Here is a 144,179-nt window from a genome sequence, read left to right as displayed (position 1 = left end):
AAGGTGAAAGTTGAATTAGTGTCATATTCCAAGGTGAAATCATAGTTGAATGATACACTAAAATGATTTGTGTAGGTAGCGTGTATATTTTTTCCGAATAATATCATACCAACTCGGCATAGTGTCATATTCAGTGTCACATAATAATTAATAACAATAAGTTGTGATACCAACTACAGGTGGATTATTATTCCATGTTATTTAAGATTTTACAAAAAATGTTATATAATCATAACTCTACTTACGAGTATTATTTTAAACAGTATTTTGGGTGTTTTTCGAGAAAAAAATCCAAAAAAAAATTGGCTGGTGTGGTATTTTTTTCTATGCAACAATAGCTTAAAAACATAAAACACACTATTTTGAATTGGTGTGTTATTCCATGAGGAAGTCGATATTTCCATCTCAAGTTTTGGTTTGTTAACCGACCTGTTGCTATTATACAGGTACCTAATGATTATCCTCGATTTGCCGCAGTATTGAATCAAAAATCATTTTTGACCATTAGCATATAGAATCGTAAAATTTCAAACGATTTCAGATTTACTTACTTGGCATTCAAGGCCAGTCAGAATATTTTCGTAGGTAGGTACTGTAAATAGGTAATTTAGAAAGTTATAAACAATATTTGTGCAACCTGAGAGAAAACTATCTCGAAAAGAGATAAAAAAGCCCTTGACTATGATTTAAAATGGATTTTATAAAATTCGCCAGTGAGCTTTTTTGGTCGGAAGTGATCCATAAAGGCCCTCGGAATTTTTCAAAAGCTCAGTTTTTTTTTGCGAGAAACAAAAAAAACTAATTTGTGCATTTTCAAGAAAGATGGCACGGCGCACTATATTAATAATTGCCGAAATAATATAATTTCTAGGACCGCGAAATAAATTTCGGTGAGAAAAAGATGGCAACACTGCGCGAAAGTATCTATGGTTTGGAAAACGTTGATACGAAGGTGTATGTTTCCTCGCAAACATGGATGTAAAGCGAGAATATTATGATGGAGACCAGTATAATGCAGAGACTAAATCTTGGATTAATGCACCGATGATTAAACACCCAAATAATCCTGACGCCAGCACTTATGTAAAGCAAGAGAATAGTGATGATCCCATTTGCAATTTCGAGGTTAGTTTTTTTTACTATTAATAACAATAAGTGCTCGTCCGTGGTGGTTTGGCGAGCGCGGGGCGGCGGCGGGGCGGGCAACTCAAACGTATGAACACGTCTCGACGTGTCCGTAGACAATACGCGGGGACGGGTGTTCGCGCGTGTTGTTTTGGCGCGTGTAGCTTGGTGCGGGCAAGATCGTGCATGCGGCGGGCTCTTCCCATACTGCGTGCATAGAGATGTCCGTACTGCATGCACGAGCGCCAACGCGGGAAACGAGCGAGTAGCGGGTGTCTCAAACCATCATGAGCTTACCGCGCGCGTCAGGTGCATTTATGGTATTATCTTCGCAAAGCATAGATAGTGCGAAGTGATGTAAAATAGGTATACGTTTTATAATTTTGCATTTTTTACTATATAAATAATATTATATGTAAAAATAATATGTTTAAATTTCAATAATTCTTAACACACATATACAATTGTATACTTATTTTACTTATATTTAATGTTACTTATATTTTTGTCTATAATTATTCAATATTCTTTCTCATTTATCTCTTTATCTAATTTCTTTGTATTTTATGTTCTTCTTGCTTTATATAATATTGTTAGGCTTAACTATATTATAATTTATATGGAAACTTTGCTGGTTGCAATATCTTTTTTCTAGTCTATTTTGTACATATTATTTTGTAATCTATGTTAATGTTTGTTTTCCTTAATAAAAAAAATAAACATAATAAAAATAAAATATATTAAGTAGGTACGTCATTTCCATCCTAGATCCGGGGTGCAAAGTTATGAAGCGTATATTCTACACCTACATTCACACCATATGAACTGAAAAGTCATTTTTAAACTTAGTTTCCTTATATATTATCCAATATATAATCAAATTATATTATCGACCAAGGGTACTTGATGGAATTTAAATTAATAAATATAAATTTACCAAATAAGGAGGAATTAACTGTATTAGATGACAGTATGTATTCACCATTGGTGGTGTTTGAAGATGCCGAAAGGCGATACTCGGATCGCAAAAAATGACTCAAAAAGAATAGTAAAAATCTTAAATCAATTAGAATACACTTAATCAAATATTTGCTCATGTAACTCTTATTCGAAAAATTTGTCTGGTTGTTCCCGCAGTTTCTTGTATAAGTTATAAAATGCTTCTGTTAAAGTGCTTTCCATATTGATTTCATTGTCCCCATATTTTGCTGCAAAGTTTTGCCATTTCAAATAGGAGTTTTCCAGCAAAAACTTTTCTGTGTTTATGGTTTCCTATCCCTGATTTGACGCTGAACACGACCGGACGCGCGCAGGCTACTACGGACACTCTACCCGTGCCCGTCCTCGCGCCTATTCCGCGTATTACACGCCCCATGACTACGGCCAAGCGCTAAGCTTTATACTCGGTCACACGTACATTGATTTACTGCTGGCAGTACTATTATAGCGGCCATAAAAAGGAAATGCACATGTGAACATGTTTTATCGTGCAAGATGCAAGATTCCTTGCATGAATAAAGTTCGCTTCTGAATTTTCACGCGACAGTTGGGATTTGTTTGATATCTTCACCTGCGCAGTAGAGCGATACTGGCAAACCTGCAGGAAATAAAACAAACTACACCGCGCAGTCTCATTTTGAAGTTAACCGATTTTGGAGACATGTCAAAAAGTAGCATAAAATGACAAAATGGCGTCTCGCTTACTATTTAAGAATGAGATTGGCGACAGTCAGCACTTTTACATGTAAACGGCTAATATCGCTAAATAAAAGCACAATTCATCTGTATATTTTCACTGTTTCGCATGAGTTCTTGGTCGTTCCCTCATGGCAGAGGATGGTGACCACCTTGGAATGTTATCATCGTTTGAGTGATTAAGAATTTCAGCTCCTCTCAATCCTCTGTTTCTATCAGGACAGGAGCTACCCTCAGTCGGCTTTTTTACTTGGTCGCTCTTCCTCCGCTTCACCTGCCTTGGAGGCTACCAAAAACTACCAGTCTCTCCAGAGTATCAGCTCCGCGCCGAACAATATGTCAAAAAACTGTAGAATTCGTGTCAGACATATTGTCGAGAGACGTTCCTTGACAGTCTTTGTCGGCCCTTTGATCGGCACCAACGATGATATGCCCCTCTGACGTCACACCTACCTACTTGGGGGTGACAGCGTCTGATGTGTGTGGGGAGTCAAAGATGGCGAACTCCGATGTCCGACTAGCTCAGGTGTCGTGAGAGGAAATCACCTTAGTGAGGAATCGGAGTAGGCGGTAGATGCACTCGTTGATGGTGCTCCAATATAGGCACTGATGTATGAAACTCGCTTTATTTTAATTAAAATTGTTGTCTATGACACAGTCCTCTTGTCTAGGGTCAAGGTCACAGTAAAATATAAAAAAAATGTATAGTTTATATTTAGAATTCTACGAACTAACTTATTTAATCTTATAGACTTGTAAAAAGGTTCACAAACAACCTATAGTCGGAGTTGGTCGGAGTTCGAACTTATAGAAAATTATAATAAAACTCGTAATTATTTATAAAATGTTTATATAAATATAGTTAATAGTCTTTTACTTGAGGAACTCAGTTTATAAGTTAAAGCTGTAAAATGTTTATTTATTTATTTAATTATTTATAATCTTAGATTTGGCATATAGTTATAATTGTAAAATCGTTTTATATGATTATTGTTAAAGTTTAAACTTAATAATACTATTTTAATTTTAGAGGCAAGCGTCTTGATTAAATTTAGAAGATCGTACGCGTATTTATTTTGTGTTCGTAGTAGAACAGCTGGTCGTAACGTTGAGCGCTAGTTTCGCGGTTACTGTGTGTGTGACGTCATAGAAGAGTGACGACTGTTTAGCGAGGAGTAAAACTCGTAGAGGTTTTTATTCGCGGGTACGTATTTTACTGAAACTGTTAACGAAGAGTGCTTAGCAGACCAGAGAAGTCTTGCACGTGCTCGGAGAATATCACCGGGACGAAACTGATTTGTACAGAGATATTATAGTGGCCCAGAGGGACATCGGGAGGGAGTTTTGCCAGAGAGGGAAAACCCTCCCGTCCCTTTTTACCGAGAAGAAAATTCGTGGTTAAATGCACCGGTTGTAATTTTCCGATATAAGGGGGGTGATTAGATAGAGGCTGATGGCCTGTAGGCATACTGCGAATTTCATATGCCTACTTCCACCATTTCTCACAGTGGACAATATAATAATAGGTGAAGAGCTAAGAGCATACTCTTAGATGGGGGTCAGCAATTACGCAAAGATTTGCCCAAAAAAAGTGTACGCAAGATAGAATTAGTTAATAGATAGCGAATTCCCTACTTTCGAGAAAGCCAGAATATTTGGAAATAAATGATTTTGTTATCTTTAATATTCCATACAAATTCCCTCGAGATACGCGAGCCAATCAGATTTGATTAGGAAGAGTGAAGAGATACGTTGCGTCGATTAATATCTTACCTCTCAAACTCAGTGGCGCACCCAGGGGGGGGGGGGACAAGGGGCCCTGTCACCCCCCAAACATAAAAATTATCATAATGATTAAATCTATCTTAACACAAAGGGTTGTATAGCATCTGTTGGAAAGAAAAGTCGCGCGACAATATTCGCGTGAATTTGCATGACAATAATAGTATATGAAACCAGCTTTCACATGATTCTATACAATCGCAATTGCAGATTAAATTTGATCTGCGATTTCAAATTGATAATACAATAAAACATCTCAGATATTATGATGATTCGCGATGTACGCGAGAAGTACCAACAAAATTTACGAAACTATTCCTATGTAATTTTTTCTATAATACTTACTTATGATATATTCTTGACCGTTTAGGTCGACTTTTATCATCCACAGCTCACTCTGAGTAGTTGCTAAACTGAAGCTGAACTTCATTCAGCGAAAGGATTGACTACAAGGCTGAAATATGCAGTTACCTATGTCGTTAAGATTCTACTTCTACAAACACCAACCAACGATCAACGTTTTTGTGTTGATGTCGTCCTTCATAAAATATTAACATTTTAATGGTAATTTATATATTGAACATACATAATTTTGAAAACACTTCTGAGAAAATATAATATAACAAACAAAATAACTTTTTTTAGAAAAAAAGTAAAAAAGTACTTAATTAAAGTAATTAAGTCATTGGACGCTATAGACGCACGTGGTGCGTAATGACCAGGCGGCCTATTGATAGTAATTAACGTGCATTTTAAATTACCTTTAAAATTTACATTTTATAAAACCTAATTTAATACTAAAATACAAAAGCCGATAGGCAATAGTCAATCATTTTTTGAAAGCGCTTATTATTTACCCCGATATTTTGGTTTAGTTTAGGCAGGGTTTAATGGAATTTTAAATACTAATTTAATGAAAACAGATAAGAATGCCTGATAATGTTTAGTGTGCACTATTTATGTCGGATCTTAACAGCCTACTTCCACCTAGATAATTTAATTTGTTATATGTTAATATTGACAACATGTTATATGAAACGTTACTTATTTCAGTTCGCTGCGACGGGAGTCACTGGTATCAAAGCTGAGACTGACATAAAGCGCGAATTCACTGAAGATAAAATGTCACCATTTTCTGATGAAGATCCTCAACCCGGATGTTCGCATTCAGATTACACACCAGGACATGGGGTACATTCAATTTTATAATTATTGTAACATTTGCTTCTCTATTCGCCGTTTTTTATCAAAGGTTGACGTTTAAAATTTCATTAAATACCTATCCCAGTGTTGCCATATTTTGAAAGAGGAATTATAGTACAGAGCCTCCAAAATTATAGTATTTGGAGATAAAATATAGTACGCGTTGTCATCTGTTGAAAATGAAAATTTTCCCGATTTTTCATAGTCGGCTTGTTTTTTTTAGGAAAAATATTTCGCCGCGGGCCGCAGGTTCCCAAATTTTCATGGTCGGCTCGTTTTTTTTAGGAAAAATATTTCGCCGCGGGCCGCAGATTTCCAAATTTTCGAAGACCACTCGATTGCGAAATGGCAAATGCAGAATTATAGTACTTTTATATAAAATTATAGTACGATTTTCAAAATTATAGTATTTTGGGCGTACTATACCTATTTTATATCGTACATAGTACGCGGACCAAAATTATAGTACAAATACTATAATTATAGTACGGTTGGCAACACTGACCTATCCGTACTATTCCTAGCCAGTCGTATTGAAAAAAGTAATTAAAGTAATCAATACCTACCTACTTTAATTTAAAATACAAAGGCCAATAATTGCCTATGGTAACTTAATTTGGAAAGCGCTTCAGAGAGTATTGTAAGAGCCATTAGTTAAAGACTTAACTTCTTAATTATTATGATCGGTTAATAATTAATACTGGGTAATTATTGAGTTTTGAAGAAAACACTCATTAAGGCCACGTTAACTGTTTGTATTGCTGCAGGCATGTATTAATTAAATAATTAGGAGAACACAAACTAAGACTTAATTAGTAGAAGTTATCAGTATACATATTAAATATATCGATGACGCAATCACATTTTTTTATAATTTTAAAATAATGGCTTTATTGGTATTTTATTAAAGTTGTTATAAAACGCAAACTGTGAAAAACATTTTCCATATAAATAAATATGTACTTATCATAAAATTGTACTGCTTCTCATCACTTTTAAATAATCGGTCAAATTAAAAACAATAATTTTTCGTGCTTGCCTTTGTAAAGGATCTTTGTCATACCCCGATAGAGATGAGGTTTTCATAGTAGACTTTGAATATACTATTGTATCGTGTAAAACAGACTTTTCACACAAAAACGCAGCGTTTACATACCTACTATATGCGCAAGAAAAAAAGTGTGCTTCTGCGCAGATCCGTTTTAAAGGTTTTTAGCTATAATACGACTTGCTCAGATCATTATTGAAATATCAGATGTGCTCAACCGGTAAACTGAATTTATTATTAATTCACAAAATATTTATGCTATAACATTTTAAATGTGTAAATAATATAAACCGAGTCATTTCTTCTCGAGACTGTCGCTCTTTGGATAACTGCCGTCCCTATGCCACGCTTAGTATGCGTGGCCTCACGAATTCAGAAATATGATATATTAAAATATTGTTTAAACTGTTGATTGAAGTCGCCTGATGAAATTTGAATATAAATTCTCTCGCGCACTTTCAGGTATAAATCTACGTCGCTGATATAGTCTGTAACACTGCATACAACACTTTATAATCGTAGCCAAGATAAGATGGTTCTTTTTCTCTTTTCTTTCGACCATGTCCGATCCTAATAGGATCATATGAGCCTCCACAGAGTGGAGGATTGTCTTAACAGATTTTGTTTTTACGAGAAATGATTGTCAGCCACTTGCTCAACCAATTAGGTTCATACTCTGACTCAAACCTGGTACCCACGACGCAATACGCCAACGCTTAAGCCGCGCGGCCATCGTGAATGTTCTAGTTTTTCAAGATGGTTCTAGTATAATATATTAAATCATTTTTTATACTGTTGATCAAGGTTACTTGATGGAATTTGAATATTGTTTGTGACATTGGTTTCGCCTTTCAGCATCTTCCGACACTATGCACACTCTCCAATAACACACTGACACATAAATTACTAGTTACTACTCGAAGCTTACAATGTTTTTTTTTCGAACAAGGTGCAAAACTGCCTCATAGTACCTATGTACGTTATTCTGGTGTCTAAAAATTATTATTTTAACATTTTGCATTCGAAATTAATATAGATTCATACATATTACCAAGAGCAGTACCATAATAATTGTCTTATCGTCTATTTTGTGCATTTGCTTTTCGATGTTACATGTAGGTGAATTTTTAAAAAAAAATATTTATGGATCATTCCGTAACAATATTTGTATTTATATCTATGTTGGTACTATTACCATTTCTTAACGTCATTTTCATTTAAACTACACTTAAAATGCCTGAAGATGCTGAAAGGCATAAGTTTCGAAAAAATTATTTAAATGGAACAGTTTAAAATCTAATTTAGAATAATATTGACTATAATAATATATAATTTTTGTTTTTTCTAGGTTTCTACTAAAGGCTTTTTCACAAAGCATCACGATATAGACAGGTGTCAACAATCCTCGCCTGATGGTATCAAAGATAAAATGATAGTGTATTCTGAAATGACAATAGATGAACTAAACATTAAAGGAGAAATCTCAGAACGAGAGACTCCGAAGGAACTTAGACTTATTCTGAAAAGAGTAGTTCATTTCAAACGTAATTTGATTTGCAATATTTGTAACGCTGTTTTTGGATGTGGAAGTGCTCTAAAAAGTCACAAATCGGTTCACACGAGCGTTATTGCTGATCAAAATCAAGAAAATATATTCCTGCAACTAAATCATCTCAAAGCACATAAAATGTCACATACTGTTGGAAAACCTCATAAATGCAAGATATGTACATATAGATGCTCGCGACTTAGTAATCTTAAAAACCATGAAATGACACACACAGGTGTAAAACCTCATAAATGCAAGTTATGCTCATATAAATGCTCGCAACTTAGTAATCTTAAAACCCATGAGATGACACACACAGGTGTCAAACCTCATAAATGCAAGGTATGCACATATAGATGCTCGCGAATAAATATTCTTAAAAACCATGAATTGACACAAACAGGTGAAAAACCTCATGAATGCAATGTATGCCCATATAGATGCTTGCTACTTAGCAGTCTTCAAAAACATGAAATGACACACACAGGTGAAAAACCTCATAAATGCAAAGTATGCTCATATAGATGCTCGCAAATTAGTAATCTTCGTAAACATGAAATGACACACAGGTGAAAAACGTCATAAATGCGAGGTTTGCTCATATAGTTGCTCGCAGCTAAGTTATCTTAAAAGACATGAAGTGACATGTACTGGTAAATGATCTTATTAATTCACCGTATGCTCATATAGATGTTTGCAAAGTAGTTCTCTTAAAACACATACAATGAAGACGTATACTGGTGAAGACCTTTTAACTTCAATATATGCTTATGTAGTTATTTGGAAAGATGAGTACATTTCTCACGTATTCTGATTTTTAATGCAGTTTTTTTTTAAATGTAGTTGGCAGCCCTGTTATATTATGTGGTTTAGATAATAAAATAGGTTTCACTTTATAATATTATTCTTTTATTATAATCCATTTTTAAAAATCATCATAATCACATAACACTATTATTAAAATTTGATTATCATATTATTATAATTTATTGGCTCCACAATCCTTTGTTGAGCTTGCCCGCCCCACAAACAGGTATCATAACATTACTTTTTACGAGAAATGGATGTTAACCCAACTCAAGCTCAACCTATTTCGTCCATGCTCTGGATTTAAACAGACATGAAAAACAATATGTGAATTTTACCAGACCCCGGATTTGAAACCGAGACCCTCGACTTATCAAGCGGATACATTACCACTCGGCCAGCGCGGCGCTTATGTTAACGCAGCTCTTGTTATTATTGTACAGAGTCCAATAAGAGTGTCAATTTCAGTGACACCCCTAGACAAAATACCGCTCCATTTTTTATCATCATTTCCTGACTTCAATACCTACTGATACCGCCTAAAGCGTGGCATCCTCAGAAGATCCAAGGCCATGACGAGGCCTGAATCATCATTGGGCGGATTCATGGAGACATGAGCCGATCAACTGCGAGACAGACATTTCTAGCTTGTAAGCTTACATGTATGACAAATTATAGTCACCCTTTTGTAACTTGAACAAAATTTAATAGAATCCTTCTAGCCCTTAATGTATATAAAATCCGGCATTTTTTATACCTACATTAATTCTAGATGCAAGCCAAGTAAAACCTAGCGTTATAATCATTGTCCTAATCTCTAAAGCTTTATTAAATTCATACATAATAATAATTATCATAGCAGCATTTATATTAAATTCATTTGCTGAATAATTACCATAGCAGCATTGTTAAAGTAAATTCAATGCATATTAATTAAATATAAATAATTCATTCATCTCAATCCATACAATATACCTAATAGTATTTAGTCTTGTTTCACTCCAAACTGTTTCATATTATTTAATAAAATCTTTTCTGATCGAATTTGCCCAGCAATAATTATTCGCCAGCCGCCGAAAATTCAAAAAAATACACACGCATCTTCCAAAATGCCGGCAATGTACTTAGCAAAGTAATATTTTTAAATTATACCTACTAGCCTACTAGGTACTTAGTAAGTAATAATTTTTAATAATGCTAACAGACGCGCAGCGAAGGGTTTCCTTTGGCTTTGAAATCCAAGTACAAACAACCTACAAGCTCCGGGTATGTTGCGAAGCGTGCCTTTTGTCATTTTTCAGTGAAGGAATTTGTACTAGGTATTATTTTTATCTTGCCTTAATGTGCTGATCTGGGTCCAAAATGTTGAGTCATTTGGTTGTCGTACACTCAAGCGAGAAGTGGCCGCTTTCGGCGCTGAGGTCTCCGTTAATTTAAATGTATTATTTTTTATAAATATTTTTGTTAAATGTACATAATATACGCTGTAACTTGCTGTAATCAATGCATTCTCGTCTAATAAAATACGCCATTATTCTTAAAATCCTCGTTGTCAGTCAAAAAGGATATTCCCGAAAGAAGAAGAAGACGAAATCTACCTCATGTGCCACACTATCAAAGGTCCGGGAAGGGTACCAGATCCTACGCCAGACCCTCCCTCATTCTTTCGGAGATGACACTACCTATCTGATAAAAGGTGTTGTATACTTAACTAACAAAATAATATATACCACTAAATCTAATAATTGAAATGCCATCTCTACTTCAATGGTCAATATTGCTAGACCACAGTTTCAGATACATCAAGTAGGTACATTAAAAAATACTACACCTGACAACTTTCAAAAATCGCGAGTGAATGGCAAAAATATTTTGATAAATTAAATAGGTACCTAACCATGTACCAAGCTATTATTAAAAAATGTACACATGTCATTGCTCAGCTTGCTTGCACAACGGAAGTTAACTAGACAACGCGAACCCGTCAAAAAATTAAAGTCTTGTTAAACCTTTTATGTTTGTTGCAAGGGATGGTGTGATGAGGGGTAGGTGATGAATAGAATCAGAAGGTTTTGATGCGTATAAAAGTAATTCCCCAAATTTATTATCCCTTAACACAAATTACAAATTCAATTTACAGCTTGTACAATATAAAGTTTATAAACTAGATTTACGACGATAGTGTTTGTAATACAAATTATTTTACGTTGAAGCGAGAAGCGTGTGATTAAGACAAACGAATTTAAGGTACTGATCTCTTGTTGGATTGCCACGTCTGTTTTTATATTGAAAGTAGACAAAGAAAATGCTATCCGCGGCGTGGGTAAATTATTGTTTTTGTTCCCACACTGCGGATTGATTCCTGGGATTTTGTCTGCGAAATTTGATTAAGGTACAAACGTTATCAATCCAACAATGGATTTCACACGACACAATGACAGGAATGCACTGTTTACTCGTTCATTCCTGTGATGCGACAACTGACACCGGGCACGTAAGCATTTCTTCAGCCGGCGGAAGGCGATCATATGTCCGTTCGCACGGCAGTGTTTTGCTGATTATTAAAATATTGAATTAAATATATTAAAATATTGTGATTATTAACATGTTGTAATTTTTAGGTTTTAACTGCTATCTACACATTGCACTGTCTGCGGACTACTTCCACCCTCATGTCAAGTAATACACTTTGTTTCCAAACTCTGAAATGAATTTTTTAATGAGTTATTATTTTCATCTAAAGTTTTGGTAGGTACCTACCTATCGACCTGTTTCTATATATATGTACCTAATGATTATCCTCGATTTGCCGCAGTATTGAATCAAATATGATTTTTGACACCTAGTTACTTGCATTAGCGCATATAGAATCGTAAAATTTCAAACGATTTCAGATTTTCTTACATGGCATACAAGACCTGTCAGAATATTTTCGTTAGTAGGTAATTTAGAAAGTTTTGTAGAAAATGTGTGCAAGCCGAGAGAATACTATCCCGAAAGAAATAAAAAAGCCCTTGACTATATCTAAAATGGATTTTATTGAATTCGCAATTGAGCATTTTTGGTCGGAAGTGATCCTTAAATGCCCTCACAAAGCAACAAATAAGAATAAACTCATTTGTACATTTTTAACAAAGATGGAAACGCGCACTATAATAATTATTGCCGAATTACTATAATTTCTTGGATGGGCTAAATAAATTTCGGTGAGAAAAAGATGGCAACACTGCGCGAAAGTATCTATGGTTTGGAAAAAGTTGGTACGAAAGTGTATGTCGTATGTTCTCTCGCAAACATGGATGTAAAGCGAGAATATTGTGATGGAGACCAGTATAATGCAGAGGATAAACCTTGGATTGATGCACCGATGATTAAGCATCCAAATAATCCTGACGCCAGCACTTATGTAAAGCAAAAGAATAGAGACGATCGCATTTGCAATTTCGAGGTTAGTTTTTTTACTATTAATAACAATTAGCTGTATACCTCGTTTACACGTACGTTGATATACTCCTGACAGTATGTATTATCGCGGCCTTAAAAAGAAAATGCTCATGTAAACATGTATTATCGTGCAAGATGCAAGATTCCTTGCATGAATAAAGTTCGCTTCTGAATTTTCACGCGACAGTTGGGATTTTTTTTAAATCTTCGCCTGCGCAGTAGAGCGATAGTGGCAAACCTGCAGGAAATAAAACAAACTACACCTCGAAGTCTCATGTTGAGGTCGACATGTCAAAAAGTAGCATAAAATGACAACATCGCATCTCGCTTAAGGCCGGTACGGACTGGGCGAGTGATATAGTAGAGTGGCGAGTGAATTAGTGAATTAGTAACTGAAAAGTGTCCGAACACAGTTCATTAGTGAGTGACGCGTCAAAATGAACAGAGCGTCGAGAGCGACGGATATTTCAAACGGACACCATTCGCGCGACACGAGAGTGCTGCCGTCTGTCTTAACTTCAAAAATAATTCAAATTACACTATGCAAAAACGGCGTCGTTGAATTAAATCGATTTATGCTCCAAATTCCTATTGATGAATACTAATTTACATAGGATACCTACCTATTATATTTTTGTGGTTGCATAAATTTTTGTATACTTACCTATGTTTTTTTGTAGTTTGTTTGGGTAATAAATAGGTACTTTATGCACAATATTAAAACCACACCAGACATCTATCGAACCGCCAAAGAAATGTCTTACACATTCCCAAATGTAGAAATATTTTTTTAACAATCCCCTTATCTAACGCATCAGGTGAAAGATCGTTTCTGTTTTAAAGCGTGCAAAAAATTATTTGAGGAGTACTATGGGAGAAAAAGATTTAATTTTGTATATAGAGCAAGAAATTTTAAACCGAATTGACACTGTCAAAATAATTGACAAATTTGCAAGACGAAAATGTATTTAAAACATGTTTTTTTTATTTTATTTCTATTACCTTTGTTATATTTTATGTTAATAAATTAATGAGTGTTTCTACGCATAAAACTTTTTTTCTAACTTGAATTTGGGGGCCCCGAAATTTTTACCGCTCAGGGCGTCCGCTTGACTTGATCCGCCCCTGATTTTATGCTTCATTGTCCTTACTGACTATAAAAAATATAAACAGATGATAAATGAATATAACTTATAATTATTATTCTTATGAACACTACGATAATGTGTACCTACCTAACTACGTCTTTACCTACTTTCAATAACAACAAGTTTTCTGTGAAATATTTCCATTATTTATCAAAGTTTTAATCAACAAATTATCCACACTACCTACTGACATGACATAATATCCTTCATACTGAGTGTACAATGTACCTAAACGGAATAATAAATGAATATAATAATTATATATAATAATATAATATATATAATAATCATAAGATAATGTGTACCTCTTTACCTATCCTCAATAACAACAAGCTTTCTGTGAAATATCGCCATTTATCTACGGATCTATCAACACACGTTCGCGACTTTTTGTCGCATTGAAGTATAATAATATAAGTTATGTTTTTTCGAGTAGTAATCTTTGTTTCAACGCTGTGCCCATAGATGTTATAAATATAGCTGTGCCATTCCTACGGCAGCCGACAACTAATGCACTCGCCTGTTCAGACTTGGTTTGTGGCTTGTTTAGTATATAGTGAGAGGTGGTGGGGATCGCTACTCGCCAGAAATAATAGAATAAAATGGATCGGATTGACTGACCATTTTACTAAACTACTGGACTAAATTTGTCTGTTCAGACACGGTTTTTTACCAAATCACTCGCTACTTCACTAAATCACTGGCTCAGTCCGAACAAGGCATTAGGGCCGTTTGTGTCGGTGTTCGGTGTCGCGGTCGTATATAGTAAGGAGGCTTTTGTATTCGAATAAAGGGGCTTTTGTATTATGTTTATGAACGCCCCGAGAGATAGACAGTACTTATTGACAACGTGTTATATAAAACGTTGTTTATTTCAGTTCGCTGCGACGGATGTCACTGGTATCAAAGCTGAGACTGACATAAAGCGCGAATACACTGACGATAAAATGCCACCATTTTCTGATGAAGATCCTCAACCCGGATGTTCGCATTCAGATTACTCACCGAGACATGAGGTACATTCAATTTTATAATTATTGTAACATTTGCTTCTCTATTTGCCGATTTTTATCGAAGGTTGACGTTTAAAATTTCAATAAATCTCTGCACTATTACTAGCCAGTCGTATTCCTTGTATATACACGAAGAACTAGTGTGACTATGTATATATATATATTGAACATGAAGTGACGTCCCTTGAGACAGTGCCGCTTTTGATATACAGAGCAAAAACAACCCCATATTATTCTAGATATTGTCGCCGGTAAGTGATATTTTTTTCACTGGTTTAAAATCACAAATATTATGCAACGAAAAATGTACTTTTCATTGATTTAGTAAACATTCAGCAATAATATTAATCAGTAGGTCTATTCTATACACAAGGCTGCTATCAACGGTAGTTTATCATATTTATGTGTTGAGTAATACAATTGTTGGAATAGATTAGCCGTCTTTTATCTCCCTCTAAAAGTAACACAGCCATTAAGGGGGCTGTTAAAACACGGCACTTTTTGACAGTTTATACGGTTTACTTATTGTAACAAAATTACTCGTATCAATACATAAATATGATGAACTACCTTCGATAGCAGCCGATAGCCGTTTTGTGTATCTAAGATCTTGAAGCTTTCCTAAACAAAGCCCGTAAAAGATTATTTATTGGACCAACGTAATAAATCACTTTTGCTAAACTGACCCTAATACTTCGTTTACACGTGCATGGATTTACTGCTGACAGTACCCACGTATTATTACGGGGGTAACAAGATAAAGCACGCGTAAACACGTATTATCTATTGTGCAAATTGTAAGATTGTATGTATGTATCAAAAAAAATCGGAAGCTTCTGATTTTTCACGCAATAATTGGTAGGTACTTGCATGCCGATGCGCATGTGAAATGGAACGATAGTGGCGACCCTGCCGGAAGAAATACGAACTACACAGCATAGAATACTTTGACGTCTACCGATAATCTACGAACTTGTCCGAACCTGTCTGAATCTGTCAAAGATCACCAATACGATGTCAACATTGCTTCTTTTTTCGTTTTATAAAAATAGGTGTGTTTGATTTTTTGTTATATGGCCGTTCTAGCTCAAACGGTAAAATTATTTTTTCCGCGAGACGGAACGACAATGCTGCCTGATAATTTTTAGTGTGCACTATTTATGTCGGATCTCAACAGCCTACTTCCACCTAAATAATAACATTTTAATTTGTTATATTAATAATATGTAAATATTGATAACATATTATAATATGAAACGTTGTTTATTTCAGTTCGCTGCGACGGGTGTCACTGGTATCAAAGCTGAGACTGACATAAAGCGCGAATTTACTGAAGATAAAATCCTACCATTTTCTGATGAAAAGCCTCAACCCGGATGTTCGCATTCAGATTACACACCAGGACACAGGGTAGGTACATTCAATTTTATATATTGTAACATTTTTAAGTTGTTTAGCTATATTACGACTTGCTGTTTTGCTCAGATCATTATTTAAATATCAGATGTGCTCAACGGGTAAACTTTATTAATTCGAAAAATATGTATGCTGTAACATTTTATATTATGTAAAAATTATATAAACCGAGACATTCCTTCTCGAGAGTGTCGCTCTTTGAATAACTGCTATCCCGAAGCGACGCTTAGTATGCGTGCCCTCAAGAATTCAGAAGTATGATATATTAAAATATTGTTTAAACTGTTGATCGAAGTCGCTTGATGAAATTTGAATATATTTTCGTTCCCACATTTTCAGGTATAAATCTACGTCCCCAATATAGTCTGTAACACTGCATACAACACTTAATAATCGTAGCAAAGATAACATGGCTCTTTCTTTTTTTTCTTTCCACCATGTCCGATCCTGATTGATTTCTGATTTTTTTTTTAACGAAAAATGGATGTCAGTCACTTGTTAAACATATTAGGTCCATTCTCTGACTCATTCCTGGTACCCACGACGCAATACGCCAACGCTTAAACCGCGCGGCCATCGTGGGTGTTCTAGTTCTTCAAGATGGTTCTAGTATAATATATTAAATAATTTTTTAAACTGTTAATCGAGGTTACTTGAAATTCTTTGATTATAAATTCTCTCAATTTGAATATTGTTTGTGACATTGGTTTCGCCTTTCGGCATCTTCCTAAACCATGAACACTCTCCAATTACACACTGACACATAAATTACTAGTTACTGCACGAAGCTTACAATGTTTTTAATTGTTTTTATAGGTTTCTACTAAAGGCTTTTTCACAAAGCATCACGATATAGACAGCTGTCAACAATCCTCGCCTGATGGAATCAAAGATAGAATGATACAGTATTCAAAAGTGACGATAGATGAACAAAATATTAAAAAAGAAATCTCAGAACGATCGACTCCGAAGGAACTTCGACTTATTTTGAGAAGAATAGTACATTTCTCACGTAATTTGATTTGCAGCTTTTGTAACGCAGTTTTTGGATGTGGAAGTGCTCTAAAAAGTCACAAAGTAATTCACACGAACGTGATTGTTAATCAATATCAAGAAAATATATTCTCGCAACTAAATCATCTCAAAACACATAGAATGACACATCCTGGTGAAAAACCTCATAAATGCAAGGAATGCCCTTATAGATGCTCGCGACTTGGTAATCTTAAAATCCATGAAATGACACACATAGGTAAAAAACCTCTTAAATGCAAGGTATGCCCTTATAGATGTTCGACACTTTTTTATCTTAAAAGACATGAAATGACACACACAGGTGAAAAACCTCATAAATGCAAGGTATGCCCATATAGATGCTCGCGAGCTGGTAATCTTAAAAACCATGAAATGACACATACAGGTGAAAAACCTCATAAATGCAAGGTATGCCCATATAGATGCTCGCAACTTGTTAATCTTAAAGAGCATGAAATGACACACACATGTGAAAAACCTCATAAATGCAAGTTATGCTCATATAGATGCTCGCGACTTAGTAATCTTAAAAGACATAAAATGACACACACATGTGAAAAACCTCATAAATGCAAGTTATGCTCATATAGATGCTCGCGACTTAGTAATCTTAAAAGACATAAAATGACACACACAGGTGAAAAACCTCATAAATGCAAGGCATGCTCTTATAGATGTTCGCAACTAAGTCATCTTAAAATCCATGAAATGACACATACGGGTGAAAAAACCTCATAAATGCAAGTAATGACCATATAGATGCTCGCAACTTAGTAGTCTTCAAAATCAAGTAATGATACACAGGTTAAAACCTCATAAATGCAAGGTATGCTCATATAGATGCTTGCAACTTAATAGTCTTAAAAATAAATGAAATGACACATGCAGGTGAATAGCCTTTATATGCAAGGGATGCTCATATAGATGCTCGCAACTGAGTTATTTGAAAAGACAGGAACTGACACATACTGGTAAATAATCTTATTAATTCACCGTATGCTCAGATAGATGTTCGCAAAGTAGTACTCTTAAAATACATACAATGAAGACGTATACTGGTGAAGACCTTTCAAGTTCAATATATTCTTATGTAGCTATTTTGGAAGATGCGTAGGTACTTTTCTGACGTATTTTTATTTGCATCATATGTAGTGCAGTATTTCGGTGCTGAAATGCTCGAAAAAGCTTCAAAATGATTTACACCTGCCATTTTGCTTATCAATGTCAGGGCAATCTTTTCTCGCGTGAATCCAATAAAAGGACATATCGGTTAAACACCTTATAAATGTCATGTATGCTTTTATGGTTGTTCGCTTCTTTCTTATTTTAGAGTACGTGAAATGACACATTCTGGTTAAAAAATCTCGATAATAATATATGTATAATGTATTAATAATATAAAAAATGCACTTTATGTCCATATCTATATCATGACGTAAGTTTCCTAAAAAACATGTACTGAGACCTTTCAGTGAATATTTTCTTTAATGCAATATTTTTCTCGACAATGTCCGATCCTATTAAGATCATGTGGGCCTCTAGAGACCTCCACTCTGTGTAGTATTCTGTATTAACAGATTTAGTTTATACGAGATATGATGTCAGCGAGGATTCGAACCTGGGACCCACTACCCTATAATTCGACACTTTTGCCGCGACCATCGTATATGATTTATATCCATAATTTGCACGTTCGGGACGTCTTTTGCTTAAATAGACGATAAGATTCATACTGTGTGTACCCTTATAAATCTAAGATAGGTATGTTCATATTATACTCTCTTGACCAGCGACATTAGGGGTAGTGCATATTAAGCGTAGGTATTTGCATGAAATCGTTGTTTTGTCAGTCGCCACCTTGAACGACTACCTTTATATTGCCATCTGATTTAAACCAACTGTTCTTGCCGCCTTTGTATGAAGTTGCCTTTGAATATTTATTGATAAAACTATCGAACATCTGGAGAATAGAAACATGTATGTTTATATACACCTGAATTGTTCTTTTTAAATTATTAGTACCCAGTTGGAAATTAACCAACTCCAATTTATCGGTTCATGCAAGCATATTTTCTTAATTACCCACTAAAAAAATATGCTGACACGTAATTTATGATTATTTTAGTTTTATGTGATACCTAGATATATTATTATTTTTGAAGCGATCATAATATGATATAATATAATTTGCTACCTATGCTTACTGATTATTGTTGTTTTCTTCGTACTTCACCCTGTCATTTATAACCCAGTGTTGGGGCATAGTGCAAGAACAAGTTCGTACGACATACCTTGGTCCATCGCTACGTCTCGCGACATGTGAAACAACCTGTGTAAATTAATTCTAAAAGCAAGCCAAGTAAAACCTAGTGTTACAATCATTGTCTTAAACTCTAAAGCTTTATTAAATTCATACTTAATAATTATCATAGCAGCATTTATATTAAATTCATTTGCATAATAAATAAGTATAAATAATTCATTCATCTCAAGCCATACAATATACATAATCGTATTTAGTATTGTTTCACTCAAAACTGTTACATATTATTTTGTAAAAATATGTCTGATCGAATTTGCCCAGCAATAATTATTCGCCAGTCGCCGGCGATGTACTTAGCAAATAAATATTTATAATTATACCTACTAGCCTACTAGGTAGTTACCTAGTGATTAATATTTTTTAATAATGCTAACAGACGCGCAGCGAAGGGTCTACTTCGGCTTCGAAACCCAGGAACCTAACTACCTAAAAGCTTCAGGGGCCCTATGTTTGAACTTGCGAGTCCAAGCCGCCCGGTCGACATGACGTCATATGACATCATTGTGACGTACAACCGGAGTGATAATAGCATTCGAGAAAATAACGCTTGTCAAATAGTGGCGTTATTCATTGTCACCATACACAAATATGTGTTTCATCATTATAATATCTATGGTGAGCAGTGTGTGTTGGGCGGCATGCCTCGAGCGTGTATTGGCTGACGTCACAATTACGTCATGTCGTCGGGTGACACAAGAATCGATAGTTAGGAAATCGCAGGCCAGGTATGTTGCGAAGCGTGCCTTTTTGTCATTTTTCATTAAAGGAATTTGTAGTAGGTATTATTTTTTTCTTGCCTGGAGCTGACTGGGTCCCAAAATGTTGAGTCATCCGGTTTTCGTACTCTCGAGCGAGACGTCGGCCGCATCCGGCACCGACGTCTCCGCCAATTTAAATGTATATTTTTTTATAAATATTCTTGTTAAATGTACATATTATACGCTGTAACTTGCTGTAATCAATGTATTGTCGTCTAATAAAATACGCTGTTGTTCTTGAAATCCGCGTTGTCACTCAACAAGACGAAGAAGACGAAATCTACCGACATCTATATCCTGCAACACTATCAAAGCCCGGGAGGGGTATTAACAAAATAATATATACCACTAAATCTAATAATTGAAATGCCATCTCTACTGCAATGGTCAATTTCAGATACATCAGGTAGGTACATTAAAAAATACTACACCTGACAACTTTCAAAACTCGCGAGTGAATGGCAAAAATATTTTGACAAATTAAATAGGTAACCATGTATCAATCTATAGTTCAAATATAATTAAAAAATGTACACGTCTCATTGCTCAGCTTGCTTGCACAACGGAAGTTAACTAGACAACGCGAACCCGTCAAAAAAAATTAAGTCTAGATAAACCTTTTATGTGAATTAATAGGTACATTTTGTTTCCAACCACCGAAATGAATTTTTTAATGGAATAATATTTCCATCTAAAGTTTTGCTAGGTAGGTACCTACCTACCGACATGTTTCTATACCATCATCATCATCATCAGCCTGAATCTATCCACTGCTGGATGAAGGCCTCTTCAAGTTGCTTCCACTTCTCTCGGTCCTGTGCATTGCGTTGCCACGTACTTCCGCAGAACTTTATCATTTCATCGATCCAGCGGCCTCTAGGTCTACCTTGTGGACGTTTTGTACTTCTTGGATACCACTGGATGACTGGATTTGTCCAACGATTGTCTCTTCTTCGAGCTATGTGTCCAGTCCATCTCCATTTAAGGCTTTTAATAAACTCTTTTACATCGCAAACCCTTGTCTTCTTCCTTATCCACTCATTTCTCTTTTTGTCCTTTCGCGTTATGCCCAGCATGCACCTCTCCATACCACGTTGGGCTACTCTAAGTTTCTGGATCTCTTTTTTACTTAGGGTCCATGTTTCACACGCATATGTCATCACGGGAAGCACACACTGGTTGAAAAGTGTTCAACCAGTGCTTCTATATATAGGTACTGATAAATCCAGGGTTCCGGTCTAGCTCAGACAAAGTTCAATTCGAACCCTGGTATCACAATTTTTAGTTAGTAACTGGTAAACTGTCGCTTTTTATTCTTAGTATGGTTTTTTTAGGATTTGGGCTGGGTAAAATAACGCACCGGAATTGGTTTTATAACGGCAGGGTATATTTACGTCGATGTCATATAATTATTACATAGTTTTATAATTTGTTTTACGGACACAATATGTTTTTTTTAAAGAATTATTATAGGTTATGCATAACACACAATTTATAAGTGCAATTGATTCCAAAATATTTATATCCCCGAGCTGGTTACTTATAATAGGTATACAATAGCCGCGAAATGCTATCGACACGCGATTTTTTTTTAATAATTTATGTTACCGAGGACGAAAATGCGTGTCGCGTGTATTACTGTTTTCGTCATACTCCCGCCATCTTGAAAAATCATTCCCAACGGTTTTTTTTCTTGGGCGACGTTGCATATTTCCAACGGTCAAAGACAATGTTGCCGGCCGACTTTTAACATTATTTTCTAACAACTCTTTTTCTTCTCCTTGCACTATCTAACATTCCTCTATCTCAATTACAATACAAGTTATTTTTCCCATTCATTCTTTATACATGGTATTGCAATTTATTGGCGTTTTGTCTACACATTCTACTGACATGTTTCATACATTATTGTTAGCGACAGTTGGTCACTTTTTATACTGTTTAAGGGGTGAAGCCCAATTTCATTCGTCGTCTCGCATACTTTCTTATTTATTCACACCTGGTCTTCCACGAACCGTGTCCTCAGCCTCAAAGACACGGGCCGTGGGACTTATTTCTGGAAAGAAACGTCCCTCTGGGTGGTCAAGGGTGCGGCTCGGTGCAGTTTATTTGACTACGAGGCCAAGGGCGTGTTCAGGCCACTCTACACCCCTAAAAGGTACTCTAGGTATAAGACCCGAAGTCCGAGGTCGTGACAGTACCTAATGACTATCGTCGATTTGCCGCACTATTGTATCAAAAATCATTTTTGACCACTAGTAACTTACATCAGCGCATAATCGAAAAATTTCAAACGATTTCAGATTTACTTACTTGGCATGCAAGACCAGTCAGAATATTTTCGTAGGTCGGTAATTTAGAAAGTGTTAACGAAAATGTGTGGAAGCTGAGAGAACACTATCCCGAAAGACATAAAAAAAGCCGTTGACTTTAATTTAAAATTGATTTTATTTATTTCGCCAGTGAGCATTTTTGGTCGGAGGTTTTCCATAAATGCCCTCGGAATTTCGCTTCTCTTTTTTTTGTGCGAGAAACAAAAATAAACTCATTTGTACATTTTCGACAAAGATGGATACGGGCACTATAAAAATAATTACCGAAATAATATAATTTCTTGGACCGCTTAATAAATTTCGGTGAGAAAAAGATGGCAGCACTGCGCGAAAGTATCTATGGTTTGGAAAACGTTAATACGAAAGTGTATGTCGTATGCTTATCTATGGTCGTATGTTCTCTCGCAAACATGGATATAAAGCGAGAATATTGTGATGAAGACCAGTATAATGCAGAGGATAAACCTTGGATTGATGCACCGTTGATTAAACATACAAATAATCCTGACGCCAGCACTTATGTAAAGCAAGAGAATAGAGACGTTCCCATTTGCAATTTCGAGGTTAGTTTTTTTTACTATTAATAACAATTAGCTGTATACCTCGTTTACACGTACATTGATTTTTTCCTGACAGTATGTATTATCGCGGCCTTAAAAAGAAAATGCTCATGTAAACATGTATTATCGTGCAAGATGCAAGATTCCTTGCATGAATAAAGTTCGCTTCTGAATTTTCACGCGACAGTTGGATTTGTTTTAAATCTTCGCCTGCGCAGTAGAGCGACAGTGGCAAACCTGCAGGAAATAAAACAAACTACACCGCGAAGTCTTATTTTGAGGGCGACATTTCAAAAAGTAGCATAAAATGACAACATCGCATCTCGCTTAGGGCCGTTTGTGTCGGTGTTCGGTGTCGCGGTCGTATATAGTAAGGAGGCTTTTGTATTCGAATCAAGGGGCTTTTGTATTATGTTTATGAACCCCCCGAGAGATAAACAGTACTTATAGACAACATGTTATATAAAACGTTGTTTATTTCAGTTCGCTGCGACGGATGTCACTGGTATCAAAGATGAGACTGACATAAAGCGCGAATACACTGACGATAAAATGCCACCATTTTCTGATGAAGATCCTCAACCCGGATGTTCGCATTCAGATTACACACCGAGACATGGGGTACATTCAATTTTATAATTATTGTAACATTTGCTTCTCCTTTTTTTGCCGATTTGCCGATTTTTATCGAAAGTTGACGTTTAAAATTTCAATAAATCTCCGCATTATTCCTAGAAAGTCGTATTGGCTATGATTATATCTGTGGCGAAAGGTGGAGGCAGGCAGTTAAGATCCGCCATAAATAGTGGACATTACTTTGTTAGTCATATGTACGTATTATTTGTTTTAATTAAACTAAAACTACGATTTACAGGTGTTGTTGATTAGTTTTTGAAAATCAATCAAACTCTGCCTAAACCAAACCATAATAGTTTTGGTGTGCAATACAATAAAATTGTACACACTTTTTCAATCATACTTATTTGTTTTCGTTGGATTAAGAATACATATTAGAATAGAAATAAAAATATTATTGTCCCTATAAAATATTCAAAGTTATGTATGATTTAATTGGATGTTTATAAATATTTATATATGTTTAAGTATGTACTGTTAACTATCATGGCTTGGTTTCGCATGGTTTAATTGAATTTTAAAAACTAAGCAACACCCTATATAAATTGTAGTCTTATTTCAATGAAAAACTATACGTTTGTCTTTCAAAGTTTAGTGTGCTCATTTATGGCGGATCGTAACAGCCTACCTCCACCCTTAGACACTGTAATTGTCATCGTATACCTATGATATTATTAGTAATTTACACTATCATCTTCATTCCTTGTATATACACGAAGAACTAGTGTGGCTTTGTATATATATTGAACATTAAGTGACTTTCTTTGAAACAGTGCCGCTTTTGATATACAGAGCAAAAATAACCCCATATTATTCTAGATATTGCCGTCGATAAGTGTTTATTTTTTTCACTGGCTTTAAAATCACAAATATTATGCAACGAAAAATGTACTTTTCATTGATTTAGTAAACATTCAGCAATAATATTAATCATTAGGTATATTCTATACACAAGGCTGCTATCGACGGTAGTTTATCATATTTATGTGTTGAGTAATACAATTGTTGGAATAGATTAGCCGTCTTTTATCTCCCTCTAAAAGTTAACACAGCCATGAGGGAGGCTGTTAAAACACAGCACTTTTTGACAGTTTATACGGTTAACTTTTTGTAACAAAATTACCCGCATCAATACATAAATATGATGAACTACCTTCGATAGCAGCCGATAGCCGTTTTGTGTATAGAATAGACCCACTGAAAACACATTTCTTTATGTTTTGTGATAACACTAAAATACTTCTTTCCAATATTGTTTTGAATTAATCTAAGATCTTGAAGCTTTCCTAATCTAAGCCCGTGAAAGATTATTTATTGGACCAACGTAATAAATCACTTTTGATAAACTGCCCCTAATACTCCGTTTACACGTGCATGGATTTACTGCTGACAGTACCCACGTATTATTACGGGGGTAACAAGAAAATGCACGCGTAAACACGTATTATCTATCGTGCAAATTTTAAGATTGTATGTATGTATCAAAAAAAATCGGAAGCTTCTGATTTTTCACGCAATAATTGGTAGGTACTTGCATACCGATGCGCATGTGAAATGGAACGATAGTGGCGAACCTGCCGGAAGAAATACGAACTACACAGCATAGTATTTTGACGTCTACCGATCATATACGAACTTGTCCGAACCTGTCTGAATCTATCAAAGATCACCAATACGATGTCAACATCGCGTCTTTTTTCGTTTTATAAAAATAGGTGTGTTTGATTTTTTTGTTATATGGCCATTCTAGCTCAAACGGTAAAATTATTTTTTCCGCGAGACGGAACGACAATGCTGCCTGATAATTTTTAGTGTGCACTATTTATGTCGGATCTCAACAGCCTACTTCCACCTAAATAATAACACTTTAATTTGTTATATTAATAATATGTAAATATTGACAACATATTATAATATGAAACGTTGTTAATTTCAGTACGCTGCGGCGGGTGTCACTGGTATCAAAGCTGAGACTGACATAAAGCGCGAATTCACTGAAGATAAAATCCTACCATTTTCTGATGAAAAGCCTCAACCCGGATGTTCGCATTCAGATTATACACCAGGACACAGGGTAGGTACATTCAATTTTATATATTGTAACATTTTTAAGTTGTTTAGCTATATTACGACTTGCTGTTTTGCTCAGATCATTATTTAAATATCAGATGTGCTCAACGGGTAAACTTTATTAATTCCAAAAATATGTATGCTGTAACATTTTATATTATGTAAAAATTATATAAACCCAGTCATTCCTTCTCGAGAGTGTCGCTCTTTGGATAACTGCTATCCCGAAGCGACGCTTAGTATGCGTGCCCTCACGAATTCAGAAGTATGATATATTAAAATATTGTTTAAACTGTTGATCGAAGTCGCTTGATGAAATTTGAATATATTTTCGTTCCCACATTTTCAGGTATAAATCTACGTCTCCAATATAGTCTGTAACACTGCATACAACACTTAATAATCGTAGCAAAGATAACATGGCTCTTTCTTTTTTCTTTCCACCATGTCCGATCCTGATTGATTTCTGATTTTTTTTTAACGAAAAATGGATGTCAGTCACTTGTTAAACATATTAGGTCCATTCTCCGACTCATTCCTGGTACCCACGACGCAATACGCCAACGCTTAAACCGCGCGGCCATCGTGGGTGTTCTAGTTCTTCAAGATGGTTCTAGTATAATATATTAAATAATTTTTTAAACTGTTAATCGAGGTTACTTGAAATTCTTTGATTATAAATTCTCTCAATTCGAATATTGTTTGTGACATTGGTTTCGCCTTTCGGCATCTTCCTAAACTATGAACACTCTCCAATTACACACTGACACATAAATTACTAGTTACTGCACGAAGCTTACAATGTTTTTAATTGTTTTTATAGGTTTCTACTAAAGGCTTTTTCACAAAGCATCACGATATAGACAGCTGTCAACAATCCTCGCCTGATGGAATCAAAGGTAGAATGATACAGTATTCAAAAGTGACGATAGATGAACAAAATATTAAAAAAGAAATCTCAGAACGATCGACTCCGAAGGAACTTCGACTTATTTTGAGAAGAATAGTACATTTCTCACGTAATTTGATTTGCAGCTTTTGTAACGCAGTTTTTGGATGTGGAAGTGCTCTAAAAAGTCACAAAGTAATTCACACGAACGTGATTGCTGATCAATATCAAGAAAATATATTCTCGCAACTAAATCATCTCAAAACACATAGAATGACACATCCTGGTGAAAAACCTCATAAATGCAAGGAATGCCCTTATAGATGCTCGCGACTTGGTAATCTTAAAATCCATGAAATGACACACATAGGTAAAAAACCTCTTAAATGCAAGGTATGCCCTTATAGATGCTCGACACTTTTTTATCTTAAAAGACATGAAATGACACACACAGGTGAAAAACCTCATAAATGCAAGGTATGCCCATATAGATGCTCGCGAGCTGGTAATCTTAAAAACCATGAAATGACACATACAGGTGAAAAACCTCATAAATGCAAGGTATGCCCATACAGATGCTCGCAACTTGTTAATCTTAAAGAGCATGAAATGACACACACATGTGAAAAACCTCATAAATGCAAGTTATGCTCATATAGATGCTCGCGACTTAGTAATCTTAAAAGACATAAAATGACACACACAGGTGAAAAACCTCATAAATGCAAGGCATGCTCTTATAGATGTTCGCAACTAAGTCATCTTAAAATCCATGAAATGACACATACGGTTGAAAAAACCTCATAAATGCAAGTAATGACCATATAGATGCTCGCAACTTAGTAGTCTTCAAAATCAAGTAATGATACACAGGTTAAAACCTCATAAATGCAAGGTATGCTCATATAGATGCTTGCAACTTAATAGTCTTAAAAATAAATGAAATGACACATGCAGGTGAATAGCCTTTATATGCAAGGGATGCTCATATAGATGCTCGCAACTGAGTTATTTGAAAAGACAGGAACTGACACATACTGGTAAATAATCTTATTAATTCACCGTATGCTCAGATAGATGTTCGCAAAGTAGTACTCTTAAAATACATACAATGAAGACGTATACTGGTGAAGACCTTTCAAGTTCAATATATTCTTATGTAGCTATTTTGGAAGATGCGTAGGTACTTTTCTGACGTATTTTTATTTGCATCATATGTAGTGCAGTATTTCGGTGCTGAAATGCTCGAAAAAGCTTCAAAATGATTTACACCTGCCATTTTGCTTATCAATGTCAGGGCAATCTTTTCTCGCGTGAATCCAATAAAAGGACATATCGGTTAAACACCTTATAAATGTCATGTATGCTTTTATGGTTGTTCGCTTCTTTCTCATTTTAGAGAACGTGAAATGACACATTCTGGTTAAAAAATCTTGATAATAATATATGTATAATGTATTAATAATATAAAAAATGCACTTTATGTCCATATCTATATCATGACGTAAGTTTCTTAAAAAACATGTACTGAGACCTTTCAGTGAATATTTTCTTTAATGCAATATTTTTCTCGACAATGTCCGATCCTATTAAGATCATGTGGGCCTCTAGAGACCTCCACTCTGTGTAGTATTCTGTATTAACAGATTTAGTTTATACGAGATATGATGTCAGCGAGGATTCGAACCTGGGACCCACTACCCTATAATTCGACACTTTTGCCGCGACCATCGTATATGATTTATATCCATAATTTGCACGTTCGGGACGTCTTTTGCTTAAATAGACGATAAGATTCATACTGTGTGTACCCTTATAAATCTAAGATAGGTATGTTCATATTATACTCTCTTGACCAGCGACCTTAGGGGTAGTGCATATTAAGCGTAGGTATTTGCATGAAATCGTTGTTTTGTCAGTCGCCACCTTGAACGACTACCTTTATATTGCCATCTGATTTAAACCAACTGTTCTTGCCGCCTTTGTATGAAGTTGCCTTTGAATATTTATTGATAAAACTATCGAACATCTGGAGAATAGAAACATGTATGTTTATATACACCTGAATTGTTCTTTTTAAATTATTAGTACCCAGTTGGAAATTAACCAACTCCAATTTATCGGGTCATGCATGCATATTTTCTTAATTACCCACTAAAAAAATATGCTGACACGTAATTTATGATTATTTTAGTTTTATGTGATACCTAGATACATTATTATTTTTGAAGCGTTCATATTATGATATAATATAATTTGCTACCTATGCTTACTGATTATTGTTGTTTTCTTCGTACTTCACCCTGTCATTTATTACCCAGTGTTGGGGCATAGTGCAAGAACAAGTTCGTACGACATACCTTGGTCCATCGCTACGTCTCGCGACATGTGAAACGAGCTGTGTAAATTAATTCTAAAAGCAAGCCAAGTAAAACCTAGTGTTACAATCATTGTCTTAAACTCTAAAGCTTTATTAAATTCATACTTAATAATTATCATAGCAGCATTTATATTAAATTCATTTGCATAATAAATAAGTATAAATAATTCATTCATCTCAAGCCATACAATATACATAATCGTATTTAGTATTGTTTCACTCAAAACTGTTACATATTATTTTGTAAAAATATGTCTGATCGAATTTGCCCAGCAATAATTATTCGCCAGTCGCCGGCGATGTACTTAGCAAATAAATATTTATAATTATACCTACTAGCCTACTAGGTAGTTTACCTAGTGAGTAATATTTTTTAATAATGCTAACAGACGCGCAGCGAAGGGTCTACTTCGGCTTCGAAACCCAGGAACCTAACTACCTACATGCTTCAGGGGCCCTATGTTTGAACTTGCGAGTCCAAGCCGCCCGGTCGACATGACGTCATATGACATCATTGTGACGTACAACCGGAGTGATAATAGCATTCGAGAAAATAACGCTTGTCAAATAGTGGCGTTATTCATTGTCACCATACACAAATATGTGTTTCATCATAATAATATCTATGGTTAGCAGTGTGTGTTGGGCGGCATGCCTCGAGCGTGTATTGGCTGACGTCACAATTATGTCATGTCGTCGGGTGACACAAGAATCGATAGTTAGGAAATCGCAGGCCAGGTATGTTGCGAAGCGTGCCTTTTTGTCATTTTTCATTAAAGGAATTTGTAGTAGGTATTATTTTTTTCTTGCCTGGAGCTGACTGGTTCCCAAAATGTTGAGTCATCCGGTTTTCGTACTCTCGAGCGAGACGTCGGCCGCATCCGGCTCCGACGTCTCCGCCAATTTAAATGTAAGTATATTTTTTTATAAATATTCTTGTTAAATGTACATATTATACGCTGTAACTTGCTGTAATCAATGTATTCTCGTCTAATAAAATACGCTGTTGTTCTTGAAATCCGCGTTGTCACTCAACAAGACGAAGACGAAGAAGACGAAATCTACCGACATCTATCTCCTGCAACACTATCAAAGCCCGGGAGGGGTATTAACAAAATAATATATACCACTAAATCTAATAATTGAAATGCCATCTCTACTTCAATGGTCAATTTCAGATACATCAGGTAGGTACATTAAAAAAGACTACACCTGACAACTTTCAAAACTCGCGAGTGAATGGCAAAAATATTTTGACAAATTAAATAGGTAACCATGTATCAATCTATAATTCAAATATAATTAAAAAATGTACACGTGTCATTGCTCAGCTTGCTTGCACAACGGAAGTTAACTGGACAACGCGAACCCGTCAAAAAAAATTAAGTCTAGATAAACCTTTTATGTGAATTAATAGGTACATTTTGTTTCCAATCACCGAAATGAATTTTTTAATGGAATAATATTTCCATCTAAAGTTTTGCTAGGTAGGTACCTACCTACCGACTTGTTTCTATATCATCATCATCAGCCTGAATCTATCCACTGCTGGATGAAGGCCTCTTCAAGTTGCTTCCACTTCTCTCGGTCTTGTGAATTGCGTTGCCACGTTCTTCCGCAGAACTTTATCATTTCATCGATCCAGCGGCCTCTAGGTCTACCTTGTGGACGTTTTGTACTTCTTGGATACCACTGGATAACTAGATTTGTCCAACGATTGTCTCTTCTTCGAGCTATGTGTCCAGTCCATCTCCATTTAAGGCTTTTAATAAACTCTATTACATCGCAAACCCTTGTCTGCTTCCTTATCCACTCATTTCTCTTTTTGTCCTTTCGCGTTATGCCCAGCATGCACCTCTCCATACCACGTTGTGCTACTCTAAGTTTCTGGATCTCTCTTTTACTTAGGGTCCATGTTTCACACGCATATGTCATCACGGGAAGCACACACTGGTTGAAAAGTGTTCAACTAGTGTTTCTATATATAGGTACCTAATGACTATCGTCGATTTGCCGCACTATTGTATCAAAAATCATTTTTGACCACTAGTAACTTACATCAGCGCATAATCGTAAAATTTCAAACGATTTCAGATTTACTTACTTGGCATGCAAGACCAGTCAGAATATTTTCGTAGGTCGGTAATTTAGAAAGTGTTAACGAAAATGTGTGGAAGCTGAGAGAACACTATCCCGAAAGACATAAAAAAAGCCGTTGACTTTAATTTAAAATTGATTTTATTTATTTCGCCAGTGAGCATTTTTGGTCGGAGGTTTTCCATAAAAAATGCCCTCGGAATTTCGCTTCTCTTATTTTGTGCGAGAAACAAAAATAAACTCATTTGTACATTTTCGACAAAGATGGAAACGGGCACTATAAAAATAATTACCGAAATAATATAATTTCTTGGACCGCTTAATAAATTTCGGTGAGAAAAAGATGGCAGCACTGCGCGAAAGTATCTATGGTTTGGAAAACGTTGATACGAAGTTGTATGTCGTATGTACCCTCGCAATCATGGATGTAAAGCGAGAATATTGTTATGGAGACCAGTATAATGCAGAGGTTAAACTTTGGATTGATGGACCGATGATTGAGCATCCAAATAATCCTGACGCCAGCACTTATGTAAAGCAAGAGAATGGAGACGATCCCATTTGCAATTTCGAGGTTAGTTTTTTTTTACTATTAATAACAATTAGCTTTATACCCCGTTTACACGTACATTGATTTACTGCTGACAGTAAGTATTATCGCGGCCATAAAAAGAGAATGCTCATGTAAACATGTATTATCGTGCAAGATGCAAGATTCCTTGCATGAATAAATTTCTTTTGACGTGAGTCTTGAGTATTGAGTCTTCAACGTGACAGTTGGGATTTGATCTATATATTTGCCTGCGCAGTAGAGCGACAGTGGCAAACCTGCAGGAAATAAAACAAAATACACCGCGCAGTCTCATTTTGAGGTTAACCGATTATGGCGACATGTCAAAAAGTAGCATAAAATGACAACATCGCGTCTCGCTTAGGGCCGTTTGTGTCGGTGTTCGGTGTCGCGCTCGTATATAGTAAGCAGGCTTTTGTATTCGAATAAAGGGGCTTTTGTATTATGTTTATGAACGCCCCAAAGATAAACAGTACTTATTGACAACATGTTATTTAAAACGTTGTTTATTTCAGTTCGCTGCGACGGGTGTCAGTGGTATTAAAGCTGAGACTGACATAAAGCGCGAATTCACTGAAGATAAAATGCCACCATTTTCTGATGAAGAGCCTCAACCCGGATGTTCGTATTCAGATTACACACCAGGACATAGGGTACATTCAATTTTATAATTATTGTAACATTTGCTTCTTTATTTGCCGATTTTTATCGAAGGTTGACGTTTAATATTTCAATAAATCTCCGTACTATTCCTAGCCAGTCGTATTGGCTTTGATTATATCAGTGGCAAAAGGTGGAGGCAGGCAGTTAAGATCCGCCATAAATAGTGGACATTAAACTTTGTTAGTAATAGGTACGTATTATTTGTTTTCATTAAACTAAAACTACGATTTACAGGTGGTGTTGGTTAGTTTTAGAAAATCAATCAAACTCTGCCTAAACCAAACCATAATAGTTTTGGTGGGCAATACAACAAAATTGTACACACTTTTTCAATCATATTTATTTGTTTTCGTTGGATTAAGAATACATATTAGAATACATATAAAAATATTATTGTCCATATAAAATATTCAAAGTTATGTATGATTTAATTGGATGATTATAAATATTTATATATGTTTAAGTATGTTTAAGTATGCACTGTTAACTATCATGGCTTGGTTTCGCAGGGTTTAATTGAATTTTAAAAACTAAACAACACCTCTATAAATTGTAGTCTTATTTCAATGAAAAAACATACGTTTGTCTTTAAAAGTTTAGTGTGCTTATTTATGGCGGATCGTAACAGCCTACCTCCACCCTTCAACACTGTAATTGTCATCTTATACCTATGATATTATTAGTAATTTACACTATCATCTTCATGTCTTGTATATATATACACGAAGAACTAGTGTGACTGGCTTTAAAATCACAAATATTATGCAACGAAAAATGTACTTCTCATTGATTTAGTAAAGATTCAGCAATAATATTAATCAGTAGGTCTATTCTATACACATAGCTGCTATCGACGGTAGTTTATCATATTTATGTATTGAGTAATACAATTGTTAGAATAAATTAGCCGTCTTTTATCTCCCTCTAAAAATTAACACAGCCATGAGGGGGGTTGTTAAAACACAGCACTTTTTGACAGTTTATACGGTTAACTTATTGTAACATAATTACCCACATCAATGCATAAATATGATGAACTACCTTCGATAGCAGCCGATAGCCGTTTTGTGTATTGAATAGACCCACTGAAAACACAATTTTTTATGTTTTGTGATAGCAGTAAAATAGATACCTACTTACTAATATTTTCTTGAGTTAATCTAAGATCTTAAAGCTTTCCTAATCGAAGCCCGTGAAAGATAATTGGACCAACGTAATAAATCACTTTTGGTAAACTGCCCCTAATACCTCGTTTACACGTGCATGGGTTTACTGCTGACAATGCCCACTTATTATCTTGGGGGTAACAAGCAAATGGACATTATCTATCGTGCGAATTAAGATTGTATGCATGTATCAAAAAAATTCAGATGTTTCTGATTTTTCGCGCAATAATTGGTAGGTGCCGATACCGATGCGCATGTGAAATGGAACGATAGTGGCGAACCTGCCGGAAGAAATACGAACTACACAGCATAGTATTTTGACGTCTACCGATCATATACGAACTTGTCCGAACCTGTCTGAATCTGTCAAAGATCACCAATACGATGTCAACATCGCGTCTTTTTTCGTTTTATAAAAATAGGTGCGTTTGATTTTTTTGTTATATGGCCATTCTAGCTCAAACGGTAAAATTATTTTTTCCGCGAGACGGAACGACAATGCTGCCTGATTATTTTTAGTGTGCACTATTTATGTCGGATCTCAACAGCCTACTTCCACCTAAATAATAACATTTTAATTTGTTATATTAATAATATGTAAATATTGACAACATATTATAATATGAAACGTTGTTTATTTCAGTTCGCTGCGACGGGTGTCACTGGTATCAAAGCTGAGACTGACATAAAGCGCGAATTCACTGAAGATAAAATCCTACCATTTTCTGATGAAAAGCCTCAACCCGGATGTTCGCATTCAGATTACATACCAAGACATGGGGTACATTCAATTTTATATTGTAACATTTGCTTCTCTATTCGCCGATTTTTATCAAGGGTTCAATAAATCTCCGTATATTCCTAGCCAGTCGTATTGAAAAAAGTAATTGAAGTAATCAATAGGTACCTACCTACTTTGATTTAAAATACAAAACATTGCCGATTGCCTATGGTAACTCAATTTGGAAAGCGCTTCAGAGAGTATTGTAAGAGCCATTAGTTAAAGTCTTAACTTATTAATTATTATTTTAGGTAGGTTTATTAATACTGGATAATTATTGAGTTCTGAAGAAAATACTCATTAAAGACACATTAGCTTATTGTATTGCTGCAGGTATTTATTAAATTATTAGGAGAACACAAATTATGACTTGAGTAGTAGAAGTGGTGAGTATAAATATTAATATATCGATGACCCATTCAATTTTTTTCATCACTTTTAAATATTCCGTCAAATTAAAAACAGTAATTGCTCGTGCTTGTCTTTGCAAAGGATTTTTGTCCTACCCGATAGAGATGAGGTTTTCATTGTAGAGTGTGAATATACTATTGTATCGTGTAAAACAGACTTTTCACACTAGGACACAGCGTTTATACACCTACTATAATATTATGCGCACGAAAGTAAATGTCCTTCTGCGCAGGTCCATTTTTAAGTTGTTTAGCTATAATACGACTTGTTGTTTTGCTCAGATCATTATTTAAATATCAGATGTGCTCAACGGGTAAACTTTAATTATTCGAAAAATATGTATGCTATAACATTTTATATTATGTAAAAATTATATAAACCGAGACATTCCTTCTCGAGAGTGTCGCTCTTTGGATAACTGCCCTCCCTAAGCGACGCTTAGTATGCGTGCCCTCACGAATTCAGAAGTATGATATATTAAAATATTGTTTAAACTGTTGATCGAAGTCGCTTGATGAAATTTAAATATAATTTCGTTCCCACACTTTCAGTTATAAATCTACGTCCCCAACATAGTCTGTAACACTGCATACAACACTTAATAATCGTAGCAAAGATAACATCGCTCTTTCTTTTTTTTCTTTCCACCATTTCCGATCCTGATCGATTTCTGATTTTTTTTTACGAAAAATGGATGTCAGTCACTTGCCAACATATTACGTCCATTCTCTGACTCATACCTGGTACCCACGACGCAATGCGCCAACGCTTAAGCCGCTCGGCCATCATGGGTGTTCTAGTTCTTCAAGATGGTTCTAGTATAATATATTAAATATTTTTTTACTGTTACTCGAGGTTACTTGAAACTTTTTGAATATAAATTCTCTCAATTTGAATATTGTTTGTGACATTGGTTTCGCCTTTCGGCATCTTCCTACACTATGAACACTCTCCAATAACACACTGACACAGAAATTACTAGTTACTACACGAAGCTTACAATGTTTTTTGTTGAACAGGGTGCAAAATTGCCTCATAGTATGTACGTTATTCTGGTGATCTAAAATTATTTTATCAAGAAATATTATAAATAAACACAGTAAAGTGAAACTATCTTATTCACATCAATCTAAAATTTTGCATTCGAAACTCTAATAGATTTATACATATTACCAAGAGTAGTACCACAATTGTGTCATAGTGTTTGTGCATTTGCTTTTCGATGTTACATATGGGTAAATTTTTTAAAAACTATTTATGTATCATTCTGTAACATTATTTGTATTTAATATCTATGTTGGTACTATTACCATTTCTAATTTCATTTTCACTCTCCCTACACTTATAATATCAGAAGATGCTGAAAAGCATAAGCTTCGAAATTTTTATTTAAATGGAACAGTTTAAAATCTTAATTAGAATAATATTGAATTTGATTATTTTTGTTTTTATAGGTTTCTACTAAAGGCTTTTTCACAAAGCATCATGATATAGACAGCTGTCAACAATCCTCACTTGATGGAATCAAAGATAGAGTGATACAGTATTCAAAAGTGACAATAGATGAACAAAATATTAAAAGAGAAATGTCAGAACGATCGACTCCGAAGGAACTTCGACTTATTTTGAGAAGAGTAGTACATTTCTCACGTAATTTGATTTGCAGCTTTTGTAACGCAGTTTTTGGATGTGGAAGTGCTCTAAAAATTCACAAAGTAATTCACACGAACTTGATTGCTGATCAATATCAAGAAAATATATTCTCGCAACTAAATCATCTCAAAACACATAGAATGACACATTCTGGTGAAAAATCTCATAAATGCAAAAAATGCCCTTATAGATGCTCGCGACTTGGTAATCTTAAAATCCATGAAATGACACACACAGATGAAAAACCTCTTAAATGCAAGGTATGCCCATATAGATGCTCGCGACGTATTAGTCTTAAAAACCATGAAATGACACACGTAGGTGAAAAACCTCATAAATGCAAGGTATGCCCATTTATATGCTCGCGACCTGGTAATCTAAAAAACCATGAAATGACACACACAGGTGAAAAGCCTCATAAATGCAAGGTATGCCCATATCAATCCTTGACACTTACTAATCTTAAAAACCATGAAATGACACATACAGGTAAAAAACCACATAAATGCAAGGTATGCCCATATAGATGCTCGCGACTAAGTAGTCTTAAAATCCATGAAATGACACACACAGGTGAAAAACCTCATAAATGCAAGGTATGCCCCTATAGATGCTCGCAACTAAGTAGTCTTAAAAAACATGACATGACACACACAGGTGAAAAACCTCATAAATGCAAGGTATGCCCGTATAGATGCTCGCAGCTTGGTAGTCTTAGAATCCATGAAATGACACACACAGGTGAAAAGCCTTACGAATGCAAGGTATGCCCATATAGATGCTCGCAACTAAGTAGTCTTAAAAAACATGAAATGACACACACAGATGAAAAACCTCATAAATGCAAGGTATGCCCATATAGATGCTCGCGACTTAGTACTCTTAAAATCCATGAAATGACACACAAGTGAAAAACCTCAGAAATGCAAGGTTTGCTAATATCAATCCTCGACATTTAACAATCTTAAAAACCATGAAAAAACAAACAAAGGTGAAAAATCTTATAAATGTACATATAGATGTTTGCAACTGAGTGATCTTAAAAGACATAAAATAACACACATAAAAAACTTCATAAATGCAATGTTTGCCCTTGTAGATGCTCGCAATTTAGTCATCTTATAATTCATAAAATGACACACACAGGAGAAAGACCTCATACATGCAATGTATTCCCATATAGATGCTCGCAACATAGTAATCTATTAAAACCATAAAATTACACTGGTGAAAAATGCCATAAACGCTAGGTGTACTCATATAGATGCTCGCGACTTGGTAGTCTTGAAGAAACATTGTAAAATACACACAAAACCTCATAAATGCAAGGTATGTTTATTTAGATGCACGCAACTCAGTTATCTTAAAAAACACAAAATAACACACACAGGTGAAAAACCTCTTAAATGCAAGGTATGCCTTTATAGATGCTCGACACTTGGTAATCTTAAAAGACATGAAATGACACGCGCAGATGAAAAACCTCATAAATGCAAGGTACCTATGCCCATATGGATGCTCGCAACTTAGTAGTCTTCAAAAACATAAATGATACACAGGTGCATAACCTCATAAATGCAAGGTATGCTCATATAGATGCTCGCAACTGAGTTATCTTAAAAGACATGAAGTGACACATACTGGTAAATAATCCTTTTAATTCACTGTATGGTTATATATATGTTTGCAGAGTGGTACTTTTAAAACACATACAATGAAGACGTATACTGGTGAAGTCCTTTTAACTGCAAGATATGCTCATGTAGTTATTTTGGAAGATGAGTAGATTTTTATTTGCTGCATATGTAGTGCAGTATTTGGATGCGGAAATGCTCGAAAAAGCTTCAAAATGATTCACACGTGCTTTTTTGCTTATCAATGTCAGGGCAATGTTTTCTCGCGTAAATCCAATAAAAGGACATATCGGTTGAACACCTTATAAATTTCATGTAACTATGCTTTTATAGTTGCTCGCGTCTTTCTCAGTTTAGAGTAGGTGAAATGACATATTGTGGTTTAAAAAAACCTTGATAATAATATAAGTATTTTTATAAATAATATAAATAAATGCACTTTATATCCATTTGCATATCATGGCGTAATTGTCTTATAAGACATCTAATGAGACCTTCTAGTGAATATTTTTTTTAATGCAATATTTTTCTTGACCATGTCCGATCCTATTAAGATCATGTTGGCCTCCACAGAGTGGAGGCTGCATTAACAGATTTAATTTTTATGAGATATGATGTCAGCCAGGATTCGATCCTGGGACCCACGACCCTATAGGTCGAGTCTTATGTCGCTGCCATCGTATATTATATTATATTCATAATATGCACGTTCGGGACGTCCTTTGCTTTAATAAATGATAAGATTCATACTGTGTGTACCCTTATAAATGTAAGATAGATATATTCATATTATCCTCTCTTGTCTAGCGATCCTGGGGGTTGTGGATATTAAGGGTATTTGTACAAAATTGTTGTTTTGTCAGACGCCACCTTGAACGACTACCTTTTTATTGCCATCTGATCTTGCCGCCTTTGGATGAAGTTGCCGCTGACTATTTATTGATAATAAAATAAACGTTGTTTTTCTTGCTGTGACATTGTACGTTGTATTGGAATTTCCTACCGGAATAAATTAAAACTACGTCTTGTTTCCTGCCAAAACCATCGAACATCTGGAGAATAGAAACATGAATGTTTATATACACCTGAATTGTTATTTTAAAATTATTATTTGTACCCAGTTTAAAATGAACCAACACCAATTTATCGGTTCATTAATTCATTATTTATCATCATTCATCATTAATTCATCAATTACCCACTTAAAAAAATATGCTGACACGTAAACTATGATTATTATAGTTTTATGTTATTCCTAAATATATTTTTATTTTTGATGTGCTCATATGATAGAATATAATTTGGTATACTTACTGATTATTGTTGTTTGCTACGTACTTCACCCAGTCATTGATTACCCAGTGTTGGGGCATAGTGCAAGAACAAGGTCGTACGACCTACCTAGGTATATCGCCACGTTTTGCGACATGTGAAACAAGCAGCGCCGAGATCTCTTTTGTAGCATCGCTGCGAGTAAGTGATGGTCGTCCATGGTGACGGAACTCATGGGGTATTATAGCGACGGGTTTGTTTCTGATGTTTTTATGTACCTATCTTTAATATTAAAAAAAAACAATGTAAATGTAGTTGGCAGCCCTGTTATATTATGAAGTTTGAATAATAAAATAGGTTAAACTACATAATATTATTCTTTTATTATAATCCACTGTAAAATAACATAATCTCATAACACTTTATTACTAAAAATTTGATTATAATATTATTATTTTTAACTATCTTCACAAACCAGTGTGGATTTCACCTGCCCCACAAACGGGTTTCTTAGCATTACTTTTTACGAGAAATGGATGTTTACCACTTGCTCAGCCCATTTGGTCTATGCTCTGGATTTAAACAGACATGAAAAACAATATGTGAATTTTACCAGACCCCGGATTTGAACCCGAGACCCTCGACTTACCAAGCGGATACATTACTACTCGGCCAACGCGGCCGTTATCTAACCTGTCTCCCAAAAAGGTTGAGTCATTCGGTTTTCGTACTTTCGAGCGAGACGTTGGCCGTGTCCGGCGCCGACGTCTCCGCCAATTTAATTTATTATTTTTTTTTAAATATTCTTGTTAAATGTACATATACGCTGTAACTTGCTGTTATCAATGTATTCTAGTCTAATAAAATACGCCGTTATTCTTGAAATCCTCGTTGTCACTAAACAAGCATGTCCCCGAAAGAAGAAGAAGACAAAATCTACCTCATGTACCACACTATCAAAGGTCCGGGAGGGGTACCAGATCCTACCACAGACCCTCCCTCATCCTTCGGATATGACACTACCTATCTGATAAAAGGGGTTGTATACATAACTAACAAAATAATATATACCACTAAATCTAATAATTGAAATGCCATCTCTACTTCAATGGTCAATATTGCTAGACCACAGTTTCAGATATGATTATCCTCGATTTGCCGCAGTATTGAATCAAATATGATTTTTGACACCTAGTAACTTGCATTAGCGCATATAGAATCGTAAAATTTCAAACGATTTCAGATTTACTTACATGGCATAAAAGTCCTGTCAGAATATTTTCGTTGGTATGTAATTTAGAAAGTTTTATAGAAAATGTGTGCAAGCCGAGATAATACTATTCGGAAAGAAATAAAAAAACCTTAACTTTATTTTAAAATGGATTTTATTGAATTCGCCATTGAGCATTTTTGGTCGGAAGTGATCCTTAAATGCCCTCGGAATATCGCAAAAGCGGTTTTTTTTGTACGAGACACAAAACAACACACAAAAATAAACTCATTTGTACTCGTACATTTTTTAAAAAGATGGAAACGCGCACTATAATAATAATTGCCAAAATACTATAATTTCTTGGATGGGCTAAATAAATTTCGGTGAGAAAAAGATGGCAACACTGCGCGAAAATATCTATGATTTGGACAACGTTGGTACGAAAGTGTATGTCGTATGTACTCTCGCAAACATGGATATAGAGCGAGAATATTGTGATGCAGACCAGTATAATGCAGAGGATAAACCTTGGATTGATGCACCGATGATTAAACATACAAATAATCCTGACGCCAGCACTTATGTAAACCAAGAGAATAGAGACGATCCCATTTGCATTTTCGAGGTTAGTTTTTTTTACTATTAATAACAATTAGCTATATACCTCGTTTACACGTACATTGATTTTCTCCTGACAGTACGTATTATCGCGGCCTTAAAAAGAAAATGCTCATGTAAACATGTATTATCGTTCAAGATGCAAGATTCCTTGCATGAATAAAGTTCGCTTCTGAATTTTCACGCGACAGTTGGGATTTGTTTTAAATCTTCGCCTGCACAGTAGAGCGACAGTGGCAAACCTGCAGGAAATAAAACAAACTACACCGCGAAGTCTCATTTTGAGGGCGACATGTCAAAAAGTAGCATAAAATGACAACATCGCGTCTCGCTTAGGGCCGTTTGTGTCGGTGTTCAGTATCGCGGTCGTATATAGTAAGGAGGCTTTTGTATTCGAATAAATGGGCTTTTGTATTATGTTTATGAACGCCCCGAGAGATAAACAGTACTTATAGACAACATGTTATATAAAACGTTGTTTATTTCAGTTCGCTGCGACGGATGTCACTGGTATCAAGGCTGAGACTGACATAAAGCGCGAATACACTGACGATAAAATGCCACCATTTTCTGATGAAGATCCTCAACCCGGATGTTTGCATTCAGATTACACTCCGAGACATGAGGTACATTCAATTTTATATTTATTGTAACATTTGCTTCTCTATTTGCAAAATTTTTATCGAAGGTAGACGTTTAAAATTTCAATAAATCTCCATAATATTCCTAGCCAGTCGTATTGGCTATGATTATATCAGTGGCAAAAGGTGGAGGCAGGCAGTTAAGATCCGCCATAAATAGTGGACATTAAACTTTGTTAGTCATAGGTACGTATTATTTGTTTTAATTAAACTAAAACTACGATTTACAGGTGGTTTTGGTTAGTTTTTGAAAATCAATCAAACTCTGCTTAAACCAAACCATAATAGTTGTGGTGAGTAATACAACAAAATTGTACACACTTTTTCAATCATACTTATTTGTTTTCGTTGGATTAAGAATACATATAAAATATTATTGTCCCTATAAAATATTCAAAGTTATGTATGATTTAATTGGATGATTTTAAATATATATATATGTTTAAGTATGTACTGTTAACTATCATGGCTTGGTTTCGCAAGGTTTAATTGAATTTTAAAAATTAAGCAACACCCTCTATAAATTGTAGTCTTATTTCAATGAAAAAACATACGTTTGTCTTTCAAAGTTTAGTGTGCTTATTTATGGCGGATCGTAACAGCCTACCTCCACCCTTTGACACTGTAATTGTTATCTTTTACCTATGATAATATTAGTAATTTACACTATCATCTTCATTCCTTGTATATACACGAAGAACTAGTGTGGCTGTGTATATATATTGAACATTAAGTGACGTCCCTTGAAACAGTGCCGCTTTTGATATACAGAGCAAAAACAACCCCATAATATTCTAGATATTGCCGCCGATAAGTGATTATTTTTTTTAATGGTTTAAAATCACAAATATTATGCAACGAAAAATGTACTTTTCATTGATTTAGTAAACATTCATTAATAATATTAATCAGTAGGTCTATTCTATACACAAGGCTGCTATCAACGGTAGTTTATCATATTTATGTGTTGAGTAATACAATTGTTGGAATAGATTAGCCGTCTTTTATTTCCCTCTAAAAGTTAACACAGCCATGAGGGAGGCTGTTAAAACACGGCACTTTTTGACAGTTTATACGGTTTACTTATTGTAACAAAATTACTCGTATCAATACATAAATAAGATGAACTACCTTCGATAGCAGCCGATAGCCGTTTTGTGTATCTAAGATCTTGAAGCTTTCCTAAACAAAGCCCGTAAAAGATTATTTATTGGACCAACGTAATAAATCACTTTTGCTAAACTGACCCTAATACTTCGTTTACACGTGCATGGATTTACTGCTGACAGTACCCATGTATTATTACGGGGGTAACAAGATAAAGCACGCGTAAACACGTATTATCTATCGTGCAAATTGTAAGATTGTATGTATGTATCAAAAAAAATCGGAAGCTTCTGATTTTTCACGCAATAATTGGTAGGTACTTGCATGCCGATGCGCATGTGAAATGGAACGATAGTGGCGACCCTGCCGGAAGAAATACGAACTACACAGCATAGAATATTTTGACGTCTACCGATAATCTACGAACTTGTCCGAACCTGTCTGAATCTGTCAAAGATCACCAATACGATGTCAACATTGCTTCTTTTTTCGTTTTATAAAAATAGGTGTGTTTGATTTTTTGTTATATGGCCATTCTAGCTCAAACGGTAAAATTATTTTTTCCGCGAGACGGACCAACAATGCTGCCTGATAATTTTTTGTGTGCACTATTTATGTCGGATCTCAACAGCCCACTTCCACCTAAATAATAACATTTTAATTTGTTATATTAATAATATGTAAATATTGACAACATGTTATATGAAACGTTGTTTATTTCAGTTCGCTGCGACGGGAGTCACTGGTATCAAGGCTGACACTGACATAAAACGCGAATTCACTGAAGATAAAATGCTACCATTTTCTGATGAAGATCCTCAACCCGGATGTTCGCATTCAGATTACACACCAGGACTTAGTGTAGGTACATTCAATTTTATATATTGTAACATTTTCTTCTCTATTCGCCGATTTTTCTCGAAGGTTGACGTTTAAAATTTCAATAAATCTCCGTACTATTCCTAGCCAGTCGTATTGAAAAAAGTAATTGAAGTAATCAATAGGTACCTACCTACTTTGATTTAAAATACAAAACATTGCCGATTGCCTATGGTGACTCAATTTGGAAAGCGCTTCAGAGAGTATTGCAAGAGCCATTAGTTAAAGTCTTAACATATTGATTACTATGATAGGTAGGTTAATTAATACTGGGTAATTATTGAGTTTTGAAGAAAACACTCATTAAAGCCACATTAACTGATTTGATTGCTGCAGGTATGGATTTATTAAATTATTAGGAGAACACAAATTATGACTTGAGTAGTATTAGTGATTAGTATAAATATTAATATATCGATGACCCATTCAATTTTTTTTTATAATTTTCAAATAATGTCTATCGGTTTTTTAAGTAAAGCTGTTAGAAAACGGAAACTGTGAAAAACATTTTCCATATAAATATATGTATCTACCTATCATAAAATTGTAATTTTTTTTCATCACTTTTAAATATTCCGTCACATTAAAAACAGTTATTTCTCGTTCTTGTCTTTGCAAAGGATTTTTGTCATACCACAATAGAGATGAGGTTTTCATTGTAGACTGTGAATATACTATTGTATCGTGTAAAACAGACTTTTCACACTAGGACACAGCGTTTATACACCTTCTATAATATTATGCGCACGAAAGTAAGTGTCCTACTGCGCAGATCCATTTTTAAATTGTTTAGCTATAATACGACTTGCTGTTTTTCTCAGATCATTATTTAAATATCAGATGTGCTCAACGGGTAAACTTTAATTATTCGAAAAATATGTATGCTATAACATTTTATATTATGTAAAAATTATATAAACCGAGACATTCCTTCTCGAGAGTGTCGCTCTTTGGATAACTGCCATCTCTAATTTACGCTTAGTATGCGTGCCCTCACGAATTCAGAAGTATGATATATTAAAATATTGTTGATCGAAGTCGCTTGATGAAATTTGAATATAATTTCGTTCCCACACTTTCAGCTATAAATCTACGTCCCCAATATAGTCTGTAACACTGCACACAACACTTAATAATCGTAGCAAAGATAACATGGCTCTTTCTTTTTTTCTTTCCACCATGTCCGATCCTGATTGATTTCTGATTTTTTTTTAACGAAAAATGGATGTCAGTCACTTGTTAAACATATTAGGTCCATTCTCTGACTCATTCCTGGTACCCACGACGCAATACGCCAACGCTTAAACCGCGCGGCCATCGTGGGTGTTCTAGTTCTTCAAGATGGTTCTAGTATAATATATTAAATAATTTTTTACTGTTACTCGAGGTTACTTGAAACTTTTTGAATATAAATTCTCTCAATTTGAATATTGTTTGTGACATTGGTTTCGCCTTTCGGCATCTTCCTACACTATGAACACTCTCCAATAACACACTGACACAGAAATTACTAGTTACTACACGAAGCTTACAATGTTTTTTGTTGAACAGGGTGCAAAATTGCCTCATAGTATGTACGCTATTCTGTATAAATAAACACAGTAAAGTGAAACTATCTTATTCACATTAATCTAAAATTTTGCATTCGAAACTATAATAGATTTATACATATTACCAAAAGTAGTACCACAATCGTGTCATAGTGTTTGTGTATTTGCTTTTCGATGTTACATATAGGTACATTTAAAAAATCTATTTATGTATCATTCCGTAACATTATTTGTATTTAATATCTATGTTGGTACTATTACCATTTATAATTTCCTTTTCACTCTCCCAACATTTATAATGTCAGAAGATGCTGAAAGGCATAAGCTTCGAAATTTTTATTTAAATGGAACAGTTTAAAATCTAAATTAGAATAATATTGAATTTGATTTGACAGGTTTCTACTAAAGGCTTTTTCACAAAGCATCACGATATAGACAGGTGTCAACAATCCTCACCTGATGGAATCAAAGATAGAGTGATACAGTATTCAAAAGTGACAATAGATGAACAAAATATTAAAAGAGAAATCTCAGAACGATCGACTCCGAAGGAACTTCGACTTATTTTGAGAAGAGTAGTACATTTCTCACGTAATTTGATTTGCAGCTTTTGTAACGCAGTTTTTGGATGTGGCAGTGCTCTAAAAAGTCACAAAGTAATTCACACGAACTTGATTGCTGATCAATATCAAGAAAATATATTCTCGCAACTAAATCATCTCAAAACACATAGAATGACACATTCTGGTGAAAAATCTTATAAATGCAAAAAATGCCCTTATAGATGCTCGCGACTTGGTAATCTTAAAATCCATGAAATGACACACACAGGTGAAAAGCCTCATAAATGCAAGGTATGCCCATATCAATCCTTGACACTTACTCATCTTAAAAACCATGAAATGACACATACAGGTAAAAAACCTCATAAATGCAAGGTATGCCCATATAGATGCTCGCGACTAAGTAGTCTTAAAATCCATGAAATGACACACACAGGTGAAAAACCTCATAAATGCAAGGTATGCCCGTATAGATGCTCGCAACTAAGTAGTCTCAAAAAACATGACATGACACACACAGGTGAAAAACCTCATAAATGCAAGGTATGCCCGTATAGATGCTCGCGGCTTGGTTGTCTTAGAATCCATGAAATGACACACACAGGTGAAAAGCCTTACGAATGCAAGGTATGCCCATATAGATGCTCGCAACTAAGTCATCTTAAAAAACATGAAATGACACACACAGGTGAAAAACCTCATAAATGCAAGGAATGCCCATATAGATGCTCGCGACTTAGTAGTCTTAAAATCCATGAAATGACACACAAGTGAAAAACCTCATAAATGCAAGGTTTGCTAATATTAATCCTCGACATTTAACAATCTTAAAAATCATGAAACGACAAACAAAGGTGAAAAATCTTATTAATGTACATATAGATGTTTGCAACTGAGTGATCTTAAAAGACATAAAATAACACACATAAAAAACTTCATAAATGCAATGTTTGCCCTTGTAGATGCTCGCAATTTAGTCATCTTATAATTCATAAAATGACACACACAGGAGAAAGACCTCTTACATCAATGTACGAGGGTGGGTCAATAAGTCCTTAGAAAAGCCGACAGGTGGCGCGACTAGTACTGTAAGCGGTTTGTTTTCATGCAGCGGCACTACCGATTCAGTATGCTGCGAAGTTTCAATCAGATTGGTCGGGTTGTTGTGTGTTTCTCGTACATTTAAAAAAAAAATTGCTTGTGGAAAATGGAAAAATGGAAAATGGAGAAAATTGAGTTTAGAGCTGTTATTAAACATTTTAATATAAAAGGGTTAACAGCAAAGGAAATAAAAAATGAGTTGGATTTAGTTCACGGCATATCTGCTCCTTCACTTGCAACTATTTATAACTGGTTAAATGAATTTAAACGTGGTCGTACATCAACAAAGGATGAACCACGCTCAGGACGTCTTGTAGAGGTGACTACACCAGAAATGATCAATAAAATCCACGATATGGTGTTAAGTGACCGAAGATTAAAGTTGAGTGAGATAATTGAGGTTACATGGATCTCAAAAGGTAGCGTCATTTCTATTTTACATGACAAATTGGGCATGAAAAAAATTTCTGCAAGATGGGTGCCGCGTTTGCTCACAGTCGACAATAAACGCAATAGGGTGGTGGCCTCTAAAGCCCTGTTGTCGCTCATGCAACGCAATCCGGATGAATTTTTTCGTCGCTTTGTGACTGTAGATGAAACATGGATACACCACTATACTCCCGAGACGAAAAAACAGTCAAAGCAGTGGATTGCGAAGGCAAACCATGTCCAAAGAAGGTGAAAACCGTAAAATCAGCTGGTAAGGTTATGGCTACTGTATTTTGGGATGCACGTGAAATTATTTTCGTTGACTATTTGGAAAAAGGAAAAACAATAACAGGGGATTATTATGCATCTTTATTGGACCAGCTAAAAAACAAAATTGAAGAAAAACGGCCTCATTTAAACAGGAAAAAAATCCTCTTTCATCAGGACAATGCCCGTGTTCACACATGTTTACGATCAATGGCTAAAATTGAAGAATTGAATTTCGAATTGGTCGACCACCCACCGTATTCGCCAGATTTAGCCCCCAGTGACTTTTTCCTTTTCCCAAACTTAAAAAAATGGCTAAGTGGACAACGTTTTTTTTCAAATGAAGAAGTCATCGATCGGACAAATGCTTATTTTGAGGACCTTCCGAAAACTTATTTTTCTGACGGTTTAAAAAAAATTGAGAAACGTCTAACCAAGTGTATTGAGCTCCAAAGAGATTATGTTGAGAAATAAAAAAAAAATACAAAAATAAAAACTGTTTTAATGCTTTTTTCTAAGGAATTATTGACCCACCCTCGTATTCTCATATAGATGCTCGCAACTTAGTAATCTCTTAAAACCATAAAATTACACTGGTGAAAAATGCCATAAACGCTAGGTGTACTCATATAGATGCTCGCGACTTGGTAGTCTTGAAGAAACATTGTAAAATACACACAAAACCTCATAAATTCAAGGTATTTTTGATGCACGAAACTTAGTTATCTTAAAAAACACGAAATAACACACACAGGTGAAAAACCTCTTAAATGCAAGGTATGCCCTTATAGATGCTCGACACTTGGTAATCTTAAAAGACATGAAATGACACGCGCAGATGAAAAACCTCATAAATACAAGGTACCTATGCCCATATGGATGCTCGCAACTTAGTAGTCTTCAAAAACATAAATGATACACAGGTGCATAACCTCATAAATGCAAGGTATGCTCATATAGATGCTCGCAACTGAGTTATCTTAAAAGACATGAAGTGACACATACTGGTAAATAATCCTTTTAATTCACTGTATGGTTATATATATGTTTGCAGAGTGGTACTTTAAAAACACATACAATGAAGACGTATACTAGTGAAGTCCTTTTAGCTGCAAGATATGCTCATGTAGTTATTAGGGAAGATGGGTATATTTCTTACGTTTTTTGATTTGCAGCATTTTTAGTGCAGTTTTGGGCTGCGGAAATGCTCAAAAAAGCTTCAAAAAGACTCACACTGGCGTTATTGCTTATCAATGTCACGACAATGTTTTCTCGAGTAAAGCCAATAAAAGAACACTTACCGGCTAGAAACCTTTTAAATGTAATGTATGCTTTTATAGTTGCATGCATCTTTCTCAGTTTAGAGTACGTGAAATGACACATTCTGGTATAAATCATTCTAAATGCAATGTTTGTTCATATCGATGCTAAAAACTTTGTTTAAATGTACTCACGTTATTTTCTTAAAAGACATCTAATGAGACCGTTTAGTCAATATTTTTTAAAATGCAATATTTTTCTCGACCATGTCAGATCCTATTAATAACATGCGGCCCTCTTCAGAGTGGAAATTGTATTAACAGATTTAGTTTTTACGAGATATGATGTCAGCCAGGATTCGAACCTGGGACCCACGACCCTATAGGTCGACGCCTATGTAGCGGCCATCTTATAAGATATATATATTCATAATATGGATATTCTATGCTTAAATAAATGACAAGATTTATACTGTGAATACCCTTATAAATGTAGATTAGGAATGCTTATGTGCTATCTTAATGTCTAGCGACCCTGGGGTAGTGCATATTGTATAATAAGAGCATTTTTGCATGAAATCATTGTTTTGTTGGACGGAGCCTCGAACGACTGCCTAACTGTATATTGCCATCTGATTTTAACTTACTGATTTTGCCACCTTTGTATGAAGTTGCCTCTGCCTATTTATGTATTGATAATAAAATCAAAGTTGTTTTTCTTGTTGTGACATTGTAAATTGTATTGGAATTTCCTACCGGAATAAATTAAAACTACGTCTAAACCATCGAACGTCTGGAGAATAAAAAAAAATATGTTTTCATAAACCTGTTATTTTAAAATTTAAATTATTAGGAATTGAAAATTAACCAACACCAATTTATGGGGTTCATGCGTGTATATTTTCAAAATAATTACTCACTAAAAATTTTCTGTCATGTAAATTATGAATATTTTAGTTTTATTTTCTATCATATTATTTAGATATTATAGAAATTTGATTAAAAAAATGAGTATAGTTATACCAATATATATTATTATTGGATGCGTTCATTTGATACAATATAATTTGGTATACTTACTGATTATTGTTCTTTTCTACGTACATCACCCTGTCATTGATTACCCACTGTTGGGGCATAGTACAAGATCAAGGTCGTACGACTTAACTAAGGCCATCGCCACGTCTCGTGACACGTGAGAAAAGCAGTGCGTGGATCTCTTTTGTAGCATCGCTGCGTTTTAGGAAGGGTCGTCCATTGTGACGGAGCTCATGAGGTTTTTCGTCGGGATTGTTTCTGATGTTTTTATATGTGTGTTTATATTCAATATTTAAAAATAAAATATATTTTGTTTTGAAAATGTAGCTGACAGCCCTGTTATAGTATGGTTTTTGGATAATAAAAGATATTACTATAATATATTATTTTTTTATTGTAATCCATTGTAAAATTTTATAATCATCCAATAATACTTTAAAAGGTTTAAATATCATATTATTATTATCAATTGGCTCCACAATCCGGAGAGGATCCTAGCCGCCTCACGTAAGGATTTGATAACATTGTTTTTTTACGAGAAATGGATGTTAACCATTTGCTCAACCTTTTAATTTCAACAGTTTCTACGTGTGCTTATGTTAAAATTACTTGCGATATTGCATCCATACATAAAAATTTGAACAGAACCCAACCTGCAGACCATGGATCATTATTATAGAATAATTACAAGATAAAAACAACTTTTTATATACAACGTTTTTGACTTGACTAGCTTAAACAATCAAAAAAAAAATGTATTTGATAGAAATAATAGGTACTGAAATGTTATTTTGACATTTCTTATTGATTTCCATAGTAACGTACATATATATTAATAATTTAGTTGCTAGGACCTCAGAACCCTAGCAACTAATAAGAGTGGGTTGGATTACGGATTTCTTCCGAAATAACTTTTCGCACAAAACAGAATTAACTGAAAATGAATTCAATTCTACTTAAAGATGGCTAAAAGTAATTAAAGAATGCATTGGTATCGTGTTCTGATACATTATAAGAGTTTCAAATGTCTAGCTAGTCGGGAAGTTAGTTAAAAATCGATTGCTACTGATGATGATTTGTACTGGATAAACAACCACCGGAAAATTAAGAATACTACGTAATAAAAACGTTGTAAAATACGTAGTCCTAACCGCTAAAAACAAAATCGGTGCGTCTTTTATGTACGGCTTAATAAGACTTTGGCTTAATAAAACAAAAACAATTTTTTTTATATATCGTGTGCTAATAATTTACGTTAGTAGAAAATACGATAAAAAAATTGAAGATATTAAATACATTGAATAAAATTTTGATTAAAAATCATAATCAGATTAAAATGATATTTATTTATACACAGGTTCATTATTACACAGTTAAATTAATGACTTTTTTGCATTCAAAGCCATTTTTGTATTTTTTTTTCGTAATCTATAAAGTCGCATGCGTTCTGCTGCTGTCATGGGTTTTTTAATTCGTACAGAAACTCCTGGTTTAGGTTGAGCTGCATTTTTAGATTTTTTTCTCATTCGATAGTGCCGACAATTTTCAGCGTTTGTCTTCGCCATCGCAAAAACTGGAATAAAAATAATTTTAATTGAAAAAATCAAAATCTGACAAAACTTAACTTTCCAATTGAAATCCGGATAATGAAAAATGATTTATAATATTAAATGAAGAGATTTATACAAGATTATTAGATTTAACAAGTTTTATTGAATTAATAAATAAGTTCTAATGAATTCAAGCTCTGTACTATTCCATTTAGGTCGTTTTTTGTGACCCGGGTTTTGCCTTTCGGCATTTTCAGGCGTCGTGTACACTCACCAAAGGTAAACACACACTGACAACGAACACTCTTAACTCTCTTTTCAATTTACTAATACATTTTCGTCGGCATTCTTCATCAGTGTTATTCTTCAGTGAATTTACAGAGATGGTGATGGTTCAAAATATTCTGCAAAATAACTACAAATTAAATTTGTCGCAGCAACAGTGTGACAGTAGGCGACATGCACCATGCCATGTACCTCAATTTGATTCGCGTTTAAGGGGCGTCATGGATTCCTTTGTCTTCGCATAACTCGCGCGGATTTCAGGATACCAACAGCTTTTACGCGGCCGCACATCTTTGTAATCCAACAAAATTCATATTACTATAACATGCAATTATCTTATAATACATAATCCAATGGTCTACTTTATCACTCTTAAGTAATCAAACAGCAGCAGACGCCCTTCCTTATACACCACGCCAAGCAAGAGGGGGTACCTAACACCCTCTACAACTTTCAGAGGTGATACAATGTATCTTAAAAAAATGTATATGGGGTTAAACTCAATCCGTATCATAATATTGATCGGCGATATTAAATAACTGACCGCAATTACAAATTCCTTAATATAAATTTCACATAGTGTCCAATTATCGCTAATTAAGTAAATAGTTTACTGCAATTATAATTTCCGCATTATCAGTTTTTACACATATTCAGCAATGTATATCTAATGATGTAAACTCCATATCGAGGGTATACTGACAGAAAGCATTAAGTCATTAAAACAAGTTCTGAGATAATCGCAAAAAGGACTATAATTTTTTTTTCAAAGCGTTCTCCCACGTAGATTTTTTTATGATTTAAAAACATTTTTTCTAAATTATAAAGACTAACCTTTATGGCAAACACAATATACGACATGTTACAAGTCCTGTATGTTGTATACGTAGAACGCATTAGGTCATTATCATGATTTCTATCAGAATAAAAAAATAACAATATGATTTAATAATGTTTCTATTTTCTCACCATTATATCCTATGCCTTTGTGCGTTTTACCAGGACGTAGAGGGTAAAATTGTGTACAGTTTAGCATTTAAAACAGAAAAACAGCAAAAACTGAGTTAATGCGTTCTGTCAGTATACCCTCGATATAGAGTAGCTCACTCAATTATAACAATAATTTTCTAAATATTCTTTTCAAGATATTATATTGATTGTGATTACGTCAATAAATATCGGAACATAATTTACTGGACATGTCACCCTCGTCTCTATCGTTCCGCACAACATCTCATTCTACCAAGACTTGAACCTCAGAACAGTATCATAACATAACTACTGTAACATACTTTTCTACTGTCTGTTTACGTTGCAAATAAAATTTGCTGCTCCACCATCGGAGCAACCACCAAATCTCTACTTCTTCATCAACAACGTCATGAAACTGACATTTATAAAACTAAAAAGTATTAATTTAGTTTTTCGGTTTGAAAATGTAGCCGGAAACTGAAGTAGTATGACTTTTATATACTTGATAACCTTGACTACTTGACATAATTAAAATAAAATCCATGAGCGGAATGCAGAAACATTTGTCATAACTAAAATTTCCTTAGCAGAAAACACTATGCAGAAACATTGTCCTTAGTTAAGATCATTTCTATTGAAAATAAAACCATATTTAAAAATTCTCTTTCCTATAGTTTAGGTAAATTATTTTATAATTGTTAAACGAAGACAAAAATGTTACAACTGCATTTTGTAAATGCAATAACTATAAATACATTTTAATATTTAATTATAATACTCTTATGTTTCCGTTGTAAGTCATTATACGTGATTCCACAGGCACCGCAAGATATTTTTTTAACATGGTAACACTAGCGTCAAGTGTCATTGTTCACCTGGCATTTTGTATTTCTGTGGGCTGGCGTATAAAAGTAAAATAATATTCTGCAAGTACATGCCGAATGAATTAACACTATCAATATCCATATTGAGATATATTGTTAAATGAATCAATTTTGACAGCAGCTGTCAGTGGTAATACAGAAGGGGGCGTGTTCATAACAAAAATAGTCTATGGTTAAGGATTCCTTAACTCTATACTCAGGATTGTCTATAGTTAAGTCTTGCTTTTCGGCGACTTATCCTTAGGATCGAAATCTTAGATTGTGCATTCTGTTCTGAAAGGGTAAATGAAGGGACTTCCTTAATAAATTCGTAAGGGGTTCGTTGTCTTGTTGAAGGTGGAACTATGGCGAAACCTGAGCTTGAGCCTCGCTCACCACAATAGCTCACTGTGTTCTGATAGTCACGGGAAGCCGTGTATACCGTTGTCAGAGTAAGCAAGACTACCATGCTAAGCTGAGTCAGGGCCAAGCTGGCTCAAAGTTAACTGATTGTTCAAGTCCGTGTATCGCCTTATATAGCAAACTAGGCGACCCCTTCCTCGCCGTCCAGCTGATAAGGCCGGTGCGTTTTGGTGGGGGACGCCCGATAGTGGGAACGCGCGGTGGTGGGGACGCCCGCGCCAACTGTAGGTGACGTCCGATGTGCGAGCGAGAAAGTATTCGGAGACCTCGCGCTATAAATCTTATTTACAAATAATATGCGCTTTATAATTTAAAAATAAACATACACATTAAAATGAACAATATCACAATAATGTTTTAACCAGTATGTGTCAATTCATGTCGTCTAAGCCTACTAAGCTGCTTGCATTTAAAAGAACATAATTCACATGTATATGGTTTTCCTCCAGCATGTCTAATTTTATGTCTTTTCAACGAAGCTACACGTAAGCATTTAAAGGAACAAACATCGCATTGATATGGTTTCTCATTAGTATGTGTTAATTTATGTCTATTGAGACTGCTAAGTTGCGTAAATTTAAAGGAGCATTCATTACATTCATATGGTTTCTCACCAGTATGTATCTTTTTATGCGTTTTTAAATCGCCAAGGTGTGTGCATTTATATGAGCATACATCACAGCTATATGGTTTTTCACCAGTATGTGTCATTTTATGTTTTTTAAGATAATCATGACGTGCACATTTAAATGAGCACACATCACACTGGTAAGGCTTTTCACCAGTATGCGTCATCTGATGTGTTTTGAGTTTATCAAGCTTTGGGAATTTTCGGAAGCAAACATCACACCTATATGGTTTTTCACCAGTATGTGTCATTTTATGTGATTTGAGCGAAGCAAGCAGCGAGCATTTAAACGGACATACATCACACTGATGAGGTTTTTCATCTGAATGTGTCACTTGATGTGTTTTTAGATTACTGACCCTCGAGAATTGTCTTGAACAAACATTGCATTGATATGGCTTTTCACCAGTATGTTTCATTTTATGTATTTTAAGATCACTGACTGCGGCGCATTTATATAAACAAACATCGCATTGATATGGTTTCTCACCAGTATGTGACATTTTATGTCGTTTGAGGTTACTGAATAACTTACAAGTGTATGGGCAAACATTGCACTGAAATGGTTTATCACCAGCAAGTGGAACTACACGTAACTTAACGTTTTCAGCCTTCAAACATGTTATATTGTGAGTGTTTAACGTACTTGAGGATTCAAATACTGCGTTACAATAAGTGCAAATAAAATTACTTGGAATTTTGACTACTTTTGCTACATTTAAAGAATTAGTTGTCTTGAGCATTTCTTGTTGTATGTTTTGTTCAAGTATACTCATGTCTGAATCCTTTAGGATGATGTCCTGGATTCTGGTCCTGTCCCGGATTTCTTTGGATGCAGATTCAACACGATCGATAAGAGCATTACCTTTATTAATTTCTACAGAATTCTTGGTAGCTGATGAATTCTCCAACTGATTCTGACGTCCTAATAAACATCTCTGCGTAGAAATCTACAAAAGGTTAGAGGTATTTGATTCAAAGAGAATTTTAAAATAAGAGTTTATTAACACATCGTCGCTATAAATTGGTTTCTCAAATATCCGTTTTTGTCTAAATCGACCTTTTAATGATGAATGATTTTTTGTATCTAAACGGACCAGAATCATCCTTTTCTTTAAATTGCTTCGTAATGAATACAGTATTCATATACTGTAAAACAATTTAGACACCTCCTATAAATGTTTTTAAATATAAGATAATGAAATTTGTTTATCGTCTCCTGAGCATTTGACATTTGGTCTATTCGACAAACCAATCCTACAGCGACGAAATGCAGGATTAGTATTATGAATGTAAACAATTTATTTTAAATATTACTGCCCCGTGGCGAAGGATGGAGGTAGGCTGTGAAGATCCGACATAAATAGTGCATACAAAACTTTGTCAGTAAGTAATACGTATTTGTTGTCATTGAACTAAGACTTGCAGATAGTGTCAATTAAACCCTGCGTAAACCAAGCCATAATGGATAATAATTACAAAAAATGCGACTATCCACTAAATATCAAAAATTATATAACTAAAACATACTTAGATATTTTATAGATAAAAGAATATTATTTTATCAATTATGGTTTGGTTGGGCATGGCTTAATGAATTTAAAAAAACTAACCAATACCATTTGTAAATTGTATCCTTAATTCAATGCAAACAAATGACGGAAAAACTGTGCACTATTTTTGTCAGATCGCCCGTAGCATACCTAAAATATTATGATTTGGTTTAGGCATAATTAAATTGAATTTAAAAATACAGCACCATCTGTAAATTGTAGTCTAAGTTCAATGAAAACAAATACTTAATTAATTGAGTTAGCATTTACTTGGTAGAATTCCATTTTACAAGAAATGAAAATATAATAATATTAAATTCTGCAGGTTTTTAAAAAGGTTTGTCGATAGCTATTTCAGTTGTAACACCATTATCAAGACTATTCGGATAGGCCGTTTGCCTTTGCTTAAATACTATACGTGTATAGATAGGGACAGAATACATTTTCTTATTCGTTCCAGCAAAATTATGAATTTGTACACTTATTATTAATTGTAATATTATTAATACTTTGAGAACTTTGATAAATTTTGATATCCATTAAAAAACCCACTTAGGGTTTTGAAAACCCTAAGTTTAATGGTGTTACAATATTTTAATGGTGGTACAACCGAAATAACTATCGACAAACTTTTTTAAAAACCTGTAGAATTTAATATTAATTATATTTTCATTTCTTGTAAACAAATAAGTATCTAAACTGATAAAGTTTAGTGTGTACTATTTATGTCGAATCTTAACAGCCTAACTCCACCCCTCGCCACTGCTCTCTACAATACTTTACAATATGTGAGAGCATGCAATTCGTTCCAAATGTATTATGAACACCAATATCACGTTATACCTCAGTAATGTAACGAACCTGTTTCACTTCACTATATTTTGATTCAGAGCATTCACCATGAGGATCTTTACAGTTATTGAATGGACCATTTTGATTGACAAACTCGTCTTTTATGTGGATTTCCTCGTGTTTAATGACAGATTTTATACTAGTGGGAGCTGTCACGTAGTTCTAAAAAAAACAATACAATGATTTAGTATTACCTATAGGGATGGAACTCTTCTTCCTTCCTTCTCTCTTATGTATAAATTATAAGTCGTGGGTTCGACGAAGTATTTACGGCTTAGACAATCGATACATCTAGACGCCACCCATTGCATTGCTAAATGAAGCTGCGTGCCGTGCGTTTGGTTTGTGGGCGAGCGAACGCATTCGTACATAATTGTTTGAGACAATAGACCATTTCGCTAGTGTTCGCCCAAAACTCGCTCGCACTAGAAGCTCAGACTTAAAATATAATTTTCTATTTTTTTTACGATAATATATACTATTTTAAAGCGGTCAAAATGCAACCATTAGGTAAAGATATCCATAATTTAAGTTATTTTAAAGAAACACTAGGTCAGTGATATTAAAATATATAATAATATACAAATAAATTATCACGAACATGTATCAACTGACTAATGAAACGTAATACCATCTTCTTGCTTATAGTACGGCCACCACATTTTAATACAACACACAGAAAAATCTTTTCTACTTAATTAACTAAAAATATTTACCACTGACTTTATGTTTAACACAAAAAATATCAATTTTAGCAACACGCACTCGCAGGTTATCGACGCTAAGTTAAGCAACAAACAAAGATTTGGCAGCGACACTAAAAAGATGTAAAAGAAAAAGAGCTAGGAATAATAGGGATATACAGTGGTTTCTCCTTCGAATTGACTTGAGTCAGCTGTAATACTGTAATATTGTTAATATCATACGGTAACACAAGGTAACATCACCGGAACGGACTGATTTATTAGCATCGTAAAAGGAAGGTTAATAAAGGTTCTAAAGCATAATATATTATGTTGATAAAGCTGAGTAGAGTTGCACCGAAACACCACCAATACAAGGAGCTATGCAATTGAACATACCTGATGAACTGAGCTGTTATCTGAATACGAACAACCAGCCAGAGGATCTTCACAATAGAATGGCTGCATTGAGTCTTTATCACACTCAAGTTTGACGTCTTCTGGCTGAAGGTCAGTCTCCGATTTTATGTATATGGAGCCGGCAGCAGGATACTGAGAGAAATGTCATTACAATATTATAGCACGGTATGTAGGGACAAGTGAGTTACCTAATGTCATAACTCACATATTTCAAAAGTCGAGTTTTGAGATAATCGCAAAAAAACACCAGAGCACTGTTTTTTTAAGAAAATTATTGAACTCCCTTGAATATTAATGAGTCAGTGAGTTGTTTATATTTACATTTTTTAAATATATATATAAAACTCCTTAGAGCGAAACCACACGGGCGCGCGACTGCGAGTGGAAGTGAGAACACACCGCTGTTGCATTTGCTGACAAGGTTTAGTGTGCACTATTTATGGCGAATCTTAATAGCCTACCTCCACCCTTCGCCACTGCTGAATACATACAAGTGATTTTTTTTATCAATTCAATTCAACAAAGTGTTTTGCTATGTAATTTACCCAATGACATTATTAATGGACAACGCACTCAATACAGTAGCTAGCAAGTAAATTTGCACATAGCGACAATCGCACATGCATAGGTAGACGTCACGTAATTTCCATTATGCGATATCACGCATCGGGAATTTATAGCAATATCACCTTTATTGTAATGGCGTTAGAACAGTGTTTCTAGTGTCAATGTTCATTGAAGCGAACCCGTTCGAACCAAATCATTCGTCAGACCCGACAAAAAGCATTGGGAATTTATATCAATATCACCTTTATTGTAATGGCGTTAGAACAGATTATGCCATTCGGCAGACCCGATAAAAAAGTGAGTGTCATTTTGTTTTCCAGATGCTTCGTCCATATTAATGTCATTGATTTTACCACCATAATTGAACGCGTGGCATGATTGCTAGATTTTAAGAATTTATCCCGAAATGTAATAATTTTAGAATCATATAATGTAAACGTACCAGTAGTTGACAACTTAAGAAAAAAATTCGACAAAAATAACGATTAACGTTTAGTACGAGTATTACACCGAATGTTGGCAAAGCAAGTCTACTCATAATGGATCAGTGGCCTTAATTAATATGAGATGACAAAAATTAAGAAAGGGTCTGTTACAAAAAAATTGTGTTCAATTTTTCAAGACCATGTTTTTGTTCCAGTACTTGACCATCCAAAAAATTGAAAGTTCCAGTAGTTGACCACTATATGTTTCAGTAGTAGACCACTACATTTTTCAATAGTTGACCATGTCTAATCAGAAGGCTTTATGGCAAATCTGTCATCAGAGTTGCCTCAGGGCTTCCTGTCAGACCACTCTACCCCATAGCTACTTGAATCAACTTGGTAGTAATGGGCGGTTCAGTAAAAAGTTACATAGGAGAGTTTTTTGTTTGACAGCCAATCATCAGCTTTGTTCGGGTAACAAAAGGTGCAAAATTAGTTACTTCCTGCACTTTTGCATCGATGAAATAGTAGCTTTTACTTTAGAAATATGGACGATTTTCCCCGGGAAGTATTATAATATAATGTTCATTAATAACTTTCATAACGGGCAGTCATAGAGTTTTAGGCTTAAAGCTTTCATCACTAGACTTATGCCATTCACTCTCCGCAGAATCTGAAATGTGAACATTTGGGTTAGAAGACTCGGAAGAAAAACGCATTTTCTTCTTGACTGCTTTCAATTCCCCCATTTTTTTTCTTCCTTTGCTTGCTCATTTAGTTCTTTCTTTCTTTGCCTCTGTGCAGCTCGTTCTTTTTTCAACCATTCCATTTCTTCTTCCTTCCTCTTTTTGTTTAGGAAATACTCCTGGCAAGGTTTACCGGAAACACTGGTGAGGGTTTTTACCCTTTTTTGCTTTCTTCTTGAATTTTTCTTCCCTTTCACCAAGGAAGAAAAAATGTCTCTTGAATGGACTACGAATATTTGATGGACCAGCCACGGGTTCACTGGCGATTGGAGACGAAGAATCATTACAAATCCTTATACCAGCCTTAGGTGCACTGGCGATTGGAGACGAATCACCATCACAAGTCGTTAGACCAGCCACAGGTGCTCTAGCGATTGGAGATGAAACATCATAATAATTCATAGTATTCCAGGCGGCCAAAGACATCATATCATCGGATTCCCCTTCTTGCAATGCCTCATCGATGAGTCTGACCGGGTCAGGTGGAGTGATATTTTACAACTCATTTTTTTACTTTTCGTCACAGTGTGAACAGTGACTTGTCATCTTGATCAGGGTCGTTGTTTTTGCGGAATGATTCAAGATTTTCCTCATCAATGTTTTTATTCAGGAACTCTCTCTAAATACCGCTTGGGTTCCTCTAATGTAACCATTGAAGGCAAACTTTACGATTCTCCTGGTACTGTTACAGCTTATGGGCTCCATTAACAAAGTCCACATTTTTGGAAATTTCTTGAGGAATTCTTTTGTACTCGTAGAGGACTGTCGGTGTGACAGCCCCACCGACACTCCCTGTTACTATGACGGTTATGCATTCTTTATCGTCGGCATTTACCTGCTGGTACACTGTCTTGATTCCTTTTTTGGCTAAGTCCCTGCTCCCCTAGGGGCGGTAGGTTATATGAAAGTATGGTGAAGCAGGCAGGTTATATAAAAAAGTATGGTGAGGTAGGCTGATAAACAATTTTCGGCATAACTAACGTTAACATTATTAATTATATGGGTACGTTATAATGACCAAAATAAATCCTCCGTGATGCCCTGCATTTTTTTTATCGCGTCGTTATTTCTCGTAAGTTGTCGGCTATTGTTGGCCTGCTTCATTCAGTTGCTATATATTCAGGGCTATAATTCAATAAATTTTTGTTTTCCGAAGAAAAAATACACAAACCCGTTCTGAAAAAATAAAAATAAAAAGTTGACGCCTTGGTCATCTACTGGACAGAACCACCCTAGACACTTCTAATTAATAAATAATCATTGCTCCATACTTATGAATGTAAAAATTGTTCAAAACCAAGTGAAATATTTTTATTTAATTTATCTAGTAGTTGACCACCCTGGTCAACTACTGAAAAAGTATTAAAAAAAGTTTTAGTAGTTGACTCCCCCACAAACTTGTTTCCTTGTAAATATAACTAAAAATTACAAATGATATCGATACTTCAATATTATGACTGCCAGTAATACATTAACTTGATATTATGAAGTCAAAAACATTAAATTGCCATATGCTTACATCCACTGATATCCTTAACGATTTACTTAAGAAATTAAAAATAAAATGCTTACGGCGTGATATTGTGTTGTTTTCAAATAGCTGCTATGACGCTCCTATGACATATGGTGATGTGTTAGTTCCTCAATCCGATCACAGATGGCTTCACTTGTCTCAACTTTCAATTTAGAGCAATCCCGTGTCTACGTTTCTTATTTTGGGCATTTTATTGAAAAAAGGTCAACTACTGGTACATGGTCAACTACTGGTACATTTACCTTATCTTTTCTCAAAAGCATAATATCCATCACCTAACTAACATATTAACAGACTAGAATATTATATATTGTCAATCGATTTTACAAAATATCAGCATAAAATGTTCATAGCGGAAAAGAGAACATTTTACGCATTCTAATGGATTTAAGTTTTGTACTATTCCTGGTTGGGCCATTTATGTTCCCATTCCGCTCCTTATCTTTTCACCCACCTCCTAATCCCCAGTGTTATTGTCACCAGACAATCAATAAGCAATTACGGGTCAGGAGAGACGGTGTTACAAAGAACAGGGAGTTGTATCTCGATAGCGGGCGTGAGCGGGCTTCTAATAGCTTTCCGTCGCTTAAGTGATTGACTCAATAAATACAAACTCATTCAGAATCTATCATCATCATTCATACACCCTCACATATAATCCATAAAACTGTGTCACAAAGTACGTGAGTGTACGAATCGGGTGACCCAAAATAATACCGCGCGAATGACAGTTGAAACCAGACCACGGAGCCATCAAACATCATCACAAAGGTCAGTGTCTGGCATTCTGTTCCATCGCCCCCACCCCTATATCCGACCTCCTCATCATCATAAAAATAATTACAGTCCACTTCAAAAGCTCAACCAATTCCATTTAAGTCGTTTTTAAGATAGGGTTTTTACTAATTAGGTTTTTTACTGACACTTCAACTATTCATAATTTGTTTGTTGTATTTTTTGTGACCTTTGACTTGATAGGTAGGTAATGGAGTTTTTACCTACTTTATTGCATTGATTTATTGTATATATGCTAGAGTTAAGACTGTTCGTTGTCAGTGTGTGTTTACCGTTGGTGAGTATACACGGCGCCTGAAGATGTCGAAAGGCGAAACCCGGGTCGTAAAATACGACTTAAATGGAATAGTACAAAACTTGAATCCATTAGAATTTAAATTTAGATAGTATTAATATATTACGCATTATTCGAAAACAATGAAAAATGATACTAGACACGAACATTGACATAATAAAGATACATATAAAAGAGGACATGTCCGGGTAAGAGAGGACGTCTGAAAACCAGAACAACGATACTGGCCGTGCGCCGTCTTTGGCTGTCAGTTGCCATTGTTGAATTCAGCTTTTTTTTTGTCATCGAATTATAGTACGCGGTCCAAGAAGTGATAGTATTTCGGCAAAAATTATAGGACGTGTTGAAAATGTAATTTTTTTGTTTGTCACATTAACATAACGGAGACATCGAGAAATTCCGATGCCCTGCTTTATTTAAACACCTCTTACGACCGAAAAATGCTAACCCTGGCAAATTAAATTAATTAAATTTTTCCATTTAACCTAACCTAACCTAACCCAACCTAATTTAATCTAACTGGCGAATACAATTAATTCCATTTCTCAAAATTGTGGTATTTTTGACTTACTATACTCTTTAATACAAAATGTACTAAGTATAATAATAATAGTTCGGTTGCTAACACTGTGCTTACTGACAGATGGCAGCTCGCGACGGCGGAGAACCAGTAAAAAGACCCGAATTGTGTAGCGTCATACCTGATAATAATGTAATATAGACTAACCTCCACAAAAGCATCATCTGCATGTTCTTGCTTTACATAAGTAAAAGAATGGTCATCTGGGCTACTTGAAGATTGTATTGGCACGTCAATCCAATGAGGAAATGTCGGTTTTTCATCTATATCAGTCTGGTCATCGTCTGGTTCTGTTTTTATATCCATTTTACGGTTTTTAAGTACAATCTGTCAGAAAAGACAACCCACGCCTATGGACATATCGAACAGTGTTACCATAATCGAAAAATAAGGAAAACTAAATTTAATATTACAAGGCGAAAAAAAAGTCACCACTAGATTGCGAATAAAAAAAATCTAAAACCAATAATCAATAAGATCAGGTACTAAATACTATTTTTTTAAATTGATAATTTTACTGTAAAGTTACATATTTTGCTTGCTTTCAAACGCAACACATATTTCACCACGTTTTTATTAGCTCGTATTTTCGTTTATCCAGTACAAATTTTTTCATGTTTGTTCAAGATTCGTATTGGGTGATTGAAGATTTTTAACTAACTTCCCTACTAGCTAGACATTTGAAACATTTAGAATACACCAGAACACGACGACAGTGCATTCTTTTAAAACGTTTCAGTTAATTCTGTTTTGTAAGAAAAGTTATTATTGTTGGTTGCTAAGGGGGTCCTAGCAACTAAATTATTAATAAATATACGTGCGTTACTATGGAAATCAATATGAAATGTCAAACAGACATTTCAGTATTCTATAATTTTATTCAGTAAGACGTGTATCTATCAAGTACTTATAATGAAAAGTTTTTATTACCTAATACATAGAATTGTCAAGTTTATAATTTATTATGATTCAACAGAAAATTTAAAAACGTGGTATATAAAAAGTTCTTGTTATCTTGTAATTTTATTATTTTTTATACTATGTATGTACCTAGGTATTTGATATTATTATTTTCTGTGTTTTGGCTGCACTAGATAGGCACAAATTGCTGTTATTATGCTCCGGTTAAGTAAAAAGACAGTGTTTTGGTTTTAATGAAGTCAGAGAACCCAAGTTTTAAACAACTTTTTTGTTAGGTATTAATAATATTATGTAAAATTATTATTGGATTGTTATAACATTATCTCTAAACAGACAATATGTCAATTTAAAGATTACCTATGTTAAAACATATTATAATATATTATACATCATACCAATAATTTATTAAACAATTCTCTTCTTGGTCGTGCACTCATGGCTGAGGATCGTGACCACATTTCAATTTAGCTATCCTTTGAGCGACCAAGACTTTCCATCCTTCTCGATCTTCCGCTTCTCTCAGGGCAGAATGGATGGTGCCCCCAGTCAGCTCTTTCACTTGGTCGCTCCATCGCGCAAACGCTCTTCCTCTGCTTCGTCTTCCGTGGAGGCTACCCAAAACTATCAGTCTCTACAGGTTGTCCGGTCCGCGCCTGACAATATGTCCAAAAAAACTGCAGAAATTCTTCTCAGACATATTGTCGAGAGCCGTTCCTTTATCTTCAGTCTCTGGATGATTGACTGGTTCGTCCTGTACTCCGTCCAAGAAATGCGAAGTATTCGGCGCCAACACCACCTTTCAAAGGCATCAATTGCCTTCCGTTCTCTTGCCTTCAGGGTCCACGACTCGACTCCATATAGAAATATCGAGAACACTAATGTTTGCAGAAGCATCATTTTTGTGGCATTCGAAATTCCCCGATCCTTCCATATAGTGGTAAGGCGTGTCATCGCATTTTTTGCAATCTGTGTGCTCCTTCTTAAACCATAGGTTCCGTAACACGGGGTGAAGTGGTGCCAACTTTTGATGTTTTTTTTTCAAATAACTCCGCCTTTTATTCTAGAGCTGGATTATAATTTTAAATATATAATTAATGTACGAGTATCTTCGAGCTCATGATATTGTAAAATAAATACATAATTACAATACTGGGAAAAACTAATGGTTGATTAAAAACTGGCCCACTATACCCGCAATTTGTGGTGAAGTGATCCAGCCCTTATGGCTTTATAACCAATTCACTTCACCAAGTAAAAACCAACAGTTTTATAAAAACATAGCCTCTAAATTTATAAAAAAAGCTTAAAAAGGGTATTTTTATAATTTTTTTCATGTTTATGCAGTTAGCACGTATGGTACCGATTTTTCGCATTTAGCATCGTACAAAATACCCTTTTCTGTAATTAAATTTAGGATAAATCAAAGACATTGCACGGTGCCTAATCTCTTTGGGATAAATCAATATTCTTAGAATTACATAAATAAAAACACATTTATCATCGTACAAAAAATATTTATTAAGTCAAATTTAGTGCCAAATTGTCATTAATTATTATCTTACGTAATTATAAGTCTTGTGGTTACACTTAATGCACATTAAAAATGGTATTTTCCAGTTCTTGGAAAAGAAATCACTTCTTAATGATGCTGGGGTCTCAATTTATTTAAAAATAATTCTATCTTCTGTAATTATTTCATCGACATCGTCAATTTTAGGATAATATGCAAAATACACAATTTTTCCAACAGTTTTTCTCAAAAATTTCACATTATAAAGATTTTTGGTATCCTGCTTCGTAATATTTTATAAATTTATATATTTATAATTTATTCTGGGCATCTTGGGAAAACTGGTCCATTTCACTTCCAATTTGTATGGCTCACTTCACCTCTAAAAAGTCGATTTTTTTATTAACAAAAAAATATTAAGAAACTGCAAAAAACTCGACTAATTTAACTGTACCAATGCATACATGAAACGAACATGAGATATCTAGTGTTATCACATTTAGCTGTGTAATAGTTATAAAATGGGCCATGGAAGTTGCGTCTTAAAATTATTTGCGGGAAAAGATCACTACACACTAAGCGCAGTGGTTGAGAAACTCATTAGTTAACAGAGCCATTAATCGACAGTTCAACAATTGAGATTTCTTTTGTGAGCCAAATTTCTTAAACTGAAATTATATACCTATGTAGGTACCTACACTGTTTATTAACTTAATAAAGTTTAGTTAAAGATTTAAGCTTTTTTTAAACTATAGGTATACTGAATAAAACTTGATATCATACTTAATAATGATCTTATTTATTGATAAACATTAAATAGTAAGTAAGGTATCCTTAAAATTAAATTTAATCATGACAATGACTGACAAATACTCCATGTGAATAATAGCCTTGCATCACCTTGGAAAGTTTGGGTAAGTCAGGTTGGTATGTATGTATGTTGATGTTTTTAATTTTAAGTCTTATTGATGATTCCAGGTGCTCATCAATAAGACGACTTCTCAGTTAATACTCTTGATTTCCTCTCTTAGAAATCTCTTTACTAACCATAAAACATGCAATTTTAACATTGTTGGATGATTGTATTCAGTAATTAAATACAGAACTTGACTCTTCCAAAGTTCCTCAACTGCTTTCTTCCTTGCATCACCGACAGGATATTTATTGCTAAATGACGCGTGTTTAGTTGTGAAATGCCTCTCCAAATTTGACTTCTTGTTATGCGCCAATTTTTACCGACAAATAATACAGGTCGGTTGGCCACTTAAGTTTTGAATAAACGCGAAAGTCTCGGTCCAGTCAACTTAAAATTCACGGTTTTCGTCCTCCTTTTTTCTTTTTAGCCATGTAAAATAGGGCAGAGGGCATTTGTGGCCGGTTTGCCGACCACTGGGCTAACCCAACTGGGGCATTGTCACTAACCATTTCATTATGATTCTCTAAATATATGTGGTTGCGCTTTTCTTAGTGGACTGTAATTTTGTAACATAATGATGGTGAAACATTTAGTTAGTAAGAGAGATAGACAAAGCGCAATGTCAGTACATTATATGAGAGTGGATTTGTGTTAAAATCTGTATTAATTATTAATTATAAGTAGGTATATATTATAAATAAAGACTATGGTCGCTATTAGTTTTAAGATGTTTATTTATTTAAAAAAGACACATTGAGGGGATAACAAATTATTAATCCATGACGTTCACATGACATTTAGAATAAAAAGTACAAATAGATCAAATTAGTAGAGAAAAAAACGATAATTAAAAAAATACAAATTAAACAATAACATATTTGACATATTTTGACATGACACGCAAGTAATTGACGGGTGCACAGAAATTCAAATATTGCAGAATATCAGGATTGGAAACTATACGATGTGAGAGCAGGGAAAATGCTTTAAGTGTATAAGTACCTTACGAGCTTCAAGAGAAGAAAAGGCGAGCATGCCTTGAAGAAAGCTAGTCGGAAAAAACACATTTGAGAAATTAAATAATTCAAAAAGTCAATAAAGTCAAAAGGAAATAATTTAAATATACATTAAAATAAAGATGTCGAAGAAAATTTTTCTTTACAATGCAGAAACAATGAAGTTTTTAATATTTTGCTACATTTTTTTAAAAGTATTATGTACATAATAAAAAAATTAACGAAAAAAGTAATAATGCACAGAAATTCTCAAACTTCCTGGTTTAATAAAGTATTTTGTACAACTTATTCTAACATAGATACTATGACAGTGGCGAAGGGTGGAGGTAGGCTATTAAGATACGTCATAAATAGTGCACAATAAACTTGTCAGTAATTCTTATTTGTTTTCATTGAAATAATACTTCATTTTACAGATAGTATTGGTTAGTTAAAAAAAAAAAACAAATAAACACTGAGAAACCAAGCCATAATAGATAATAATCAAAAAATACTCGTCTATCTATAGAATATCAACAGTTATTATGTAAGTATAGTGTAATATTGTATTATTAATCCAAAGAAAACAATGTATAAATGAAAAAGTGTACAATCAACAGTCATCACGTTTGGTTAGTCTGATAGGTTGGACGAATGATTAACGATTCCTTGCAAAATATCCTCAATATAGGGAGATTTGGAGCAGACATGTTAATTTGGCTGTTATGTACTGTGATGTTTTGGCCAACAACCGTTTTCTTAATAAGCGATGCTTGGTAGGTATTATCAAGATTTGTTGAAAGACCAATTTATACTACTTAAATGTATTACATGCCCACGTTGGCCGAGCGGCTTAAGCGTTAGCTTATTGGGTCATGAGTACCAGGTTCCTGGGTCCGGCAAATGCACATTTTTTTTCAATTTGTGCTTGAGTCAGAAGTATGGAAATATTAAACCTAGTGGCTAACATCCATTTCTCGTAAAAACAAAACTCTGATCCATATGATCTTATCAGAATTGGACATGGTTAAAAAAAATGTATTTGCAATATAAATATAATTATTATGATATATAACTCACACAGTATTTTTAATATCATAAAAAAGACTCCCTATGAGATTTAAATGGTTTGAACTATTATAAACCTATTAGACACTTAAATTAAAAATAACTAATTAAACACAAATTTAAAAATTAAAAGTCGGTGTACTAATATATATGATATACTAATAAAAAATAACGGGTCACAACCGTTAGTTTAACTCCCAACTCTTGTTATACTACACTCCACGTAACCTTGCACTTTTGAATAGATTTTTTTGAATTATTTTAAATTATTTGATGAAAAAAGCCAATCAGACGCCTAGCATTTACTAATACACTAATGCGCAGTGCGTTTTACACACAAATCTTGTCACTACACAATTGCAAAGTTACGTGGAGGATACTCTACTCGCTGTTTGTACCAACCTATAATAAATTTAAACGACAACAGGAACTCTCAAACTTTAAGCAACTTAAAAATACACAATGTTTGTAAGTAAGCACTATATACACACTCGTAGGCCGAGATTCATTGAATATTTAAATAAAAACACGTCGCATTGTGTCATTTTGTCTTTTCAAATTACGGATTCGCATGAAAGTTGCATTGATGTGGTTTTTTTTAACACTGTTTAATGCGACATATTTTGAGTACTTATAGCTAATAGAAAAAAAAAATTAACAGACATGATTGATGTGATTATTCACTGGTATGTGTCATTTTATGTTTTTTGAGAGAAATAATTCGTATGAATTTTTTAAAACACACATCGCATTGATATGGTTTTTCCCCAGTATGTGTCATTTTATGATCTTTGAGATCTCTAAATTGCACATAATTTTTAAAACACACGTCACACTGATGTGGCTTTTCACCAGTATGTGTCATTTTATGTTGTTTGAGAGCATCAATTTGCATGAACTTTTTAAAACACACATCGCATTCATGTCGTTTTTCACCAGTATGTGTCATTTTATGTCTTTTTAAATCACAAATTTGCACAAAGTTTTTAAAACACACATCGCATTGATGTCGTCTTTCACCAGTATGTGTCTTTTCATGTCTTCTAAGAGTACCAATGAGGAGAAATTTTTTAAAACACACATTACATTGATGTGGTTTTTCACTCGTATGTATCAATATATGTCTTTTGAAAACACCATAATGTATGAATTTTTTAAAACACACATCGCATTGATGTGGTTCTTCACCAGTATGTGTCATTTTATGTCTTTTGAGATGACCAATTCGTTTGAATTTTTGAAAACACACGTCACAGTGATGTGGCTTTTCACCAGTATGTGTCATTTTATGTAATTTAAGACTATCAATCCTCATGAATTTTAGAAAACACACATCGCATTGATGTCGTTTTTCACCAGAATGTGTTGTTTTATGTCTTTTGAGAGTACCAATGTGTAGAAATTTTTTTAAACACACATCGCATTGATTTAGTTTTTCACTAGTATGTATCATTTTATGTCTTTTCAGAACACCAATTTGTGAGAACTTTTTAAAACACACATCGCATTGATGTGGTTTTTCAGCAAAATCTGTCATTTTATCTCTTTTGAAGTGACCAATTTGGATCAATTTTTCACCAATCTTGTGCCGACCATGCTTCTTTATAGTTGAGCGAACATTGCATTTATATAGTTTTTCACTAGTATGCGTCTTGTTTGACTTGAGATGCTGCGACTTCATGCATGAATCGTAGTGACTATTTAGATGATTTACAGATTCAAAGATTCCAGAACAACAACTGCAAATAAAGTTACGTGGAAAATATGTAACTCTTTTCAACATAATTCGAACCACCTTTGGCAAGTATAATTTCTGAACTTCCTGTTTGACGGTCTGTCCATCTATAGTTGTCACTGGCTGCTGTATCACATTTTTGTTTTTAATGGTTGAATTTGCTATTTCATTCTTGTCCAGGTTATTGTCAACTGTAAATCTTCTAACGGTATTATATGGTTTGTTATGATACGCTGTGACACATTTCTGGGTCGAAATCTATAAAAAAGAATGGGGTTGGTATATTTAATTCAATAAGTCTGAAAGAAAAATCTCATGTTGCATACTATATATGTTGATATTGAAGTTAATGGCCCCACCACACCACAGCCAATCTTAATTGGGTGTATCACGGGACCCTACATTTGATGTGAACATCATTTTTTTTATGACTGGGAATGTCTCAGGAGCAGTTACCTAAAACTAGGGTCGTGACATGGCCACAAAATGCACGCCTTCAGCCGGCATTTCTTGCGGTAAATTTGTGACGTCAGAACTTTTCAGTCCGATCGTTAATGTCGATTTTTGTATGAAATTGCGCGGCCTACATCTAAACAAAGCTATAATGATTATGTAATACGTCTCATAGTACAGACTGAGCGACTTACAGCAACTCAGAGTGAACTATGGATGAGTTTCTTTCAGGAAGACCGAACTGTCTAGAATTAAGGTTAAAAATAAATAATAAAATGTAAACAATTTATGTGATATCATTTGCTAAATGTTGTAAACAAATGCCCATTCATAATTAGTCCAATTTTGAATTATATAAAATCAAATTTTATTTACGTGAAAGGATTTGAAAGTTGTCGCAATGTATTTCCCGTTGACTATTATAAAATATCTTAAATAAATAAATTATGATATCAGATAACGTCGTAATTAAAATCTAATGATTGTATATTGTAAGTATTGATTGCACACAATTAATTTAAATAATAAATTAATGTTCTCAATTATAATAAGGTACGTACGAGTTTAATTACCTTCTTTGTAAAAGGTAGATAAAGGAATTTCAAAAATAGAAATTCTAAGAATATAAGTCCGAGGACACAATTATTTTGCTAATTTACAAATAAAATTTATTTCTAAGATCTGTCAATTAAGCCCGACAGATCATTTTAAAATTGTAAAAAGTTACCCTAAACAGGTAAATTTCAAACCTTATAAGTCAATACTTGTCGTAGGAATCTTACTTGGATCTAAAGTCATATCTCCAGTTTAAAGTACCTCTTAAATGTAATTATATACATTTTGATCGTACCTACCTCTCAGCTGAGTAGGATCGGCGCGAAAGTACCGAGTATGAAAGAAACGATTGGATTAAATTTTGCTTCATTCCGTTTACACTAACATATCCGAACGGTTGATTTTATTATTCATATCAGCAATACGCACCGTTTTGAACGGATAATTTTTCATTTTCCATAATCGCGATCCGGATAAATGAATCAGAAGATATTTAGCCAATCCGTGTTAAAAATACCAGAGGGACTTTTGCGATTGTTACGAAACTTGTTCTACCTATAGACATCTATGGGCCGCTTATTTTACCTAATCAAATATTCATAATTTTCCGGAAAAGCCGGGAAATGAACAGCCTTTCTGTAATTGTTCCAAGAGTCTGGCTCTTGGTCTCATGGAGGAGTTATAAAAACTGCCCCATTGGTCCACTTTTCACGTGTGAACACGCCCCGAAAAGTCATGTAAAACCTTTTCCGACCCTTTTTTGTATTTTAAGTTAATAAAATCCATATTTCAATGACAAGTATTTGAACCCTTACGCGTAGACATAATTTATTAATCGAAACTATGGACGGTTCTTTAGTTATTCAAAGAAAACATAAATTTAGAGTGGGGGAAATTTGCATCTGTGAAGTCAAATTTCGGGAAAATCCCTTCTAAAGGGTATAAAGGAACGCGTTTTTCCATAGATTTCCATTTCAGTTAGTCGTCGATTTCCTGTAATAGAGTTAAGTTGTCCGCAGCTGTGTCGCTACCACAGAATAAATTCGTGTAATTTCGAAAATATCCTCGGGATATTTTACGAAACATTATGTCGCGTCGTCATCGTGCTCATACTGACGCGTCTGTCGTATTCACACAGACAATGGTTTGAATTGAATAGATAAGTTTTATGATAAATAATACACATGCATTAACACACATTCTACAAAATGTAATGCATACATAAATATGACATATTTTTTGGGAATCGATATTACAACCGGTTTTTGTGCGAAGGACTAGTCTAACTTTGACAGCTGATGAATAACAGGAATGTATATTATTTATAATTAATTAATATATTTTATTTGAGATTTTTTTATAATTCAATTTGAAACGAGAAAGGGCGAATCAATATGTCAAGCAATCAGGATCTGATTTTGACAGCTGAAAAGTGGACCACTCGTTGCTTGTGCAAAAAGTTGTGCTCAGGCTTTATTAATCTAAAGATTGCAGTGTTTGAACACATACTTACAGAATTAATGAAGAATGATCGCACAATTCGATACCTTATTTCAATAAAGAAACAACTCAAATTTCAAGGTTTGGGATTAATAATACCATTCGATGTAGAAAAAAGGGTCAACAATTTCTTCAATATGTCATAAAATCGAATACTAATTAACCCTTTTTGAGGTAAACCGTTAATTCGATTATATACCTACTGAAGTAAATTCCTTAGTAAACTGTAAAATTTCATTGTGCATTGATATTAAAATAATACAAGATAAAAAGAACTTTTTATATAGGTACCTACCACGTTTTTTAATTTTATGTTGAATCATATAAACTTGACATTTATATGTACCTATTAATAATTTAGGACAAATAAGGCAATTGTCAACAAATTATTTTTTTGCTATGAAATGTCATTTTGATTTCCATAGTAATGAACGTATATATTAATAATTTACTTTCTAGGACCACCCCTTAGCAACCAATAATAGTGGATTGGATTACGAATTTCTTCCAAAATAACTTTTCATACAAAACAGAATTAACTGAAAATGAATTCAATCCTACTTAAAGATGGCTAAAAGTATTAAAAGAATGCATTGGCATAGTGTTATCATATATTTTAAAAGTTTCAAATGTCTACCTAGTCGGGAAGTTAGTTAACAATCGATTGCAAGATTTTTACTGGATAAACAACCACCGGACAAACAAGAATACGAGCTAAGAAAAACGTGGTAATGAGACTTTATGCAAAAATTTCAAACGCCGTTAACTTGGAACAAGGTTTTTTGAGTTGTTTACTTATTGAAAGATGGTATCGAATTGGTATTAGATTTGTAAATAACAAACATTGAATAAGTAGGTACCTAATCAGAGACATCACATTTAGGGATTGCAATACCAGTATTCCAGTATTTATCAATACCGAAATACCGGTTTTAAAAATCCAAAATACCGGAATTTTCGGTATTAAAAACCACACTCGTTTAATTGAATATGAATTGAATGTTATTTCTACATTACTTTGTACTGTATTGGCTATTAAATTTATTGTGTAAGTTGTGTGCTGCTAAAATGCAAATATATTGACTGAACCCAACAAAGTTCTAATAGTAATAATACAAAATCCTTAAAAAACATACAATTGTCGCGATAAATTAACATAATATTATTTAGAAACAGGAAACATTAGAGACAAATTTTCAATTTTATTATTCTATAATAAAATTTTTGATGACTGTACAAGCGTTGAATTGGAGAATCATTTCCTACAAACAAACTAATTTTCACGTCTATGGCTCGATGACATTGAGTTACTTTACAAACTGCTTGTTGGCGAATTTACAATCTGCGCCCAGTGTCATTATCGAACAAGCTAACAAGCAGATTGTAAACAATCTATCGAGAAAACTTGAAAGCCGGGCTACTTTTACACGCTACACGCTAGCGTGTGCGTGTGCGTGCGATGTGCATCTCCGCAGTAGAGTGATAGTGGCGACTTCTCGGTAAAAAAACAAACTACGTTATATTAAAATAGTCGCTAGCTTGTGACTTCTGGATGAGTGGAAAGTTTTGTGTGTCATAATCACAATTGGACTAGCTGACTTGCCCGTTTTTAAATACGCCAACAAGCAGCTTGTAAAGTAGCTCAATGTCATCGACGCTTACTGAACTAGCCTTTTTGAGAGTTTTAGTTAAAATTATCGATTTATTCAAATTATTTGGAAAAATCACTAATTCTACAATATTCTGATCAAAACATATTTTAAATGTCAACATGATAAATGTAGGATGGTAGGTTTTTGCTATAAATAATGTTTTAAAGAGATTGTAATAGCTATATTTACTGATAAGTACTTTTTTATGTTTCAACAAATACCGGTATTCAATAAGAAATACCGAAAAACCGGTATTGGTATTTTCATTCGATTTTGCTATCCCTAATCACATTTAAATACTGTAAGCCAATGCATCTACTCACACTTGTACAGATAAATAATAGAAATAGTTGTACGAAGCGTGAATAGCCGATACAGTCCCTGTTGCAATTTGATCACAGTGATGTGATAGCAGACGTATCCAAAGGAAGAAAATATCACATATTATATTATTATAATCACCTGCTGTACTGGTCTGTAATCTGAATTCGAACATCCAGGTGTAGGATTTTCATCATTGAATGGGTTTATTGGGTCAACAAATTCGCATTTAACTTCAACTAGCTGGAAGTCAACCTCGGGTTTAATACCAGTGAGATGCGCTGCTGGATACTGAAAGAACATCATATATGTTTATTTATGTGATTACGTAACAATAATAGTTTGAGCTCGCGAATTTTATAACAATCATCATCATCAGGGGCGCGACAACCCGGTGTGGGTCTTGGCCTGCTCCGACTACTCCCTCTACTTGTCCCTATCCAATGTGGCCGCTTTCCAATACGGTACCCCTAGAATACGGCAGTCACCGGCAGCTCCATCCAACCAGCGAATCTTTGGCCTGCCTCTTCTTCTACGCCCTATTGGATTGCCGGACATCACTCTCTTTGCCGGTTCATTGTCATTCATACGGTGCACATGACCTAGCCATCGCAGTCTCCCAATCTTAATTATTTGAACTGCGTACAGCCCGTAGAGCTCAGCATTATATCTTCTCCTCCAATTGGTGCCGTCCCTGATCGGTCCATATATACGGCGGAGAATTTTTCTTTCAAAAATGTTCAGGTCACGTTCATTTCGCAGAGTTAATGTACATGTTTCCGAAACGTAGGTGGGCACCTTGTGGGCACTAACTTTACAAGTGTCTTGTTAAGAGTGCTTTTAGTTCGGCGAGATAGTATGCGGGACCTGTCTTAAAACCGCGTTGACACGGTCCAAGTACGATCCAAGTACATTTGGACCGAGTGCCATCGAAGTGACAGCTTCATACTAATTATTCCTATCCAAGCTAACTTGGATGAGTAGGACGCGGTTCAAGTAACTTGGATAGGAATAATTAGTATGAAGATGTCTCATACGAGTGTACTTGGATGGCAACGCGTTTTAACAGGCCAAAGTAGCATTTATTCGCAGACATGATTCTCTTGTTGATTTCTTCTGTAATATCATTATGTCGAGTTACAAGAGAACCAAGATATATGAAACTGTCGACCGTATATTATTATTATTAATTTTATAACAATAGGTAGGTATAATATAATAAATTTGATTGTGAATCGTAGCTAGATGTCAAGTTGTACATACGAGAGTTTAACATGCTCGTATGTTCTTAAATAATTTGTAAAAATTATAAACATAATACGTATATTATAGTAGGTAATTTATCGCTGGTACTCAGCTAAAATAGACTCGATAAAAAAAAACTAACCTCATAATAGTAACTGGAGTCGTCGGTATTTTCCTGCTTTACATAAGTGCGCGTCTCAGTGCTGTTCTGATGGCTAGTTACATCAAACTTAACTTCGGTGTCAAATTGGTCTCCATCACACTCTCGCTTGACATCCATGTTTATGTATTTCAGGATATCTTATAAAATTAATGATGAAGACAACTTTCTGTTTTGTTGTAGGTATATAAGTGTTGCCGAAATACAGATAATAGCGCCTGTACGCATGGAATTACTATCGGCAATTGTGCTTATTTTAAACTGTCATAAGCTGACTGTCTCTCTAATCTCATTCGTCAAGAGTAGCGAGACGCAATGTTGTCATTTTATACTACTATTTTGACAGACCGTCTTGAAAATCAGTTAACCTCAAATGAGTAGTTTGTTTTTTTACCGGCAGGTTCGCCAATATCGTTCACAATAATTTGGAGTCTTCCAATTTTGTTTGATTTAAGCACGCAATCTTGCCAACTGCAGGATATTACATGTTTCCCCATACATTCTCTTTCTGTGCACAGTGAATCTATGCACGTGTAAACGGTGTATAATAATATTTCGTGGAGATATCAGGTGATTGACAATAATGCATTGTAATTTTAGGTAGGTATTATGAACAGACGCTAAAGTCAACCACGTTTCGCTGGAAAGTGGAATACAGTGTTACCATATTTTCAAAGTGGAATTATAGTACAGAGCCTCTTAAATAATTATAGTATTTCGTTAAAAATATAGTACATATTTAAAGGTAATCAAATTCTTTTCTGCATTTTCCAAAAATTCCGCGTAATATGGTAATTATTAACGTCTCGTTTTTTGTAGACAAAATTCAAATATAATTAGTTAATGTATGATAATTAACGTCACTTTTTTTTGACAAAGGCTTTTCCTTTTTTCAGTTCTCCTAGGTTACGTTAGCGATATTTTTTCTATTGCCACCTTTTTTCCGATTTATTATAGTATTTTGGGAGTACTATACCTGTTTTATAATATCGTACACAATACGGAGACGAAAATTATAGTACAGATACTATAATATCTGTACCTCAGAGGCAGACGGATGCAAGTGCCAAATACCCAATTGTTCAGGAGAGCTAAAAAACAATTTTTATTTTAAACAAATACTCCTATCTTCCAAGAAAATATACATAGAATGATCATTATTTTTTGTATTCTAATTCAATTAAAGTACTTCTAGATATATAAGAAAGGAATAAATATAATACAATTTTATATCTAAAAAAAAAATAAAAAACGTAGTGTGGATTTGCATTCTTCTGCTTCTAAAGATATTTTGTTAATGTGAATTTGTATCTTATTTACCTAGCCAAAATAAAACAATTAATAACTTAAAATATATATATAGGTATAAATGTAACAACGCAAAACACATTTTTTTTTAAATCATCATCTAAATTCATCATCAAAAAGTCATCATCATCAGCCTGAATCTATTCACTGGATGAAGTCCTCACTAATCTCCAAGCTGATTCCACTTCTCTCGTTCCTGTGCATTGCGTTGCCAAGTACTTCCGTATAAATTTATCATTTCATCGATCCAGCGGCCTCTAGGTCTACCTTGCGGACGTTTTGTACCTCTTGGATACCACTAGACATGGCCCCCATAAAGGGGGGGCTGATAGGGCTCTAGCCTGGAGGCCCGGGCTCAGGAAGGGCCCGGTGTGGCGAGTCGACCAGATAAGTGAGGTACCTATACATACATCACAAATTCTCTCTGATAGTAAAAAAAGTCGCCCGTTGCGCTATATTTCTTCTATAATGTTATTTCAAATAATATGGTTGTACGATACAATTTTTAATTGTGTATCGATACTCGACAACTCCATAATTCAAAAGGATGTATTAAAGTATACACAAAAACACTACAATATAAACATTAATTTTAACGCTTACACCATTTGGAAAACGCTACTGACGAGCGTCACACTGCCTTTATCGTTAGCGATAGGTAGGGGGCCCGCCAAAGATCCTTGCCTGGGAGCCCGCTTCAGGATATGGGGGCCATGCCACTGGATGACTAAATTTGTCAAACGATTGTCCTTTCTTCAAGCTATGTGTCCAGCCTATTTCCATTTAAGGTTTTTAGCAAACTCTATCACATCATAAATCCTTGTCTGTTCTCTTATCCACTCATTCCTCTTTTTGTGCTTTTACGTTATGCCAGTATGCACTTTTTCATATCACGTTGTGCTACTCTAAGTTTGCGGATCTCTCTTTTACTTAGGGTCAATGTTTCACACGTATGTGATTACGGGAAGCACACACTGGTTGAACACTTTGCGCTTTAGGCACAGTGGGAGGTCATTTTTGAAGAAATTATTCAGGCGGCCAAAAGCACTCCAGCCTAGATTTACTCTGCGAACAATTTCATCAAATATACATCCATCTATAGACACTTGTTGTGCCAGATAGATGTAGTTTTTCACCTGTTCGAGCTGAATATCATTGATGAGGATCTCTTTTTGGCCCGCAAAGCAGTTGAAGATGACTTTCTTCTTTGATACATTTATTTTCAAGGCTACTTTGTTGCTTACTTCAGCGAGTTCCTGCATTCTGCTTTGGAGGTCTTCTGAGTCTTGCAAACTACTTTGTATTGTCATCGGCAAAGCGCAGATGACTCACGTATTCTCCATTTATGGGGACCCTTGTCATTCCAGTCAAGTTGCCTGAATAAGTCTTCAAGGGTAGCTGTAAATAGCTTAGGTGAGATTGTATCACCTTATCCGACTTCTTTGCTGATAGGAAATGCGCGATGGTATGGAGATGTTGTTGTGCTACTGTATATAATAATTATATGCATTATTGAAAATATTTATATAGCTCCCAGGGATTCCTTGATTTCTGAGTGCATCGAGTATTGAAAATATCTTTATGGAATCGAACGCTTTCTCATAGTCTATAAAACCCATAGATAGCGGCAGCTTGTATTCCTGTTACCGCTCTGATGACTTGGATATGGTCCATTGTGCTGTATCCTCCTCTAAAGCTTGTTCTTCTGGCTGGTTCTCGTCTAGTACATATTGCAGACGGTTTGAGAGAATTTTATCTTAGTGGATTATTGGATTTGCATCCTTCTGCTTCTAATGTAGGTGTGGCATTTGCATCTTTATGCTACGCCTTATAGCAACTAGGACTTGCATCTCTCTGCCTCTGATCAATAAAGCCTTTAGCATCACAATTCTTAAAAAAACTCATTTTCCCCAAAAATGGAGTTGCATCCGTCTGCCTCTGAGGTACAAATATTATAGTACGGCCCAATTTAATTATTTTTGTATTATCAGATTTATAAAATTATTCAAATTCACAACTACACGACGTGTCCCGAATTTATAAAAAATATATATAAAAAATAAAGGACACCCTGGGCGGGTATAACCAGTAAATAAAAAGGGAAGCATGACCAACGACAAGGAAAATAAAATGAAGAGCTAACCCTTTCCCAAAGTCAACATGAACAATAATATTATTAATTAGTTTAATTGGGAAGTAAAACTCCTTGCATTATCACCTGTCATTTTGTACATAATATTTTCCAACTCTCAAAAACCATAACAATGTAGGTAGGTACTATAATAATCATGTAATAAGCCTCACTGTCAAATCACCTTTGGGAAAAAACCGAATTGAATTGAATAGTGCTGTTATGGTTTTAACGTGAATTTGATTAATAAAAAATTTGAGTATTAATAACAAAAAAATAAATTAGGGTTTATTCTCCTAAAATGTCAACACTGACGATATTTTTTTATGTGACGGCTCACTCTCTACCAGTCTTCACTTGCCACTGCTGCCAGTGACATTTTTAGTCAAGATAAAGTTCTAAGTTTAGTCTTGAAATTAGCATCTGTACCATAATAATATTATATTTACACATTATGTAATATGTTATGTTATTTATGTTACATTATGTTATCAAAGTTCAATACACTATTGTCAATCAGATAATAGCAACACGGAATAGTGTATTTCGGGAACACTAACTTATAATATTATATACTACCTACAACAGAACAGAAAATTGTCAAGTTTTCTCTAGCACATTGCATACGATTGTTGATACGCAAACATGGAAGTCAAGCGAGAATTTGATGGAGACGAATCTGGTACGGAAGATAAGTTTGAAGTAACAACTAGCTATCAGAACAGCCCTGACACGCGCACCTATATAAAGCAGGAGAACACAGACGATTTTGAGGTTAGTTTTTTTTATATAGTCCTTTCCTGCGACTTTTTATAATTAATTAAGCAGAATACCAACGATAAGTTTATATTTTATACAAATTGTTTAAGAACATCCGAGAATGTCAAACTTTCTTTCAAAAAATGACCTTCTAACATACATTTAGAGAACTACCTAGACTCTCGTCCACGTAACCGTGCCATTGTACACATTGACAAGGATTTGTGTGTATAAATGTATTAGTAAATTCCAAGCACTCGATTGGTTTATTCACGTTTTCATTTTAAAAAAATCTATTCCAAAACGCAAGGTTACGTGACATAGACTCTACTACAATTATATATTGTTATAAAATACGCGAGCTTAAATTGTTTTTCTTATGTGATTACATAGTTAAATGGACTAGCATGCACATGCACCTCAATGTGGGTGGGCCTTTAGAATCCCTGTTACCCACAATGTATTTAAAATTTCACCCCGTAAGCGAATTCTTTACGGAAATAGTACAAGGCGCTATCTAGACTGCTACCTCTGACAAGTCGATTCTAGAAAGCGCTGGCGTCACTCCACCCAATGTCTTTGCATTATTTTAAAACCGTATATAAAGAAGGTGTTCCTACCTATTTTACTACTCAGTCAATCAACGTAACCACTACCATCGGGTAACCGTTCTACCCTGTCTTATCGGTCTAGTAACTTCCTAGAAATAATATCATTGAATTGTAACTTGTAAACACTGTCTGTAAATAGGAGATTAATAAATGGGGTATAATGTGTAATCACGCAATCAAGCCTTCTCATTCGTGGAGTCAACCAAACCTACCTCTCCACTCTTTATTACTCACAATAGTTATAAATTCACGAGCTCAAACTATGGGCCTATTCTGTACTTATCGACCGCTAAAGTGATAAAGTGATAGATATTATCAAACTTAGGGTAGGTTTGTATTAAAGTAATAGCACTTATTGTAACAATTACAATACGTTGGTTGTAAATGTTGCAATGAGCGTTACATTTTAACAGCGCCTCTCATGCTGCTGTTAAAATATAGCACGTATTGCAACAATACAACTAACTTATTGTTATTGTTACGGTAAGTGCTAATACTTTGATACAAACCTGCCCTAAGTTTGATAATATCTATCACTTTATCACTTTAGCGGTCGATAAGTATAGAATAGACCCACTTGTATTGTTATGTAATTAGATTAATCAACATTTATGATGTTTCTTTCAGAATCCAGCAACGCGTCTCACTGATATTAGGCCCGAGATTGACCTCCAGCTTGTTGATGTTAAATGCGACTTTATTGAAGACGCAATACATCCATTCCATGACGAAGATCCTAGACCTGGATGTTCGCATTCAGATTACAGACCAGTACAGCAGGTAATTGTATACTTATGTGATATTTTCTTCCTTTGGCTACGTCTCCTATCACAGCTTTGTGATGAAATTTCTACAGGGACATATCCTCGCCGGACGTATCGGCTATACCCATTCGCTTTGTCCAGAAGGTCATCATAATTAATGCAAGAATGAGCCATCGAGAACCCTAATTAAATTAGAACCATCTTGAAAGTATCGATAAGTTAATACCTAAGTGTTAAATCATTGCCGACTCGAGTAGAAAGCCGATACATTCACAACGACTGGTCCTACTTTTTCCGCCCCTCCCGTTGTTGTCTATGTGTGAACTTTCATTGCCTGCTATTGTTCTATAATCTACAGAGTGTTCATACTGACACGTATGTCGTGTTCACACAGGGAATGGTTTGATTTGAATATATAAGTTACATGATTAATAATACACTAACATTAACACAACTTCTACAAATGTAATGCATACCTAGATCAATGCTACATATTTTTTGAAAATCGATATTACCACCGGTTTTTATGGGAAGGACTTGTCTGACTTTGACAGCTGACTTACAGGAATGTATATTGTTTATTAATAATATTGATAGTTACTTAATATATTTTATTTGAGATGTTTTTATAACTTAATTTGAAATGAGAAAGGGAAAATCAATATGTCAAGCAATCTGGGATCTAAATTCTAATGGATTCAAGCTCTGTACTATTCCATTTAAGTCGTTTTTTGCGACCCGGGTTTCGCCTTTCGGCATCTTCAGGCGTCGTGTACACTCACCAAAGGCATACACACACTGACAACGAACACTCTTAACTTTACTCTACCTTATATAGTAAATCAATACAATAAAGTAGGTAAAAACTCTATTACCTACCTATTTAGTCAGAGGTTACAATAAAAAATACAATAAACAAATTATGAATAGCTGAAGTGTCAGTAAAAAACGTAATTAGTAAAAACCCTATCTTATTAATAACAATACACTGGTCAGCATATTATTATAATAAATCGTCAGACCTAATAATACGTCATTATTCTTTATAACAATAAAAATACTACACTCAAGAGGTGTAAATCGTCAATTCTAAGAAAAATAATTAATCGAGTTAACTCAAAAGATATTAGTCTTTATTAATACTCTTACATGGTACCTACTTTTATAACATTATTTAAAAAAAAAAAATATACATATAAACTCGCTTAATATAATATATATGTATATATTATACACCTATACATACCTAAATCCTCATCCATACAATCTCCGATCCAATACTGGGATCTGATTTGACAGCTGAAAAGTGAGCCGCTCATTGCTTGTGCAAAACGTAATGCTCAGGCTTTATTAATCTAAAGATGGCGGTGGTTAAATCCATTGCACCTATAAAAATAATATACCTAGGTAATCAACATTCGGCGAGCGGCCGCCCAAATGATAGGTACTTAATTGGTATGCTAATATTGGAGTATCGTCTTTGCGTGGCAGGCGAGCATTTTTCCACTGAACCACCTATGAATATCACTGATTGTTGTATTTTATAATATAAGGGAAAGAAATTGTTACTACTGCAACTTGCAATATCGTAGTCGGGGGCGACGGCAACTTTGACTGGGGGATGGAGTTTCCGTCTTAATAGCTTTCAAACGATGCACTATGAAAGAAAAAGCAACTCGTAGACATCGTAATAAAGTTATTATACCGTAAAATAGTCACTTTTAGAATGACCTTCGTGGCGCTGTAAGCAGCGCGCTCGCCTGTCAAGCGTCAATGACATTGAGCTACTGTACGAGCTGCTTGTTGGCGAATTTACAATCTTGAGAAAACTTGAAAGCCGGTCAACTTTACACGCTACACGCTGGCGTGTGGGCCTACTGCGTCTGCGCAGTAGAGCGTAGTAGCGACCTCCCGGTAAAAAACGAACTACGTTCTGTCAAAATAGTCACTAACTTATTGGCTTCTCAGCGAATGGGACGTTTTGTGTGTCATTATCACAATCGAAGTAGCTGAATCGCCCGTTTTTAAATTCGCCAACAAACAGCTCGTAAAGTAGCTCAATGTAATTGACGCATTTAGAGCGTACTTCAGTGAAATGGCGAATAACTTTTAACAGTAGTTGCGACGAAATTTCTCACTAGTCGCCGATCGGAGACCGATCGTCGAGGTGTCCGCACTTCGATTTGTTTTGTGATGGCGTCGGATAAAAATATTCTTAAATCGTGTAAAGATGACTTTCATTGACGTTTTCGTGTCAGATGTTTTTATTGAACTAAGAATACAATTTGCAGATGTTGCTGGTTAAATTTTAAAATTTAATTAAACCCTGCCTTAACAAAACATTTTTTCAGTTGTACATTTTTGTTTTTGTTGAATTAAGAATACATAATATTACAGATGGTGTTGGTTGTTTTTTTAAATAAAAATTCATTAAGCCCTGTCTAAACCAAACTATAATCGATAAAAAATATTCTTCTATCTATAAAATATCTTAAGATATGTACGGTTTAATGACATATTTTTAGATATTATATAGATAAACAACTATTTTTGGACTATTATCTACTATGGCTTGGATTAGGCAGGGTTTAATTGAATTTTTAAAAACTAACAGACACTATCTATACATTGTAGTCTCAGTTGAATGAAAAAAAACGAAACAAGGTGATATTTGCACAATCCGCGCATCGCCTGGCCACGGCCTTTTTAGACCATGCCTCAAGTGAAGTATAGCCTTAACCGAGAGGTTTGTGCTTTGAGCCCCCTTGCAGGGGCGTTACTCTTGTCATGTGAGAATGTACTGAAATGAGTTGAAACACGGTAACATTTGGCGTTACACTCGAATGTGACGCACAATTTTTTTGTTGACGTCCAGCGATAAGACATTTTCATATCAAGAAATAGCTTAAACGGAATAGAAAATAAAAATTAGAAATTCTTTTTATAATAACGATAATATTTTTTTTTCTAGGTTTCTACCAAAGTTTTTGTTGCAAGGCATCACGATACAGATATAAGTCAACAATCCACGCCCGATGTAATCGAAGATCGAATGATGCAGAATTCAGAAGTGACGATAGATGAACATAACATTAAAGATGAAATCTTAAAACAAAATATTCAGAAGGAAATTCGAATAATTTTGACAAGGGTAATTAATACATTTTTCACGTAATTAGTAATTTAGTTTTTAGATTCGGAAGTGCAGTAAAAAGTCACAGAATGATCCACACGGTCATGATTTCTAAGGGCCGTATGTAAGAGATTCCCAAATTCTTTATAAGCTATTTTACCGATTTTCCATCATATAGCGTATAGCACTGTTTGTGACGTAAGCAATCTGACGTCACACGCCATTTAAAATGGCTGCTTCATTTGTCACTTTCAAATGCCAAATGTCAAAGCGCAATATTTCTCATGGAGATATTAGATAGATTTACGTAAGATTACGATAAAATATCTCCGCCTAACGACCGCAAAAATAGGTACCAACTGCTGTATCTGGCATTAAAATATGTAATTGGAATCATTCTGCATTCTTTGAAATATTATGGTACCTACCTACCTAGTGAATTATTGTAGGATAACTGTAATAAACAAGGCACAACTCTCAAATACACTGGATAAATCATTAGTGTCATACAGTGATTGGTATAAATGATAATATTATACAGAGATCATTACATAATATTAAAATCTAAATCCATTTGCATTTCTGTCATCTATTCTTATTCTGTTTGACATCTCATAATTGAAGTGAAGTTAGTCATAATAATATATATGCATTCAGTATTGCCACCAAATTGAAATATTTACTGGCAATACTTTATCCTTTCGTGCAGTAGAATTATAAAATAAATGTGATAAAATAACTGATAAATTATTTAAAGTTCACAATAATTATTCATTTATTATTATTAAATTTATATGGTACCGTTCGCACACTTTCAGACACATTTACAATTTCAAAATTTTGAATTATTTATCGGGGAATGAAATTTTATAAGATTGCCATTATACGGATACACTGGCACATGATGACGTCACATTAAACAATGAATTACGTTTTTACTCATGCATGCAGACTTGCAGTATATAGCCTATAAGGTTTTTGGGAATCTTATGCATACGAACCTAACCCAATTTCTATCGTCATATTTATTTTTACCTATTTACCTAATTATGTCAAAAAGAGTCAACAAAAAAACTCAAATCGAATAGTAAAAAATATGATTTAAACTATAATATTAAGAACGTTATGACTTTTTTAGGTTTCTACCAAGGGATTTTTCTCAAGGCATAACGATACAGGTACGAGTCAACAATCCTCGCCTGATAGAATCGAAGAAGGAATGGTGCAGTCTTCAGAAGTGACGATAGATGAACGAAACATTAAAAAAGAAATCTTAACACCAAATACTCCGAAGGAACTTCGACTAATTCTGACAAGGGTAATACATTTCTCACGTATTTGATTTGCAGCACTTTTTTTAGTCTGTTCTCAGTTTTTGTTGCGGAAGTGCTCTCTAACGTCACAAAATGATTCACACGGACGTGATTGATGATCAGCGTCTTAGTAATCCCGACTTTTTTTTATAGTATGTAAAACATTCTCGTTATCGGTCGCATATCTGAGTTAAAAAAAAAAATGAACATAGGTATTGGTAGAAATAAGGAGTTAGGAGGTAGGTTTGGTTGACTCCAAGAATGAGAAAGCTTGGTTGCGTGATTACAAATTATACCCCCATTTATTAATCCCCAACAATAAATATTATTTACAGACAGTTACAAGTACAATTCAATGATGTTATTTCTAGGAAGTTACTAGACTGATCGGACAGGGTAGAGCGGTAACCCGATGGTCGTGGTTACGTTGATTGATTGTGAGAGCTAAGTGATAAAGCAGGTAGAAATACCTCCTTTATATATTGATCGAATGCAATGGCATCTATCGAGGCGACACTTGTCAGCAAATTCTTTTTGTCGCCCGAAACCAACTTGTCAGAGGTCGGGGTTTAGACAGCCTCTTCATATTGCTTCCGAAAGAATTTGTTTACTAGGTGATATTTGATTTGTTCAATTGTTTCAAATTCGGATTTGTTTTAAAAATACTTTGTAATATGAAGTCGCGAATTAAGCGATTTGATAAAGAATCTGCAGACTTGTGTCTGAAGCAAATGTCACTTTGTCTAGATGATGACAAAGGTGACTTCTAGCGTAGGTACGTGTTTAAACATGATTTTGATGAAAGGTACATAAATGATATAGTTTACATTGTAGGTTCAACTTAATGCTATGTAGGTATTACTTAGTAAATTAGGCATGTTTGAGATTCCCGATGGGTACCTAGCCACATAGTTACCAAGGCGTCAATTGTACCTATATGGCTTATCAATGTGTACCAGCGACTTCCGCTAGCCCCACAGAAAATATTACATATTTGTCAAATCGCCGATTTTGGAGGCAAATTGACAAGTTCATATCATAAAGTAATTTTTTTGCCAAATTTTTGATTTCAATGATCGGTTGTTGCTGTCGTTAAATGACTGTAGATACCACATCTTGTCCGCATTAATGCCATGCCTATTTCCAACAGCAACAAATATCATTGATCATTGTCCAGTGCCTAATGATCTCCATTGAACGTAACGCGAGCTCCGGCCTCATTTTTTACAACGTTTTTATTAGCTCGTATTCTTATTTGTCCGGTGGTTGTTTATCCAGTACAAATCTTGCAATCGAATTTTAACTAACTTCCCGACTACCTAGACATTTGAAAGTTTTAGAATATATCAGAACACGATACCAATGCATTCTTTAATTACTTTTAGCCATCTTTAAGTAGAATTGAAATCATTTTCAGTTAATTCTGTTTTGTGCGAAAAGTTATTTCGGAAGAAATCCGTAATCCAATCCACTATTATTAGTTGCTAGGGGTCTGGAGTCCTAGCAACTAAATTATTAGTATATAATATGTACGTTATAGTTATAGTATATAGATGTCAATGCATTCATTTAATACTTTTAGCCATCTTTAAGTGGAATTGAATTCATATTTAGTTAATTCAGTTTTGTATGAAAAGTTATTTCGACAACATTATTGGTTGCTAAGCGGATGGTCCTAGCAACTAAATTATTAATATATACGTGCGTTACTATGGAAATCAAAATGACATTTCAGTATTATTTCTACCAAGTACAACATTTTTGATCGTTTAAGCTAGTAAGTCTATGTTTAAGGCGAAGTCTTTACTGAGCCTTTTTTAAAGAGGCACCTAGCGGGAAAATACGAAGCTTGCAATTTGAGATATTTTTTTTTAAATTTACAATTTCAACCATATTAATGAATAAATATGTATCTGAAAACATTAAAAATAAAATATTTTTTTATTTTAAGTCAAAGATAAACTTACAATTGTAAAAAATGTAATAAAATGTGAATTTGTTGAATCGGACCGCACCGTATTATTACATATATTTTATGGTCATATTTATTATTAAAATTTAGTTTATTAAGTTTTCTAAGCATCACCTAAGAGATTTTTACTAATTCATAGTTTTTATATTTTTTATATCTATTTTAAAAAACATCGATTTTTATAAAAAATATAAATGTGTATAACATGAAATCCTTTTTATTTATATCAAATCAAGCTTCAATATTAGGACCATGCATAAATAAATGCAATCTACCGAAAATAGTTGAAAGCCGGTCAACTTAACACGCTACGCGCCGGTGTGTGGGCCTACTGCGTCTGCGCAGTAGAGCGACAGTAGCGACCTCCCCGTAAAAAAAATTAACTACGTTCTGTAAAAATAGTCGCTTGCTTATTGGCTTCTCAGCGAATGGAAAGTTTTGTGTGTCATCATCACAATCGCAGTAGCTGAATCGCCCGCTATTGAATTCGCCAACAGCTTATAAAGTAGCTCAATGTCGTTGACGCATTACCAGTGTAATTTAGTACAGTGGTTAAAAATTCATCTCTAAAGTGAAATATTCTTGGTTCATTTCTTCTTGGATGCAACGTGCATTTTTAGTTTGGATAAGTGATTGCACCCTCTGCCTACTCTGTCTTAGACTATACAAACAAAAGATTATGGATAACTAATGTTCATACAATTACGTATTATTAAACGACCAACGATTTATCATCACCATCATCATCAGCCTGAATATAGCCACTGCTGGATGAAGGCATCTTCAAGCTGCTTCTACTTCTCTCGGTCCTGTGCATTGCGTTGCCACGTAATTCCGCAGAACTTTATCATTTCATCGATCCAGCGGCCACTAGGTCTACCTTGCGGACGTTTTGTACTTCTTGGATACCACTGGATGACTAGATTTGTCCAACGATTGTCTCTTCTTCGAGCTATGTGTCCAGCCCATCACTATTTAAGGCTTTTAATTAACTCTATTACATTTACTTAGAGTCCATGTTTCACACGCATTTGTAATCACGGGAAGCACACACTGGTTGAACACTTTGCGCTTTAGGCACAGTGGAAGGTCACTTTTGAAAACATTATTCAGGCGGCCAAAAGCACTCCAGCCTAGATCTACTCCTCGAACAATTTCATCAAATATACATCCATCTATAGACACTTCTTGTCCCTGATAGATGTAGCTTTTCACCTGTTCGAGCTGAGTTCCATTGATGAGGATCTCTTTTTGTCCCGCAAAACAGTTGAACTTATATAAATAATGATTCTCCTCGATTTGCCGCCCTTCGGGTAACTGCCGCCTCCAAACGACGGAGATTGAGCGTCGCTTGGAGTAGCGTGGGCTTGTCTGCCCCTTATCCACTCATTCCTCTTTTTGTTCTTTCGCGTTATACCCAGCATGCACCTCTCCATACCAAGTTGTGCTACTCTAAGTTTTAGGATCTCTCTTTTACTTAAGGTCCATGTTTCACACGCGATTTATAGGCGAGCGTTATTTATTAAGACAAACGTTATTTACTTATTTACAAGTAAATTATAGTGATATTAGTGTAGTGATATATATATATATATATATATACTAGCAGTATCACCCGGCGCTGCCCAGGAGTAGAATGGTTTAATATTTGATAATAAAAAATCTAAATTTGATACGTTGAGTGCAAAGGATTGAAATTATAGAGATTTTAATTTTTTTCATATTAGTATATTTTTGTACATATATTGCATTTAAATATCTTAAAAAGTGGTACATATTTATTTATTATTTTAAGGCTTTTCAATATAATATAAAAATCCATCCATAATATAAATATCCAATCCATCATTCCAGGGCTTTTCGATATACAATATTTGTGGCTTTTCCATTTGGTGCCTAAATATATAGATTTTTACTACTCCCCACTCTTGATACCGCTACATACAATTGTACGTGAGTGAAGCATTCCGATCTAATGTGGCAGCACTGCGTCGCCCGCGCCGCGCCGGCTCGGTTAGCTCCCTGCCGATTAGCGATTCTAATAACACAATAATCAATATTTCAAGGCCCTGTACGCGGCGCCATTTTCCGCAAAAACCGTAAAACTGTCATCGGAGTGCAACGGGTTAAATATGAAATTCGAGACCCCTACCACGCACTCCGGCTCGTCAGCCTCCGTCTACTGTCTAAATTTTCCACATCCGACTGCGCGTGTGGATTTGTATAAAGAAAAACCGATACGACGGTACAAACATCCAAATACATTTTCGAAATTATAGTATAGATTCCAAAACCACGAAATATTCAAACCAACAGTAAAAGCTTCCACAGGGTTATAGCAATTTTTACTCTATACCACATTTTCTCCAATATGGAAAAGTACCGTGTAGTTCAGGGGGGGGGGGGGGCAAACTGCGGCCCGCGGGCTGCATGTGGCCCGCCGGGTATTTTTTTGCGGCCCGCCATCATTAATTGTACTTCTGATTACGAATAACTTTTTTTTATATATTTTTTAAAAAATATTGACAATAGATTAAAATTTGAAGAATTTCTTGTTTCGTAAATGTATTATCTCAGTACGTCTTCCTTGCGTCTTGTCTCATACTATGTAACCACTATTTTCTACGTTGAACATCGATTTCAATAGATATTGATAGTGTGCCAACAGAGCTACAACTTGAGATTATTGATCTGCAGTGTGACACTGATTTAAGAGAATTGCATCGTCGTGAAGAAATCTCCAAATTTTACAATGCCCTTAATTCAGACAATTTCGACCAACTTAAAGATTATGCAAGAAAAATGTTCGTTATTTTTGGATCAACCTATATATGTGAACAAACATTTTCGATCATGAACCTCAATAAAAATTCTTTACGATCAAATGTCTCCGATGCCCATTTAGAAGCAGCTTTGAGAATATCAACTACAAAATTAACACATGAATTTAAAAAAATGTTAAAAAAGGTACATCAGTTTCATTCTTCTCATTATTTTTTTGTATTGTTTATTTTTCGTCATAATAAATAGTGTATATCTAAAAATGGTATTTTACTTGCGGCCCGCTGCTCATTTTTAATTCTTGAATTTGGCCCTCCATCCAAAAAGTTTGCCCCCCCCTGGTGTAGTTAGTAGTGTATGAAATCATTTGGAATTCTGAAGTATGAAATAATATTAAATTATTTTTTATACTTTGATCGAGGTTGTTTGATGAAATTTGAATATAATATATTGGTATCAATTTTGGTTTTTGTGACCTTGGTTTCGCCTTTCAGCATGGCTGTGCACTATGTACACTCTCCAACGACACACCCGCACAGAATATAGTTAGTCACTACATGACAATTACAATGTAGCTGTTCTAAAAAATGGTGCCAAACTGATTCACCGTACCTACGTGATTCTGGTGATAATAAATTATTTTATTAAGAAATAGGTACAAATAAACATACAGTAGCAGAGCGCACATATTCTATTGATATCATTCAGTTACTTTACACAATATAGAGTTATAATAATTAACTACATGATTATATATGGCAGTACCAAGAATTTTACCACATTTGTACCATGGTCTGTTTTGTGCATTTGCTTTTGAAATTTATATGTAGGTGCATTTTTTAATCTACTTTTAGATTATTCCGTAACTTTATTTATGTACCTATTAATAACTAGATAAGTACTATTATCATTTATTAACGTCATTTGACTCTCACTTCGTTATTTATTAATTTTCGTTAGATACAGAAAAGCATAAGTCCCAAAAAAATAGCAAATGGGATCATGTAAGTGTATAATGATTATTATTGTTAATGTTGGTTTCGATTATTATGGTTTTTCTAGGTTTCTACCAAGGGATTTTTCACACGACATCACGATACAGATGACACCCAACAATCCTCAGATGATGAAATCCAGGATAAAATGATACCGTATTCAGAAGTGACGATAGATGAGCAAAACATTAAGCAAGAAATGTTGGCACGAGATACTCCTAAGGAACTCCGACTTATTCTGGGAAGAGTAATTCATTTCTCACGAAATTTGATTTGCAACGTTTGTAACGCAGTTTTTGGATGCGGAAGTGCTCTAAAAAGTCACAAAATGATTCACACAGACGTGAATGTTGATCAAAATCAAAGCAATGTATTTTCGCAACACAGTAATCCAAAAGGACGTAAAATGACAGATAGTGAAAAACCGTATAAATGCAATGTGTGTTCATATAGATGCTCCAAACAAAGCCGTCTTAAAGAACACAAAATGACACATACTGGTAAAAAACCTTATAAATGCAATGTTTGCTCATATAGATCTTTGTCAATTCACACCGTTAAAAGACATGAAATGACACATTCTGATGAAAAACCCTACAAATGCAATGTGTGTTCATATAGATCTTCGCTACTTAGCACCGTTAAAAGACATGAAATAACACATACTGATGAAAAACCTTATAAATGCAATGTATGTTCATATAGATGCTGCCGAAAAACACACCTTAAAGCACATTTAATGACACATACTGGTGAAAAACCTTATAAATGTAATGTTTGTTCATTTAGATGTTCGCAACTACAACGTCTTAAAGCACATAAAATGACACATACTGGTGAAAAACCTTATAAATGCAATGATTGCTCTTATAGATGCTCGAAATTTTATTATCTTACAAAACATAAAATTACACACACAGGTGAAAAACCTTATAATTGCGATAAATGTTCATATATAGGCTGGCAACTCAGACTTCTTAAAGCACATAAAGTAAAACATACTGGTGGGAAAATTAAATGCGACGTTTGCTCATATCGATGCTCAAATCTTAGTGCCCTTAAAAAACATAAAATTACACATTCTGGTGAAAAACCTTATAAATGCAATGTGTGTTCATCTAGATTCTCGCGGATTGATTATCTTGAAAGACATAAAATGACACATACTGGTGAAACGCCTTATAAATGTAATGTATGTTCGTATAGAGGTTCTCGACGTAGCCATCTTAAAGCACATGAAATGACACATACTGGTGAAAAACCTTATAAATGCAATGTATGTTCATATAGTTGCTTGGATTCTGGTAATTTTAAAAGACATAATATGATACATACTGGTGATAAACCTTATAAATGCAAAGTATGTTCATATAGATGCTCGGCACTTGGTGATTTTAAAAGACATAAAATGACACATACTGGTGAAAAACCTTATAAATGCAATGTGTGTTCATATAGATGCTCGCAACCAAGTAATCTTAAGTCACATAAAATGACACATACAGGCGAAAAACCTTATTAATGCACAGTATGATTATATCGTTCATAGCTTTCATTTTGATATTAGGTAGTTGCTACTATTTAAATAAAATACTTTTTGACATTTGCTAGTTTTGCGTTTATATAGACCAGTGGGTCTATTCTATACTTATCGAACACTAAATTGATAAATAGTATCAAACTTAGGGTAGGTTTGTATCAAAATATTAGCACTTATTGTAACAATTACACGAAGCCGGTTTTTATTGTTGCAATAAGTGCGATATTTTAACAGCAGCAAGATAGGTGCTGTTAAAATATCGCACTTATTGCAACAATAAAAACCGGCTTCGTGTAATTGTTACAATAAGTGCTAATATTTTGATACAAACCTACCCTAAGTTTGATAATATTTTTCACTTTATCACTTTAGCGGTCGATAAGCATAGAATAGACCCACAGGGATGGCCAGTGCGTCGATCGCGAAGGTGTTTTTGGTCGATCATGGACATCTCTTATTAACTCTCACATCTGTCAACTCTCACCTAACTCAACATTTCATATTAACAGTCTTACCACAGAACGAACCAGAAGAGAATATATATTTAATGCATTTAAGTCGTATATTAATCGTACTCGATTTTATTCATAAACTAGTATCAGTAGGTTATGACTGATGAGCTCCTGCTATGGTTCGGAATCATGTTGGGTTTATTACTTTATGTAAAAATGAGGAAGCAATACCTACTTTTATCAATTATCATTGCATTACACACTAGCAGGCGTTATGTTCAAAAGTGTTAAGGTGATACATTAGTGAAACGGCAAATAATTTTCAACTATAGCCGCGATGAAATTTTGGACTAGCTCGCATTCTGAGAGAGAACGTCGAGCTGGAAACACGTCACTTTGTCTCGTGATGACGACGGGCGTATTAATTCTTAAATCGTGTAAAGATGACTAAAAACGTTACCCATTTATTTTAAAAAGAAAACATGTCAATTAATATATTATAATTGTTACTAATAGAACATGGTGTGTAAAATTCCCACCTCCGCTCCCGTTATGTATATGCAGCCACGTCATACGCGGCCGGCTAACATAATCCTTACGTGTGCCAGATCAAAGAATTTAAGCCCTCATTTTGTCCCGAGCAGAGCCGCACGGGACTGGTGATGCAACCTTGCACCGAAGTGCGAATGCATGATGTTAATTTATATGGCAACTATCAGTGACTTTAATTTGAAGAGTCGCAAGCGGAGTCGAGAGTGTCCCGCCCCCCGTACGCTCTGGCGAATTTAGTAAAGGCCGAAAAATTGCCCTCGGTTGCCACCATGTCCGCGTGTCCTATTGGGCCCGAATGGGGTCGGACCCGGGCAAACAACTTCGCTCGTTCGGGGCCCATAAGTGGACAGTCCCACAGGACGTGCTCTGCGTCCTGCTGGTCGTGTCCACATGAGCAACCCGACCCATGTCCTGCAAAACCAAACCCCTGCAGTTTGGTCGCAAAGTTTCCATGGCCAGTCATGAATTGACTAGTCCAGTGGGTCGGCACCAGTCTCCTCGTCATGTGTCTCACCGAGACATCTGGAAAGTATAGAAAAGTCTGGCGGCCCTTAGAGGAGGCCACCCATCTCGCCTGCCATGCCGCATATGCGGTCTTGTAGACCAGCTCAGATACAGTCTTTCTGTAGCTCACGCCCTCCACTCTCGATGGTGGTGTCAGAGGGACACCGGCGAGAGTTGTATTGATCCTCCTCATAAGGAGAGTGATCGATCCTCTAATTTGAACGTGCAAGTCGAGGGGAAAGACCCCCGCAAGCACCGCCAGGCCTTAGTAAGGCCAATTAGAGCAGGCCTCTGTCCGCTAAGCAGAGTCCTCTTCACAATTGTCAGCGAGGCTTTGGTGTGCCACACGCTGGAGGCATAGCCAGCGATGCCCATGAATATAGCCTCGTAGGCGATTCGCAGGGCCCGAGGCTTTAGGCCCCAATTGTTGCCCGCTAGGCGAGCAACCTTCTGATAGGCTGAGTTAGCCTTAGCCATAATTACTTTAGCATGCTTCAAAAAGGTCTGCTTCTCGTCCAGAACGACCCCCAAGTAGGTCACCTCTCGAGAAAACCTTATAGCAGAGTCGCCGAAGCGCACTGCGGGTGATCGCTTATTTATGTTTACTAATAGAACAATAAACAGAACATAAAATTAACATATGTTGGATTTATATGACAAATTATATTTCGTTTTGCATGCGTCATTTGCACCCGCGACCCGCAATCCGCGCATCGCCTAGCCACGATCTTTTTAGACCGTGCCTCAACTGAGGTACAGCCTTAAACCTGAATCACGTGATGGATGTTGATTTTTAATTTGTGAATTAAATTCGTGGTAAAGCTGTACAAAGAAGGCACTTTCGATTATTATTAGACGAATGTTGAAAATGGCGAACTTTTGTTGCATACTGATGTAAGATGACTTAGTCGGTAGTTTTTAATTCAGAGATATGTTACCTAAAATTAAACAGTGTATAACAAAGAAGGGAACAGAATATCATCAACTAGATTTCAACCCGTGGTTGCTTGTTCTTGCCCCTCTTCGTGACATAAAACGTGAAATAAATTATAAGATTTCTAATATTCGATATACAGGTAAGTGTTCGTCCTTGAAAAAACAAATTCAACAATGAAGTAGTATTCTAAGCTGCCTCAATGTAACTTTTGTTTCGTCAAGGACAAACACTTAGAACCTTGTCGTTCTCCACTCGCGTGGTGTAACTATGTCGAAATTACAGTTAATGTGTACTTATTTTTTTAGAAGTGAAATAAATAATAATTAAGTATATTATTTATTATCGTTATTTTTTATTTGTATAAAATATCTGTTTTTAAAATACATTGATACATACTTGAATTATAAAAATTGGGTTTTTATTGTTTTCGCATAATATATACTTTTTTATTTAAAAACAATAAATGTACGGCATTAATAAGAATACAGTATTTTATTAATGTTATTGTTACGAGTATCATACAGTAAAAATGTATATTTTAGAATTTAATTAGATGAATAAAAAAACATAAACAAATTTATTATTCAGGCTTCCCAAGCCTATTTATTATTAATTTTCACAAAAATCCAATTCTCCTTTTTCTTGCAATGACGTTGATGGAAGATTTTTATAATGTTAATGAAATATTTGATCAATCAGATGCAGTATACTGACCAAATCCTTTTTTTTCTCTTTCGAAATCGGAAGTATAGCGGAGTATTTTTTTGGGTATTAGTAAAGGATCGTTTCGCATTCTTCGCAGAAATGAGATTGACATGAATCGACCATCGATATCCAACGAAGTTTTATAGTACAACGTACCGATTTTATCTTTGATGAATCTCATCCATTGGATATCGTGCCATAGAAATTTATCGTTATTTGCATCTCTTTTTTTTGAGATGAAGTTCGTTGTCGTAAAAAGACTTAAAGTTAAAAAAGTCGTATTGGTTCATTTCCGTGACTTTGAACTTTCCAGGTTTTCCGGTTGAAAGTATAAGTTGTGCCCAGTCCCTGGGATGGTGTATCATCATACTTGTTTTCTTCTTTTCCTTCTATATCATAGCGTGAGCAGTATCACATTCCACGCGCGAATGGCCACTTACCATAAATTTGTGGTCAATTATTTGGACTGCAGGACTAGCTTGCAATATGGAAAAACACATTGCCGCAATATTAGAGTTCCTGTATTGGCCTGTGCATGTATCTGAGTACATGCTTACATGTATAACTTCTATCGGAAATGTACTGAAATATTTACAGGTATAAGCACGATCCTATTTGATTGGCACCGCGTCCCGCTACAGTTTCGTTCCATAAATAATTATGCGCTATGCCTTGCTCATTAACAACAGTCAAATTGTACTGCCAGTTGTCGTTCATAGAACATTATTGAGGTCTGAATGTATGGCGTTTGCAAGACCTGTTGCCAATCAAATGTATCCATTGACTTTGCATCGTTAATCTTTGCTTCAGCCTTATCTTTAGATTTGGCCAAAAAATGTTTATCTGCAGTTTCGTTATGGGTACCTATTCCAATCAATTTCCAGCAGTGACTTTTGTATGACGTCATTTGACAGCTTCATTTGTAATTTAAATGTATCACATGTATTGCAAAAGTCATTGTGTGGTAATTTGAAAAATATTTTCATTGTCTTGAAATTGTTCCTGTAAATACTATATGACACAACTGCCTCGGTAGTATTCTGTTCTTTATACATATTATACATTTTGATCAAATTTAAATCTGCAGGTAAATACTGTTTCTGAGTGTGTCGGCGACTGTAATGACTTTCATAACGAGGAAAAGAGTTAATAAATTGTGTTGTGTATTTTTTTGTACTCTCGGCAGTAGTTTTATTGATGGGTGGATGCTTCTTTGATCTGGTTCAAATATATTTCCAGTATGAGACATTCGTTTAGAAAGTATTTTATTAATAAATTCATTAGATACATCAAAAGTTTTTTGAAAGCAAGATTTACAAATCGGTTGTAGTTCCCCATCTATTTTCAAATTGTACTTGTGTGATGTCAGACGATTTCTTAGGTCCTAAACTATTTGATCGCAGTCTTTGAGTAACTTTAGGATGTGATAAGACCATTTAAATAGTCGATTCTTCTATCCCTGTCATTCATTCCCCAAAATGACTCAAATAGTGTCTTCCTCAGCTCATATTCAAATTTATTTTGACATTTCATGCGACACTCCGTAAGTAAAGTTGTTCTCTACAATTTTTTTCTGGGATTTCTTTAAGTCTCCGTCACATAACATTTTCCGGAATTCCTCTTATTTTTCCTGTCTTTTCTTATTGCCCTAGACCTTTTAGATTGGAGATAAGGTATACAATCAGCTTGATTTTCTTCAGTTAGTATATCACGAAATGCTGCATTTTCGGTCGCAATAGCATTACTGTTATTATCATACCAAGAGTCGCTTGAAATTTCTTCGCATACATGTGAAACGGGTAGAAAACCTGGATCCAAAATGTCATCATCGCTGTTATCAACGGATCTTTTGATACATTACTGATACAATTATTGCTGAAGAACTACTGCTTTCTAACATTTCTTCATTATCGAAATGTGGAATTTGTTACTTCATTTTAAATATTCTATACTCGAAATAATATAAATTTTCACCCTTGTGACTGTGTATTTGAGAAAACAAAAAGCTGTTTTTCTCCTATTCATCTATTATGGACTTGGCTGATTTTGAAATTTAGCAACACAAATGCACTAATTGGCGAGGTACCTATATATAAAGCATTATTTATATCTTTTAAAATAAATGAATACGACAGTTTGTTAAATTTGTGTTATTGTAGACGACGATAGGAAGTTAAAATTACATAACAAGTTGACGTTTCAATAAATGTGTTTCTGTTTTAGAGACTAATATGTTGATGAATTAATTTTAAGTACTGGCAACACAAATTAGTCCTCAGAAAAGCGTTTCCGTGAACATTCTGCCAAACTGTCCCAAATCAAACAAGTCCAACTGTGTCATTTGATTTGTTCAATTCAGGTTGAATGATAATGTCCATTTTAACAATAATAATATTATGTGTTCTCGTGTCACAATAGTCACACATGTCACAATAGGTTATAAAATACTGTCAATCGCGTTAATTATTGCTATAATAACAGTTTTCAAAGACAGCGAAAAATGATCACTATTATATTATTATTAAAATATAAAGATTAACACGTATCAATGTGTTTTAATTGGATGGGAAAATATAATTTCTAGCGAATGGTTTTATCAAACGGTGACAAATGAAAAGCACGGAATAGTTGGGACTGTTGGGAACATTGAAAGAAGAAACAAAATGGTGTCGCATCGTTTAGAGCAGTACCTATTGAGACTTATGAGGTACTCACGTGTATGAAGTCCACGCATCTGGTTCGTTGATGTATGCTAGCGAGACATCATTATATGGCTTTGATATCGTACATGTTTTGAATTAAATAACACAGATTTAAGGATGTTAGCTGTCCGCGCGGACGCGTTTATTCATTGAAAAACATTGGGAATTTACACATGGGGGATGAACATTGATGCAGTATAACTAAGGTAAGTAATTGTGGTAATTATAAGAGACATGATATGGCCAATATAAATATCCTGATGACACTTTATACGAAGGCCTTCGGGAAACCTGTCCAGATCGCACACATCTACCTCATTTAATGCAGAACCTGTCGCCATTCTCCAAGTATCAGGGAAAATCACTAAAGTTCACGATTTATTTTCCACCATAAGGTTTAAAAATACAAAAGACATGATACATAAAATTATAAGCGGGCGTAAGCAGGAGGTTCTTTTTTCAACCGACGATCAACAAACCGGAACTTTTCCTCAATCAGCAGCTCGAAGCCCTCCATCGTTGACAACAAAATATCACCGAGTTCCACCTACTTTATTTTCTATAGTATTCCTATATGTAATTGATATGATTCCATTATTTATTTTTTATATATTTTTGCATTCCCTCGTTAGCTGGACACCACACTGCGCCTTCAAGAATACCTGTCGCTCGCAAGTCTTCTTGCATCATTCCAAGTTAAACCTCTCTATAGAAAGGCGGTATTTAGCTGCCTTCCAGGAAGCCGGATTCCCTTTAGCTAGAAGAACAGGCAAGCAAGGTTGAAGTTCTCTTCTGGCACCCATGGTAGAGTTGGGTCTAACGGTGCCTCAGCACTCTCAGCGGGATGAGAAATCGGTTCGTTCTCTTATCTCCTATTTACTCATAACACCGCATACCCAGTATCCGTCGCAAACATTTGTTGTCGAAACACCCTCCACCCTTCTCGGTCCCTAGTTTTTTGCTGTCACGTGGATCCTCAAAACTTTATTATCCAGCAGGTTTTAGGGTGACCCTGTGGGCATTTAGTGCTCTGCTCCTTGGGTACCACTGAAGGAAGGCATTTGTCCAGCGGTTGTCTACTCGCTGAGAGATATGTCCAATATATTGCCATTTCATCTGCTTAACGACCTCTATCACATCGTGTACTATTGTCTGCTTGCTTATACACTAGTTTTTTTTACAATCTTTAACTGTTGTACCCAACATGCATCTTTCCATGTCAAATTGCGCTAGCGATCCATTTTTTTTTTATTTTTTCCTATATTAAGAGTTCATGTTTCAGATACATACGTGAGCGTTGGTAGCACACATGTGTTGAACACTTTAAGCAAAGGACATTTGAGGTTAGTTAAAGATACTATTCAAGAATGCGATAAGTATCACCAGCATTATACTAATATATATTGTATATAAAAAGTTATTCACCAACATGTGTCATTTCATGTCTTTTAAGATTACTAGGTTGCGAGCATCTATATGAGCACACATTGCATTTATAAGGTTTTTCACCAGTATGTGTAAATTTATGTGATTTAAGATGACCAAGTTGCGAGGAATTATATGAACAAACATTGCAATTATAAGGCTTTTCACCAGTATGTGCCAATTTATGTGTTTTAAGATGACTAGGATATAGGCATCGAAATGAACACACATCACATTTATATGGTTTTTCACCAGTATGTGTCATTTTATGTCTTTTAAGAGTATTTGACTGCGAGCATCTATATAAACATACATTGCATTTATATGGTTTTTCACCAGTATGTTTCATTTTATGTAGTTTAAGGTTACTTGGTTTCGAGGATTTATATGAACAGACATTGCATTTATATGGTTTTTCACCAGTATGTGTCATTTTATGTGTTTTAAGACGACTTATTTGCGAGCATCTATATGAACATACATTGCATTTATATGGTTTTTCACCAGTATGTGTCATTTTATGTGTTTTAAGATGACCAAGAGACCGGCATCGAAATGAACACACATTGCATTTATATGGTTTTTCACCAGTATGTGTCCTTTTATGTATTTTAAGAATACTTGACTGCGAGCATCTATATAAACATACATTGCATTTATAGGGTTTTTCACCATCATGTGTCATTGTACGTGCTTTAAGTTTACTAAGTTTCGAGTTAACTCTGTATTTATGAGATGCTTGACTTTGATCATCAATTACGTCCATGTGAACCATTTTGTGACTTTTTAGAGCACTTTTGCATCCAAAAACTGCGTAACAAATGCAGCAAATCAAGTTACGGGAGAAATAGATTACCCTTTTCAGAATAAGTCGAAGCTCCTTCGGAGTATCTCGTTTTAATATTTCTTTTTTAATGTCTTTCTCATCTATCGTCACTTCTGAATACTGTCTCATTCTCTGCTGGATTCCATCACCTAAGGATTGTTGACTCTCGTGATGCATTGTGAAAAATCCTTTGGTAGAAACCTAGAAAACCAAAATTATCGTTATTATAAAATATAAATTATCTTTTATACTTATTTTGTTTAAGATATTTTTTTCAATGTTTTTACTTTTCAGCATTTTCAGACATTAAGTAAAGTAAGGGAGTAAAAATTATAACAGTACCTACCCTATATAGGTGTCACATACAAATTCAATATTGTTAAGGAATGATACATAAATATACGAATGCACCTACATGTAACATCCAAAAGGTAATACATAAAACAGAATATGATACAATTATTGTGGTACAAGTCTTAATATATATATCATAGAGGTATTAAATAAAAGGAGAGGCCAAGAATCAGCTTTCTCGTACGACTGAATGACAGCAGGCCAACAATAGCCACGCGATAAAAAAATGCAGGGCATCACGGAGCATTTACTTTGGTCATTATAACGTACCAATATAATTAATAATGTTAACGTTAATTTTGGCGCAAATTGATTACCTGCCTGCTTCACCATACTTTAATTTATAACCTGCCGCCCCTAGGTATAAATTTATTTTATCTGGTACAAAATTATTATTGTTTCAAATGCAAAATCACACGATTGGATAAAACATTAGACTGATGTCAATAAAAGAGGTTCGCTCTGCATCTTTGTGACGATTTTCAATTTGTGTGTTTAGTCAGAGAATGGACCTAAAAAGTTTAACAATTGGCATCAACGGACGGTACGACACAAATATGTGACCCACACGAGGCGTGGTTTCAACAGTATGGCAGTAGGTGCGTGCCGTAGAACGACCGCAATTATCAGAATTGTATTTTTACCGCCCCTAACCGACACATGACCTGCTTTTTTCCGATATGTCGTCACTCTATCGGCACTCACAGTAGAAAATTTGACGAAACGGAGCACTTGATAATTTAGCCCAGCACAGTATGTGATCTATGGATAAGCATCCTGCCAGTAAATAATATAGCTGCTTGTCAAGTTGTTAGACACAAAGGGAGGGAATGTACCCAAGTAAGTGAAGGGTCACGGTGGAATTGACGTAGAGCAGTAGATGGGATAAAACCAGAAGTAAATGGAACTGCCTAAATGGTTGACTTTCCGAATTTCCTAGCGAATTGTCGTGTGTATCCTTATCAAACAAACAGTATGTGAAATTCAGTCCGCAGCACGTGGTTTGAGGTTACCATCGGAGAATGTAATCATATTAAATTAATATATAACCCCTTTCTCTTGATAACAATTCCATCTTCAAATACTATTAATTATCTATGTGCGATCATGCACCATAATACGTTTATTATAAACTATGTTCTTAAAAATCAAAACCTTATAAATCAATACTTGTCGTAGGAATCTTACTTGGATCTAAAGCCATATCTCAAGTTTAAAGTACCTCGTAAATGTAATTATATAAATTTTAATCGTACCTACCCCCCAGCGGAGTTGTACCGGCGCAGAAGGTACGGGTATAAAAGAAAAGACAGGATTGCATTTTGACTCATTCCTTTTACACTGACATACTAGAACAGTTGCTTTTGTTATTCGTATTAGCGATACGCATCGTTTTGAACCGATAGTTTTTCATTTTTCATAATCGCAATCCTGATAAATGAATCAGAAGATATTTAGCAAATCTGTGATAAAAGTACCAGAGGGACTTTTGCGATTGTTATGAAACTTATTCCACCTACAGATACCTGTAGGCCGCTTATTTTTATTTAATCAAATATTTATAATTTTCCGGAAAACCCGGGAAATAAACTGCTTTTCTGTAATTGGTTTCTGTATCTTGGTCTGATGGAGGAGGTAGAAAAACTGCCCCATTGGTACATTTTTCGCGTGTGAAACGCCCCGAAAAGTCATGCACGACCTTTTCCTATCTTTTTCTGTATTTTAAGTTATTAAAATCCATATTTCAATGACAAGTATTTGAACCATTACGCGTAGACATAATTTCTTAATCGAAACTATGGACGATTCCTTAGATAATCAATGAAAACATAAATTTAGAGTAGGGGAAATTTGCATCTGTGACGTCTTTTTCTATACAAAGTCAGTCGCCGATCTCCTATACTAGAGGTAAGTTCTCTGAATCTGTGTCGTGCCACCGAGTTTGTTCATTGTCTATACCATAGACAATAGACTCTATGGAATCAAACTGATAGCTGACAACATCGTCGCATTATATTAGTATATGATCGTCATTGTTTACGTATGGTTTACGTGTCAAAAGTGAGATCATAACATTCGGCAAAGTAAAATCCCTACATTATTTGAAAATGCCAGAAGTGAAATCTACTACTTGTGTTCTTTTAAGACAGTGGGTGGATAATGAACCAGACTTATCTATTGATAGTGGATTTGTGTAGACATAAGGACTTTGTTTAACAGAGTCACTGGACATGGTGGAAGATGTTAAAAGACGATTGTCTTCTATCCCAAGTGAGATGGTAGACATAAACGAAATATTCGCAAATATTTTATCGAAAAATCCTGATTTCGAGAATCTATACAAAATTGATGCTTATATTAATGGAAAAGGCCTGGATTTACCAGAAAACGTCAAGACAACACACACACCTATATTTAAATTTTGCCCAATCACCTCTGTGGATGTTGAGAGGTCATTTTCTGCATATAAACAAAAAGTGACAGATATGCGGAAAGTTTAACACCACAACACAATGAAAAAATTATTATAACTTATTGTTTCGGACAAAAACAGCAATACATAGTATTTAAGAATTTGTTAAGTGTGTCGTTCCTGTTTTTTTTTAAATTGTATTTAGTTTATATTGCATTTCTTATTAAATTGTAGGTAGGTACTTGTAAAAAAAACTATTTTGAAAATAAAATTGTATATAACTTTATATTGATTATTTGTGTTTTTTTTTTTGTTATTGTATATTATTTATAAAATCATTAATTGGTTATTCAATTTTTATCAGTAATATTGGGTATAGAGGGTACTAGAATTTTTTTCCATAAAAAACTGACAATTTTTAAGTGCAAATTTTTTAGTTTTTAGTGCATATTTTAATGATTTTAAGCGCAAATGTGCATGCATATATTCATGTTTTTTGGTGCATACATATCCGGACCATAGTAATAACTTATTTATACTCTTCAGTAATTATAGAATACCAAAATCTGCTTGCAATTACGTTATCAATAAAAAATAGTAAGGCAGCGGACCATTCGTTGGTTGTGCAGAAAGTTATGCTCAGGCTTTATTAATCTAAAAGTGTCGGTGATGAAAAACATTATCATTACGTCACGTGAGCACGTGGTAAGCTCGCACGACGTCAGACGGATGCTCCCTTTCTGTGGTAGGTACATTTTGAGCCGAAGTAGCAGATATTAGCCTCTTAAAGATAGGCGCCTATCTTAGGGACTTACGCCCCTATATATGGTTCTGCATAGCGCTCTATCTCTTTTCCTTAAAACAGCTCACGGTGAACTGTGCTACGTAACTAACCTAAATGACGTAACCAACGTTTGGCAAGTTGTGTATGAATGTGTTTTACAACGTTTTTATTAGCTCGTATTCTTATATATGTCCGGTAGTTTTTTGTTCGGTACAAATCTTGCAATCGATTTTTAACTAACTTCCCGACTAGCTAGTCATTTGAAACTTTTAGAATATATCAGAACACGATGCCACTGGATTTTTAATACTTTTAACCATCTTTAAGCAGAATTGAATTCATTTTCAGTTAATTCTGTTTTGCATGAAATTTCGGAAGAAATCCGTAATCCAATCCACTATTATTGGTTGCTAGGGGTCTGAGGTCCTAGCAACTAAATTATTAATATATCCGTGCGTTACTATGGAAATCAATATGAATGTCAAAATGACATTTCAGTATTATTTCTATCAAGGACAATTTTTTTTTATCGTTTATGGGGGGACGTGCGCCGTATAATCAAAATGGAGGTTTTATGCTATTTGAAAGCATGATCCTGGACATTCCTTAAACGTTGTAGATAATCTAATTATATAATTTTGAAGCCTTATTATCCTTTATATTTATTTTAAACATTTGATGACTGCATAAAGCATTTTTATTACAAAAAATAATATTCTTTTAAACCTCTCGATCTTATGTTTTAGAATATAGTAATATTTCAGTACATTCATGTGCAGTGGTATTAAGAATTTTTATATTTAATATTTTTTAAAAACATTTATAAAACCATTAGTAAAATTTATGTCGACATTGTTGAAGTGAAATATTTACGATAAAAAATTATATTGATAATCTCTGTGATACCTGAATTAGGCATTTTATTATTCAAAAAAATGGGCAAGATTTACACATTAGCATAAAACCTCCATTTTGACCTACGCTGAGCATGTGGGCCGTTATGCTAGCAAGTCAAGTTTATATGATTCAACAGAATATTTAAAAACATTGTATTTAAAAAGTTCTTTTTATCTTGTAATTATTTAATTATGTGTTAGATTCAAGAACTAACCTCAAAAGAGCTGGAGTCATCGCTGGCTTCTTCTTGCTTGACACTGATGTCCGTGGCCGGGCTGTTCGTATGTTGTATTGGCACATCGTACCAATGCTGTTCCTCCGCGTCTGTTTCCTTCAATTCAATATCGCGTTTTACGTCCATTTTGCGTACCTATTTGACACGGAAATGTATTTTATAGTTCGCTGCAGTAGGAACAAAACATATATTAATATAGAATACAAAGAATACGGAATTAATGGGAACTTGAATATATAACGGGTGTGGAGTAACAGGCATCCGATCTCAAATGTAGTAGAATATGGGATCAATGACATTAATATTGACGAAGCATCTGGAAAAAAATGACACTCGTCGGGTCTGCCGAATGGCATAATCTGTTCTAACGCCATTACAATAAAGGTGATATTGCTATAAATTCCCGACGCTTTTTGTCGAGTCTGCCGAATGGTTCGGTTCAAACGGGTTCGCTCAAATGAACATTGACACTAGAAACACTGTTCTAACGCCATTATAATAAAGGTGATATTGCTATAAATTCTTGATGCGTGATATCGCATAATGAAATTGCGTGACGTCTACCTATACATGTGCGAATGTCGCTATGCGCGAATTTACTTGCTAGCTGCTGTATTGAGTGCGTTGTCCATTAATATTGTCATTGTATGGGATAAACTTAAAATCGTGTCAAGAATACGGCATTCTTAGCCTGCCCTTCCTCTGACAACTTTACTGCTATCGGATTATGCACAGATAATTTTGGTGTATTTGAAGGTTACAACACACACTATTGCACGTCACACATTCAAAACCACGCTTCAAAATGTAGTGTATTGGGGGTATGGCCTACCTGAATTATATTTACTAACCTGTTCTGTGGTACTATCAACATATTACGTCTCAAAACTAACACTGAGTTCCTGCTAACAGTGCTAACAGATGACAGTTTATTTAGATAGTTATTCTATATTGCCATGTCAAAATCCAAATCAATGCTGCCATCTTATTTCACCGATTTATAATAATAATTATTACTCGGTCCAAGAAATATTGTAGTACTTACCTACCTACCTAGTTTGTAAATAATATTACGTATTATCATCTGTTGAAAATGTATAGGGTTTTTGATCCCCACAAAATAAAATGACGGAGATATGAGAAATTCCGAGGCACTTTTACAATATGGATGGCAAGTTATTGCACATCCGTTAGGCAAACATATCAACAAAAAATATTAAAACATAGTTTAGAAAATAGTTTTCACATAAACTAAAAAGTATATGTCCAAAAAGACGATTTTACAGGAGATCAAAAACAAAGTTAAAACGTTAAATTCTGAAGTCATTTTTAAAGCAACATATTTTATATTCTCCAGAAGGTTATCATATTTATAATTGTTAGGTATTAGTAGTGTTTATATAAGAAAATGTCAATAAATCACAAATTTATGGACGTCTTATACTACAAGGACAATACAAATTTATTTTTAATGAGCAAACTTATACTGTTATTATAGGAAATAAAAAAATAATTAAGAAGGTACTTTTTATAAGAAAGGCACAGTTTTCGTTAAGTGACAGATGTAAAAATTTCAGTCATAGTACAAAAAAAATGTAATGGAACATGTTATTTTAAATCTAGTAGGTACTAATCATGGGCCCCACATCCTGAACCGGGCTACCAAATTGTCCATACTTTCTTTTACGGGTTGATGATTGATGACTACAGTATTTCCGTTGACGCTTTTCTTAATGCACTTCATGTCGAGTAAAACTATATCCTTTAGAATAATGTTAGGTACCTACCATAAACAACGTTAGGCACAAACCGATAATATAAAACGCAGTACCGACACCAGGTATACCTCAAAAACATAATCAGACGTTAAATGCTATCACAGAAATCTGCCGCTAGGGGAAAATAAGTGTATAATGTCATTTTTCTTGGAAAGTATTTAAAATGTTATCAGACTGCTGATCCCTTCTGATTCTGCTCATGGATTTGATTTGATTCGATCGTCAAGTCAAACACGACACCGTCATCTGCATACTCCAAATCGCACAGTCTTTCTTCGCATAGTTCGGTTGTGTCATCATGATTAGGAGTACGTATCCCACTGTCGGGGCTAACTGTCTTACGCATTATTAAATCAATCTTGATGAAAAGAAAGGGGAAAACGTGATTTCAAAGAGGTCAGAGGATGTTCCAGCTGCTCTCACGCGATACTCTGTATTGGGGTAGAGAGCACTTATCACGGTGACCAATTTCCGTGGGACACCATAGCAGAATTTGCCACAAATATTCACGGCTAGGGCTGTCAAATGCCTTTTCATAGTCCACAAAGCAACACAGGTGAGAGGTATAATACCAATTCATATCGTGATGCTGTAGCAGGAGGCACAGAGGTATATATGATATAAGCGTATTTATTATATTATATTGTTTATACTTTATATAGCTATTAAGATTTGTGTAGAAATGTAAATAAATTTTAATTTGTGTTTTTAATAATATGTCAGAACTTGACAAAGGTGTGGCTCTATACATTTATAAAAAAAATCCCTAATCCGTGCTCTGCTGTTTTGCAGCTGACTTGAAAAAGGGAATAGTTTGATTATGATGGATGAGTTACATGATAATTAATACACTAACATTAACACACCTTCCACAAACGTAATAATAACTCAATGCCACATGAGACAATTTTTGGAAATCGATGTTACCACCGTTTTTTTGTATGAAGAAATAGTCTGACTTTGATAACTAATGCATAATAGGAATCTATATTAATAAAAAAAAACACTGATAGGTTATACCAGGGTTTTCAAAACTTTTTCTGCAATGGAACACTTCGCAAACCCGGAAATTTTAACGGAACACTTAGCTTATTTTTTAGATTGATTCCTAGAAGTTAAAATTTAAAAAAAAATGTTATTAAAACATATTTAGTAATTAAATATTTTTAAATATACAACAATAATATAATATATACATAAAAATATCAATAAATAAAGCACTTAGGTAATGACTAGGGCCCGGATTTATATGCTAGTGCATGTTTTGTTAGGGTGTATGCACAGCTATGAGAGTTGCACAGAAATCTGTTTTGAAAGACACAGAATCCAAAAATAAAATTTTATTGTGCATATTTAAGACGTTAGAGCATATTTGAGACATTAGTGCATATTTCATAAATAAATGCATATTTTAGGGCTTTTTAATGTATAATTTTAGTTTTTTTTAAATTATTTTATCGAAATATAACTAATTTAGGAAGAAAGATAGTTTATATGCACTTGCATTTTTAATGCCATCTCCGAGCTGTAGATTTATCAGTGGAAAAAGTGAAGTCAACTCGGGCACTATTATTTAAAGTTTGCCCAAGTGGACGTTGAGAGGTAATTTTCCGCATATAAACAAAATACTGACAGATATCTATGCGGAAAAGTTTAATGCCAGAGCATAAATATTGAAAAAAATTATGTAATTTTTTTTCGGGCAAAAAACAGAAAATAGTATTTAGGAATAGTTAAGTGTGTCGTTTTTGTTTTTTAATTTATGTTTGGTTTACATTGCATTTATTATTCAATTATTTGTAGGTACTTGTGAAAAGACTATCTTGAAAATTGTAATTGATTAACTTTATATTCATTGTTTGTGTTTTTTGATCTGATATCGTATTATGTTGAAAAATTATTAACTAGTTATTCGATTTTTTGTCAGTAATATTAGGTAAAGTGGGTATTTACAATTTTTTCCCACAAAAAATGTAAATTTTTAACTGCATATTTCTTCGGTTTTAGTGCATATTCTATTGATTTTAAGTGCATACGTGCATGCATATAACCATGTTTTTTGTTGCATACAAATCCGGGCCCTAGTAATGACTTTGATAATTTTGAGTCCTTGAATTGCATATTATCTTCTTGATATCAGGCACAATATTGGTAAGTTGCATTCTAATATCTGGTGTGGCGTCGAGCCTATTTCTGCACTTTGACTTCGTTGCAGCATAAATAGAAAATCCCGCTTCGGATAAAAAGATAGTAGAAAACGGAAGTAAAACAATCATGGCCCCCACATCCTGAAGCGGGTTCTCAGGCTAGGATCTTTGGCGGCCCCCTACCTTTCTATAATGTTAAAGGCAGTGTGACACATCACTATAATATTTTTCAAATTTTGTTACAGCTCAAATTAAGGTCCCTTATTCAGTGTATTATTAACTATTTTTAATACGTCTACTTTCATTATGAAGTCGTCGAGTATCAATACGCAGTAGCCGCCGTAAAAACTATTAAAGCAAATTTGTGATGTGTATTTCTCTTACTTATCTGGTCACCCGCCACGTCGGGCCCACCTAGAGCCCGTGCCCTCAGGCTAAAGCCCTGTCAGCCCCCCCTTGTGGGGGCCATGAAAACAACTAATAATAGCTTGTTTTAATCACTTGGGGTACTCTTCTGACAGATTCACCCAGAAATCATTTAAAGGCTGATCTTCAAATCAGAGTCACTAATTAAATCAATAAGATTTTAATAGTCACCTGCGCTTAAGCCTACTGGTTTAGCTGTCACGGAAAATGAATTCCGAACCCAGGAATCGTCCTTACTAGTTTTCAGAAAATATTGCAAACGTGTACAAAACCTTTACAATTCCAACAAACCTTTCAAAACAAAAACGCGGCACACCTATTCAGGTTCAGCGGAACACTGGTGATCTGCGGGACATAGTTTGGGAAACCGTGGGTTATACATTTGATTTGCGATTTTTTTATAATAATTCAATACGAAGCGAGAAAGGCCTTATAATGTTTTGGAGGAAATCTGAAATCTGATTTTGACAACTGAACAGTGGGATCACTCGTTTGAGAAATGCGTGAACAAAGAGATATGCTCAATCTTTGTATCTTAAGATGGCGCTGGTACTTACTTTTCTCAATAATATTATGTATGGATGCATAATCGCAAGTAATTTTAAAGTACGAAAACTATACATTGTTAAACTTCATTGAATATATCATTCAAAATATTCCGCGGAATGACGAAACCACATAGGTACTCACTCTGTCGCCATGCCAGCATGTGACGTGAGCATAATGTCATCGCAGCATTATTCTGCTAGGTATAAACAATAATGTTATGACAAAAATACTTTCTGACAGAATAGGTAGGTCGATTGGTCATCATCAGTGACAGACATTACATTCAAATACTGTAGGTCAATGCACCCACTCACACTAAACCATATAAATAAGTTACCTAGTGAAATAGTTGCACGAAGCGTGTATAACCGATACGACAGACGAGGATATGTACCTTTTGAAGTTTAGTCACAAAGCTGTGATAGGAGACGTAGCCAAAGAAACAAAATATCACTTAATATACAATTACCTGGTGGACTGGTCTGGTATCTGAATGTGAACATCCAGGTGTAGGATCTTCATCATGGAATGGATGTATTGCGTACTCAACAAACTCGCATTTAACAACAACCGGCTGGACGTCAATCTCGGGTTTAATTTCAGTGAGACGTGTTGCTGGAAACTGAAAGAAACATACATGTTGATTTATGTAATTACATAACAACACTAGTTTGAGCTCGCGAATTTTATAACAATATGTATATTATTATAATTGTGAATCGTACCTAGCTAGATGTCAAATTGTACCTAGGAGAGTTTGACATCCTCGTACCTACCTGTGTTCTTCAATAATTTGTAAAAATTATAAACATAATACGTATAATATTGTAGTAGGTAACTTATCGTTGGTATTCAGCTAAAATAATTATTATTATGAAAAGACGCAGGAAAGGACTTGATAAAAAAAACTAACCTCATAATAGTAACTGGAGTCGTCGGTATTTTCCTGCTTTACATAAGTGCGCGTCTCAGTGCTGTTCTGATGGCTAGTTACATCAAACTTAATCTCAGTATCAGTTTGGTCTGCATCACACTCTCGCTTGACTTCCATGTTTATGTATTTAAAAGGTATCTTATAAAATTAATGATGAAGACAGCTACCTATCTGTTTTGTTGAATATAAGTGTTGTCGAAATACCTACAAATAATGATATTTCGCGGAGATACTAGCTGATTCACAATAATGTATTAAACGTTTGTGTATTATGGAACAGTGATGCTAATTATTGCTAATGTCAAATCGACTGCGAGTGGAAGATATCGTCAGTGTTGACACTATAAGAGAAAAAACCCCAATTTAATTAATTTCTTTTATTATCAGATTAATAATATTCAAATTCACAACTATAAGTGTCCCAAATCTATAAATATATATAAAAACAATAATTAAAGAACGCCCCGCCGGGTATGACCAGTAAATAAAAAGGGAGGTATGACCAACGACAAGAAAAAGAAGATAACTTAGTATAAGAACACCTCACGCGAAGAAGTGAGAGTTCTCCCTATAGTATCTCAAGGACTTCAAAGTCTACATGAATAATAAGAGTATTAATGGGAGGTAAAAACTTCTTTCATAATCATCTGTCATTTTATAAATAATATTTTCCAACTCTCAAAAACCAGAATAATGTACTTTTAATAAGCCTCTCTGTCAAATCTACTTTGGGTAAAGACCGAATTGAATTGTGCTCTTATGGTTAACGCAAAGAGATTGAAAGACTGGGTTAACGTAAATTTGATTAATATTTGAGAACCTATAACAAATAAATTAAATTGGGTTTTTTTTCTCTTATAATGTCAACACTGACGATATTTTTTACGTGATGACAACTCTCTAGCAGTCTCCAGCTACCATTGCTGTCAGTGACATTCATTTTTAGTCAAGTTAAAGCTCAACGTTTAGTCTGCGTTCTTGACATTAGCATCTGTAGGTACCATACTATGTACCTTCAAAGTTCAATACATTATTGTCAATCAGATAATAGCAACACGGAATATTATTAACTGTATTTCGACTGATATACTACAACAGAACAGAAAGTTGTCAAGTTGTCTCTAGCACATTGCATACGATTGTTGATACGCAAACATGGAAGTCAAGCGAGAATTTGATGGGGACCAATCTAGTACTGAAGACAAGTTTGAAGTAACAACTAGCCGTCAGAACAGCCCTGACACGCGCACCTATATAAAGCAGGAGAACACAGACGATTTTGTGGTTAGTTTTTTTTATAAAGTCCTTTCCTGCGATTTTTTATAATTATTTAAGCAGAATAGGTACCAACGATAAGTTTATATTTTTTACAAATTGTTTAAGAACATCCGAGGATGTCAAACTTTCTTTCAAAAAATGACCTTCTAACATACATTTAGACTTAGCTACCTAGACAATCCTCCACGTAACCTAACCATTTTACACAGTGACAAGGATTTGTGTTTATACGCAACCGTATTAATGTATGTAAAAGCCGGGCACTCGATTGGTTCACACACGTACATCGTATAAATGCATTAGTAAATTCCAAGCTCTCGATCGGTTTATTTACGTTTCCATTCAAAAAAATCTATTCCAAATGGCAAGGTTACGTGACGGAGACTCTACCACAATTATATATTGTTATAAAATACGCGAGCTGAATTGTTTTTTTTTTAATGTGATTACATACATAGACTTATGATGTTTCTTTCAGAATCCAGCAGTGCGTCTCACTGATATTAAGATTGACCTCCAGCTGGTTGACGTTAAACGCGAGTTCGTTGCAGACGTAATAAATCCATTCCATGATGAAGAACCTACACCTGGATGTTCGCATTCAGATTACAAACCAGTACACCAGGTAATTCTATATTATGTGATATTTTGTTCCTTTGGCTACGTCTACTAACACAGCTTTGTGATAAAATTTTAATATGTGTGTAGCTGTCAGTATATTATTGATCAAATATCTATTTTTAATGTATCAAATTATTCAACCGCAATAGTAAATTCCCAGGAACTCATATACCGGTAAACAACTTACTGTTTACCTGTGTCAGCAAATTAATTGGCGATATTAAATACGGTATAGCAATGGAAAATTAGTCTAATATCCATTCCCATATTATCATAATATTCTATTATGACTGTAATAATAAATAAAATTCACAGCTACTCGTATTTAAACCGCTGACTCGTTCATTATAATTATGTACTGGAATATAATGTTTAGGTATTACTTTTGACTGTATAAATTACGAATACTGATTTATCAAAATGTTATTTGAATCTAAGTACCTGGCTCGTAATTATCTCAGTACATAATATGTACTGTCATTGTATTTATACTATCGTACCGACTGTTACGCTGCAAAAAAACTCTCTCCTGCATACATCTTCGACTTCTTCATTATCATCCTCAACACCATAACCCATACATCGAACACTACATGTACATATCCTCGAGCTTCGTACAACCATTTCACTAACGTATTTATCAGGCTTAGTGTGAGTGGGTGCATTGACCTACGGTATGTATTTGAATGTGATGTAAGTCACTGATGATGACCAATCGACCGATTCTGTCAGAGAGTACTTTTGTCGTAGGTAACATTATTGTTTGTAGTACTTAGAATAATGCTGTGATGACATTATGCTCACGTCACATGCTGGCATGGTGACAGAGTTAGTCTATGGTTTCGTCATTCCGCAGAATATTTTGAATGATCTAATTCAAATGTATTTTTACATTTTATACGTGTGCATACTTTAAAATTACCTACTTGCGATATTGCATCCATATATAATATTGTGAACAGAACCAGCGTTAAGATACAAAACCTGAGCATATCTTTTTGTACAATCATTTCACAAACTAATGATCCCACTGTTCAGCTGTCAAAATCAGATCCCAGATTGGCTGCAAAACAACATAATTATCGGGTCTTTCTCGTTTCGTAGGTATTGACTTATAGAAATATTGCAAATCAAATTTAATAACATATCGGTGTCTTTTTTATAAATATACATTCCTGTTATTCATCAGTTATCAAAGTAAAACTATTTTGCTTCATACAAAAACCGGTGTTAACATCGATTTCCAAACATTGTCTTATGTAGCATTGAGCCATACATTACGTTTGTAGAAGGTGTGTTAATGTTAGTGTATTATTTATGAAGTAACTCATCTATCAAAATCAAACCATTCCCTTTGTCCAGACAGCTGTAAACCAGCAGACCATAGATTAGTAATAGGCATATATTATATATTTTTTATTTTTTTTGTGATTTTACCGAAGCTTTGACTGCGACTCGCTGTCGTATCGCCCTTCTCTTCTGGAAGGGGATCCGTCGATCAGGTCCTCACTCCTATTCTGTTAAATAGCTTTATAATTATTTTGCCTAGCTCTTCCGTCTTTCTTTCTTTCTTCTATAGACGCCAGTGCTTTATGCACCAGAATCGTTCTCCTCCGTATCCATCCCCTCTGTATTTTTGATGCATCGTGTCATTGATTTTCAGATAGTCTAATTCAGACCTCAGCCAAGTCTCTGAGATTAATGCTATTGGTATTTTTTGTTTTATTGAGTAAAGTTCTACCTCATTCTTTTTTTTTGTTTCATACTTCTGTCATTCCATTGTAAAATCCTTATTTGTATTTTTTATCCATTTCGTTGCAGAACCTCCCCTAGAATTTCTCCTAAATTTCCTTCTTTGAAGTTTTTGCATACCCAGTCCACTGCTTTAATTATTAGTTGTTTAATGATCTGCTGCCAGTCTTCCCCTTTCAGCAAGACTTTCATAATTTCTCCCATCGCATTAACCTCTGTCTTCCCCTTTGAACATTCCTTATTTTTTGTAGGCTTTATGATACTACCTGTAGCTGTTATTGTTGAACTTGAAGCTTCTACCACCACTTCTTCTTTCTTTTTGTTTTCCTTTATTTTTTGAATTATTTCACTTTCATCTCTTCCCACGATTTCTTTTGTTTTAATATGTCAGCATAGCTGTTACTTAACATATTTTTTTTTGCTTCACTGAAAGGTATGTTCATTTTTATCATTGTTTCTTTGCAATTCTTCTCTTCTTGCCACTTTGGGCATTTTTGCCTGTTTGCCGCGTGGTTACCTTTGTAATTGATGCACGTAATTTCCTAATTTTTTTCGCAAATTTTATGGTTTTCACCGCACTTGGGGCACGTTTCTTCTTTACTGCCTCAATTGTTCGCAATGTGCCCATATCGCCAGTATTTGTAGCATTGCATTACCACATACGGTTCTACAGCAAAAGAGACGCCATATATGTGAATTATTCTCGGCAATATTTTCTCCCCAAATTTAATACTAACTGACGAGGTCTTCGTAAGCTCTCCTGTGTCACTTTTTCTTGTGAACCTCTTAAGGTTGGTCACTTTTGCATCACTTTTGATTTCCATTTGCAGTTCTTGGAGGTCCATATCAATGTCGACTCTTCTTATTACTCCATAAGAGTAGGAGTCATTCTCTATAATCACAAAACCGAGATCTTTGAGTTCTCCTGTTTGTTTCACTTTATCTGCTTCTTTTTCGTCTTCTACTTGGATGTACGTCTTTAAATTTTTGTTGTTAATTTTCTGTACTTACTCCTACCTTATGGAGCATCTGCGTTATTTTCAACTTTAATGGTATTATACTTCCCGTCGCTATCATAACTATGTTTCCGTTTCTCTTTGAAGCGACCCAGAGTCTCTTCTAGGTTTTTTTCCAGAGGTTACAGTCTGCCATTCTTCTTCTTTTTCTCCAATCACTTCCTCTTCATCATCGTTTCTTTTCTTCTTCGTTTTTTTGGTTTCATTCACGTCCACAGTAGTGTTAACCATTTTAATATTTTTGCCTTTCACGCGGACTTTGAAATCGCTTAACAGTGTGAACAAATAACAGTGTGGACAACCACTCACATCACCACGTTGGCGCACTATTTGCTCCCGTGCAACAATAATAATTATTAATTACTCTTGCTCTCTGTTAATATTAATAATATATTAATTTGTGCAGTATGCATACACTAAATAATTTATACACTGTAAATCTCGGCTGTCTGTTTTCACCTAATAATCTTTCTTTCAGACTTCACTTATTTATATTAAATTCTGATAACAACAATTTTACTTTCTATTCGACACGGGCGTTCTACTCAAATGCTCAAGTCCAACTGGCATATAAATTATTATGAGGTCAACAAGAACCACATTCTGGATTTTCATATATATAAAGAGCCACACCATATATTCACATTCTCATGTAGTAGTAAATACAAAATATTAAATTTAATTACATTTCTACACACATTAATTGCTATATACCTAACGTATATACAATAAATAATATATACGCATATATCAAATATATAATATATACATTCCGATGTCTCCTGCTTCATTATCAAGGGATGAATATGCCTCTCGCCTGTTACTTCGTGGACTATGAAAAGGCATTTGACAGCCCTCACCGTGAATCTCTATGGCATATGCTGCTGAGCTATGGTGTCCCACGGAAATTGGTCACCGTGATAATACAAGTGCTCTCTGCTGCTCACCAGTGTGCCGCGGAGCATTGCTCAAAAAAAAACAAATAATTTTGTATATTATTCAATACTCACTTAATAGCCAAATTTGCGCACATGGCTAATGATAGATTTGAGCACCTGCATGAACTTAATAACATAATGCAATGTGAGAATGAAAATATATTGACGTGCTATGATAAATTAGAAGAAGTTAAGACAGGAATCTACAAATGTACAAATATTATTGATTCGCTTGTGACTAGTAGTCACTAGGGGATAAAATGTTCCGCAACATTGCACGCTGTTCCGCAACGTTGCGCGCAACATTTAACAATAGCATTAATCTCAGAGACTTGGCTGAGGTCTGAATTAGACTATCTGAAATTCAATGATTACACGATGTATCGAAAATACAGAGGAGATGGAACGGAGGAGAGCGATTCTGGTGCATAAAACACTGGCGTCTAAAGAAGAAAGAAAGATAGACGGAAGAGCTAGGCAAAATAATTATAAAGTAATATAACAGAATAGGAGTGAGGACCTGATCGACGGATCCCCTTCTAGAAGAGAAGAGGCGATATGACAGCGATTCGCAGTCAAAGCCTCGGTAAAATCACAAAAAAAAAAAAATATGTTAATGGACTAATCATTTGATATTTTAATGTTGCCATACTACTAAAAGTAACTCAATGGAGAAAATGCCTATGTTATTATTTTATTTTTGATGCCGAGAAAAAAAAAATATAAAAATCCCAAAAGTCGGGTTTTTTTTCAAATTATTTTGATTTATATTTTCTACTAAAGCAATAATATTATCGACCACTGGATATTAGAAAAATAATATATTGATTATTTAATTTGATATTTTTTGTTTTAAAACAAGATATTTCTATATTATTTTATTGAAAAGCTCTTAAAGTTCATAGCAAAATTTAATTGTTTAATTGATAATAATAATAATATAAAAATATATAATATATTTATTGATTAACTTAACCATGTGATACTCAAATCAGTATTTTATTTTTAAATATTATACTAAACAGTTACTTCCCTCAGTCGAAAAATATTTTTAAACATTTGATTGTTTAATTATCGCATAACGTAAGGCATGGTAGTTATGATTGATTATTTCTGGAACGGATCCTTTAAAATATATACGTAGCACCGACTGACGCAATCTCCTCGGGCGACATTTCTAGTGTGTACAAGTAAAATATTCCGCGGCATTGTTCCCGAGACATCGACGTAGATGTTGCGTGTTATGGCCCGCAACATGTTGCTCGATTTATCTCTTAGTGAATACATGGCATCATACTATCGATTTTGTGACATGGCTTCGCCTCTCACCATGGCAGGCACTATGTACACTCTCCAACACACTAATATAAAGTATCGCTAGTAACTACATTAAAATAACAATGTAAATGTTATGGAAAATAATGCAAAACTGCTTCACCGTACCCACGTAATTCTGGTGGTCGTAAACTATTTTATCAATAAATATTAGAAATAAAGATATTACCACACAGTTTCACAGTGAACATTTATTATCTTATTCACATTAGTCAATTACTTTACACAATATGGTGTTTTACATTCAAAACTATAATTAATAAGTTAGTAGGTACCTACAGTAAAAACGAAACAATAATGCGGTTGCTCGATAGTGTGCGTGCATATGGGGAGCCATAATAAATGCCTGGCAGCCAATGACCGCGTATTCGTACGTATATGTACATATGCAATCGACGAATCGCACCATTGTTTCGTTTTTACTATACATAATTCTATTTTACTATAATTGTATCATAGTCTGTTTTATGTATTTGCTTTTGGATGTTATATGTATGTATATTTTTTTTTACCTACTTATCGATCATTCCGTGACGTATTTATTTTTTATGTATTTAATTTCTAGCAAGGTACTATTATCATTTATTATTCTCATTTTACTCTCACTTCGTTATTTAATAATGGCTAAAGATGCTGAAAGCAAAGGCGCCGTAAAAAATAACAAATGTCATTATTTTTATAACACATAATTTATAATATTGATTTCGTTTACTATGCTTTTCTAGGTTTCTACCGAGGGATTTTTCACGAGACATCACGATACAGTCAAGAGTCAACACTCCTTAGATGATGAAATCCAGAATAAAATGATACAGTATTCAGAAGTGACGATAGAAGAGAAAGACATTAAAGAAGAAATCTTAGAACGAGATACTCCAAAGGAACTTAGGCTTATTCTTAGAAGAGTAATACATTTCTCACGTAATTTGATTTGCAATATTTGCAACGCAGTTTTTAGTTGCGGAAGCGCTCTGAAAAGTCATAAAATGGTTCACACCGACGATATTGCTGATCAAAGTCAAAACAATGTATGCTCGCAACTTAGTCATCTCAAAGAACATAAAATTATGCATACGGGCGAAAAACCATATAAATGCAATGTATGTTCATATAAATGTTTGAATATAAGTCATCTTAAAATACATAAAATGACTCATACTGGTGAAAAACCTTATAAATGCATTGAATGTTCATATAGATGCCTGCATATGAGTAGTCTTAAAACACATAAAATGACACATACTGGTGAAAAACCATATACATGCGATCTATGTTCATATAGATGCTCGGATAATAGTAATCTTCAAAAACATAAAATGACACATTCTGGTGTAAAACCTTATAAATGCAATGTATGTACATATAAATTCTCGCTCCTTGGTAGTCTTAAAAGACATAAAATTACACATACTGGTGAAAACCCTTATAAATGCAATGTGTGTTCATATAGATCTTCGACACTTGTTGATCTTGAAAAACATAAAATGACACATACCGGTGAAAAATCTTTTAAATGCAATGTATGTTCATATACATGCTCGCGACTAAGCAATCTTAAAAATCATAAAATGACACATACTGGTGAAAAACCCCATATTTGCAATGTTTGCTCATATAGATGCACGCAATCTATTCATCTTAAAAGACATAAAATGACACATACAGGTGAAAAACCTTATGAATGCAAGGTATGTTCATATAGATGCTCGCGACTAAGCCATCTAAATAATCATGAAATGACACATACCGGTGAAAAACCTTATAATTGCAATGTTTGCTCGTATAGATGCACGCAATCTATTCATCTTAAAAGACATCAAATGACACATACTGGTGAAAAACCTTATAAATGCAAGGCATGTTCATATAGATGCTCTCGACTTAGTAGTCTTAAAAGACATGAAATGATACATGTTGGTGAATAAACTTTTAAATGCAATATATATTATACTTATATTGCTGGTGATACTTTCTCCATTTTTGAATATTATGTTTAAAAGTGACCTCCCATTGGTGTCATAAGTATCAAGTGTTCAACCCATGTGTGCTACTATTGCTCACGTAATTATTCGAAACATGAACTGTTAATGTAAGAGAAAATAACTATTTACAGGTAAATTCGGGCCATTTTTTACTGAAAAAATACTAAATAAAAAAATTCTCAAATGTTTAAGTTAGTCGAACTTAGAAGAAATAACGACTTTATAAATTTTTCGTAAAATTTTTCTATGGGAGTCAAGAAATTTGGACAAAATCTGTTCAGAGCCAATGTATGAAAAATCGGTCTTGAAAGAGTATTGAACAAATCTTATCCGAAAGCCAATATACGTAGGTTTCATATGGAAACTCAGTGTTCCATTCATTTAGCTCACCCTTTCATAATAAAAGACGTTACAACGTATGCAATTTCATCCGCTTTTCACGCTCAACGTGTGATCTTTTGTTTTCTTATACCTAACATACAGAGGCATCACTACATGTTATCCGTCTATAACTAGCTAATAGATATCACTCCATCAGTAAAACATATAGAGACCAGCATTTGTTTCGTACATGCCTATATTTCATCCGCTATAGCTTTCTCGTGAATACGTTTGGTCGCTATAGGGCAGGGCTGGCCACACTTTATTTCTCTAGGATCGTCTAGTTGAGTCGTCTAATTACAAAAAGCGACAAGTCCACAATTCAATATTTTCGAGAAACAACGTTTTAATGTTTCAAGCTCCAATTATTTGTTTTAACGTGAGATTGTTTTCTCCGTTGTATTATATGTCGAAATGAGCATCAATTGGCAATTCGTTTCAGCCGATAAATTCTTAAATGTAATAAATATAGGCAAAATAAAATTGGATTTAGCGCTACTTGTACTTCACTTTTTAATTTATCTCGCATAAGGCACATATTTCCGTGGCACTGTCATAAGTTTACAAGATTCTACAGCATGGAAAACGCCCTTTTCAATATTTAACGGTTGACTCAAACACGCGCGAAATCAACCAAGCTTTAAATAATATGAAACACGGACTTGGCGCTTTTTGTATTAAATCGAGACTTAAAATATTATTTTTCGTAGGGTTATGTTGCCTTTTGGAATTTATAAAACAATACATATTGTGTAAAATTATACGAAAAATAGGTGCGTATTTTGACCAAATGTGGACTTATCGCTTTTTGGAATTAGACGCCTCAGTTGATAAAATTATGTAAGGCAATCGACTGATTTTGCTTGTAATTATATCATGCGAGAACAATAAAAACCCTATTTTTATAATGCAAATATATATTTTGAAAACAGATATTTTATTCGTATGAAAAATAACGATATGAAAAAATCGAATTACCGACAATAGAGTAATTATTATGTATTTCACTTCTAAAAAAATAAATGTTACACATTAACAGTAATTTCGACATAGTTACACAATTTATTTGTATACTTATCGAATATTAGAAATCTTAAATTTTTTTTTTTTCATCCGAAACTTTGCATTGCATATTTTCAGCTATTTTTCGTAATGTTCGTGATAATAATTATGAAGTTACCAACCGCTAGACGTAAGCACGCAGTAAAATTATCATTAGTCAATCGTGAGCGATTTTTGGTTGCATTTATTGAAGATAAAGCGATTCGCACTGATATGTGGATATCTGTTTTCATAAATTAGGCTCCAAAAATTATCAAGATAAAGCTCTGCAGGCCTATGTTATAACTAGTGATATAAAGTCACCCGACAACATGACGTAATTGTGACGTAAGCCAATACACGCTCGAGGCAAGCCGCCCAACACACACTGTTCACCATAGATATTATGATGCTGAAACACCTTTTTGTGTATGGGGACATTGAATAACGCCAGTATTTGACTAGCGTTAATTTCTCGAATGCTATTATCACTCCGGTAGTACGCCACAATGATGTCATTGTCATATGACGTCATGTCGACCGGGCGACTACAACTCGCAACTTACAACATAAGGCCCCTAACTTTCAGGACCACATCGCATTTTAGTGTCAATATTTCTCCTTCAAAAGTAGCAAGGTGTGTGGAATCGATTTCTAATAAAACACTACTTTTTATGGCTATTTTCCCCGCTTATACTATCATTAAATGGGAAAGACATATAAACGTACCAACTTCTTCTAATTTAAAGAAATCCTTAAATCTCACGTTAAACTCCTTTAGCAACGTTGAAATGTGATTGAAATACTGACTACTCATTATATTTTGCATATCTTTACACTCGGAGTTCATATTATCATAATTTTAAAATCGCATTCCTTAGATTGTTGTTCAAAAAGTGAGTGTTTGGTTTTAAATGTACTCACTGCACTAATCAAATGAATTAATTACTTTTTGAAATTGTAGATTCAATTGATTTTATTTTTCTGTAATATTGTCACAGAGAAAGGGCAGATGAAGCAACCACGTTTTGTCGTGTAGTTGATGATACTCTAGATACGCTAAATAATGTTTAATTTCAGGTAAAATATCTCTGACTCTTTTCAAAAACTTAACCCGACTAAGCCACTATGCATAGTCGGGCTAAGTAAGATTTATCTGTATGGAATAAAAGTTTGCCATTTTCCGATCCACATTCTTCAAATAATTATCGAAACTGCCATATTTGTAAAGCTTTATCACGAATTGAATAAACAATATTTTTAAAAGCAACATCCATCACGTGATTCAGATTTAACACTTTTAAACATAACCCCTGCTGGTGTATTATATTGCAATGATAACTGATACAAGTGGGTACCTATTGCTTCATAATTTTTACATAAAGTAATAAACTAAACATGATTCCCAACCATAACAAGAGCTCCATAAGGCGTTACCGATACTAGTTTATGAATAGTAAATCGAGTACGATTAATATACAACTTAAATGCATTAAATATATGTTCTCTTTTGGTTCGTTCCTTCAGTGGTAAAACTGTTATTAATTCTTCTAAAGCAGACATATTTTCAAAAATCAATCGAATAAAAACACATAGTTGAGCAATATCCGTTTAATTCACAGATTCGTTAAATTGCTAGAATAGGAGTTAACATTTATTAATGTTTTCCTGTAGAATTTTTTCCAAGTTTAGCTCATCACTTGTGTTCTTCGCATGACTGTATTTCTTGATAATGATATTATGTCATTGATTGAAGACACTATTTCAGTTTTATTTTTAAAGTTTTTAAATATTGCCTCCCCGGCCTTAATAAAACCCGCTTTCCATAGTTTACCGTCTTCGAAGAGTTTTTTATGTTTCATTGAAATATCTGCTATCTCCAAAGAAGCCGGCAGCTGTCTTGGATTTTTCATAAAACTTGGTGAGAAAAGACTAGTGATTTCAATTGTCTCACTTTATTTTTATGCAACTCAGTACCAGGCTGATAATTTCCATCATAGTTTCCATGGATAGTTCTAAAATGTCTTTCAATGTTGCTTGTTTTATGTATTATTCATTTGCCACAGTGAAAAAGAAGTCCTCTTCTCATTCATTGACAAGAAATTAAGAAGAATTCACAAAAAATAATACAATATATTATTATGTCCGTGATCGACCAAAAATACCTTCACGATCGATGCACTGGCGACCCCTGCTATAGGGCAGGGTTTCCCAAACTTTTTCACTTCGCAACACTTCACACTTCGCAAACCCGGAAATTTTAACGGAACACTTAGCTTATTTTTTAAGGTTATTTATTAGCGCGGCTAACCATTCTGTCAATTTTGGCAACTGTCGTTGAACTGACAATTCTTGTCAGCTGGGCAGGTAAAAACAATATACCCCATCATTTTCATGCGCACGGTGTGAGAAAAGATGGTCCTCCGCCTGTACCTAGATCATGGCCCCCACTTGGCGGGCCCCTACTTATCGCTCAGGTTAAAGACAATGTGACGATCTACAGTTTCATATTCCAAATGTTGTTCGACGTAAAATTAAGGGCTTTTATGTTGATATGACATGTCAAATGTCGACAATTATTAAAAATTGTATCGCAAAATCACATATTAAATGTTAGCAAGCTGTAAGTAAAACAGCCCCGCAGGCAACATTTTTTACTATTAGTGCATGTTTGTGATGTGTGTTTATCTCACTTAGCTGGTTGATCTCTCACGCCGGGCCCCCAGGCTAGAGGCCTGCCAGCCCTCACCCCCCTGTGGGAGCCATGACCTAGGTACTTGAGGTCATTAACATCAGTGGAGATTAATCATCACTCGCCTTTCAATATGAAGAAGGTTCTTTAATTATTTTAGTTTTACTTATTTTATTTCTACTTAGTAGAAGATCTTTAAATGTGTTGCAGTGTATAAAACCTTTCCAAATTGTCGCGGAACATAGTTTGGGAAACCCTGCTATAGGGGATGGTATCGGTGTTCGATCCGAGGCCCGCGCGTGAGAGAGACACGGTCATACGTGCAAGCGAGACGGGGTCCGCAGCTTCGGTTACGAAATGCTGTTCTTGGAGATCTCTTTTCTATACATAATCGAACTTATATTTGTATCGGATTATTTGTTAATTAAATTTATTATCCGGTTTTGCATTGCTCCGACTTTGTGATTGCACTTTGATATTCGCATATCATGTCGAACAAATGGAAGTGGACGCAACAGCGTATGGGCATATACTCGCAATTACTAACATCGTGATGTACAACACATAGTGATACCAATAAAATCAAACAACATATTTTAACTTAATATAATTATTCATCTTAAAATTCTTTAACTATCAGTCACCTGTAACGCCCGTTAATTAATATCTCTCGCTTTAATATTTATCAAATCAGATACATTTGTATTCTATTACCTTTTATTTTACATTTCAAATCATATTTATAACTAATCGATACCTAATAAACATTTACATATTAAAATCTAACATTGAATTATTTATTTATTATTAATTGAAGTTTTTACCTAGATTATTTTGTCACCTAATGTTCATGGTCTGTGACCGGCTTACCTCATCAACAGCACACCTTGAGAGGTCGTACATATTTTGATTATTTTCGGCTTTGTCAAGGGGTCGGTGTCTTTTGTCTAGTGGCGGGTTTGACTAATATGGTTAGATCGACATGGTTACGTCGCCAACTACTCCACCTTGGGACGCCTTGATGAGGCTGAAATTCGTGTTCGTATCACTAACCTCACTTAGCCTAACCTAAACTAACCCAAACTAACAAATTTTAATAATCCAGTATAATAATATTATCGGCTATTTTAAAAATGTGTTTGCCGCCGTATCCGGGATAACCGACTAGTGCCATTAGGGCACAGTCCAGAAGCTATTATTACCTATACCAAAAGAATCTGTAGATGGACCAAATAAAAACAATTCAAATCCTATTACGTACCCTCTAACTGATGAGTTTATTCAGTAATATAAGGTGAGTCAGGGTAAGTGTGACATAGAATTTAATGAGATGAATTTCAACCTGGTTCATAGGAATACGTATTTTTTAAACAGTTGAAAACTTTACCATATGATCTACAATATCATTACAATTAATATCTACAGAAGGAACCCACTGTATATCTTACTATAATACGACATTTTAATGTTTTTTGATTACTAGTCAGTTTGTTACACTTACCCCAATATTGGGGTAAGTGTAACTAGATTCACCATTATTCCAAAAGTTCTTCAAAACCATAACGTATTAAGTACATGCATAGAAAGGTAATATATCATTTAATGGATATTGATTCTTAAATTTAAACTTTTGTTTACATTTTCAACAAAAATGATCTCTATCATTTTTTTTTTGGGTAAGTGTGTCATACTAATGTATGTAGAGCTAGTGATGTCCCGAAACAAAAATGACGTTTTTTATTAGGTACCTAGGTACTTAATTATTTAATGTGGTTATCTCAGCAACAGGAGTGGTAGGTAAATCAATCAAAGGCTTTTGAAGCTTAACTTATAATTGTATTCGTCTCGAAATAGCACAAATACAAAGTATACAATACAGGAATGCAGAGCAACCAGAAAAAGAGTCAGTACTTACGTGACAAAGACGTAAGCACTTACAGTAAAATCAAAACGATAAAGAGGTTTGTCGATTGTGTACGGCGTGAGAATAAGTGTATGAACGAATGAGTTAAATTTGAAATGTTATTTAACTTACTTACTTAAGCTTCACCAAGAATTAACAGGGTAAAACATTATTTTTTTAGTTCGAAACAGTGAGCATTAACAAACAATTGATGAAATTTAATATACTTAACATGATTATTTTCGTATTATTACAAAGGTAAATAACAATCAGCAAAAATAAAATGTGGATACAAATGAGAGTAAGATATAAAAGAAAAAATAATAATTAATACACAAAAACATTAAATCTCTAGTAACGTTTTGGGTCTCATTCTCGAATCATTCTTTCGTTTTTACTGTACTTACAAATCAAGTTAAGTGCTTACTTACAAAACTATTTATTCTTACTTAATTATTTCGAATTGCAATATTTGAAATTGCATGACTAGGTACCTACTAAATATTTTACCAGAGATTTTTATTTTGAAAATTATTTCGCCTCTTCGTCCAGTTGATGGTTGAGGCAATATGTAGATGACATCCTCTTCTTTCACTTCGTAAATTTCTTCTACTCTTGGAAATGAAAACATAGTTTCGTTTTCTTTTTTAATCGTCGTAAGTTTTCGAGCAAACGTTGTCAGAATTCTGTCATCTTGCTCAAGTTTTATTATAACTCCAACAAAATGTTTCACAGTTTTTTATGTAGCAAATTGTACTACAATCCATTTTCCAATCTCTAACATTTCTGAATTAGATGCAACTGCAGTATCATCAAACTGATCAAACATTGATATATTAAGCATATTAATTGAAGGATCGCTTTCCTCGTCGCCGAGCCAATCATAAATATAGTCTTGCATATTATCTTCGCTTTCTTCACTTGATGTCCATGACAAATCTTCTTCCGATGACATGGGTTCGTGCTTTTTTTTTGTTTTGGTGTACTTTTATCGGTTTCAATACCTTCTTCTGCGTGTTAGTTTTGTCTTGCAATGGCTTTATTTTCTTTTCTATTGGGACATTATTTTTCATTCACTCTATAACATCATAACATGTAATCACTTCTGCCCTGGGGCAACCATTTTTCTCTTATTGTTTATAGGCGCCTTACTACTGATAGAACAAAGTTTTTTTCTATATTTTCTGCAGGAAACTTTTGTAACAGTGGCATTTCTATTAAACTTTCGTTAACTTCTTTATTTGGTAATTGAACAACTTTGCAATCCAGAAATATAGGCTTAGAAGAGCATTTTTGAGTCAAACAGTCCCCAAACAAATTGACGAATTTTTTCTTCTTCAGAAAATTCGATTTATAGCGATTTTCGCGAATTCGAAAAGCAAATTTTCAGAGTCCCTTGGATTTCAAATTATCTAGGTTATACTGGTATACAAATTCTTACATATAAACATTCTATTTCAATTACGAACATTTTCGATCGATATAAATAATGCGTCATGTCCCATCACTAGTTAAAATATTGCCTTTGCAAATTCATATAAAATATATGGGGGAAGTGTGACACAATACAAAGGCACACTTACCCACGTGTTTACTTTCGTGGGGGAAGTGTGTCTACTTGATTAAAGGTTTCAAATGCTTATAATTCAGTAAAACCATAACACCACGTGAAGCAGCGTATCAAAAGACATAAACTCACCATTTTTTACAACCACAATGTGCAGGTTTCCGTGTTTAAAAAAATATTTTGGTAGCAGCTTCCATCTCACTCGTCGACTTCAAAATATGTCGTCTGGAGAATAATCCATGTAGTCACCTCAAAAAACATGGTATCTACACCATTTCTGATTATTTTTATAAATCGGTGACTTTGCTATCACCTTTCCATAGATGGCATCATCCAATTTGTAGTAGATACTGATATCTTAGTATCTAGACTTACCCCAAAGTTACACTTACCCCGACTCACCTTACCTAGTTTGACAGCATAAATACCAATGACATATTAAATGGACAACTTACTTCATATCGGCGCGCACGAGAAATTGTGCATGAAAGTCATTTACAGATGTATAGGTAGACGTCACGTGATCATATGACGTATCCATTTCCATTATGCGATACAAGCTTCGAGAATTTATAGTAATATAACCTCTATTGTATAGGCGTATTAGTGTCATTACTCATTACGTTAGAAACAGATTCTAGGTTACTTACGACTTCTCGGAGATTAGACGCAATATGTGAGCCCAGCACATCGCAGGCGTCTGAGCAATGGTTTCTGTCATTCAATTGCATTGAATAAACATATCTTAAAATGGCATTTTATCAATAGTATATAATACTAACACATGAAAAGTGATATCCCATCTTTCTTGGAGTGCTTAGTAGATTTTTTTTTACAATTTTTAACTAGACACATTGGCATTTTGTAACACAACAATAACGGCGGAGTCGAAATCTGATAGTCAGAAATTTTGTATGGGCAGACCCAGCGGTGTTGCCAGACCGTTTGCAAGCAGAATGTTCATTTGAGCGTAGGATACAGATAATAAAATATGAATTTCACCATCCGGCAGACCCGACACAGAGTGAGTGTCATTTTATTTTCCAGATGCTTCGTCCATATTAATGTCATTGATAAATACAGATAAAATGGTGAACAAAATTACATGGAAACATAATATACGTCCGCTGAATGTAAAACTGTTCTAACTTACTTTTTTTTTTACGAGAGAGTTCTTTGAAACAATATTACTGAAAGTATTTACTATTTTTATGGATACATGCATGCATCATATATTAGTAGGGTCGTTGGTGAAAAAAATGGTACATACACTTATTTATATAAATTGATACGATAGCCACTGCTCGATCTAGAAAAGAAAATGATACCGATTTCCGATAGACGGAAAGAGGGAAACTCGAGTAATATTTTCTATTTCAATGTTCATGGTAACAGAATAAAAATTTGCCGAGGATACTTTATGAAAGTGTTGGACGAGACACAGATGTTTGTAACTGCAGTCATCGGCAAAAAAAACAAAAAACAACACTCAGGTTTAACTTTCAATGCAAGTACTGGCTGTACAATACGGAAACATCAGCACTACATTCTTCTCCTTATTGTGCCATCCCCTAGCGAAGGTCGGCCACCATCAAGGCGACCTTATCTTTGTCGTCTGCTACCCGGAACAGCTGCACTCGTACCAATCACGGAGGTTCTTAAACCACGAAATGCGGCGCCGTCCTCTGCTACGCTTCCCATTGATCTTTCCTTGAATGATAAGTTGGGGAATGCTGTATTTTTGTCCCCTCATTATGTGGCCGAGGTACTTTAGTTTCCTGGTTTTGATACAACGTTGAACTTCTCGGTCATTCCCTATTCGATTGAGAGCTTCAACATTTGTCACCCGGTCAGTCCAAATAATTTTGAGGATGCGTCTATACAGCCACATCTCGAAAGCTTCAAGTCTCCGTGACATCTCTTGGTTTAGCGTCCACTAGTGAAAAATCATATTTTTATTCTTTCCTGCCTATGAATCCCATTACATTAAAAGGATCAATAATAAAAAGTATTTGCCATCACATCTGAACATCCAGATAATGTACAATTTATACCTACCGAGAAATTACACCAAACCCAGTGGCACGTAAAGCTCACTGACAAGAATTCCACAACCTACATCTCAAATTTAAACTGCCAAAAGTTGATACATGTCATAATGTGATGTTCTTACGATGGGAATAGAAACAACAACCGATTCAAAGGAGAAAAAAGTAATTGAAATGGAGAAAAATAACATTTGGAACAAGATGATGCAGCTTCCATTTTTAGAAAAATCGTCAGTGAGAAAGCTCAACGTGATGAACAAATACGCAGCTATACATTTGATTTGTAACAGTGCCATTCTTAATTATTAGTTATGTTTCATTTTATAAAAGACAGATGTGGACATACATTACAATCTTATTATCCGTAATCACGATGAGGTGATGTGTTGTATGTGGCATGAAGTAGAGGTGCAAGAGGTGCTAATCAAATAGCTATGTAACTATTTAATGAGCTCATAATATCTATGACAGATAACGTTAGTCATGTAATAAGTATTCTGGTGCTTGTGGAGGGCAGAATAAAAATTCAAAAAAGGCCTGAATAAAAAAAATTATTTGTTGTTCATTACATTATAAAAAATAGAATACTATTATGTATTAGTACTATGGCCCCCACAAGGAGGGTCTGACAGGGCTCTAGCCTGGAGGCCCGGGCTCAGGAGGGGCCCGGCGAGGCCAGTAGACCAGATAAGTGAGATAAACAAAAGCAATTTGCTTTAATAGTAAAAAAATGTCGCTTGCGGCGCTATTTTCTGTCAATAATGTTATTACTTGAAATTATATGGTTGTACAAAAAATGTTTGTGTATTGACTTTCGACAGCGCCTTAATTCAAATGGATATATTAAAATATACTACAAAAAACACTAAATATACACATTAATTTTACAGCATACACCATTTGAAAAACGCTACTGTAAAGCATCATACTGCTTTTATCATTAGAGATAGGTAGGGGGGCCGCCAAAGATCACAGCATGGGGGCCCGGTTCAGGATGTGGGGCCCATGATTGGTACCTACTAGATTTAAAATAACATGTTCCGTTATATTTTTTTTGTTTTGTTTACCTTTCTTATAAGTACCTTCTTAATTATTTTTTATTTCCTTACCCTAATAGTATAAGTTTGCTCATAAAAAATAAATTTGTATGGTGCTTGTAGTATTAGTCCATTAATTTGTGATTTCATGACATTTTGTTATATAAACATTACTAATACCTAACAATTATAAATATGATAACCTTCTGGAGAATATAAAATATGTTGCTCAAAAATTACTTCAGAATTTAACGTTTTAACTTTGTTTTGGCTCTCCTGTAAAATCGTCTTTATGGACATATACTTTTTAGTTTATGTGAAAACTATTTTCTAAACAATGTTATAATATTTTTTGTTGATGCCTAACGCGATGTGCAATAAATTGCCACCCATATTATAAAAGTGCCTCGGAATCTCTCAAATCTCCGTCATTTTGTTTTGTGGGAAAAAAACCCCTATACATTTTAACAGTTGATGATAATTCGTAATATTATTTACAAACTAGATATGTAGGTAAGTACTAAATTTTTTCTTGGACCGAGTAATAATTAATAATATAAATCGGTGAAATAAGATGGCAACATTGATTTGGATTTTGACATGGCAATATCGTATACCTATCTAAATAAACTGTCATCTGTTAGCACTGTTAGCAGGAACTCAGTGTTAGTTTTGAGACGTAACATGTTGATAGTACCACAGAGCAGGTTAGTAAATAGAAGTCAGATGGGCTATACCCCTAATACACTACATTTTGAAGCGACGTTTTGGATGTGTGACGTGCAATAGTGTGTGTTGTAACCTTCAAATAGGTACACCAAAATTATCTGTGCATAATCCGAGAGCAGTACAGTTGTCAGAGGAAGGGCAAGCTAAGAATGCAGTATTCTTGACACGAGTTTAAGTTTATCCCATACAATGTCATTATTAATGGACAACGCACTTAATACAGTAGCTAGCAAGTAAATTTTCGCATAGCGACATTCGCACATGTATAGGTAGACGTCACGCAATTTCCATTATGCGATATCACGCATCGGGAATTTATAGCAATATCACCGTTATTGTAATGGCGTTAGAACAGTGTTTCTAGTGTTTCTAGTGTATTTGAGCGAACCCGTTTGAACCGAACCATTCAGCAGACCGACAAAAAGCATCGGGAATTTATAGCAATATCACCTTTATTCTAATGGCGTTAGAACAGATTATGCCATTCGGCAGACCCGACAAAGAAGTGAGTGTCATTTTTTTTCCAGATGCTTCGTCCATATTAATGTCATTGATCCCATAATCTTCTACATTTGAGATCGGATGCCTGTTACTCCACACCCGTTTGGTATTTCAGTTCCCATTAATTCTGTGTTATCTGTATACTATATTATTATATGTTTTGTTCCTACTGCAGCGAGTTATAAAATACATTTCCTCGTCAAATAGGTACGCAAAATGGACGTAAAACGCGAAACAGAATTGAAGGAAACTGAGACGGAAGAGCAGAATTGGTACGATGTGCCAATACAACATACGAACAGCCCGGCCACGGACATCAGTGTCAAGCAAGAAGAAGCCAGCGATGACTCCAGCTCTTTTGAGGTTAGTTCTTGAATCTAAAAAATCATTAAATATTTACATATAAACCTGACTTGCTAGCTTAATCGATCAAAAAAAATTGTACTTACTTGAAACAGAAACAATACCGAAATGTCATTTCATATTGATTTCCATAGTAACTCACGTATATCTTAAAAATTTAGTTGCTAGGACCCCAGACCCCTAGCAACCAATAATAGTGGATTGGATTACGGATTTCTTCCGAAATAACTTTTCATACAAAACAGAATTAACTGAAAATGAATTCAATTCTACTTAAAGATGGCTGAATGCATTGGCATCGTGTTCTGATATATTCTAAAAGTTTCAAATGTCTAGCTATTCGGTAAGTTAGGTAAAAATCGATTGCAAGATTTGTACCGGACAAATAAGAATACGAGCTAATAAAATCGTTGTAAAATACATTCATACAAAACTTGCCAAACGTCGGTTACGTTAGTTGGACTAGGTAGTTACGTAGCACAGTTCAACGTGAGCTGTTTTAAGGATAAGAGATAGAGCGCGATGCAGAACCATATTTAGGGGCGTAAGTCCCTAAGATAGGCGCCTATCTTTAAGAGGGTAATATCTGCTACTTCGGCTCAAAATGTACCTACTACAGAAAAGGAGCACCCGTCTGACGTCGCGCGAGCTTACCACGTGCTCACGTGACGTTATCATAGTGTGTTTCATCACCGCCATCTTTAGATTAATAAAGCCTGAGCATAACTTTTTGCACAAGCGACGAGTGGTCCACTGCCTTACTATTTTTTATTGATAACGTACCTACTTGCAAGCAGAGTTTGGTATTCTATAATGACTGAAGAGTATAAATAAGTTATCAGTTATTGTCGTTTAGAATCGACTGTCACATTGACAAACGTCTTAGTGTATTATGATGTTATTATACACAGAAGAAGTTTACTTAGGTACTTTGATCGTCACTTCCAATTATTATTAATAACACATAACCACTAAATCAGATGAACTCCAGGGTCTCCAAGATACGTTAAAATAATCTGAAAGAAATCTGAAACTAAGAATACTCCGACAAGTGAACACGACAGACGCGTCAGTATGAGCACTATATAGATATTGACAGGCAATGACAGGTCATTCATATACAACGGGAGGGGCGAAAAGTAGGACCAGTCGTGTAATGTATTGGCTTCTTTCTTCAGTGGGCAATGGTTTCATACATTAGCACTGGTAAAAAAGATTACAGAAGTCACCCTTGAAATTCTAATTAGGCACCCACATGCACTCCAATTAAAAATTTGGCGTTTGATTCCACCAGGCATGCACATGGAAAAATGGTTGGGGGGTCAAATTTGTAAAAATATTAATATATTTATTTATTGATTTTCTAGGCGGCGGGTTTAAGAAAATCCAGTTGGTTACTTCTCTATTTGCCCCGCATAATACTTAAAGCGTCTCATTGCATGCCTACTAAGAAATATTATTCCACTTACGTAAATCATTTGTATTTTTCCGTTTCTGTGAGGGGGGGGCTATCGATATAGGTTCATAAAATTCTACCGACTCAATTGTCAAAAATGAGGGTCACTTTTTGTTCAGTTGTTCTCCCAAGGCGCAGAACCAACCTGCCACTGGTAATGCCAATTGGGAGGGCGATAACTATGTTCAACCAAATTGCTTCGGGTGTTGATATACCTATTTCACTTGCGTGAGGGTGAGTTTAGGTGGACGCTATTTTATAAATTTTTAAAATAGTGTAGCTTAAAATAGCACACTCGGTGTACTTCTTTGAACTTATATAATATTATGTATAATTGTATATTTACTGCTTTTGTATGTTTGTATTAAGTTTCTTTTTATATTTTCATTTTTATCCCTTTTATTACTCTTGTTTTTCTTTCTAATTTATAATAATGTTTCATGTCATGTTGTGAATGTCCTCAACTTATAATTACACCCACGGTGGCCGCGCGGCTTAAGCGTTGGACTATAACGCCGTGGGTCTCAGGTTCGAATCCTGGGTCTTGCAAGTACACATATTGTTTTTCAATGTGTGTGTGAGTCGGGGTATGGACGTAATAGGTTGAGGAAGTGGCTGACATCCATTTCTCGTGAAAAATAAAATCGATTAATACAAATCTCTACTCTGTGGAGGCCCATAATATGATCCTATTAGAATCAGACATGGTCAAAATATATATATAAATATATATATATATTTGTAATATCCACAATATGTAAAAATAAATAAATTGATATTTAATTGAAATTTAAAAAATCAGCTAAGCAGTTGTCATAAGCCAATGTTTGATTGTTATGTTCCAGAACACCCCAACACTGGTCAACATACAGTCTGAGACTGATTATCAAAGAGTCAATTTTAAGGTTGAGTTTGTCGAAACCAGAGTTCTTCCTTCCAGTTATAAAGAATCTATTGCCGGATGCTCATATTCGTATTGTGGGACGGATACTCAGGTATGTAGGATTTTATTTATTTTAAAGAAACTTTAAATAAGTATTGTATTGTCGCTGTTGTTTTGTCATTTTTCGAGGATCACTAGTATGGAAGGAATCATCGTCATCAGCTTGAATCTATCCACCGCTGGATGAAGGCCTCTTCAAGCTGCTTTCACCTCTCTCGGTCATGTGCGTTGCGTTGCCACGTACTTTCGCAGAACTTTATCATTTCATTGATCCAGAGGCCTCTAGGTCTACCTTGCAGACGTTTTGTACCTCTTGGATACCACTGGATGACTAAATTTGTCCAACGATTGTCTCTTCTTCGAGCTATGTATCCTTATCCACTCATTCCTCATATTATCCTTTCGCGTTATGCCCAGCATGCACCTCTCCATACCACGTTGTGCTACTCTAAGTTTCTGCATTTCTGGAACACTGCGCTTTAGGCACAGTGGAAGGTCACTTTTATAGACATTATTCACGCGGCCAAAAGCACTCCAGCCGCAGCCTAGCTTTACTCTGCGAAAAAATTAAATCAAATATACATCCAATCTATCTATAGACAATTGTCCCAGATATATTAGTTTTCACCTGTTCGAGAATAAGAATAATGAATCATTCATGTAAGTATATGGCCACCATAGAGTAAAAATTATAACAAAAGATTATTGTTTTATGAAGAATGGATTTTTAGCAGGTCTGCAGGCATAATCTAACATATCACTGTTGTAACATCAAAAAAAAGCTAATTGTGATAAATATATCATTTATTTATCACTTTCCGTATTCTTGCGCGTTAATTATATAGCTAAATAGTTAACCATATGTACTGTCAAAATGTGATGTTGTGTCAAAAGGCGATTTGAAGTGAAAGGTCTTTTAACGATCTCTCGCTCAGCCGTGCTAACTTTGAGAACGAGGTAGAGTTTGACAATTTTACATATTATTGAGAATTGAGACGCAAGATCCGACTGTTTGTTATTTGTTAAAATTGTCTGACGTGTTAAAATAAAATTCGTATGTTCCGCTCTACCGACTAGATGGCGCTGATTCGGCTTTATCCGCTTGTATTCGGTCTTATCCGCTTGGGTTCGGCAGTACGAACATATCCGAATTGGACCGACATGTCTGCTAATCTAAATTTTCGCCGTATTATGAATTAGAGATAGCGGCCGAAATCTAATTTATTTATAGAATTCCTTCCGTGCTAATTTTTACCAAAGAAAATAACGGAAACATGCTAAAGAGATACCCGTTCAGAATAGACCTGCTGGTTCTAAAGCGATGAAACTAGGCACCGCCATCTTTAGATTAATAAAGCCTGAGCATAACTTTTTGCTCAAGCAACGAGTGGTCCACTGTTCAGCTGTCAAAATCAGATCTCAGATTGCTTGACATATTGATTCGCTCTTTCTCGTTTCAAAATGAATTATAAGAAATTCTTAAATCAAATATATTAACTATCAGTGTTATTTATAAATAATGTACATTCATGTTATTTATCAGCTGTCAAAGTCAGACTAGTCCTTCATACAAAAACTGGTGGTAATATCGATTTCCTAAAAATATGTAGCATTGATCTATGCATTACATTTGTAGAAGCTGTGTTAATGCTAGTGTATTATATCATGAAACTCATCTATCCTAATCAAACCATTCCATGTGTGAACACGACAGCCGCGTCAGTATGAGCACTCTATAGAACAATGACAGGTCATCCATCGACAACAACGGGAGGGGCGGAAAAAGTAAGACCAGTCGTTGTGAATGTATCGGTTTTCTACTTGAGTCGGCAATGGACTAGGCTTTAGGAGGTGAGTATGACCATCGAAAGTGTGTTAACAAAGCCTCACCTAGTATTTAACCTTCCCAACTGTACATTTTTGATATTTAAGATACTAACGGCCCGAACACATTACAATCACATCACGTTTCTTTTGTTTACAGATTCCTATCTCCAGTGATATTTCAAATAGTCAGGATTGTTACTCAACAAAGGAAAGATGTGATGCCAATCTTTATGCAAGCTTTGGTAAAGGAAATACACAATCTTATTCAGGTTCTGAAAATACTCCAAATGATAATACGAATAGTAAAATACCTATTCTTGGAAAAGAAATTTTGGATAGTGAGCTTTGTAAAACTGAGCGGAAAACGTTTAGAGTTTCGGATACTGGCAGTATGTCCGATGATACAACAGTCCATCAAAATGATGTATTTGAATCTGTAAACACAACTGATGAAATAACAACACATGATAATGATGTCAAAACGGAAGTCAGAGCATGGAAAAATAATTTAGGCTTGTCTACTACTATAGATAAAGAAATAGGCGATAAATTAGTAGCTGACAACAGCTGTCATAGTGTTCAAAGTAGAAAGCAAAACTCCCCTTTAGGAAACCGTTTTGAATGTGACGTGTGTTTCACTCGTTTTAAATATTCAAGTAACCTAAAAATTCATAAACGTGTACATGGTCCTGAGAAACCACATAAATGTAATATGTGTCCAGCATCTTATACAGATATAAGCAATTTAAATAGACACAAGAAGAGTCATACAAGTGAAAAGTCATTTAAATGCGATGTGTGTTCTTACGCATGTAAAACTAGTTTGGATCTGAGGAATCATAAAGTTGTACATACCGACGAAAAACCATATAAATGCGATGCATGTTCATTTATTTGTAAAAGAAAAAAAGAACTTGCAAGTCATAAAAAAACTCATAGCGATATAAAACCGTTTGAGTGTGACGTTTGTTCTTATAGTTGCAAGCAAAATTACGAATTACAAAGACATAAAAAAAATCATACTAATGAAAAACCATTTAAGTGTGATATTTGTCCTTATTCTTCCAAAGTAAATGATGGTCTTAAAAGGCATAAAATTACGCATTCAGGGATAAAACCATATAAATGCGACAAATGTTCTCGTGAATTTACATATGTTGGACATTTTAAAGAACACAAAAAGATTCATAATGATATAAAACCTTTTAAATGTAGTCAATGTTCCTATGCAACTTTTCGAAAGCCTGCATTTGATAAGCATAAAATTGTCCATTCTGAAGTACGACCCTTTAAATGTGATAAGTGTCCGTACACGTGCAGAACAAAGCGTTGTCTTAAAATACATGAAATGATCCATAGTGGTGATAAGCCTTTCAAATGTGACGTGTGTTCTTATAAATCTAACCAAAAAAGTTCATTGAAAACACATCAATTGATTCATTACGGTAAAAAACCGTACATATGTGATGTATGCTCTCACGAATGCCAGTCAATTTCATCATTTCGCTCACATAAAACAATCCATATTGATGAAACAACGCAACACAAATGTCAGTTGTGTAATTATGTATCAAATAATCTTAATTCATTAAATCGACATAAATTTATTCATATCGATAAAAAACCACATACATGTAATAAATGTACATATACAAGTAAATATTTAAGTAGTATGAAAAAGCACATGGAAAAGCATGCACGAAACGAAATTATACGGATAAGAAAATAAGATACATATAAAATAAATATCAAAGGGCGACTATATTAAATTTAGACCGTGACATACAATTGCGATTTACGATCGTAGTGCTGTTTATTGATTATCTTCAAATGCAATAAACATTTTTATATCATATTTCGTTCATGTTATTACCATCATTAATTTTTTACACATTGAAATGTGCGTGTGCGCGTATGTCCTTGAAGTATCAAGTTATGGAGGTGAGGATTAGGAGCCACAAACACATCCGAGCTGGCATCATGAATTTTCGATTACACTATCGTCTTATCTAGACGAATCAGAAGAGAAACTATGTCCCTCATTTTATGTATACTCAGACCCACCGCCCACCCGTACAATATGATTCTTAACAAACATTCTGTTTTGCTCAAGATGCTACGTCATTGAAAAACGTTTGTCTCACGGCATCATGGTTCTGAACATTATATAATTTCACAACAAAATATAAAATATTTGCAACTGTTGTGTGTCTTTGATATAGTAGTACATTTTTCGGTTGCCACCTCGTTTTCTTCTTCCTTCTTTCATTGCAGAAGCCATTCTCAAAAAATAGGTAATATATTGAAGTGTAGTGTTAGTAAGCCATATGAATGAGAACACCTTTTAAGTAGTAGGTATGTCAAAAAGAAACTGTTTGGCTGAGAGCAAACATTGCTCAGAGAAAAAGTGTGATAGTGTACTTGGTTTTCCCTCCATCATCTACCACGTCTCCACATTTGTTATGCAGACGTATACCGTGGTGTAACGAACGTTAGACGCCATATAATGTTATGTATCCTGAGTGTCCGAGGAGCAACTTCCCAAGACTTTGGTTCAGTGAACGCCGGTTGCTAGGCTTCAAAATGGTTTTTTCTGATAAATATTTCTTTGAGGTGTTTTCAAATTGTGTGTGATCAATAAACAACGTTAAATTCTTAAATATTGAACAGGTAGCTTGAACAAAGGTCCATAGTATAATAGGCCCTTTTTGTGGAGAATGTAGAAATGGATTCCTCACGGTCTTGTATATGGTAGGGAAAATTTTCATTGGGTTATTTTGGTTCGCTACGTTGGTTGAACATTTTTTTGTTGACGTGTCAATGTCAGATTTTTTGCAAACTTTAAACCCTTATATCTTAAAACACACTTTTGGCTTGTGGGTCCTTGTTCTAGCTACCTCCTTAATCATTTGTTTAATAAAAGAAATGTTTATTGTATCAATTCTCGTTTATTATAAATATTATTTACTATGCTTTAAAGTATAAAATAGATTAAGTTTTAATACAAATTGTACTAATTGATATATCGTGTTCGACTTACTTAGTTAAGCATTTTATTTTTCATCAGTAGGTATATAATAGTGGTTTATATGTACATATTATATCTAACGTTATTTGATTTAATAATATATTGAGCATAATCAAATGTTTACTTTGTGTCGCATTGGCTAATAACAGTTAAGTAGGTGGGTACTGTAATGTCATATTTTGCTGAATAAAAAATACATAGTAACTCATTTCTTTTTATTCTTTTATTATTTAGAATTATTTTCTTCTTCTTATAGTCTAAGTCTAGGGTGGACAAATGGTTGGCTAGGGCCTCAATGAAATGCACTAATGCCAATAGGTACATTTCTATAAAGTGTTGAGACGCTACTCTACAGATGGCCAACAAATCCTATCTCTAGCCTCCACGCGGCGTCCCCTGGGCAATGCAGATGTGGTGTGTCTTGTGACAGTATAACTCATCTGTAGCTAATAGAGAAGGGTGAAAGGCGAAACTCTGGCGCCTTAAAACGAGAGACCCCTTGGCTACGGGAAGGAAAACCCAGACAGAAAACCACACACCAACCCGTTTGGACAGCGTGGTGTGTTATGTCCAAATACCCCCATGGAACATAAACAAAAATCTCGGCCCTCATTCTCCGGAGGCCAACCTGACACTGATCACGGCAGCAATCAGCAAGGGAAGGCAGAGGGTGCTAAGAATTCCCGGAAAGACGGTAACGGCTGCCTACCGATGACCATTGCCACCTATAATGCGAGAACATTATCCAGCAACGCCAAACTTCTAGAGCTCGAAGAAGAACTCGAAAAAATCCATTGGGATGTTGTCGGGCTCAGCGAGGTAAGACGACAAGGAGACGATATCGTCAATCTCCACAGCGGACATGTACTCTGTTATAATGGGACTAAGACCGGACGCACAAGCGGTGTCGGATTTTTAATCCACAGACTCTGGAAAGATCGCATAGTTGAATTTGATTTCTCCTCAGATAGAGTAGCAAGTTTAACACTTCAGCTCAGCAAAAGATACCAGATTCTGCTTTTGCAAGTTTATGCGCCCACTCAAAACTCACCTGATGAAAAAGTGGAGGAGCTATATGAAGAAATCAGTACGTTGAAAAATAAACGGAAATGTCACTTGTCTTCACTATCATCATGGGAGACTTTAATGCACGAATCGGATCTCAACACCAGGATGATGTAGCGGTCGGGCACTTCGGACATGGCACCAGGGATGGCCGAGGAGACATGTTAGTGGAGTTTGCGGAAAACCACAATCTCTACATCATGAACTCATTCTTCAAAAAGAAGCCTTCTCGAAAATGGACATGGCGAAGCCCAACAAAACGAACCAGCGAAATCGACTACATCCTCACCAACAAGAAGGATATTTTTCTAGACTGCACAGTCATTAACAAATTTAATACTGGCAGCGACCACCGAATGGTAAGGTGTAAAGTACGATTTAACATCAAACGTGAGAGATCCAAACTGATGCTGAAGCCCAGAGTCCGCAGAGGCTTGAGAAGCAGAGTCGAATTCCAACAAGAGCTGGAGAACAGGCTAGCGGCTTTCCAGGCTGAAAATGACCCCATCTCCCTACAAAACACCGATGCAGTAACAAAAATCATTATAGAATCTAAGGAAGAGACAGTTGCTGCTGTGGTCGAACGAGTAAGCAAACTTTCAAAGGAAACGTTGAATCTTATGAAGCTGCGTAGGAGTACGAAAAGCGAACAACAAGTTGCAAATGATCTCGAGTACTCCACGCTGTGCAAAACTCTACGTAAAAACATACGAGAAGATCTTCGTAAGTTCAATATGAACCTTGTTGAATCAATTGTTGCGTCAGGAAGGAGCTTACATAAGAACAAGCAGCATCTGTCAATAGGGAGACGGCAGATCACGACACTAAAAGCGCAAGATGGAAGTATCGTGCGTAACTGGGATCATCTACTGGACACTGTTGTAGAGTTTTACAGCGCTCTATACAAAGATGACACTGACATCAATTCAGATCTTCCGGTGAACGGAGAATATGGAGATCCTCTTCCCGAGGTTACTACCACAGAAGTGGAATATGCTATAATGTGCATGAAGAGTGGGAAAGCTCCGGGAGAAGATGGGCTGACTATCGATGTTCTCAAACGTGGCGGGAGGACGGTGAGCGAAGTTCTCGCACGTCTGTTCACGTCTTGCCTGCACGAAGAGAACATCCCAGAGTCATGGAAAAATGCCTCCATTATTATTCTCCATAAGAAAGGAGACACTGAAGATCTGAAAAACTATCGACCAATTAGTCTACTGCCAATTCTGTATAAGGTTTTCACGAAAATACTCTCAAACCGTCTCGAAACAGTTCTAGACGAGAACCAACCAAGAGAGCAAGCCGGTTTCAGAAGAGGCTACAGTACTATGGATCATATTATACAGGTCGTCAGGGAAATCATAGAGCGCTACCAGGAATACAAACTGCCATTATATCTTGGTTTTATAGACTATGAAAAGGCGTTTGATTCCATCAAAAAATTCTCAATTATAGACGCCCTTAGCAACCAAGGAATTTCCAGACGCTACATAAACATTTTGAACAGTATATACAGTGATGCCACAGCATGCGTGAAACTCCACAAACGGTCGTGTAAATTCCCCATTAACAAAGGTGTCCGGCAAGGTGATACCATTTCACCTAAACTATTCACCGCTACTCTTGAGGACTTATTTAGGAAACTTGATTGGGAGGAAAAAGGTGTTCCAATTAATGGGGAGCACCTCAGTCACCTGCGCTTTGCAGATGATATTGTTATACTCTCACAAGACCCGAAAGACCTCCAAAGTAGAATGCAAGAACTCGCGGATCTCAGTCAAACGGTCGGTCTAAAGATAAATGTCTCAAAGACAAAAGTGATGAGGAACTGTATTTCGGACCCTGCGATTATCTGTATTTCTGGCACCCAACTCGAGCAAGTCAGCAGCTACGTCTATCTCGGACAGCAGGTGTCCATAGACGGAAGCATGCACGATGAAATTGCTCGAAGAACAAAGCTCGGATGGAGTGCTTTCGGACGTCTGAATATTATTTTCAAGAGTGACCTACCATTATGTCTTAAGCGTAAGGTGTTCAACCAATGTGTGCTACCCGTGCTCACGTATGGCTGCGAGACGTGGACCCTCAACACGAGAGATGTCCAAAGGCTAAGAGTCACACAGCGAGGCATGGAGAGGTGCATGTTGGGCATCACGCGAAAGGACCGTAAGAGGAACGAATGGGTTAGGAAGCAGACAAGAGTACGCGATGTAATAGACGTTGCCAAACAGCTGAAATGGAGATGGGCGGGACACATTGCTCGCCGAAAGGACGGCCGCTGGACAAATGCCGTCATCCAGTGGTACCCAAGGGGTACGAAACGGCCACAGGGTCGCCCTAAAAGCCGCTGGATTGACGAACTGGTAAAGTTCGGCGGAAATACGTGGCAGCGAACGACACAGGACCGAGAGAGTTGGAGA

General features: G+C 34.9%; 6 protein-coding genes and 1 long non-coding RNA gene across 8 annotated transcripts; 5 read left to right on the top strand and 2 right to left on the bottom strand.

The window, feature by feature from the left end:
- The first annotated feature begins 898 nt into the window (after positions 1-898).
- LOC147077167 (uncharacterized) lies at positions 899-9,297 on the top strand. The gene is made up of 3 exons (XM_085941489.1): positions 899-1,125; positions 5,656-5,793; positions 8,202-9,297. The coding sequence occupies exons 1-3, from the start codon at positions 973-975 to the stop codon at positions 8,973-8,975; spliced, it is 1,065 nt and encodes a 354-aa protein (XP_085797615.1). The 5' UTR covers positions 899-972; the 3' UTR covers positions 8,976-9,297.
- Positions 9,298-31,662: 22,365 nt separating this feature from the next.
- Positions 31,663-37,532, top strand: LOC147077166 (uncharacterized). Its single transcript, XR_015069776.1, has 4 exons — positions 31,663-31,885; positions 32,398-32,535; positions 34,355-34,492; positions 36,358-37,532. It is a non-coding gene; the product is annotated as an uncharacterized LOC147077166 (long non-coding RNA).
- Positions 37,533-51,444: 13,912 nt separating this feature from the next.
- Positions 51,445-63,668, bottom strand: LOC147077165 (uncharacterized). Of its 2 annotated transcripts, XM_085941456.1 has the most exons (6): positions 63,446-63,665; positions 58,336-58,488; positions 57,263-57,415; positions 55,714-55,798; positions 52,155-52,253; positions 51,455-51,700 (listed from the first exon to the last, which is right to left on the bottom strand). In XM_085941456.1, the coding sequence occupies exons 1-5, from the start codon at positions 63,602-63,604 to the stop codon at positions 52,156-52,158; spliced, it is 648 nt and encodes a 215-aa protein (XP_085797582.1). In that variant the 5' UTR covers positions 63,605-63,665; the 3' UTR covers positions 51,455-51,700; position 52,155. The 2 variants fall into 2 exon arrangements, with proteins under 2 accessions (XP_085797581.1, XP_085797582.1); XM_085941455.1 differs by lacking the exon at positions 52,155-52,253 and having other exon boundaries at positions 51,445-51,700; positions 63,446-63,668.
- A 16,445-nt stretch (positions 63,669-80,113) lies between these two features.
- Positions 80,114-85,189, top strand: LOC147077164 (uncharacterized). The gene is made up of 3 exons (XM_085940726.1): positions 80,114-80,542; positions 81,766-81,918; positions 84,874-85,189. Exons 1-3 carry the CDS (start codon positions 80,414-80,416, stop codon positions 85,075-85,077), a joined length of 486 nt encoding a protein of 161 aa, XP_085796852.1. The 5' UTR covers positions 80,114-80,413; the 3' UTR covers positions 85,078-85,189.
- Positions 85,190-86,220: 1,031 nt separating this feature from the next.
- Positions 86,221-112,373, bottom strand: LOC147077163 (uncharacterized). The gene is made up of 5 exons (XM_085941016.1): positions 112,236-112,373; positions 111,792-111,944; positions 106,402-106,557; positions 101,334-101,940; positions 86,221-86,264 (listed from the first exon to the last, which is right to left on the bottom strand). Exons 1-5 carry the CDS (start codon positions 112,371-112,373, stop codon positions 86,221-86,223), a joined length of 1,098 nt encoding a protein of 365 aa, XP_085797142.1.
- Positions 112,310-122,941, top strand: LOC147077162 (uncharacterized). The gene is made up of 4 exons (XM_085941015.1): positions 112,310-113,540; positions 114,013-114,159; positions 119,922-120,213; positions 122,862-122,941. Exons 1-4 carry the CDS (start codon positions 113,412-113,414, stop codon positions 122,939-122,941), a joined length of 648 nt encoding a protein of 215 aa, XP_085797141.1. The 5' UTR covers positions 112,310-113,411.
- A 9,550-nt stretch (positions 122,942-132,491) lies between these two features.
- Positions 132,492-141,670, top strand: LOC147077161 (uncharacterized). The gene is made up of 6 exons (XM_085941014.1): positions 132,492-132,554; positions 133,285-133,440; positions 135,742-135,891; positions 137,824-138,102; positions 141,250-141,513; positions 141,662-141,670. Exons 2-6 carry the CDS (start codon positions 133,294-133,296, stop codon positions 141,668-141,670), a joined length of 849 nt encoding a protein of 282 aa, XP_085797140.1. The 5' UTR covers positions 132,492-132,554; positions 133,285-133,293.
- The last annotated feature ends 2,509 nt before the right edge of the window (positions 141,671-144,179 follow it).

The sequence above is a fragment of the Rhyacophila brunnea genome, unplaced genomic scaffold (genome assembly GCF_057557595.1).
Source record: "Rhyacophila brunnea isolate RB1 unplaced genomic scaffold, BYU_Rbru_1.0 scaffold_13, whole genome shotgun sequence".
Classification (NCBI taxonomy): domain Eukaryota; kingdom Metazoa; phylum Arthropoda; class Insecta; order Trichoptera; family Rhyacophilidae; genus Rhyacophila; species Rhyacophila brunnea.
Note: the sequence above shows the minus strand (reverse complement) of the source record. Positions and strands in the feature narration are given on the sequence as shown.

Bases quoted from the DNA above. Each gene is read 5' to 3' on its own strand.
- LOC147077167 (XM_085941489.1), top strand. From the start codon at position 973: ATGGATGTAAAGCGAGAATATTATGATGGAGACCAGTATAATGCAGAG. The intron at 1,126-5,655 runs GTTAGTTTTTTT...TACTTATTTCAG, and splicing joins ATCCCATTTGCAATTTCGAG to TTCGCTGCGACGGGAGTCAC. The intron at 5,794-8,201 runs GTACATTCAATT...TGTTTTTTCTAG, and splicing joins ATTACACACCAGGACATGGG to GTTTCTACTAAAGGCTTTTT.
- LOC147077165 (XM_085941455.1), bottom strand. From the start codon at position 63,604: ATGGATATAAAAACAGAACCAGACGATGACCAGACTGATATAGATGAA. The intron at 58,489-63,445 runs GTTAGTCTATAT...CATTTCTCTCAG, and splicing joins CAGATGATGCTTTTGTGGAG to TATCCTGCTGCCGGCTCCAT. The intron at 51,701-55,713 runs GTAATGCTCTTA...TTTTTATTCCAG, and splicing joins TTCTGTAGAAATTAATAAAG to TTTTTGCGATGGCGAAGACA.
- LOC147077164 (XM_085940726.1), top strand. From the start codon at position 80,414: ATGGAAGTCAAGCGAGAATTTGATGGAGACGAATCTGGTACGGAAGAT. The intron at 80,543-81,765 runs GTTAGTTTTTTT...TGTTTCTTTCAG, and splicing joins AGAACACAGACGATTTTGAG to AATCCAGCAACGCGTCTCAC. The intron at 81,919-84,873 runs GTAATTGTATAC...TTTTTTTTCTAG, and splicing joins ATTACAGACCAGTACAGCAG to GTTTCTACCAAAGTTTTTGT.
- LOC147077163 (XM_085941016.1), bottom strand. From the start codon at position 112,373: ATGGAAGTCAAGCGAGAGTGTGATGCAGACCAAACTGATACTGAGATT. The intron at 101,941-106,401 runs GTTAGTTCTTGA...TTGGTTTTCTAG, and splicing joins ATGACTCCAGCTCTTTTGAG to GTTTCTACCAAAGGATTTTT. The intron at 86,265-101,333 runs GTGAAAAACCAT...TCACTTCTGAAG, and splicing joins ACATAAAATGACACATACTG to ACTGCACCATTCCTTCTTCG.
- LOC147077162 (XM_085941015.1), top strand. From the start codon at position 113,412: ATGGAAGTCAAGCGAGAATTTGATGGGGACCAATCTAGTACTGAAGAC. The intron at 114,160-119,921 runs GTAATTCTATAT...ATGCTTTTCTAG, and splicing joins ATTACAAACCAGTACACCAG to GTTTCTACCGAGGGATTTTT. The intron at 120,214-122,861 runs GTCAAAACAATG...TTCATAAATTAG, and splicing joins CGACGATATTGCTGATCAAA to GCTCCAAAAATTATCAAGAT.
- LOC147077161 (XM_085941014.1), top strand. From the start codon at position 133,294: ATGGACGTAAAACGCGAAACAGAATTGAAGGAAACTGAGACGGAAGAG. The intron at 133,441-135,741 runs GTTAGTTCTTGA...GTTATGTTCCAG, and splicing joins ATGACTCCAGCTCTTTTGAG to AACACCCCAACACTGGTCAA. The intron at 138,103-141,249 runs GTAAACACAACT...CCGTTTGGACAG, and splicing joins AAAATGATGTATTTGAATCT to CGTGGTGTGTTATGTCCAAA.